The sequence below is a fragment of the Pyxicephalus adspersus genome, chromosome 3 (genome assembly GCF_032062135.1).
Source record: "Pyxicephalus adspersus chromosome 3, UCB_Pads_2.0, whole genome shotgun sequence".
Taxonomy (NCBI): Eukaryota; Metazoa; Chordata; class Amphibia; order Anura; family Pyxicephalidae; genus Pyxicephalus; species Pyxicephalus adspersus.
The window spans coordinates 140,585,940-140,730,118 of record NC_092860.1 but is presented as its reverse complement, the minus strand read 5'-3'; the positions used below and the strand labels follow the sequence as shown (position 1 = coordinate 140,730,118).

The 144,179-nt window shown below is 39.5% G+C and overlaps 4 protein-coding genes and 1 long non-coding RNA gene across 9 annotated transcripts in view; 1 reads left to right on the top strand and 4 right to left on the bottom strand.

Annotated features, from left to right (window-relative positions):
• Positions 1–8,244, bottom strand: part of LETM1 (leucine zipper and EF-hand containing transmembrane protein 1) — a 36,015-nt gene extending 27,771 nt beyond the window's left edge. Inside the window, exon 1 of one of the 2 annotated variants that reach the window (XM_072406568.1) lies at positions 8,026–8,244. In XM_072406568.1, the coding sequence (XP_072262669.1) occupies positions 8,026–8,092 (67 nt within the window). In that variant the 5' untranslated portion in view covers positions 8,093–8,244. The remainder of the gene's footprint in view (positions 1–8,025) is intronic. The other variant, XM_072406569.1, reaches the window with a different exon arrangement.
• Positions 8,245–30,811: 22,567 nt separating this feature from the next.
• On the top strand, positions 30,812–82,802 carry NSD2 (nuclear receptor binding SET domain protein 2). Of its 3 annotated transcripts, none has more exons than XM_072406565.1 (23): positions 30,812–30,927; positions 49,083–49,649; positions 50,430–50,592; positions 51,769–51,935; positions 53,094–53,522; positions 58,905–59,049; positions 61,654–61,734; positions 63,172–63,272; positions 65,265–65,340; positions 67,327–67,448; positions 67,527–67,628; positions 69,939–70,062; positions 70,546–70,746; positions 71,349–71,528; positions 72,607–72,763; positions 73,703–73,908; positions 74,143–74,246; positions 74,410–74,679; positions 75,121–75,237; positions 75,858–75,999; positions 76,277–76,383; positions 76,811–77,015; positions 78,696–82,802. In XM_072406565.1, the coding sequence occupies exons 2-23, from the start codon at positions 49,143–49,145 to the stop codon at positions 78,938–78,940; spliced, it is 3,951 nt and encodes a 1,316-aa protein (XP_072262666.1). In that variant the 5' UTR covers positions 30,812–30,927; positions 49,083–49,142; the 3' UTR covers positions 78,941–82,802. The 3 variants fall into 3 exon arrangements, with proteins under 3 accessions (XP_072262666.1, XP_072262668.1, XP_072262667.1); XM_072406566.1 differs by having other exon boundaries at positions 30,826–30,927; positions 49,086–49,649; XM_072406567.1 differs by lacking the exon at positions 61,654–61,734.
• A 119-nt stretch (positions 82,803–82,921) lies between these two features.
• LOC140327244 (uncharacterized) lies at positions 82,922–103,202 on the bottom strand. 2 transcript variants are annotated; one of them, XM_072406563.1, is made up of 9 exons: positions 103,048–103,202; positions 100,007–100,132; positions 94,127–94,262; positions 93,142–93,230; positions 91,684–91,747; positions 90,983–91,071; positions 89,925–90,037; positions 89,119–89,275; positions 82,922–87,641 (listed from the first exon to the last, which is right to left on the bottom strand). In XM_072406563.1, the coding sequence occupies exons 1-9, from the start codon at positions 103,127–103,129 to the stop codon at positions 87,475–87,477; spliced, it is 1,023 nt and encodes a 340-aa protein (XP_072262664.1). In that variant the 5' UTR covers positions 103,130–103,202; the 3' UTR covers positions 82,922–87,474. The 2 variants fall into 2 exon arrangements, with proteins under 2 accessions (XP_072262664.1, XP_072262665.1); XM_072406564.1 differs by lacking the exon at positions 103,048–103,202 and adding an exon at positions 100,382–100,519.
• Positions 103,203–108,172: 4,970 nt separating this feature from the next.
• Positions 108,173–117,024, bottom strand: LOC140327246 (uncharacterized). The gene is made up of 3 exons (XR_011920002.1): positions 116,900–117,024; positions 113,889–114,004; positions 108,173–108,306 (listed from the first exon to the last, which is right to left on the bottom strand). It is a non-coding gene; the product is annotated as an uncharacterized lncRNA (long non-coding RNA).
• A 468-nt stretch (positions 117,025–117,492) lies between these two features.
• Positions 117,493–143,719, bottom strand: NELFA (negative elongation factor complex member A). Its single transcript, XM_072406562.1, has 11 exons — positions 143,258–143,719; positions 132,673–132,844; positions 132,425–132,586; positions 130,888–130,977; positions 129,818–129,948; positions 129,596–129,665; positions 128,933–129,021; positions 128,712–128,820; positions 126,002–126,267; positions 125,130–125,229; positions 117,493–124,298 (listed from the first exon to the last, which is right to left on the bottom strand). The coding sequence occupies exons 1-11, from the start codon at positions 143,465–143,467 to the stop codon at positions 124,114–124,116; spliced, it is 1,584 nt and encodes a 527-aa protein (XP_072262663.1). The 5' UTR covers positions 143,468–143,719; the 3' UTR covers positions 117,493–124,113.
• Between the last annotated feature and the right edge of the window lie 460 nt (positions 143,720–144,179).

The window sequence follows — 144,179 nt, the reverse complement described above, 5'->3', positions numbered from 1 at the left end:
GCATTTAATTGGTAAGAGTTACCTGCAGAAACCCTTTTTAGCATCAGACAGCTCCTGGCCTGAATTTGCTGGGCCGGCTAGCCATGGACAAATAGGTAGTCATTTAAACCCCATGCTGGTTTATTTACAGTGAATGACTGAGTTCAAATAATTTGGCGATCTTTATAAATCTCCTGCTAGACTCAAATGCATCCACAACCTTTGCTCTGAAGGCCTTTGAAAGCTCAGAGTTTTGATCTTGGAAGGATACCACCAAAATTATTAACAGAAAGAATGCCAAACTTATAATATCAGGGGTTTACATAAGACAGGATCCACCAGTAAACTTCCTATGGAAGTTCATCACTTAAATTTAATTTAATAGATTAAAAAGTGATGATTAATGTAAGAATGCAGTGTTCTCCCTAGTCCATTTTCACTGGGCGCACCACCCGGCACTTTTCAGCAACTACCTAGCTGTTTTTGCCCACCCGCCTACAGCTTCTGCCCACCCAGCTTAAAAACATTTCTGGGTTGAGCACTGGAGTGTGCACTTCGTGCCATTTCTTCCAGCACACCACCTTTATTTAGGTCAGGGGTCTGCAACCTGCGGCTCTTCAGCCTCCTTGTTGTGGCGCCCTTCGGCTGCCGCGGGGAGATCTCTGATGGGGGATCCCCTTCCTCCCAAGACACTGCGGAGGAGGGGGATTCCCTATCGGTGGTATTGGGGTCTGAACACACGGGGTGGTTATCTACGTAGATTATCTATATGGTGGTGTTACGGCCTGTGGAGATGGGGTGGTTTCCTATAAAGTTTTAATATGGGGTAGCGTTAGGCTGCATACGCATATGAAATTTTTGCCTCTGGAAATGATCTTTCATGATCTCTTTCAGTAAGTTACAAATGAACGAACGGATGCTGTACTGTCAGCATTCATTTTGTTCTATGGAGGGAGGACAAGCGAGCAGCACCCCACTCCATTGACTTATATAGCAGTTCTATCCTTACAGGTCTATGAAGGACATCAGCCGACCACTGTACACATATCAGTTGTGTCAGATTCGGTTTTCCTCGTCTTGGGTGACAATCATCTGATGTGTGTACATAAATGGGCTTCAGTGCCAGGAAGGCAGTTAAATGCTTGGTGCCTTCAGAGAAAGCAAGAAAAGAGTAGAGGTCCAGACAGGAATAAAAACCCATCAGCACTTCCACAATCTATTCAAAGTTTTTGATTTGACACACTTTAAGTTGTTTTAGTTTCACCTTGAGTTGCTTTGTGGTGACTTGAGCTGTTTTTTTATTCACACTGACTTGCAAGGGGAAGAAGCAATAATACATAGGGGCCCTAATAGTGCCAACTTACAAACTCCAGTACTTGGTTGTCCAACATGAGGCATGGTGACTTTTGAGAGGCTTACAAAAAAACTTTCAGACTAAAGTTCATGCTGTATATATTACAAAATATCATGTTCTGCACACCAGATTTTAAGTCCTTTACCCAAGGTCACGAGAGAACACTTGTGCAAACCTGCAAGAACAGGCTCATGGAAAGCCAAGCCTGGTTTTAACTTGTTGCTCCAGCCGGTTTCTTTTACCAATACACAGAAGGCATCCAATAAATACTGCATGCTCAAAATCCAAAACTGAAATGCCATTGGAAGAGAAACACTAGAACATCTGTCACCCAGGTTCTATTATCGCACTTCAGTCCTGGAGACCACCGGCTCTAAGACAAGAAGTAAAGGACCCTCCCTAACCTTGTATGCCGACATCAATACTATGTGAAAGATTCTAACTATGCTGAAGAAAGTGTTTGCATTGCTGTGTCCCTCGCTTCCTACGCTGATGATTACTAGAAATAAGAAGGTCCATACAAAAAAAAAAAAAGAGTTCAGCAAAACAAAGATTTTTTTTAGGAGTTTCCCTTTCCACAGATTATGTACAAGCTGCATCCACGATTTAAGGGACTAAACATAGTTTGTGACACAGAACACTGACATCAGCAATTTGGGAGATCTGAAATAAGTTCAGGAAAGTCATTCTGAAGGACTTTCCATAGCAGTTGTGAATATTGAAATGACTTTACACTCTAATGAATGATATAACCTTTTCCTTCCCAAGAACAGGGATGGAGTTTTCTTTGTTTTTTTTTTAATTGGTAAAAGAATTTTAATATCCAGTCTATAGATACAATTGTGAAATGTGCAAATAGACCATGAGTAGGACTTTTTTCGGTCATCACTTAATATGCGATTCCCAGTGGCACAACTTGACTTGCCAAGAAATCACTATGGGGCTCTTTCATCAAAAGGGCAACAGTCAGTTCATAAACATAACACAAAGATTATGAAAGTATATCAGAAAAAACTGGAGAAGATCTTTAATCTGATTGCCACATTTTGATAACTTTGCACCCATTTCTTTGAGACCTAGAAAGAGGAGATCTGCTAACTGGATGATTGGTGGCAATGCTGAAACTTGCTGAAAGCCACATCGTCTACAATGACTTGAATGGGATAAGAAGATTTGGCATTCATTCATGAGACTAATGGGGGATAATTCATATATAAAGCCTGTATTCCACTAACTCGACTCTCCTCTACAATCTATTATAAATTGCTGCAGCCAGACAGCCAGACTCCTCCATCCTTCCCACCGCTCCTCTTCTGCTGCATCTCTTTGTAGTTCTCCTCATTGGCTTCCATTTTACCTGGGAATCAAATTCAAGCTCCTGTGCTTTGCCTTCAAATCCCTCCACAGTTCTGACCTACTAATGACTTCCTCATTTATAACCTCATCACACGCATGGCTCCAAGACTTTTTTAGAACTGCCCTGACTCTCTGGAATGGTCTTCCTCGTCCTATTCGGCTTGCTCCTACTTTCTGCTCATAAAAAGGGCATTCAAAACCCATTTTTTAAAAAAACTTGCATACCCGTCTTCTTCTGTCTCCTAAACCCTCACTACTCACCCACCATTCCATATACCCCCTCCTATTGTGTGATACTTCCCCCACCTCTTAGAATGTAAGCTCTTCTGGGCAGGGTCCTCTTCTCCTCCTGTGTCTGTATTTGTCTGTCATTTGTAACCCCATATTTAAGTACAGCGCTGCATAATATGTTGGTGCTATATAAATCCTGTTATTATTATTATTATTATTAATATTAATTATAACATATAAAAATCTCCAACCAGTTGATAAAATAGGGATTGGTTACAGAATACCTATAGCCAAAATGTTCTTTTTCATATACTTTTTGCTATCTGAGTCCCTATTGTGAAGATTCACCATCTCTATTTGTACCGGTGATCATTGTCACAGAGGAAACCCAAAGTTGTCCCCAGAACAAGAAGTAAAGGGAAACCTTCCAATAGAGACACTTGTTCCTCGGACATCTAAGAAAGAAATTACATCACTTTTGAAAATTTCCCCCGACTGCCTGTTGTGTCTCTGGAAGAGAAGTGAAAGTTATCACTTTACAGGTTTAACCTGATCTGTACATCCAATTTTTTTGTCCCATAAACATAAAAACGAAATAGAGAGACAATCCCAGCTGTCCCAGGTACAAGTGAAGAAGAATTCCTCTCTACTTGAGTGACAATTGTAAAATATTGGACTGTCCTGATGACAATATTTATCCATAGAATAATGGCCCATTCACAGATGTTTGTTGCCCAATCACACAATGAAAGCTGCAGAATAGAACACAACTTGGACTTCAGTAATCTTCTAAATGTACATGAAACCGTCTAACCAAGAACAGAGAACCTTAACTCAATAGGAAATGATACTTCTAAATACATTTGTGGGCATTGATCATTGTATTCCTAAACTTCATTTAGATTATATTATGGATGTGGTCATGCAGCTGTGTCCTCTAGTAATTTCCCAGGGATCTAGTTGTTGGAGATGAAAGCTTGTTCTTTTATAAATCACAATATTTAGGTTTAAAAAAGAGTGGAAATATACATAGCCCAGGTTTACATGGATATCAGCGGTCACCGTTACATGTCAGCAATATACCTACGAAGTTTATTGAAGGCAGGCAGAGGGTGAGCTGGCACTAATGCCCCTTCCTAATTTCAGCAGAATGGCAAGAAAAAATAACAAGTACACACATGATATACTTCAGCCTGCATTGTATGAATAGGCCACAGAGTCTAATGTGAATCATAGAGGGAAAGGTAATGTCATAACAACAAAGCCACATCACATGGACACTAATTGTTACATTACAATGGAAGGGGTGGGGTAAATTGGGCAGTGTTGATGCCCATGGGTGGATAGAATGTCTGTCCCTAGCAATTACCTGGGCAGGGGAAGACAGAAGGATGTACAAGAAGAGGGAGGCCAGCCAGCACTGTGATGTTGGGAAACAGTGGGCCAATAATATGGGGGATACTTTAACTTTACCAGCTACCTAAAGATTGTTACAGACCACACATTCATCCCTGATGGCAGTGACATCTCTCAGGAGGGATTACACTGCCAAAACAGAGCAAAATATGTTCAGGAATGGTTTGAGAAACAAGACAAAACATTTAAGGTGTTCACTTGATATCACAGGGCACCTTCACAGGTCTTGTGGAGTCCATGGCTCAACAGATAAGGCGTAGGGACCTACGCAACATGCCGGTCAGGCGTGGGGACCTACGCAACACGCCGGTCAGGCGTGGGGACCTACGCAACACGCCGGTCAGGCGTGGGGACCTACGCAACACGCCGGTCAGGGGGTTTTCATGTTGTAGCTGATCCATGTGTACAGAATGTGATGTGTAAAAAGCATTGTATGAGAACAGGTAAAAGGTCATGGTAGGGTCACATATCTTTTCTGACACCAGAATCATTGTATGTAACACACATGTATATATGAGGGGGTGCTGAGAAGTTCCTGGCTTTGCCCCCTTCCAGATGAAATATAAAAATGAGTGTGGGGGCATATGACAGCCTAATATCTTAGTATGTAACTGTGCAAATATCAGGTCTTTGCGATTCCTAAAACTGTTTTTTCTTTTAGTGAGAAGCTGTGATGGCAGAGGCACAAGCAAGTTTCACGTCGTTGGAGTTACGGGCCTTCATGAAGTTTTTGTTTCTCCGGGGAAAGTCAGCAAAGGACAATCACACTGAGATGTCACAAACACTGGGGGAGAGGTGTCCTTCCTACAGCACTGGATATCTTGTTTCAGGACTGGACATTTCACCGTTGAAGATGAGCCCCACAGTGGGCGCCCCCCAACCTCAACTGACCCGGCAACCTGCGATGATGTCCATGAGCTGATTATTGAGGACCGGCAAATATCCGCAAAAAAGATAGCCCAGATACTTGACATCTCATGGGAGCGTGTTGGGTTTGTTATCACCACTATCCTAGACGTGCACAAGCTTTCAGCGAAGTTGAAATGTTTGAACAGTGATCAGAAGAAGGAGTTGAAGCATCCATAGACGTTTTGGCCTATTTTGAAGCTGCACAGGACTTTTTGGCTAGGTTAGTGACTGAGGATGAAACCTGGCTCCACATATATGATCCTGAAACCAAGGAACAGTAGACGGTATTCTGTTGGTGGACTACCTACCTCAGGGCTCTAGTATCACAGGACAGTAATATGCTAACCTCCTGGGCCAGCTGAAGGAGGCAATTAAGACAAAACGCCATGGAAAGTTGACCAAAGGGATCCTTTTTTGCAGGACAATGCACCTGAACACACCTCCAACGTTGTGGCTGCCAAATTGAACACTCTGGGTTTCCAATTGGTTCACCATCCCCCCTACTCACCTGACCTGGCCCCTTCGGACTATTATCTGTTCTCAAATTTGAAGAAACAGCTGAAGGGGCAACAATTTGAGGTCATTTCTGATGTCAAAGATGCTGCTGAGAGCTGGTTTGCGGCCCAACCAAAGGACTTTTATTTGAACGGTCTGGAAAAGCTGCAACTACACTGTACCAAGTGCATCAGTCTCAGGGGGAATATGTTGAATAAATGTGTTATTTCATAAGTCTTGCTCTCTTCTTTCTGGGCAAAGCCGGGAACATATACGAGCACCCCCTCGTATATATCAGGTGATCTCATACTACAGGGATAAATGTAGGGATCACACATGTATGTATATATCAGGTGACTGCTTATAATGAGGGAATGGTAGGGACCAATGTACAGATAACACATGTATGTATATATCATGTGATCTTTTATAATGAGGGAATGGTAGGGATAAATGTAGGAATCACACATGTATGTATAAATCAGGTAATCTCATATAACAGGTGAATGGTAAGGATCAATGTATGGTTCACATATGAATGTATACATCAGGTAGTTTCATACAATAGGGAATGGTAGGGATCAATGTACAGATAACACATGTATATATCAGGTGATCTTTGATAATGAGAGAATGGTAGGGATAACTGTAGGAATCACACATGTATGTATATATCAGGTAATCTCATATAATAGGGGAATGGTAGGGATCAATGTTTGGATCACACGTGAATGTATATATCGGGGGATTCCCTATAATAGGGAGTGGTAGGGATCAATGTACGGATCACACATGTATGTATATAGCAGGTGATTCCTTATAATGGGGGAATGCTATGGATCAATGTAGGGATCACACTGGTACGTATTTATCAGGTGATCTCTTATAATAGGGGGATGGTATGGATCAATGTATAGATCACACTTGTATGTATATAACAGGTCATCTCTTATAATGAGGGAATAGTAGGGATCACACATGTATGTATAAATCAGGTAATCTCTTTTAATGGGGATTGGAAAGGATCAATGTATAGATCACACATGTATGTATATATCAGGTGATTTTCCATAATAAGGGAACAGTAGGGATAAATGTACAGATCAAACTTGTATGTATATAACAGTTGATTTGCTATATTGAGGGAATAGTAGGGATCAATGTAGGGATCACACATGTATGTATATCTCAGGTGATTTCATATAATATTGGAATAGTGGGGATCACACATGTATGTATATATCAGGTGATTTCCTATAATGGGGAATGGTAGGGATCACACAGGTATGTATATAACAGGTTATTTCCTATAATAATGGAATAGTGGGGATCACACATGTATGTATATATCAGGTGATTTCCTATAATGAGGGAATAGTAGGGATCAATGTAGAGACCACACATGTATGTTTATATCAGATGATTTCCTATATTGAGTAAATGGAATAGATCAATGTATGGATCACACATGTATGTATATCTCGGGTGATTTCCTATAATGAGGGAATGGTATAGATCAATGTGGGGATCACACATGTATGTATACATCAGGTGATTTCCTATATTGGGGAATAGTAGGGATCACACATGTATGTATACATCAGGTGATTTCCTATAATGAGGGAATAGTAGGGATCAATGTATGGATCACACATGTATGTATATCTCAGGTGATTTCCTATAATGGGGAATGGTAGGGATCACATGTGTATACTAGGTGATCTCTTATAAAGAGGGAATGGTAGGGATCAATTTATGGATCACACATGTATGTATATATCAGGTGATTTTCGTATAATGCGGGAATAGTAGGGATCAATGTAGGGATCACACATGTATGTATATCTCAGGTGATTTCCTAAAATGAGGGAATAGTAGGGATCAATGTAGAGATCACACATGTATGTTAATATCAGGTGATTTCCTATATTGAGTAAATGGTATAGATCAATGTATGGATCACACATGTATGTATATCTCGGGTGATTTCCTGTAATGAGGGAATGGTAGGGATCACACATGTATGTATATCAGGTGATTTCTTTTACTGGGGGAATAGTAGGGATCAATGTAGAGATCACACGTGTATGTATATATCAGGTGATTTTCTATAATGAAGGAATAGTAGGGATCAATGTAGGGATCCTATAATAATGTATATACCCGGTGGCATCTAATGGCAGAGGGGCAGATAAGCCCTGTAAGTGCCCCCTGGGCCTAGCTGACGTTCCCCGGGTGAAGCACCGGCCTGCACACAGACAGAAGGAGAAGCAGCGGTTACTCACCCCTCAGACAGTCTCCCCGGATGACAGGCCCTCGGGGTAGGCCTCCTCTCAGTAGAAGGGCCGCCATAGTGTCAGGACGGGATAAGATCGGGGTACGGTGACAGATCAACGACTGCTGTGTGCCAAGACTGGATGTTGCCCCATGTCCCCGTGCCAGCAGCTCTTACTCCACCTCCAACCCTTGACTACCAGCCTAGTGCCGGCTACGGGGAGGAGCCACGCTGTGACGTACTCTCAGGTGACCTGTTCCAACCACCACTCCTGAGTCCATGTTGACTATTGGCAGGAAAGCTGCAGACTTTCGTTCAAAAGACACTGGCGGCCGTTTTCGTTACTGGCAACTAGAAAAGTGACGTCAACATGCATACAAATGTATCGGCCATCTTGGTAATGGGCAGGGGCAAGTGCTGTGACATTGCAGATAATTGCTCTATCCTGTGTGACTCATTTCACCCAGCAGCGAACGGGCCCTGCCTTGCTTTTCCACACTAATTACAGCTGTAGATTCCATACACTTCATACTGCAAAATATTGATATAGATATAGCAGTATCTGTGTTTTAAAGGACCATACTACACAGTATATGTAAAATGGCTGCAAGTTAATTTCAGGAAAACAATATTTTACCATTGAATTGCACCTGTCACAATAAAGATAACTATTCCAGTCACTTACACATGGAGAATACAGATTCTGGCCTTGCTACAAGCTTGTTTTGGTTTAGGAAAGACAAACCCAGCCAGGCAGGTGTAGGTACTATCACTAATATTATTATTACTAATATTATTATTATTATTATTATTAATATTAATATTAAACAGGATTTATATAGCGCCAACATAATACACAGCGCTGTACATTAAATCGGGTTTGCAAAAGACAGACAGTGACACAGGAGAAAGAGAGGACCCTGCTCCGAAGAGCTTACAATCTAAGAGGTGGGGGAAGTATCACACTAGGCCTCACTGCGGCATTCTGGGAAAGCTCTGTATCCAGAAATATCATTGGAGGAACATCAGCTCCAAGCAAAACTGCATTCACACGAGATTTGAGCTCCTCGGCCTTCCCAGTGCTTCTTATGAAGGGCCCTCAGTGATGTCACAGCGAACTACGGAGCACATGGGACATTGGGGCGTAAAATATTTAAAGCTGAGGTCTGCTGAACATTCTATAGTCTCATTGACATGGAAAAAAGTAAAGAAATAAGGGAAGTAGTGTTTTGTTTTAATTACAAGGATAAATCATCGTTCAAACAACAAAAAATGCGTAATGTGGTCCTAACCCCATCCATTTCAGTGGGGTACATTGGACTTGTTTACCAATAAAATTTCTCCTAATTATTTTGATATAAGTAAATTCCAAAGAAGAGAGAAGGGTAAACACCGTACAGTATAAGTGGTCTCAGTACCCGACGCGTTTCGTTTTATGGGCTTCTTCAGGGGATTATTGAGAACCATCAAATAACTAAATGTATTTCATCCTACCTATATGTGTCTCTTCCTTGTCTCCAAAGGAATCGTCTAATCATGAAGATTAGAAAAAGAGAGAAAGAAGTGCTTTCTTATATTTAAAGAGGAATAGACTGCAGAGATGGAGACATAATCCTGTCCCTGTACAAAGCATTGGTCAGATCACATCTGGAATATGCAGTCCAGTTTTGGGCCCCAGTTCACAAAAAGGACATTGTGGAATTGGAGAGAGAGCAGAGAAGGGCAACTAAACTAATAAAAGGAATGGGGGAGCTCAGCTATGAGGAGAGATTAGCTGAACTGAATCTATTTTCCCATGAGAAGAGACGTATAAGAGGGGATATGATCACCCTGTATAAATATACAAACAGTCCATTTTGAGAACTCTCTTCCCCATTATTCACTTTGAGATCATTACAAAGAACAAGAGGGCAATCTTTGTCTCTGGAGGAAAAGAAGTTTATTCTCCGGATAAGGAAGGGATTCTTCACTGTAAGGTCTGTAAAAATGTGGAATCGGCTCCCTCAGGAAGTAGTTTCAGCAACTACTATAGATTGCTTTAAGAAAAAGCTGGATGATTTCTGGAAGCACAGAATATAACAGGGTATTAAGGCTTTAAAGTAAAGATAACAGACTGTTGATCCAGGGAACATCCATGTGCCTAATGGGATCAGGAAGGAGTTTTTTTCCCGTTGGAGCAAATTGTACCAGGGTTTTTTGTTTTGCCTTCCTCTGGATAAACTATGTTCATAGGGTTTTATATCTGGGAAACGTTTATTTACCTAGTGGTTGAACTTTATCCCAGGACAGATCCATGAATGACGTCGGGTGGTGGCTGTACACATGTCAGATTCTTGTGTGAGATGAGCCCTGAGGCTTGCATTGGATGAAAATTATCTAACGTGTGTACATAGCCTAACACAGCGTAAATGATGCTCAAATAGTGATGCTCCAGATGCGGTGCTCATCTCCGCATCTGGAGGTGCTAGTTTGTGGGCGCAGCCTAGTCAGTGCCAGGCTTGTGGACTTTTGATGACATCACAATGGTATAGAGCCAATGAGAAGCAACAAATGTGATTTTTTTATGCAAATTTTTTGCAAATTAAAACTTTGCAATGTTTAGGGTAATTTTCTTCATATCATTGGCTAGTGGTACCGTAAGGCTTATTAGGAATCTGCAGAGGACCGATCTAGTGTGGTAGAGGAAAGCATTGATTGATGCGGGAAGTTTTACTCCAGTTTTGTACTCACCGAATTAGGAAAAACAATTAACCATTGCAGTGGGGATGGGAAGGCTATATATAATCTCTTATGGGGTTTTTGGGGGACTTTAGCAAACTTCTGGATTGCTGTGTGTGTATCTAAAAGAATACCATCTCCAGTGTTCTGGCATTTACTAAAATACAACTTGAGATTCTTAACACACTGTACCTTTGGTATAAATTGTATTTTAAGACATACCCACACCCCCAGAGTGCAGCCCACCTAGTCCATTGTTGTCTCCATTGCAGAGGTTATCATTAGGAAGCTTTGTTTGAAGCAACGTATTCCTTTCTTCCAAATCCATTCCTGCTGGGCCCTCTATATCCAAGAATGTGCTGCAGCCTTATTCAATCCTACACAGAAGTTGTCTTTTAAAACCAAACTGCTTTGGATTTTTAAAGCTAATCTCCTGTATGGCCTGGCTGTGTGACTTTACCTTTGTCTGTACAGATAGGAGGTCCTCTTAGATATAAAAAGGCGACAAACAGTGATGATTTTAGTGATGAGGGATCAGACAGGGACTGGCCGGTATTTGTGCAACTGCAACACCGAATCAGCAGCCCATCGCACTCAGGAGAAGTACAAGGCCCTGGACAGCAAATATAGGCAAATATATAAAGGAAAAAGAAAGAATGGTGGGCAGAAGAGAGATCAGCTTTAATGAATTGCCTTTGTTGCCCCTTTATAAAGAAAAAAAAACATGGCATTGGCTTAGGAGCTGCAGACTCCTATTAAGCCTCACTGCACCTTCGGTCAATAAACTGAAAAAAATGTGCCTTTTGCACTAGCAAATTACCCTAAACATTGCAAAGTTTGATTTGCTCTAGTGAATGACAACCTATAAAAATCAAAAAGAATTTACAATATTATACAGAAATATTATTTCAGGTTTTTCTCCACCAGCAACCTTCTACATTTAGCCAATTGCTGGTATTATTTATCTGCAATCTTCCCAGGAAACATAGTGTCTCCATTGCTTCTCTTAGCTCAGTTCCCATGCTTGACCTTGGAAATTACTTTGTATGATTATGTAACATAATGTGACAACATACTTCATTTCCTATAATGTCATCCTCAGATTTCCCCACTAGAGGACACACTCCTCTATTATATTACTCTGTTACCTTCCACTGCTAATCCTTCACCTGCTAGTCAACCAAAAAGAATTCTTTTTGTGTTTTTGTACTATGCATGAGATTTAAAAGCTTTACCTATCCTATTAATATAGTCTAGGGAAAGCTGGCATGGGATCTAGCTGAAGCTTTATTTGTTATACATCTGGTACATCTATATTGCTGTAAGCAGTTGGTGAGTTGCTTAGGACCTGCATCTATGAGTTTTTGTTTAAAGTGCAACTAAACTTAAAATAAAAAAAAAATCAAACTTTCTTTTACTTCCACAGGTCCCTTGATCATTTCAAAACTGTTCATAATTCGGTCCCACGTTGACTTGGTTTCTTGCTTCACCCTGGTGCGGGGGAAGCACTGGGCGCCACCATCTTCTTCTGTCTATGTCACCTGATCCCACATATTTCTGGTGCAAGATCGCTTGACATACGCTGCTGTATTTGTAAAAAAAAAAAAAAAAAGGGCCGATCTCACTGCGCATGAGTAGTGAGGGAAATGAGGGAAAAGCCCCTTCTACGCATGCCCCACCTCAGGCATGCACATAGGGAGTACCCCAAAACCTGGTAAAGACTAAAAGAGAGTGTAGAACCTCCAGGGATACATATGTCACGTTGTATCTTTCTGCATTCCCATTCAGTCTTCACTGCCACTGAAGGACCATTAAGAAAAAAAAAAAACATTTAATTAAAACAACACCCAAATTTAAATCTTTAAGGGCTATCTATATAATGTAAAAACATATGGTAATAGGTCAGCTTTATTATGGGTTTCTATGTAAGTACATGGGAATGCAAAACCTGCCTGAAACAGATCTGAAGAAGGTGACAAGAAATGGAAAAAACGACCAGTAGTGATGACTTCAGCAAGAAAAGACAGACAATCGCTGCTTGTGCAACTGTAACGTCAGATCAGTGGTGCCCTGTACCCACAATCGGCAATAGGTCAAGGGACCTGAACAGTGGATAAAGGTTTATCTTCCTTCATAATGACGTGTATAGGATTTCCATACAAGTCAATAGGGATGTCAAACCTGCTTGAAACAGGCGAGAAGAAGGTGACATTGTTCTTTTTTTAAAAAAAAAGATGACTTCAGCAAGAGAAGACAGGCAGGCGCCAACAGCCACTGCAATGCCAAATTAGTGGTCTCGTTCACCCTAAGTAGCATTGTCAAGGAACCTAGGATAAAGGTATATCTTCCTTTACAACAGGAGAAAGATGGAATTTCCATACAAGTCTAAAATGAATGCAACCCCTGTTAAAAAAACAAACAGGTGGTCAGTTGCAGGTCAGATGCCATTGACAAGGAAGTCCAAAGGAGCTCACAGGGATCTTGAATTGATTTCAAACTGGTACAAGCCCAAAGCTCATAAACACTTGCTGTAATTTTCTAACTTGTTGTGGATGAAAGTCATGTTAAAATACAGCTGGACAGCACAGACATTCTCTTTTCGAGTAACCAGTAAGTTCCACTCTGTATGTTCCTATTGTAGCATCATTTTATGTTGGGTGGTTAGTTATTTATGTGCATTTTCTCCAGATTTTTGTCCTAGTTTTTCATTTCAAACCTTTCAAAAATAAAAGTGCTGCCTACCTGCAAACACTACAAGGTGTTTACTAATATAATTACCTGGAATAGCTTCTTCTGTGCCTTCTGTTTTCCCTTTATCACTGGAACATGACCTGGTTTTAAAACAAAATCAAAGAGGAAAAACAAGAGTCAATTGGGCCAATAAATAGCAGGCATTTAGATGTAAATGATCCCACATTGGGCTTTTACTTTTAGAATTTAAAATGGAGTTTGGTTCACTTTAATGGTGCCTGGGGCAAAGTGAATTTTGACACCTATTGGCTTTAACCTAAGATTATTATAATGAAAACTAAGTTGTCCAAAAGTTTTATACTTGGATCTACCATCTATATACATACGATATGCTTCTCAAAAGCTATCAGAGGAACAGAAGATGCTAGCAGATAGAAGATGATAGCAGTATTAGAGCTCTGGAATATCCTAAGAGATTCTTATAACATAACAAGTCCTTCTACAACCTCCCTTACAGCTGGATGTACCAGAATGAGCCCAAAATTACCAGAAAACCAGACAAACACACATTGTAAATATATTGAACTATAGATCAAGACCGCAAGCGGACTTTGTAACACTGTTGGTATGTGACTTCCATAATGTTTCCGCACCAATTCTTTGTGTGGGTTCAAATGGAAAAAATCCAGTTGACTTTTCTTGGAAAATTTCTTATTAGTGTTTTTTTTCCAGGCAAAGAAATGAGATGAAGACTAAAATGAGTTACTTGGAACTTGATACATTGATCCCTTCCCCCACTGGACCATTATGTAAGTGACCCACTGATCTTCTAGCTTCTGTTCAATTCTTCTTAAAAACAAAGCACAGTGGGAGGCACTGAAACCCTTAAATAGGACGGCATGAATGAGTGTTTTTTTCAGGAGGAATAAAGTACTTTGCAATGATAATAGCATTGCAATGTAGGGTGGATCTCTATCTTGTCCAATGATGCTTACACCATCAGGTTTGTCTTAAAGGGTATCCTTGGTCTTCTTAAATACGCATCCGAATGTGTTCTACATTATGATGCTCTTATCAGTGTGTTAAAAAAATGTTTCTTTGTATAGTTAATAATCACGTAGGTACATGGGGGGCATTGAGCTTCCTGCTTGTTGTTACTGAATATTAATGGCGCTTTGCTTTTTCTCGGTTTCATTGAACCTTTTTGATCGCCACTTTAAAAATGTCACATTTATTAAAGGGTGATTGTTTTTAGTAATGGTTACAGATTATAAATGATCATGTAAAAGGAGTATTGATCCCCACTATTCTCAATCACAATACCCTCAAGTTTCAATATGCTCCCATGAACTTCACAACTTGCAGTTGTGATCAAAAGTGGAGATTACAGTAAATGTGTCAATGACTGATTAATCGCTGTACCATAATTATTATTAATATTATTACTATTGTTAATAATAATAAACAGTATTTAATAATTTTATCAAAATATCATGCAGCACTGTGAATTAAAAAGGGGTTGCAAATTACAGACAGATACAGACGGTGACACAGCAGGGGAGGACCCTCCCCCGAAGAGCTTACAATCTAAGGCTGCAAACACATGCAATAATTGAAGAAGGATCGTGAAAGATCCCTTCCAACGACTAACGACTCCAAGATGCATGAACGAGTGCTGTACATACATCACCATTCTGCTCTATGGAAAGGGGAGGGGGAGAAGGACGGAGCTGCACCCGCTGCGCGCTCTCTCCCTTCACTTCCATTAAGATCGTTCATCATCCATTGTCTGTGGATCCGCCAGTACGGTTGTTCAGGAGATGGGCAACGCATTCTGTACACACGCCAGATTTTCATCCGATATCCTCCCTAAGCCAAATATTGGACGAGAACCATTGTAAGTGTGTACGTAGCCTAAGAGGTGGGGGAAGTATCACACAATAGGAGGGGAGATATGGAATGGTGGGTGAGTAGTGAGTGTTTTAAGAGACAGAAGAAGACGGGTAGGCAAGTTTTAAAAGATGGGTTTTAGGGCTCTTTTAAAGGAGAAGAAAGTAGGAGCAAGCTGAATAGGACGAGAAGGACCATTCCAGAGAGTCGGGGCAGCTCTAGAAAAGTCTTGGGGCAGTGCGTGTGATGAGGTTATGAATGAGGAAATCATTAGTAGGTCATTGGAGGAGCGAAGGGAGTGGCTGTGGGAGTATTTGTTTTTCAGGTCAGAAAGGAAAATAGGACAAGAACTGTGGAGGTATTTCAAGGCAAAGCACAGGAGATGAATTTGATTCTTAGGTGAAATGGAAGCCAATGAAGAGAACTGCAAAGAGAAGCAGCAGAAGAGGAGCGGTGGGAAGGATGGATGAGTCTGGCTGCAGCATTCATGATAGATTGTACAGGAGAGAGTCGGGTTAGTGGAATACCAGAGAGGAGGAGGGGACAGTAGTCCAGACGAGAGGATAGGAGCGTGTACAAGGAGTTTGGTGGTCTCTGGGTAAAGGTAGAATTACCCCAAATTAGTGATCATAAACTCTACTGACTTGAATGGTGTACAAATCACCACTTAAAAAAAGAAATCAGCACCAGTACACCCTCCTTTTTTTTCCAATTTAGTTTATGTTATTCACATTCCATAAGTGGCGATAAATGTAGAAAAAGCCAACTTTTAATACTAGAATTGGTGGTTTTCTAAAAGTGATTACAAGTAATTACATTGACATCTGGTTTAAATTACTCACTGCCACACTAAAAAAAAATCGCCTTTTCATAAATGTAATGTTAAAAAGTAGATGACCACTAATGGCCCCTAATGGGTCATAAGTTCCAGTACCACTAGCATAGGAATTTACTCACATGCTGGGTACTGCCTTTAATAAAGCTATAGCTATATATATTGAGGCTTATAGATTAGTCACTTGAAGTAGCTGTCGGTGGTTTATGCTATGTACTAATATCAATTATATAGCAGGAAAAGATTGTTTCCAGTGATGCTAGAACGAATACGTGATGTACACACAGCACTGTTCAATTCTATAGAAAGGGGAAGGGGGTGGACACAATGGGGTGCCTCCCACTCACCTATAGGAAATTACAGCAGTCCTCTCAGTCAGCCGTTTAGTGATCCGCCACAGCAATTCACTAAATGATGTTGTGGGTACGCTGTACGCACGCAAGACCATGATTGTCTGAATGCACTTGGTGAATCATAACAAATGCTAAGATACCAGCCACAAAAAAAAAATCTTGATTTAGTGAATTGGCAAAATGTGTAAAACAGCAACAAAAAAAGTACAACCTTTGTTTCAAACTACACAAAACAGAAAGCACAGCTTCAAAGAGTAATAGGCAAATATGGTTGCTTGTATATATACAAAAGTATATTACATGGAAAGACATCATCATGTAAGCCTAACCAATGCCAAAAAAATACCTGTGTACAAAAATTAGGACCGCAAATGCTTTTCAGGTCAGTTATCTTGTCATGCAATGTCCTCACCAAGCTTTAACACAAGGAGAACTGATGAAGCAACTTGAAGAGCTGCGAAACGTCTTCAACATTACAAGAACTAGTCTAACTGAGTGTGTCTGACTACTACTAGATATATAATGAGTTGGATAAAGAAGAAAAACCTTCACAGGTACAAGGAGATGCCTCTTTAACCCCCCTGGCGGTCTAATTATGTCAGGATTTTTATGTCAAAAGTGGTAAATTGTTTTGTGTGGAAATTTGTTGTTTAATATTGTAGGCCTGTAATTCTTAGGAATAACTCCCGGGTATGATAAAGTTTGAAACACATATCATAAATTATGATATAATAAATAATTATAAATAATATTAATAAAAAATTATGAAATAATGTATTAAAAATACATTTCATTTAATAATTCTATTAAATAATAAAACATTTTTTAAAATTTGTTAAAACAAGGGTACAATAATAGATAAACGCTTGGATTTATTATTTCGATTTTTTTTTTAAACCTTTATCACTGTAATCAATTTTTTAAAAGCAGATTACAATGTAATCCCGCCAGGTCATGCCTCCCTTGCGTAACAACGCTTCACGCGTCACATCGATCAAGCCGAGGACGTAATGCAGAAGCCGTCCAGGGATCGCTACAGGACACCGCTGGATTGTGGGGAACAGGTAGGATGTTTTTATGCTACCCTGAGTGTGGTTGGGGTTACCTCTTTTGGTACATAAAATTCACCCCGAACCACACTTGGGAATACCACCAGGACAGGTAATTTAGTCATGCGACTGTAATATTTAAAGGGGGCCGAAGACGGATGCTGGGATGATGTGGGATCCGATGGAAGAAACCTCCCGACGCATAGACTGATCTGCAGGATTGAAGGTAAATGTGATTTTTGTTTTGTTTTGGGTATACTTACACTTTAATTGGATTGGTATTATAAATGAGAAAAATTACGAATAATAATCCTGGCTTCTCTTGCACGTTATGGTCATGAATTATGTCATCCTAGCACGGCCAATCAAGATGGCCAAAGAAGATGAAAGGTAAGATGGCAGCACCCTGCTATGAAACGCAGATAGGTGAGTCAAGAGAGTTTAGTTTCACTTTAAATTGGTGAAGCCATAGTAGGGAGTAGCTTGCATTCACTAGTGCTTAGTAAACACTTTCACCTAGAGCTCTATTTATAAATAGTTTCACTCCAGGTTCACCCAACATTTACCCAAAATGTACACATTTTGTCGATTATATTAAATAATTAAATAATAATAATTTTTTTTTTCTATTTGAATCCAGTGTGTAAGTTTTAGGTATAAATTCAGTGAGTTAAAAAAAAATTAAAATATACCCCCTAATGTTTACATGGTAAATCAGAGAGCAGTAGATGGAGTCATTCTAGTATGTGTAGCAATAACTCTCACTTGTGGTGCATGTAAACGAAGACATGCATGTGCAGCTCAGTGTACATTCTCGGCATGCCTCGGGATGAATTAACTCTTGCATGCATGCACTAGCGTTGGGTCATCCGTGGGCCTCTCTAACACATCCAGTCCCCCCTGCCTAGGGTTGTAGTCTGAATGAAAGCCATGGCAGCCCTTTTTATTTAACGCCTTTATTGCAGGATTTGTGCCTGGTATTGAAACTTTTGCTGCTGAAATGGCTTTTTATATCACTTCTGGAATAAAAGTTGCTTCTCCCAGCAATATTTCTTGTGAATGTAAACATGTATTTGCAGCTCAATGTGTCCAATCCCTGTGTGTTCTGGCATCAATTAAATCCTGCAAGCATGCGCTCAAAGTTGCATCATCCTGGGCCAGCCAATTAATATGACTGAAAATGCCTAACCAGAGAAAAGCCCTTGCAAGATGGAAGTTGCCTTACTGATCACTGATTTTTAGTTCTAATTTAAAGTTTAATAAACTTGTAGTAGAAGCTTAAGAGCATTCCTTTTATATATTTCAATATACCAATATTTTGATATAATGGCTGCATTCATTTTCTTTCATTTCACTTGGAGATCTTGCCAGTTACAGGCTTTCTGCCTCAAGGTGACAACTTTCACTCATTGTACTGTGTCTGGGGAGAAAAAAGCCTCCTACCCTAGGGCTAAAACACTTCCCCCACCTCCACATATCTACAGTATAGGGGGAAAGAGTTCAGCAGTATGCAGGGGGTGAACCAGGCAGAACTGATAACCTTGCTTAGGATAACACTGCACAGAAGCGCAACCGTTATTTTTTCATTATAAAGCAGTTACAACTAAACACGCAAAGATATATTCAACTGACAACAGAGTGCAAACAAGAGGTTTTCATTATTAGGGTTTGTATACACCTTAATGGTTTCAGGTAAGAGAATGTAACTTATATTGAAAACTTTTAAAAGTTCATTGCATCTAAAGAGCGTTTGCCGGCCTTTCAAGATTCATGTACAGCACATATTTGGTACAGGGTATAGGGCAGCCTTTTTCAACCTTTTTTAACATAGTGGAACCCTTGAAATAACTTTAAGGTCTTCAGGGAACTCCTGACAATAACAAAAATATTCACAGCTCACAATATTTTAGCATGGTGGCCAGTGGGAAAATTGTCACTCTTACAGATAGCCAAAACCATTGGCATCTCCCAAACTGACCTGAGAGCCACAAATTGCTCATTGCTCAAAGAACCCCTGGCAACCTCTGGAGGAACCCTGGTTGAGAAACTCTAGTACAGATGTTTAAAACAAAATAATTGTACATACCAGCTGCGTGAAGTACCTACTAATTAGAATGAAAAGATTCTCCTTCACGGGTCTTTCAGATTCACAATAAAGCCTATATTTAGAAGTAGGAAATAGACACTATTCACCTGTTCTTGTACTGTACATGGAAAACCCCCCTCTGGTTACCACTAAACGGTGATGAGAAATTTTCAATCTGATTCTTTTATTACACTACGTAAAGCTAGAGGAAGTGGTTAAATCATGCGTAAATATAAACGGTCAGAATGCAAGTTTTGGGCTTTTTATCTACTTTGTGAAAGATCACCTACATTTTCTGAAAGTCTATGCAAATCTACAATAACATAATTATCCTTATTAGGAGGGAATCATTCATTGTGAATATTAAATGACATCAGTTCAGAAACCCAATTTTAAATTTCAGGCTAGGAGTTTCTGGTAGGTACATATTTTCATTGTGGTATTGTGTTGATGGACATAAATAAAAAGCATTTATGTGAAGATAAGTTTAATGTTTCTAATTATTCTATAAGTGTTTCTCAGATGGTGCAAATACTACCATTGCTACTAGTTATTGTTGGTGATATTTGGGGTCTGTAAGTATGCTCTCTACTACCAGCTGTCAGTGACAGAGACTAGGAAGACATATTGAATATGGAAACATGGTAACAAAGCTCTGATATCTTTGTTCTGCAGCAGAATGCCCCACTTTCAGTTTTATCTGCATTGAATTTTTCTTTGCTTGCTGTGGGTTCTTCTAAATGCCCTGTTTAGTTTCCATAATTCAAAAAATGTACTAGTTGGTTAGGTGAATTCAAGATCATAATCATAATCACTTGCTATTTTTGTTTTTCTTATAGCTATTTTCACTTTTCCATTCTTTTTTTTGTACCTACTGCATTCCTGTTTACAATTACTTGCCCAGCATTGACTATATGTGCCAAACTTAATGTGGGGGTTTTCTTTTTAATGGGGATAATGAAAGGTAATGCCTGCACATCGTGTGTGTTGATAAGTGTTGTCCATGACTTGAAATGCCTGCACATGTTCCTTTATGGCAGGATTACCAAGGATCACATTACCGAAAGCTGTAAAGACCTAAAATCACCTTTGAAACTACATTAAAATGAAACTAAAGTTCCACTTTTAAGAATGAACAATCAGTTGATGTCCCTTCTGCAATAATCCTTCCTACCTGTCCAATCAACCTTGGCATCTGGCAAAAAGCTGAGCTGCACGTATTCAGCTTTGGTTGCAAGGATACCCAGCAATCTTGGCTTCTCCTGTGCATGTCCAGAAATAAATGGTGTCCCTTGCACCTGTGAAGGAGTTATGTCCCCCCAACCTGGCCAATCAAGATTGCCAAAGATCATCAACAGGAGCAGAAGAAGGAATATTGCATTGACCTGTTATGGAACAAGGACAGGTGAGTATTGTGGGTTTAGTTCTCCCTTCACATGATGGATGATTATATGATTTTTTTGTGATTGAGTTTACATCTGCTTTAAACATCCTAACAAAAAAAAGCATAATGATTGTCAGATATATTTCTTGCTAACTAGAACTGGTATATCATCCTGCACCCAGTTGGAATGGCCATCCCATGGAAGCTAAGAACATGGAATCATGAATACTGTGTATATGTGTTCCAACCAAACTGTATGAAATACAATAAAAATCTTATATATGTAGGTCTGGCAGGTTGAAGTAAAATCTTTCCCTGTCTAATTTTATATTGGTTGTGTAATTCCTATAGCACATGTGCATCCTACAGATGCTGGGAGTTAAGGCCAGGTGAGCACTGCAATATTGTGAAAGTATGCAGTGACTACCCAGCCAGTGGAAGCACCAGCTCTACAAATGGGGCCTTAGGTATTAGAAACAAAACGGATTAATCCTACAAACACCTATACAGTACTTGCTATCAGCGCACAAATTTCCTAGCTATTGCTAAGATTAGCCATTGATCACTAAACGGAGCTACACATGTAAAAGTAAATTATTCATATGAGTCAAGCGAACCTTGCTGGTGGCCATAACTGTTTCGTTATACCCATAGCATAACACCCATATACCCATATATATACCCATAGCAAGGAAAAAGTTTCATCAGTGTTCAGATGGCAACAGGTTTGAGTATCTCATGAGCATCAGATATATATTTTACCTCCATGTATTCCATAACAGAATTCTTTAACCAAACCTTTGGAGTTTTTATAACATTTGATATTGATAACTGATATATGAAGAATCCAAATGCCTTAAAAGTCCAAAAGTTTGGTTGATAAAATCAGATGGAAAGAGACCTTAACTCTCAGGACATAGACCTAAACTGCGGAGGAGATTCTCCAACCAAGATTAGATGTTGGTTTTAGTTACAGGGTTGGAAATGTATCTGCCCTTTTCCTTTCGTCAAGATCAAGAAATTCATAGTAATCATCCTGCACTAAAAAATTTGGAAAGGCTGTTTTAAACATTCAACTTCACTGTGGAATTAATCGCTGTTGTTAAAAATTCTTAGGTTTAAAATCCTTCAAACTGACCCACTAAATGTATTTATTTTTATAGCAGTAATCTCAACAGGAAAAGTCTACAAACTTTAGGCAGAGCATGTGAACCTGTCTACTCTTTCCATATGTACAAGATCATCTGTGAAATGTATGAATGTTTTAGCCCTTGGATTACTTTCTGATTCCATGAAGAATATTTATTTAAAATTGCACTTTTGCACTACAGGAAGAGTAATATGGAAGTCTTATATGCACATAGCACCACCGAGGTGACCGCAATGTACATTTTCATTCTGAGAACACCCAAGATATGTACATAATTCTGTTGCTGCCATCTCCAAATAGAGCCCACCCAGAACTCTAAACTATGCTGGCAACTCATCAACTACTCTGTTGTGGAAGATGCGGACACCAAGCAATGGCCTATGAATGCCCCTAAAGTCTTCCATGCTTTGAAGCTACCCTTCCCTTTACAGGCTTGGACTTTACAAAAAAAAGAATTTGCTATCTGGGATTGAGAAGTGTTTCCATGTCAAATTGTCCCCTGAGCAGTTGTGATATTGCACGGAAGGTTCATTTTATTGAATAGCTATTTATATGAAGCATAAAAACCTCCAGTACTTTTAAACTGTCACCTAAATTGCAGGCAAGCCCTTTGGTCCTTGTACTTCTATCCATTTTATTATCACTTTTGAACAGGTGTCTGCTAACTTGAGAAGTGATGTGCTTTCAGGGTGTGTTTATTCCTGAGATTCCATATACCCCTTTGAGGCAGAATTTATCATTCTGACCACTTTTATCTGGGCAGTGACATATATTCAAGAATCTGCTATTCCCCTAGGCCAGGGGTCAGCAACCTTTACTATCAAAAGAGCCATTTTGCCTCCTCTTCCACTAAAGAAAAATAGTCTGGAGCCGCAAAACATAACACAGTTTATAAACTTTTAAAAGTTTTAATATTTTTTTAATTTTACCTGTTACAACAAGTGTGCATGTGTAGGCCTACTTTGAAATAAATTAAACACTGAACTATGCCCCTAGAAGCCTCCAGCTTCTAACGTATCATCCTGTTACATTAGAAGCTGGAGGCTTCTAACGTAACAGGGTAGATTTTTTTGATGGGCAGAGTTCTTTATGTTCTGACCATGCCGTAGCCATGAAATTTTAAGGGGTGTTAGCCACAGGTGTCCCTCATTTGCAGCTTTGATTTTGTTCACCTGTACCCCCCAATCTTGAGTAATTGGGGTTCAGGTGCTAGAAGCCTCCAGCAATGTGTAACAGGGTAGATTATTTTGATGGGCAGAGTTCTTTATTTTCTGACGATGCCTTAGCGATTCAATTGTAGGTGGTGTTAGCCATAAGTGTCCCCCACTTGCACCTCTATTTTGGTCACCTGTACTGCCTCCCCCCCCGTTCTAGAGAAATTGGGGTTCAGATGCTAGATGCTTCCAGCAATGTGTAACAGGGTAGATTTTTTTGATAAGCAGAGTTTTTATGAATTTTTAGGAGGTGTTAGCCACAGGTGTCCCGTACTTGCACCTCAAATTTTTTTCACCTGTACCCCCGTTTCCAGATAAATTGGGGTTTAGGTGCTAGAAGCCTCCAACAATGTGTAACAGGGTAGGGGTTTTTTGATGGGTGGAGTTTTTAGGAGGTGGTAGCCACAGGTGTCCCCCACTTGCACCTCTAATTTTGTTCACCTGTACCCCCTTCCTGTTCCAGAGAAATTGGGGTTCAGGTGCCTCCAGCAATGTGTAACGGTAGATTTTTTTGATGGGCAGAGTTCTTTATGTTCTGATTATAGCCTAACAATTAAATTTTAGGGGGTGTTAATCACAGGTGTCCCCCACTTGCACCTACATTTTTGGTTTTGTACATCTCCCCATTCCAGAGGAATTGGGGTTCAAAGGAGGGGGATGTCATTGTACACACCCATTTGTACACGCCCCGTGGTAGATTTATTTCACTGGTAGATTTTTTTCATTAGAACACCGGATAGGGAATCCCCCTCTTCCGCAGTGTCTTGGGAGGAAGGGGATCCCCCATCAGAGATCTCCCCGTGGCAGCCGAAGGGAGCCACAACAAGGAGGCTGAAGAGCCGCAGGTTGCAGACCCCTGCCCTAGGCAATACTTTAATATCTCTGGAGATAAGGACTAAACTGCAACACTAACTCTTAGGCTACATACACACGTGCAATAATTCTTGTTGGAAATCGATTGTTCGATAAGCGTTAACAAAAAATGTGCACAACGACTGGCTAAAGACGTGGGATGAACGAGGAATGTCACTGGAACGAACAACCGTCCTGGCAGATCCGTTTGGGCGACGATCATTCACTGTCTTTTGTGTGTACAGTTTCCAGTGATTGGGGATTGTTCTGTGGTACACTTTCTCCGATACACCTCACTTCCTGCATCGTTCAAATGACCACATCTAGTGTGTGTACATTATTGGTGGATTATATTTGAATGATTGTATCGTTACAGCATGTACAGAATCGTGCACTATGCAATCCTTCAAAATAATCGTGAATAATCATTGATCTGCCGTTAGCCGTTCGATTTTCTAACAACAATTATTGTAGTGAAGGGCCCTAACCTCTAAAAACATGTAGAGGACACATTAAAATGCTCATGCAGTTGTTTTGTCCTTACCATGCCTACTACTTATCATCCCATAGGCCCTCTTCATCATCTACTCATTCCAAGAGAACCGTGGGATCAGTTCCCTATAGACTTTATTACTGATCCCCAACATTTGACTGTACAGACATTTGGTTAGCTTTTCAAAGATGGCCCGTCATACACTTTTCTTCACTTTTCCTAGGCAGCAAACATGGTATCTGTTTTCATCTAGGAAATATTTATGTTTTATGGCATGCCATTCTACATGATCTGCGACTGCATTGTCAAACCCAACTTTCTGCTTCTGGAAAGGTTCTGTAAATTCCTTGATAAAGCTTTACCACTTTGGCCTTTTATCCACAGATTTATGGAAAAACTGGGAGGAGCAGTTAACCCATGTGCTCCACTGTCTACTTATTGGGAAGCCCTAATGCATTGAGCAGAATGTGCTTACAATGATTATTGTCTATATAAATCATACATGTTTTTTTCATGCATTTTGTGCTATACTGAAAGCTTCTAGCAACTTGTTCCCAGACTCTAAACCAGCTTTAACACATGCCTATAGACACAAGTTATTTGCAGATTGGCACTGAGGAAGAGTTTTGCTTTTCCACAGGGCGGGATAAAGTTTGGTCTACCAGCAAAAATATTTAAGGTCCCTTTCATGCAGCTTGCCTCCCACGATATATCGGGCCTTATATAATCATTGCTAAAATCAATTCAGCCTATTACAAACTTTGCCTGCCTCCTCATTTCAAGTTACTGCATTGCTTTCATTTTTTGTTCCTGAAGAAAATCTCCCACCCACATCATCTCAAGAGCAAAAGGTCCATCAAATTCTGGATTCCAAGATTTCTTGTGTCGTACCTTAGTATCAGATTTAGAGGAAGCACTTCTGAAGAAAGATCCTGGATTACTGCATTTGATGTGTTGACTCCTCACCTGGTAAAAAGATTTATTTTTCTGCTGCAGGTTCATCCAAGTTTTTCGTGGAGCAGGGGCTCAGTTACCAACTCTCCCAATTGGACCAACCTTATTGTGAATCAAGCAATGTGATACTATGGTTCTACTAAGCCCCTTGCTGACTAATAATTATCTATGCTCCCATGCCTCTAGCATTCTTTATGCCATCCTGTGCACTCACAGACCTTGTCATCCAGTGACCTTAGTGATTTCAGTGTGCTCACAGTCCTTGTCAATCAATGATACTGTCATTGAGTGTATGTAGCTAAAACTAGCGATAGTATTCAGTAAACAAATTACAGATTTCGTTTTACATGCTCTTATTTATTTTTTTATCATTACATTTACAGGCAGACTGAACTGCCTAACAAAAAGGACTGTTGCAGCTGTTGGGAAAAACTGTATGGGAGATGGGAAAGGTTTCTAGAAAGTATGGAGGGGTCTAGTGAGCGTTTCTTCAGGATAGGGATAACAATGGCATGTTTGAAAGAGGAAGGGTAGATACCAGAAGAAAGGGATAGGTTGAATAGTTCAGTTAGTGTTGGGGCCAGGTTAAAGGAATGGACATAAAGCAGATCAGAGTGGACTGGGTCAAGCAGCCAGGTAGTAGATGGAGATGATGGGAGAAGAAAGGAGACTTCATCCAATGTACTTAGGAACAAAGAACAAAGGAACAAGGATTTACTGAACAGCATGAGTAAAAAATATAAAAAAAACACCTCTGAATGTTATACAGAGTAGATCTACAGCACTGTCCATTCATCTATACCCACTCACTGATCCTCACTCACTCACTTTGCTTATCTTCAAGGCTGAATAATGCCCAGCATCATTTAAACCATCGTTTGTGTGCTCAGGGTGTCAAGGCTCCACCCCTTGCCCTGGACTCACAGGGGATTCCTGCAGAGAAAAAGAAGCCATGCCAATACCTGGCGTCACAGAGGATCTGTCCCTTGATGAACAGGAACTATGGCAACAAATAATATGTATATTGGGTTGGAGGTACTCCAACAGGGGGAGGGGAAAACTAGGCCTGGAGTTGGGCTTAAATGATATTCTGAGGAGGATGAATGAAAGATTCCTTTAGATCTACCATATGCCATATATTAAAGCTGACCTATCACCACATCTTTAACATTATTGTCAGGATGACTAATCCTTCTATATAATGAAAAAACTATTTTTTTTTATAACGTTTGTATTTTTTTGGGGGGGGGAGGGACCCCTCCGCTTCTATCTTTACCGCTGAAGGAGAAGCGCACAACTAGGATATATACGTCATGTATACCAGGAGGCTGGTCCTTATGCACATGCCTGATATTGACCCAACATGATAAGGGGCTTTCCTGGAATGTAAAAATAAAAGTGCCATTGGCAGCACAGTTTGCAGGGTGGTTAGCACTCTGTCCTTTGCAGCGCTAGGTCACAAGTTTGAATGTCAGCTAGGAATCTATCTCCAAGGAGTTTGCATGTTCTCCCTTTGTTTGCGTGGGTTTCCTCCGAGGACTCAGGATTCTTCCCACATCCCAAAAAACATAGTTAGGTTAATCAGCTTTCCCTCAAAAAAAAAAAAATGTCCTGTGTTATGTATATAGATATATATATATATATGTGTTATGGACATATGTAATGTCCATTATGTTATGGTAATAGATTGTGAACCCCTTGAGGGACAGTTAGTGATATGACTATGGACTTTGTAAAGCATGTTGCCGCTATATAAATACTGTTTATAATGATAACACTGGGGAACGCATTTTTTGTTTAGTTAGATGTAACGTTTGTTTTTTCACTAATTTTTGGGTGGTGAACCCAGAATTGACCCCAGTTTTTTGCTATCACATCCAGTTTTTACGATACAGGGTACCCTCCATTTTTGTCAAAAAAATTACAAATTTTTCATAAAATGAAAAAATAATGAAATAATATCTTGAATGTTTTGTTTATTTAAATTTCTTTTGTTCATACAAAGGATTTATTGTTACTCTGTGACATTTGTTTTACAGTAAAACATTTGAGAATTAATTGGGTAAGTGGGTAAATTTATACCTATAGCTTTTCCTGGAGTGTTCAGTGTTAGGGCTATCCCGTTGGATGCTCCAATAGTCAGCCATCATATGTACATCCCATCTACCCCGATACCGTCCTTCCATGACCTTCAAATCTTGGTGGAATCGTTCACCAATCATGCTAATCACTGACTGCACCAAAGTTTACCAGGAAGTTAGAAAGATGGCTATGCAAAAAATGCACCTTGATGCATATATTGCAACCAAGCATTTTGTAGCTCTCCAAGAGTTTCTGGACAATTTTTATGTAATTATTTGCTTGTGTGTTTCCAAGAAGTCCTTGACAATGGCTTTGAATTATAACCAAGCATTCTTTTCGACTTCTGACATTGTCCAGATAAAATATTCATCTTTGGTGTGCTGCCAAATTTGAAGACCATCAAACACACCAGCCTTTATTTTTTCAAATCACAGGCTAGGAAATGTCAAAATGAGGTACTTGAAATAGTCTCCTTTAGTTGGCAAAGCTTTACCAAACTGCTTCATCTGGCCCAGTTTCATGTGCAGAGGTGGGAATATAATATTCTATCAACAAGTGGCTCATGTAGAATGTTTAGATCACTTGGTTTTAGGGCAGATCTTGGAGGTCAATACCTTTACACCCAATGCCTCTCACTAACTCTGCTGTCCATGCAAAGATAACAGGGATACTTGGTGTATCCATGTTGCTAAGAAGAGAGGATACCATTTTAAGGTTCAACACAGATGACCTAATTGTGTTGGTGATATTGCAATAACTCAATGACTCTCTTTATGTCTGCATATTCTTTGCAAACAGAAAGTGAATGGCCAATAGGTCCGACCCAAATATATTGCCATTGTGAAGGAGGACACACGTAAAGCTCCGCTTTAAGCTATCAATGAAGAGTCTCCATTCATTTGAGTTAGATTGGAATTCCCAATTCCTCCATTGAACTAGGTATGTTATGCCAATATACAAAGCCACTGTCAGTTCTAAAGTACTGCAGAAATGCAATTTCTCTGGTTACTTTTTCAAGTAAGTTTTTCTCACGTAGTCTTGATGCTAGGAGTTCTGAAGCCTTCTTCGATAGTTCCAAATCACTGAACTCATGGTGATCAAATCCCTTACGAACAGAGTCCTCTTCAATTTTAAACTCTTCATCAATATTGTCACTTAGTTCATCACCATAATCATGTTCTTCAAAAAAGGGTAGTGTAGCAAAAACCGGCACTGGGATTTCATCTGAATGAGCCACTGGGCCTATAGCCGATGGTAGACTAGGATATTCTACGTTACATTTATTTTTCTTGTTATATTCTGAAGTTTTCACTATACTAAAGTAACAGTCACTGAAATGATCTCCTGGCTCTCGCCAAACTATAGGTATACCAAATGGCATCTGGTCACGTGTTCCCTTTGTCCACATCCGTAAACCCTTGATACATTGTTTGCACACCTTATGATGGGCCCAAAACTTATCTTGATCACCAAGTTTAACTTTGAAATATGCCAAATAGAGGCTAGGGAATGAAGATGCCGGACTGGCATGCAACGTGCGTGTACATCAGGGGGTGGGATGGGAGGGAAATTTAAAATGATGGGTATTTTTAAATGTCAAATGTACCAATTTGACATTTAAAAATATTAAAATAATCATACCGCCAGGGAAAATAATGCAAGAGAAAAATTGCTCACGAAAAAATCTCATGAATGTGCAGTGCAAGATCGGGTAACGTACGAAAAAGAACCTGAAAGAGGAGTGAAGAAAATTGCGGCACCAGACGCCTTCTCTGCGCCAGGCCACTGACAGATCCTATGTTGACGCGGGATTCAATCAAAAAAACCTCCAGATGGATGTGCGGGATTGTGTTTTTTTTTTTTTTACTTTAGCTCTGCTTTAAAGTATACCTAAATTCACAATTTTCACTTTTTTTTTTTAATGCAACTTTAAAAAAAAAAAAAGGGGGGCACCACTGCCCCCTAATTCTTAATCACCTAGATTGGGTGATTGAGAAACCCATCCCGGGATACCTACGTCATGCATCCCGGGAGGCTCTTGGGTGCTCCTTCTGCACATGCCCAGGAGCCTTTCCCTGAAAAGGGAAAACAAATGCTGATCTCACGCATGCGCAGTGAGATTGGCAATTTTTTTTCCAGCCTACGTCACCCGATCTTGCGCCTGGGTCGGGTGACATAGGTAGAAGAACCAGGAAAAAGGGGGAAAGATGGCAACACGTGGCGCGCTGGCCCAAAGACAGATGCCGGGACAACGCGGGACCTGATGGAAGAGACCTCTGGACCAATCAACAGTCCTGCGGGTGAGTGGATTTTTTTTTGTTTTGGGGGACTTTTGAGTTTAGTTCCTCTTTATGTTTGTATCCTTAGGCTACTTGCCTGATTGCATAGTTTCTGACAAAAACATGAGCTGCACATGCGCAACATCAGCTTTAGTTGCCAAGGTAACCTGGTATTCCCAGCTTCCTTTGCGTATGCTGTGATGACATATGATTACTTCATCCCGACAAAGCCAATCAAGATGGCGGAGGATCACCCGGAAGCAGAACAGAAGATGGCATCACCTGGAACATGAATACGCTTTAACGTGTCTAGCACGTCGCCCTTTTTTTCATGTTCAGCTACACATACTCAACACATTGGAGTTCCATTATTTACAAAAAAAATATAAATAAAAAAAATGTAAAGTGTACAGCTCTCAATGAGCCATTACCACAAAAATAAAAGTCCTGAGACTCATTTTTCACTTTACAGATAGGCCAACTGCTTACTTAAATATTATGATAAAAAATAACGAATTGTTTCCAGAACGCCGTAAAGAACCGACGAACACGACCCGTTCCCTTGCGCCCGTCATAACGCAGCTCCTCCACACACATCAACTCCCCCTCCCGCCCGTCACCGACGTCACGCAATCTCCACAAACGTTACGTTTTTGAAAAAGTGTTTCTGCCGCGCGCGGCGGCAGCCAATCATCGCCGCGGAATTTTCCCGCGGGCAGCTGAGGAAGGGTGGGCGTGACCAGAGCCTCCGTGGGGCGTAACCTGCCGGACGGAGGGGGAGGAGCCTAGTCCGCCGTGTGCCTGTCTTCTCTCCATTGATTGCCAGCCAGCCAGCCAGCAGCAGCTCTTACCTCGGCGCGCACATAAGGATGCGACATACAGGTCACTTCTTCTCTTCTTTCCCGCCACTTGTCCTGCCTGTGTCTGCTGTGTGTTGGGGGGTGTCCGGTGTGAGAGATGGAGGGGGGAAGCCCGGGCCCATCAGCGGCGGCTCCATCTTTCCAGAGGAGGAGGGGGGGCTTGTGGGCGGCTGGGCCTGAAACTTGGCGGGATCGCCAGTGTCCGGGTGTATGAAATGTATAATGTATTATATAGGTGGGGGGTGAGGAGGCGGGCCTGGACATATATGTCCTGTATATTCTATAATCTGTGTATGGGAAATATTACATTGTATCCATGCATTGTGTGTATGATCCTCAGCCTTCATATCATACAAATATCATTTATTATACATTTTATATACTCCATTTCACACCCCTATCCACCTCAACCTGAAATTGTGGCGCTTGCTTGCGCCGTTGGCGATGGCACGATTTACGCAATGTTTCATTGGCAGGCTGAGATTGCAGCGACCGTTTGCTGGTACTTTGTAAATTCTGCGGATTTCCTAGGATTTGGGGGGTCTGTTTTGTTTATTTATAGTTTTTCCATGCAACTTTCACTCAATTTGGGTGAAAGTTGTTTTAAAACTGACTTTAGAACCGAACACCCAAAATATGAAATGGGCCCTATATTATTATTAATATTATATTCCAGAAGCATACCCGCCTGGTTGTAATTTTTAAAATACACATACTTGTCAATGTTGTTGGCACTGCCATCTTTAGCCGCCTTCATTGGCCAAGCTGATTGATATAGCGTCAACATATCACATTAAATAGGAGATGACGATCATTTGGTCTTAGATTGTAAGCTCTTCGGGGAAGGGTCTTCTCCTCCTGTCTCTGTCATTTGCAACCCCTGTACAGTGCTGAGTAGTATGTTGGCGCTAAATAAATACAGTTTAATAATAATTTGTTCTAGCAGCCCTAGGGCATCCCGGGATACCCAACACATCACACACCTATGCTGCTCAGCTATTTTTTTTTTTTTTTTTTTTGAAGATGGTGGTCAGGTAGTTCAGTATTGCAGAATGGGACAAAACCTACTTACCTGGTGATTTGCAAAGGGGAGCAATGCCCAGGCAAAGTAAACCAACCAGCCATTCTGCTAGAAAGTCATCTTTGAATGCAGTGTTCTCCCCGGCCTCTTTTAGGTGGGCGTACCACCCGGCTCTTTTCAGTAATCACCCGGATGTTTTTGAGTGGTTACTGATGAGTTGGTTAACAATATCGGGGCTACCACCCACCTACAGCTTTCCCACCCAGCTTATGAAAATTTCTGCATTGAATACGGCAAGGCTTTGCAGAATGAGACCAAACATACTTACCTGCCTGATCGCCAGTTTTCAAAGCAGTCTTTGTATCAGAATAGCAGGTTAGCTTACTTTTGTCTTGTAAATCGCCTACACTTAAAGCGTACCTAAACTCAGAATTTTCACTTTACATAGAAGGGTAGACAACCTTTTTATTTAAAGCAAAAATTCTGTTTGTTTGTTTTTTTAAGTGCAACACCCCTTTTTTTTTTAAAAAAAAAAGTGTTCATCACTGCCCTCTTATTTCTCAATCGCCTAGGCGATCAGGAATAAATGGGAGCGCAGAGACCCTACGTCATGCATCCTGGGGGGCTCTTGGATGCTCCTTCTGCGCATGAAGGAACCCTTTCTTTGAAAGGCAATTTTTTTTTACCAATCTACGTCACTCGATTTTTGACGGTAGAAAGAAAAACCCAGAAGAAGAGAAGATGGCGGTGCTTGGGTGCACCAGGACAACGTGGGACCCGATGGAACAAACCTCCCGACAGATCCACTGCTCTGCAGGATCTAAGGTAAGTGGGATTTTATTTTATTTTTTTTGTGGGTTTACTTCCTCTTCAAGTGAAAAGCTTTCACCAAAATTATTGAAAAAATATACTTTCCTCACCCCCCTGTAGTCAAACTTGAATGTGGCCAAACCTTACAGGTGGGGACTTGTGGAACAAGGAGCTGGTTAAATCTCAAATGCCCCACAGTGTTCTCCCCGACCCCTTTTAGCCGAGTGCACCACCCAACGCTTTTCAGGAACCACCCAGCTATTTCTGATGAGTTGGGTCACAATACGGGGGCTGCCACCCACCTACAATTTTCTTCCCAACCAGCTTGAAAAATTTTTGGGGAAGAAGACTGCTTCAGTCCATTCTAGGGGCATCTTCTTTCACCGCTCCATGTTTTTCACTGGGATCACCAAGGAAGGTTGGTGGATGGCACCATTCTCACATTGGCACCCTAGGCAGAAGATGTGGCCGTAGGGCAAATGTAGCTCGTTTCTTTTTGGTACTTTTTTTTTTTTTTTTTTTGGGAAGGGGCTGTGGAACAAACAGTGTAAACGCACTCTCGGGTTTTAGTGAAGGAACTGACATATCTAATGGAAGATCCCGTAGTATGTGGTGGTCCTGGGGTTTTGTTTTTCTTTGGCCACCAACATTTAGGGTGGACTGTAGGTCGGTCATTGTGGCTAAATAGTTTGTTACAGTATTCTCCGCTGTTTTTTCTTTCCTGGAAGTTTTTATGCACTTCCTCAATGTGAAGTGGCTTCACATACTTCCATCTGGGTTCTGGTCCATATTCAAATCTACGATAGCAATACTTGACGTATACCTAATGGACCCCATCAGTTGTTTAATAATGTGAATTTACCTAACCCCTCTCCCCTGTAGCTACCTTTTGAGCAATAAGTGGGACTTTTTTGTGAATCTCTGAAGCTATATTTCGACAGGTGTTGAGGTTGTTGTGCAGCTTTTTTACCATGGTTGTGAACCCTGTGAGTGAGATAGTACAAAGGATAACTTGTCACCTCTTCCCAACATAGTACAAAGGATAACTTGTCACCTCTTCCCAACATAGGGAGTGAATGGGGTTGTAGAGAGTGGTTTAACTTTGCCCGCTGGTAATGAAACGGCACAATGGCAGAGGCTGGTGAACAGCTTGCAAGGTGTCAACTACTATAGGTTGTTTTGGAATATCCTATCCTACCAATCATCCGAACTTGGCCCAAGCATTTCATGTGGATGCAAGGTAGAGTCATATTTGTTCTCCAGTTTTTAGGATGTTTGTACATTGCTTTCTGTAAGTTAAGGAGGACAGACCTGTGATAAAGAAGGTAGAGGTTACTTTGTCATTTTACTTACTTTTGTCACTCCATGTTTGTGCCTCTAATGTATTAGTTACCTTTACTGGCTTTGACTTAACTTCACGTTGACAAATGAACCCCAAAATACATGGTGCCCTGTTCTGCAAAATGCAGCATCTTTTTCTGGAAGCGATGTTTGCCTTTGCTTCTTACGTTACTATTACCGAAACGATTGAACTCGTAATAGCAAGGTTAAAGTGGAACTAAACCTACTTTATATTTATCAGTCCATGTTCTGTTACAGGTGCCACCATCTTCTATCTTTTCCTTGTTCTGGTCTTCAGCCATTATGATTGGCAGTGCAGGAATGTCTTGACTCTTGCTCAGGTGCATGGGGTTTGATTCCATCCCAGTAGCCATGACCCAGCAGATATCCAGGCAACTAACACAGCCTTTGTCTGAATGCAAAATTTTAAGAGGAACCTTAGTTCCACTTTAAGAAGATCAGGGTTTGCTATAGAGCCCCCACCAGGGAGCGTCCATGGAAATATGGACTCCAGTGTTTGGTAATAGTAGCTACCTGGATTAGTACTGATCTGGTTATAATAAACCAACAGCTTTGGTACTTTGCTGAGTTTGCAGATTGCAAGTTCTTTTTGCATGCCCTTTCTAGGTAAGTGGCCCTAAAGTGTGGCATACTACTGACAGGGGATTGCACTTATGGGGAAAGTGAAGGGCAGCTTCTTTAAAGTGTGTACATCCAATGGTAACTGAATTGGGACTTGTGTAGACTCATAAAGCAGCCGTTGTACTTTAAAATGAAGCATGCAAGAGACGGCTAGGTCACCATGTTAAATCAGGGCCTTCATACTTTTGCATACACTGCCTGTAAAAAGTTAAAAATATACTTTCCTTACCCTGGGTTCCATACTGCAAAGACCAACGTCATTATGGTTTTGGGTAAATCTTCAGGATGTCTGAGTACCTGGAGCATTATTTTATGATATTCCAACATAGTGTAGGAACATCCTCTCACTGGACTTGGGATCCTTTTTGTTTCTAGGATCTGGCTGGAAGAATTCTAACACTCTTGCCCAGTCTTTCCCTAAAGATGCAGCTTTGTACACACTGATAAGTGATGAGAATGATGTATTAAGTGGACCTTGTAGCCAAACCAGTGTTCAACCAAGAACTTTTTTTACGTTGGGTGGGAAGAAATTGTAGGCGGGTGGCAGCCCAACTTATCCGTAACCACCCCAAAAAAAACAGCCGTCGTTACTGAAAAGTGCCAGGTGCTGCACCCGGCTAAAATGGGCTGAGGAAAACGCTGCAAACCGTTCTCTTCAAGTACCTTACCTTCTCCTAATGCTGTTTGTCGTCCTCCATTTTTGTTCTTTTGCAGTGGCTGTAAAATTATTGAATTAAAATTCTTTGACCCCTTCAATTTCATTATTAGGAGGGGAGCATTGCCTTTGCATGTGTTGTACATAGCATTACTGTTGTTGCACTTATTTGCACATATGCATTACTGCATATGACTGGGCTACCAAGGGAGAACCTTTTGACTGATGAGCTTAACTCTTTTACTCTGCTCCTCGCTATCAGCCTGCTCCTTTCATATTCAAAAAACTGATTTTGGCTCCTTGTGTTGCTTACATTGAGCTTTTCTCAACAGGGACTGCAGGAGGCCAATGCAAAGTCATTTTTAGGTTAGCATTAAATAAATATTTTTCAGGGATTTTCAAATGAACGGACGTGATATTTGTGCCGTCTTTAACTGCCTGGGCTTTAGCGCTAAATAACATTGAAGGGACAGTATTTATCTGCCAATTTATTTGTAAGCATTGTTTGTGAGATATACATTTTTTGATGGGGTTGTAGCATAGGTTTTGAAAATCCACAAAAAGATGGTAATCTACATCACCTTTAAAGTGAAATCTGAGAAGCACAGAAGAGGCTTTTCTGGTTAAAGTGGACCATTCAGGAACTTTGCAAGCATGCATGAATAAATTCCTGACTTGTCACACTGTACAGCAACCACTCTATTAAAAAAAAATTAAAGCAGAACCAAACTGTTTTTATTTTTTTCCTGAAAACGGTGCAGTCTAGCAGGTACTTTGTTGCGGTAGGGAACGTTGATGCCCTTCCACTATAAAACAATTTTTTTTATACAATAACCTTTGCCATCATGGACACCGCCACCTTCTTTCTTTTTCTTGTTTTGAACATTTGCCATCTTGTTGGGCCGGGATGATGTAACGCGGGATTTCATTCAGTCGAGGAAGCTTGGATGCGCATGTGCAGCTGTGATGTCACCTGACATGTTTCATAGCGGATTGATAAAATGGAACTTAAGTAGTGTTTGCAATTAAGTTAGTTGATTTTGAGCTTGTTTAGGTAAAAGGTTTTTAAGCAGTGCAGTCGCTGCCATCTCCAATCACCTTTTGTCCTAACATTGACAGACCGAAGCATTTCTTGGATGTTGCAGTGGCTGCAGAATCCACTGAATAGCTGGTCAGCACCTATCATGGTTCAACAGGAGGTGATGTAACCATTAAAAAAAAACATCTATTTCAATAAGTTGTCTGCTTACAAGTGTTAGGATTTACTTGACAATGTCATCTTTGAGACATTGGAACATCCTTGGTTCTGGAAGAAGACTCTGACCCTGGATGATTCCTCAATAAGGTGGTGCTTATCTCTTTGCAAATGTTCCTGATGCCCACAACCCAACCTTCTTCCCCCACCAACACCATGACCAGAATGACGCATTAAAGCAGAACTAAACTCATAATAAAAAAAAAACAAAAAAAAACACACCTTTAATCCCGCAGATCTTTTGGGAGGTTTCTTTGTTTGGGTCCTGTGTCATCCTGGTTTCCATCTTCTCTCTTCTTCTGGGTTCTTCTTCTACGTCACCTGATTTCGCACTACACAGGCGTGAGTTTGGGTGACGTAAATGGGGGGGAAAAGATTGCCGATCTTGCTGCTCATTTTTTCTTCGATTAAAGCAAAGGGCCCTAAGGAATGTGCCGAAGGAACAGCCAAGAGCCTCCTGGGGTGCTATGCACTTCATTGACTTTAGGTCCACTTTAGGCTAAATGGCTCTGCATACACAAATGCTTTTCAAAGTACTGCATTACCAAACTTTTTTCATGTGATTTGTACTCCTTATTTAAGGTTTCTTGCACTTTCACTTTGTTTCAAGAATTTGTCAGATAAGATTCTTTCCAGAGGGAGCTCAGTCCTTAAAGGATCATGTCAGGGATTAAAAGATGGGAGCTTTTGCACAACTGTATATAACATTTTTTACTACACATACACAAAGAGGAGAGGAGGCTGCGATTGCTGGGTATCCTTAGAAGGTAAACATTACTTCCAGGCAAGCAGCCTTTTCAAAGATTACCAATGGTAAGGCAGTATTTTCCCCAGAAAAATGTTTAAGCTGGGTGGGAAGAAGTTGTAGGTGGGTGGTGGCCCCTGTATTGTGACCCAACTTTATAATACCAACCCAAAAACAGCTGAGTGGTACTGAAAAGGGCTGGGTTGGGGAGAACACTAGTAGGGGTAAATTCCTCTTAGTGTATAATACATAAATAAATATATATTTAATTTGGTTTGATACATATTGACCTTTTTAACAAATGAGAAATTATTTTTCTTGGCTTTCAGTTGCAATGTTAATATACTAGAATATATCCATGAGTCTCGGAGGTGAATCTTAATATCCATACGGTATTGTTTGGTGTGGTATTCTTTATACTAAATTGCATATAGATTGATGGATATCAGCAGCTGGACATTGTGCTGGCTTGAAAAGATTGAAAGTAACAGATTTCCCAAATATCAACAGTGAGGCACAGTTGGGAAGAACAATTGATTTCTTGGGAACCCGTTTCCTAGAAGCCATAGGGACTCCCAAAATCCCAAGATGTTCCACTGGTACTTTGGTGAGGAACTTTGATTGTGGGCACGGCCTTATTTAAAATAAACGACAAAAGCAAGGGCAATTCAACCCGACCATATGATTGGAAGAAAAGGTGATGCCTTCTATGAAATTTGAGGTTTTATAATTTATAGGTTTACAGAAAGTCAAGCTTGGGCCCATCTCATCTTTCTTTCTGAACCACTGTATTGAAACTCTTTTTCATTTGAAAGTCTTTCACCAATTTAAAGGTTTACAGCTTGACAAAGGTTGGAAACTAAATGCTTTAATTAAAAAAAATATTTGCTTTCAATTCATGTTACACATGAAGGTATGAACACATGGTGTTCTCCCAGCCCCTGGGGGCGGTTACTTGAAAGTTTGGTCACGTTCCAGGGGGCTGCTGCCCGCCTACAGTTTCTTCCCACCCAGCTTGAAAATAATTCTGAGGAGATCCCTGCTATAGTATCTTTTTTTTTCAAAAAGTTTATGCCCTGTCAAAGTTCAATTCCACCCAGAGTTGCATTAATTTTTCGCCAAGATGTTCTACTGATGTGACCATGTTATCCTAAAATATGATATATTAAACAAAGGTTGAAAAAAACCTGGTTGTTCAGTATATTCGGGTAATCATCTGACCTCATTTATTGCATGGTTAAAGTTGGTGAACCTAGACCTGACCACCTGAAACAGCCCCAAATAATTATACGGCTTATACAGTACGAGATGGTTGAAGGATTCATCTCCTTATTCCCTAATGTGCCCATCACTCTAGAAGAGGATTAAATCTGGACCACATGACCTTCAAAGCAAAAGGCTTTTTTTTTTTTTCCTCGATTAGCTGTTTACTCCCCGTACCTTGATTTCTTTTTGTGTTTTCGTGTGCAAATGCACTTAACTTTAGCTATTAAACATAACTAAGCTCTACTGGTTTTTTGTACTCTCAATACAGTATTCTAACCAGCCCCGTTTAGCTGGACTCACTACCCAGCAATTTTCAGTAACCACCCAGCTGTTTTTGGGTGGTTACTGAAGTGTTGGATCGTAGTACAGGGGCTGCCACCAGACTAAAATTTCTTCCCATTATTCTGGGTTAAACACTGTAACACAACCATGGAACCTATTCTGCAAAACTGTTCTAACGTGGCTTGGACATTTTTGTTTGTTTGTACCGCTACCGTAGTAAAGCTCATCAATTATTGGACTAGAATGATTTCAGTTGGAAACAACTAAGTAACAAAATTACATGCACAGTGTACTCCCCAGCCCCCTTTAGCCTGGGTGCACCACCTGGCAGTTTTGGTTGATCATAATACAGGGCCTGCCACCCGGCTTCAAAAAATTTCTGTGTTGAGCACTGATGCAGTCTAGACAAAGCATGATTCAAACCAGGTCCAGCTGGAGTAGTTTCCTCCGAAAGAGTGTCCTAGACTACCTGTTGACAGGTGCAGAATTCTAATTGAGAGCTATGGGAATTGCCTGTTTTGAACCTATGCCATTTTTCTTTTCATTCTTTGAAATTTTCTGTTGAATCAAATCTTTAAGCATCGTTTCAGACCTGCTTCAGAATCGAGCAATCCCACACGGCTCCCAGTGGCTGGCACCTTTGGTTCTTTAAAAATATTGGCACTAGTACTGCTCACTGCCACCTCTATTCATTCCCTATGGAGTTTCTGCAGGGAGACTTTAGAATCTCTTCAGAGGGAGCGGTTCCTTGGCATGAGGAAGGGATAATCGCACCGCAACCTCACCATCAGTGAGAACATAGATTAAAGCACAGTATGATTGTATTTTAAGTACTGAACTTATGATGGGTGCCAATTTCTTTTCTTAGATTCAAATACTTTCAATAACGATTTTGTGTTTTAGCCGGGCTAACCACCCGGCACTTTTCTGTACACACCTGGCTGTTTTTGGGTGGTGACTGAAGAGTTGGGTCACCATACTGGAGCTGCCACCTGCCTACAATTTCTACCCACCCAGATTAAAAAAAAAAAATCTTTTTTTAGTCTTGAACAGTCTTGATCACTGATGTAGTTATTTCAACTTTACAATAAGTACCTATCTTTACAGATACATATGGATTACCCAGGTTTGAGAGTGGTTATTATATATTAAGTAGAAATAGTTTGTGAATTGTGTGCACATTTTAGGAAATTTATACTGCATGTATCCATTTTAATCAGACTGGTTTTGCATTCTGTTGAGTAGTGACCCAATCAAAGAAAATTGTTGGGTCACAGACAATTGGCAGAAAAATGTATTATGGTCACAGCAATCACACCCCAAGGTTGTTGATATGGACACAGTCTGCCCATTCTCCCATCGCAGGTTTAGGGAGGTTGTGTCTTTGGAGAATGGGTGGGTTTTGGCATCATGACGTCGGTATGAGGAGGGGGGGGGGGGTTTCTTCCCCTTTGAATGACACATAGCTCCCCGCGTATGGGCGGTCTGGATTCTGTACATTTCGTGGTCCGTTGGTCCGAACGTTGGCGACCACTGTTTTATGGTTATAGTGATCACAGCACCAGGTTTGTTGAATGGCCCTGGTAGTCATACCACAAGGTCGGTAGTAAAGCTGCAAAGCAACTGGTGCAAGGTTGGTGGTAATATGGCCCCAGAGATCATGGCGCAAGATTGGTGGTGGTATGGCCTTGGGAATCATGGCTCAGACAGGCTAATATAAGCTTCTGTATCTGTTCATGTATGCTTTGCTTAATCTGCATTTACGTCAGGTAATTCTGATGCAGTTGTCTTGTTCAACCTCTCATGTGAAATATTCAACATGTACTGTTTTGCATATAAATGGGCTAATTTAATAACGCTGTGCAAACAGCAGTGATGGTAACCAATCAGGAGGTGACTTTGCAGCCTAGCGTGAGCAGACTAATGAAAGCTGCCCACTTTGCAATCAGTACCTTTGGTGTTATTACCCTGAGAGGAGGCGGTATCGTGCATCAGACACTCTCTCGCCTGTTTTAGTCAATTTTATCTTCAGAAGGTTTGATGGGGAGATTTTATAAGAAGCATTTAATAAAAACACATCATGACATTTTATATTCTAAATGTGCTTCTGTCTGCGTCTCGCATGTTGAATATCGAAGCTGAGCTCTACTTCTTTATTGTACAGAATGCTTTCTCTTTTGTTGTATGTCATGCTTTTAGGGTAGAGTAGTGGTAACCTCTATTATATGCTCCTAATATAACCAGAATTGAATATTGAATACAGGGAAATGTAGTATTTTTGAGTTCACCTAATTGAATTTGGCTCATTTAATCTCTGCCAGTGTAGTCATTAGTTTAGCTTGTACGTGCGTGCTTCTTTTTCTGATGCTACACTGAACAATTTAATATGGTGCAAAGAGCAGCTATGTTCTGATATCCAGAGTAGATTGTGTTCAATATGTCCAACAAGTGAAAGATATGGGAGTGCTATAGGTTTCTATATTTTGTCATGCTTTATTATAAGGGGGGATTCAACCATGAAGAAGCTGTGTGGTTACCCACATTGCAGATGAATAGCAGACACAGACAGCTAATCACTGAAGCCCAATATCACATGTTAACATAGACAATACAGAATCCATCTAGGGACTGCAGACATGTTTGCCAAAGACTGGAAGGTGTTTTGAAGGTAATCATGGTGTGACATTTGTCCTTGAAATGTCCTTTTGGACCTTCTGTGATCTCCTCATCCTTGCATCAGAAAAGTCAAAAAGAAATTCAACCTATTCTTTTTAAATGGCTTCTTAATGGACAACACGGAAGCAAAAATAGTGCTAGAATAGTGAATGCCAGCATATTCAATGCATACAACAGTCTTTACTGTTGTCCAGTGGTGTAAATAGACCTAAGTGAATACATGTACAATGTCCAGATGTACTAAAACTATGTAATTGTACCAGGGTTTTTTTTCCTTCCTCTAGACCAACTATGGGGTTTTATATCTGAGATATGTTTATTTCTCTAGTGGTTGAACTTGATGGACTTATGTCTTTTTTTTTTTTTCTTTGTTTTTTTTTTTTTTTTCTTGATCTACTATGAACATCTATTTAAAAAGGAATTAAAGCAAAAAAACAAAAATTAAACCTTTGATACTGCAGGTCCCTATATGGCAATGGACCTTCCCTCAATCCGCTGCCGCGCCGCCCTAGAATTCCTATTCACTGCCATCTTCAGTCTTCTCTTAGGTCTTCTTCGTGTCTTAAGACTACGCCTCCAGATCTTGCACTGCGCAGGTGCTAGATCGGGTGACATAGCTCGCTGTAAAGGGAGAAAAAGACCAATCTCGCTGCGCATACGTGAAATCGGCATCTTATTCGCCTTGGTAGAAAAAAATGCCCCTTCTGTGAATGCCCAACATTGGGCATGTGCAGTAGGAGCAGCCAATGCCTCCCGGGATGCATGACGTAGGTATCCCGGGAGGCTCTGCTAAAAAGAGTGTTGCACTAAAAAAAAAAAAAACACAAACATTTTTCTCTTTACTTATAAGGGTTGCCTACCCTTTTATGTAAAGTGAAAATGTTGAGTTTAGGTACCCTTTAAAACTATCCATTTTATGTCCGTCCTGTTAGACCCTTGTACTGCATAGTTCCTGGTAGATTCTTTGGAAATTGTGCATACAGATTGGCATGTGGTTTACCAAAGCTTGATCCTTGGCTATTCATTTTAGGCATTGCTTTTATTGGGATCATCATTGGTTGGATTATTTGGGGAAGCCCTTTCATCGGAGGCATCTGTGCACTTGTTGGGTACCCAGTGTTGAACCCACAAAGTTTTTTAGGTGGGTGGCAACCCGTGTATTGTGACCCAACTATTCAGTAACCACCCAAAAACAGGTGGTTACTGAAAAGTGCTGGGTGGTCCACCCAGCTAAAAGAGGCTGGGGAGAACACTGAATACCTGTAGTTTGTTTTTCAAATAGAAGGATTTGTACAGTTTTAGCGATAAATCAACAGACTATCTTGGCTCCTAGTTAGCCATAGAGATGCAGATGTATTGGTGCCATATAGAAAACAGCACAACATTTTACTTCTTTACTTACTTTCACAGTAGCCAACGTATTTGACTACATATGGAGGTTTATATCTGTTGCTGCTAGGGAAAAAAAAGGAAAAATCCTTGATCAAAGCATTGATTGCACATTTTTTCCAGCACAAAAAATGTGTGACCAAGGTTACTGACATTGGCCTTCTTTCATTGCTTGTCTATTAACTCCTTCCTTACTAAGTTTAGAGTGCCTAAAATCTTTGCAACTCATTGGTCTGTATAAGGCCATACAAATCCTAGATTCCATAAAAGACACTGTGCCTAATCAGGAAATCAGCAGAACTTTATAATTTTAGTGTTGTCTATAGAGATCCACAGATGCTGAATTATTTGCATATTTCTAATGGGTCTTCACTGACCTTTCTAGCCGTGATGTAATTCTCACATTTTAGGGCAGAAAATACTTTTATTTTGGCAGTTAATTTTACTCCACCTTCTTCCTCCACCAATGTCTTGGCAGCTTTCTAATCTCTTATTTAAACACAGAAGGTACAAATAAGAAGGATGGGAAGTGCTTATCTCCAATTTGATCCAACACCAATCCCCAGCAGCCTATACTTTTCTTTACTCTTTTTTTTGCATACTTCTCCATTTAATAAAAAATAAACACGAGCCCCATATAAAAGAAAAAGCTTTAGACTGGCATGCTGTGTTAAATCTTCATTTAATATTGGGTTCATTTGCTATACCACATTTATGGATGTTTTGGATAGTTCCCCTCTTGTGCTGTGGTTCCTCTTTCCCATCCTTGCATTGCTATTGTTTCCTGTAGTTAAAGATAAATCTCCTTCCCACCCCTCTCTAACCCATTTTATAGTCTCCCTTAGGCTAAGTACACTCGTGCATCTTTCACTATCCTTTCCAATGAAAAACGACTGCATGATGCATGAACGAGCTCTGTACATCCAGCATTGTTCGGCTCTATGGAGAGGGAAGGGAAGAATGATGGAGTGGCACCCCTCTGTGCTGGCTCCCCCTTCACGTTCATTACGATCGTTCGGACAACAGGCACTGTTCACACACGATTTCTCTTCAGATGTCCGCTGTGAGCCGATTATCAGACGAGAATCATTGCAGGTGTATATACCTAGCCTTAAGTTGTCTACAGGATATCCAAGTCTTTTCAGAACACTATGACCTGTACATAGCTTTGCTGACCCATTCATCAACCTGTGCCAGCTGGTCCCTTTGTGCTGATGTCACTCCTTATTGTGACAGGATCCATCTGTTGGACAGGCAATAGAAAGTCTCCATGTTATGCAGGTAGTAAGTTGTATAGACATCCAAAGAAGAGTCCCACCCAATGTAAAGTACAAATTGAGGACCTGGAGATGAAGTGTCACATGAAGGCAGCTTAAAACCGAACTAAAGTTTCACTTAAAAAAAAAAAAAAAATAGGCAGAAAGGGACAGGAGATGTCCATTCTGCAATAAGCATTCTTCCCTTCTTGATCACTCTGTGGAACATCCCCCTGAGTTTGCTGGGACTGAATGAACTTCCATACATTAGCGCAGGAGTTATGTCATCCCAGCCTGGTCAATCAAGATGGACGAATTTCGTGGAAGAGAAGAACATGGTCACCTTTCAACAAAACGGGCACAGATGAGTATAGCAGGGTTTCAGTTTACTTTAAGAAGGGTGTCCTGGGTGTCCCTCTTGGTGTGACTCCTGACTCACACCCCTTGACTTCTAGATTGAAGTGAGTGACCAATAAATATAAATTTGATTTCTCTACCCCCTGCTATGGCATCATAATTTCTATTCCATTCAAGTATGCAAGCATGTATCTGAAAGTTCATATATTACAGGACATAGAGGGTTTTTGGTTGACCTTCTTTCCATGCAAGTTTATCTGCAGGTTTGCTTTAAGGGTGTAGCTAAGAGATAACATTAGTTAGTGTTACTCTAATGTGATATTACTTTGTAGACTGGTGTAGATTAATACAACTTGCTAGAAAGGTTAAACTTAGATGCCTTTTATAGTAGACCTTTCTTTGGTGTTTTTTTCTTCACCAGTACAGTTTAGTATAATTTATTGGCTCAAACGTTTTAGACACATTAGATTTTGGTACGTGCTAGTTGTCTACAGGGCATACAAAGTGCACAAGCCTCTCCTGAATGAACTCAAATTAAAGGGGAAATTAAGTAAAGACAAAACAACACACTTGCCTTTGAGTGTTGATCTATTGACATGTTTCTTTGATCGGGTCCCGTGTCGTCACAATATCCTTCTTCGACCTGGCGCACCGGGCACCGCCATCCTCTTAGTCTTTTTCCGAAAGTGCCGATCTCACGCTTTAAAGCGTATTTAAGTACTAAAAGATCTGCTACAAGGGGAGCAAAGGCAATACTCATAACTAGTCTTTTGCCTGCCTTCTTTGTGCACAGTTGAGGTATTCCTAATGTAATTTAAGAAGATGGTTTTTAATATTTGCAAGTATGTTTCCCTAAATCGGAACTAAACCCGCAATACTCACCTGTCCCCATTCTGTCAGAGGGTGCCATTGTCCGCACATACAGGGTAAGCCCACATTGTTGTGTTTTATTATTTTTTTTGTGTTGTCCACCTGTTGTCTGTGGATACACATTGAATAATTTGGGTCTACCTATTCAACCCACAACTTTTTTAAAAAGCTGTGTGGGAAGAAATTGTAGGCGGATGGGAGCCCCTGTATTGTAACCCAACAATTCTTCCCAAAAGCATCCGAGCAATGATGGATGGAAGTAGATGGGAAAGTAGATGGAACAATCAGTGGGTGGAAGTAGATGGGAAGTTTGGAAGTGCTCAGCATTAGGTGGCAGCATGGTGGCTCAGAAGTTAGTTCTCTGGCCTTTGCAGCGCTAGGTCCCAGGTTCAAATCTCAGCCAGGACACTATCTGCATGGCGTTTGCAGGTTCTTCTCGTGTTTGCGTGGGTTTCTTCCTACACCTGTTCCTTCCAAAAGCCTGCAGTTAAGTTAATTGGCTTTCCCTCAAAATTGTCCCTAGACTGTATTAAAGACATATGACTATGATAGGGACAATGTAATATGTGTAATATGATGGTGCAATATAAATACTGTGTAGTAATAATAATAATCAAATATGAACCTGTAAAATACACCGCAGCAATGGGAGATACAGTATTTAGTGTTAAGATAAAGAAGGTGTAATATGTATGGTAAGGGCATTAAGTGTCCAGTGCTAATCAACTCTAAACTCTTAGGCTTGATAGCTGCACTCTATGGAGGATGGGATGTTGTGGATGGAAATGACTGAGAGTGAAACTTTGGGGTAAATTTAGAAACTACCCTTGCTGTGGAGTCCTACCTGAATTGCAAGAATTAAATGTTTGCTTTTGTTTAAGGTACTATTATGAATCTATCCCCAGCAGTAGTCACCGTCCTTTTCCTTTTGATGATTTAAGATCTCGGCACCCATCTACAATGCAGGACTACTAGTGCTTTATTTCATGTAGCGACATCAGTTGTTTGCATCTGACAGAGTGGCTTCAGAGGATTGGTTGCACAGATAGGAGGAAGCCTGCTAGAGCAAGGGTAAAGGTAGCAATACTGCTTTTTAATGGTTTGGATTAGAACAAGCTTTTAGGCTACGTACACACATCAGATGATTCTCGTCTGATAATCCCCTCAGGGCTGATGTCGGACGAGAATCTGGCTTGTGTACAGCGCTCGTCGTCCGTTATCCGGACAACAGTCCTGACAGATCCACAGACAACGAGGGATCGTAATGAAAGTGAAGGAGGGAGAGCACAGTGGGGTGCCACTCCAACGTTCACCCCCCTCCCTCTCCATAGAGCAGAACGGAGCTGTATGTACATCGCTTGTTCATGCATCGTGCGTGCAGTATTTTGTGGTTGCAAAGGATTGTAAAAGATCCTTTCCAATGACCATTATATGCACTGTTGATACATATTTTATTTACCTAGGATGACTTTACTACAGGTACAAGTACAACTAATATTTGCTTCCTGTCCAAAGTGGTAAAAAAAAAATTAACTTTTAAGATCAGATGAAACATACCTTCCTATTTTACTGCTGCTGTTCAGTGAAACTAATCCCAGTTTCCGTCACAAGCACCACCAATTTTTTTTTCTTTTCTTCCTCATTTTGATCTTGGGCAATCTGGGTTGGCTGGGCCAACCGAATTCCTGTACATGAGTCTATTCAGTCCCAGCAGCCGCAGGGGAAGCCAAGATGAGCGGCGTATCCCATGCAGCTCAACTGTCCACGTTCCATCAGACACTGGCATCTATTTATTTTATTCCTTCTTTTCGCCCTCATTCTGATCTTCGACAATCTTGATTAGTTTGGGGTGACTTAATTCCTATGAAGGTGTATGAGTCCATTCAGTACCCACTGCCGCAGGGGAAGCCAGGGTCTGCTGGGTGTCCCGCACAACTTCGTGATCTTGACATTTCAAGGAAGCAAAATCAGGCAGGAGTATGTTTTATTACAGAAGATAATCACCTCTCCCCTTCTGCAACAAAACACTGATTACAATTTTTTTGCTGATTAGAAGTACTACACATTTTATTTAGGCAGAGAGTATTGCAGCATTACAGATGAAATCCCAGCCATGTTAGTAGTCTGATGTTGATTCTGTTTATTCGTTTTTGTTTTTTTTTTAAGTTTAGATCAAGCTGGAGAAGTGATGTGTTGTCGATGGGATGGTTGCATTTGTAAATGTCTTATTGTCTATTTGAGATATGTAATTTTAAAATTTCTGTATTTATATATTAGGCTTGTTTGGTTTGTTTGTTTTTTTCATGTATATGCATTGTACTTGTCTGTAAAGGTCCAAAGGTCTTTTGGAGAATAGTGTTTGGTTCCTTTGGTATCTTCAGTAGATTTGGTTTTCCTGTTCCAGAAAAATTGTTTGGCTAGTGCTCAGGTTCCATAGCTCAGAAAAAGAAGAGAATGAGTGGCAGCATTTTTATAGAGACAATGTAACTTATTGTTACAAAAACTGCAGCGCTGTACATTAAATAGGGGTTGCAGACTGATACAGACTGACACAGGAGGAGGAGAGGACCCTGCCCAAAGAGCTTACAATCTACTGTCAAAAAGAAAGACGTACTGGTTGAGGGGTTTCTAAGGTGTAGCATATTGGCATTCCCATCACAGTAGTGATACATTACTACAAGGACCATTTTCAGATTGCGTGAAAAATGTGTTTGGAGTTTAGAGTTTCAGGATGATTGTGGATGCAAGCAGATCTTAAAATACTACTCTTGTGTTCCCACCCAGATAACCTTTTTTGCAAATGCCGGAGAGCTAGCCCACCACAGATCCCACATCGTAATGGTCTTCTATGGAATGAAGTGTGTTGGGGGATGTACGTAAAGCTTGCTAGCGGAGCCCTAATTGCAATCTGCTTAAGTGATATATAATATGTTAGTGTCATTGTGTATATGTATGTATATATTATATACACACATGCATGTCCAAGTTAGTGTATCACTGACTTGAAAATGGGATGACGCCATTTAAAGAGGAACTAAACCCAAAAGTGCCTTTGCAGAAGGAGCACCCAAGAGCTTCCCGGGATGCCCGGCGTAAGTATCTTGGGAGGCTTTGCACTCCCATTTATTCTCGATCCCCTAGACGGTTGAGAATTAAGGGCGCGGTGATGCACACTGGTTGGTGAGGTTGACAGCCCTGACAGAAAAAAACTGAAGGCAACGAGCTCTGTGTTGCTGTCCTCTAAATTTATAACCACAAAGTTGTTATACTCTGGTAACATTTGTACGTGAATGCATTTTTGCCAGTGCCATTGGTGTTTTCCCTCTGTTTCTACTGCAACTTTCGCTACGTACACACGTTATATTTTTGTCATTGGAAGAGGTATTGCAGCCTTTCATGGATCTGCCAGGATGGACGGACTAGCGCTGCACACGCGTCTGATCTCATCCGATATCAGCCCTGAGGCGATTATTGGATGGGAATCATCAGACGTGTATGTAGCCTTTCTCTTTTCAGTAGTTTCTGTTATTGGTATTTTTATATACATGAACATATTTGTAGTGGAATATTCAGTGTCTTTATTTTCTTTTTTTTTTTCCCCTCTTGTTATAGTAGTCTAAGACTGAGAAAACTACTTGAAGTTCTCTGCAAAATTTTCAGCACTTGAGCAAAATGAAGCAAGCTCCCCATATTATAGAAAATCCAACTGTGAAAGCCGCCAGCGTGGAGATGAGCCGTGAATGTTCTGTATTCTTGAGCAGAACGCCGATTACCACCGCTGTACAGGAAGGGGTGATACAGAAGCTAAACGGCCATGATGCGCTGCCTTTTCTTCCGACCGACAAACTAAAAGATCTGACTTCACGGGTATATAATGGAGAATCCGGTGCTCATGAAGCAGATGTGCCTGTTGACTCCCAGGAAGCCCAAGGGGTTGAAACGCCACCCAACACAACTCCTACCAAGAATGGCTCGCCAGAAATCAAACTGAAAATCACCAAGACCTATATGAATGGGAAACCTCTCTTTGAATCCTCTATCTGTGGTGAACAAGAAGAAACATCTAAACCTGAGGAAAATGAAAGCAAAATCAAGAAAGAAAGGAAGCGAAAAAGTATAAAGTTTGACACTTCTGAGGAAAAGTGTGATAATGAAGCAGATTCTGCTCCTGCTGATAAGGTAAATATCTCTCTTTACATATCTTTGTTTTTTTTATTTTTGTTTTTTTTGTACACTGCCAAATAAACTAGAATAGTAGTTCTGTGTAATCATGCCCTCGTTCTTCTAATGAGGTAGACGTCCTTGTTGACCCCTCCACTAGTTAGGATTAACTGAATTTGCACATATCTTAGGTTGTTTGTATTTTCAGATTTACTAAGCTTTCCGTTTTAAAGTGTAGTGCAGTGCAGCGGGTCAGGCAGTCACTCCTGTGGTTTATTTTAAAAATATATATATTTATTTTGTCTTACCGTCCTGGAGCATGTGGACATTTTACAGAAGAACCTCCTACTTGGTTTGTAGGTGGCACTAAGAAGGTTTTATGGTTTCATAAAATGGAGTAGCGTTTAGGAAACCCTGATGTGTAGGACATTTGGACAGGAATAGGATGTGCAGTTAAAATCAGTTTTGTCAAACCACCCTTGTTTAAAAGAAAAAAAAAAATGAATGCAATTCTGTTTTGTTTTTGTTTTGTTTTTTTGCCCAAAGAAGCTGTATGTGCCATAAACTACATCGGAGGAGCACTATACACACAGCAGATTCTCGTCTGATATCAGCCCTGAGGCGGTTGTCGGACAAGAATCCTCCTTAACCCCCTCTCATATTAGAGAAGGCATTGATGAATGTGCCTACAAACTGCTGACATCAAGAAACTGGGAAGCCATGAATCCTAGGCTTTTCTTTGCTTATGTTGATTTTCTATGTTTTGCAAGTTTTCCTAATATTTCCTTCTTTTCTTAGTCTGTTTCAGATTTAGATACATCTGTTGAGCAGAAAGACCTTGAAGAAACTCCATGTAAGTTCACAGTTGGAGATCTGGTATGGTCGAAGGTCTCTGGATATCCTTGGTGGCCATGTATGGTGACATCTGATCCTGTTCTTCACAGCCACACCAAGATCAAGGGTAGGTTCTGTTTTCTTAAATGTGGTAAAAAAAATTCCTATCCAAGCTTTTATATAAGTTGAGGGAACGCCTTTATATCTGTTTATTTTGGTGTGTGACTGTAATGTTTGCATTTCAGCCTTGTCTTGGCTGTGGAATTTCACTTTTCACCTAATATGGGAAAATTAGATTTCTAAGTTTCCGAGTGGTCATCCTAAATGGTTTACTGAGATTGTTGGCCTAAAATAAATTAACTTCTTTAGCAGGTTTACGTAAATGAGTTGAGGAACCTAGCGTAGCCTTTCGAAGAGTGCGAGTAGAGTTGTATCAGCTTGGTTTTATGAACCCACTAACTACACAGAAGGAATAAAAAAAACACATTTTACAACCTGTGAGAAGCTTTGCTCTTGTGGTTCCCCGGCCCTGCTGTCCCTTATAGGTGCTTAGAGTAATGTCTGTAGACCCTCATCCACTTGCTAACGAACTATAGTTTAGACAGCTAAAATATTCTATAGATCAAAAATATAGCCAACAAGAGGGACTTTTAAAGTATTCCCTAGTTAACTGAAGATATACATAAAAACATTTATTGTACAAAAATTATTTTTATTTTTTGATCCAGTAATTATATTAACAGTCTCCCTGATTTTAAGATGAGTGTATGGATGTGATTTAGTACAACCATATACTATAAATTAAAAGTTGATACATGATTGGTGCAATAAGGTGCACCTAGCTGGGGTTGAAGCCAGTCATTGAGGTTGTTAAAACAGTGTATGTTTTCCGTGAAACGCGTCAAACTACATTATCAAAATCAAGGAGACTTAATATTTTTACTGCATCATTTTGTACAATAAATTTTTTTTATATATATATATATATATATATATATATATATATATATATAATATATATAAATAAATCTCTTCAGCTAACTATGGAATGCCTTAAAAGTCCCTCTTGTTGGCTATATTTTTGATCTATGGATAATTATGGGATGTGGCTTTCATTGATTTGCCAGGTTGGGTTAATATTCATTTTAGCTAATGATATTACCCACATAGGTTGTGCTAATTCAGATCGAATTCCCCCCAGTAAGCTAGTAGATTAATGCAAGCTGTTGTAAGGTATATTCTTGTGATCTTTCACAGTGTTAGTTACTGTTTGTAAAACTTTATGTATTCTATTTTGTTACAGGACAGAAAAAGAGCTTTCGCCAGTATCATGTTCAGTTTTTTGGAAATGCACCTGAAAGAGCATGGATTTTCGAAAAGAGTATTGTGCCTTACACTGGAGAACATGAATATGAACAACTATGCCAGGAGAGTGCTAAACAGGCTACTAGCAAAGCTGAAAAAATCAAGGTGTGTCCTGCTAACCTGTGTTCATCACAGTATAGAGACAGATCTAATGTATCTGTCTAATAGGAAGCACAATCATTTTTTATTGATCAAGAAAACATACAGAACACCCAGGAGTCAGTTGTCTCCAAAGAGACCCATCCCAGACAGGAACAAATCAGGCAGAATTTTGCCTTCCTGTAATATCCAAAAAGTAGTTGCCTACCTTAGGATCCAGGATGGATGTAATCTGTATGTTTTCTTGAAAAGATTAATCTGTGTCCTGGCTGTTTGGAACACCAGGAAAGACTTTTGTGCTGGAATCAAGGGTTACTCTTAGGTCATGAGCTATACAGTTGGGGTCCTCTAAGATAATTGTCTTAACAATATTTGTTCTTGGGACCACTGTCTCCAAGACTTAAAGTGAGGGGACATCCAAAATTCTTTTTTTTTTATTTTTAATATTCTTTTTATTTTACAAAACCTTCATTTACTGGCCCTGGCCATACAGAGTTTAGTGGTAGGCAAGACCACACCTGGCATATGTGGAACAGGAGAAATTCTGACATATTTAAAAAAAATAAAAAATAATTATGTCAAATTCTAAATAACTGTTGCTAAAACTTTATTTCTCTAAACAGCACTCACTTGTATTGAATCCAGACCTATAGTCAAATTAGGCTGCACTACTTACCATTGCACCATAAAAGACAGTTGCACAATGTAGTAGACTTGCCTACATACATAGTTGAGTGAAAGGAAGGAAAGCACAAGGCTGGAAGATGACTTGGGCTTGATGATCCTTGTTCATCAGACAGGACACTAGGTTTGCTTGGGATACCTGCTCCAGCTTCTAATGCTGCTAGTGTGTGCAGGGAAACAAGACTATTTCCTTTCATGAGGGGAGATGAAAGGTAAACCAGGGGTTAGGATTTAATAAATGCAAATCAAACAAATGCATATTTTTACATTAATTGGGAAAGCAAATGTGTTGATTGAACGTTTACTTCCCTTGCAGAAAGAGCAGAGTGCTCTGTAAGATTTGGGTTGTCTTTGCAAACCAGTAAGTGTCATTGCAGTTTGTTATAGGGACTGACTGACTATCATTCTGTAATTGTAATATTATTATGGAAAATAAATGTAACTGTAACTTTACCTTTTTTTTTTTCTCTTGTTGTGCAGCTTTTGAAACCAATAACTGGCAAACTAAAAACACAATGGGACATAGGTGTAGAGCAAGTAAAAGAAGCCATACAGATGACTGTTGAGGGGAGAAAAGATAAGTTTACTTTTGTTTATATAAAAGACCGTCCCCATCTTAATCCTAAAGTAGCCGGGAAGGGCGCTGAGTCCTGCAGGGATGATGAATCTGATGAACCTTCCGAAACCCCTAAGAAAGATGGAGTGCCTAGCAAGAGGAGAAGAGTGTCAAGAAATTCCAACTCTCAAGAGACTGATCCTGATTGGAAAACCACTACTGAAACCCCAGATACTAAAGGAGTTCTGGCCCCATCTACCCAGAAAAAGAGGTCAGGAGCACATAATTCAAGAGGCAAGAAAGGAGATGCTGCTACTCAGTTCCTGGTCTTCTGCCAGAAGCACAAAGATGAGGTTTGTCTCAAATTATTACCTGTTTTTAATAACTCAAAAAGCTAGCTCAATTCCTAATAATATTTCAGTTTTTGATAGTCACAGGTTACATTAAGTAATTCAAAGACACAAGCTGCTTTTTACTTTTCCCCTAAATATTTTTAATCTTTTTGGCCATTTGTGTCCAATTGGGAAGAATTGCTTTCACTTCTGCTCAGTTAACAAAAGTGGAAGTTAAAAAAATGTCTTTGCAGGAAGAGGTGAGACATTCTCCTAGATTAGGGTTTCTCAAGAGGTTGCTAGGGGTGGTTGAGCAATGAGCAGTGTGGGGTTAAAGGACACTTGTGTGGTTCATCCAACTCAGATCACACACTGAGGTATAAGTGTTAAGCTGACTTGTAGCCAGATTTTTTGAAGGTTGCAGATAAAATAACACAACAGCAAAAGAAAACCTTGCCTGTCCGGCACTTACAATACATAAGACGTCCTTGTCTATCAGCTGGAGGGCTTCTCCCTGTCGGGTCAAAACCAAGCTTCAGCAACCTTTTACTCACTTTTGAGCTCACTCACACAGACCACCTGTCTGTGTTTGCAAGCAGAGCTCACTCACATAGACCACCCTGTCTGTGTTTGCAAGCAGAAAGCTCACTCGCACAGACCACCTGTCTGTGTCCCCATGCAGAGAGCTACTGACTGAGCTCCTGGCTCTGTGTTATATGTTCTCACACTCAGTGCTTCTTCAATTATTACCTCGCAGGTGAGAGTCTTCCACCTGCTACTTCACATCTTGGTCATCTTGGAATCTTGGTCAAATATATCTCCCTTCCATCATCATTCCTGCATTGGTGTCACAGAAGTTTGTGCTTCTCAGGTCATTAAAACTGACACCAATGATCTTTTTGGCTATCTATAAGGGTGGCATTTTTCCCAATGGCCAGAAATGTAAGAGAAATTCTGACCACCACACTAATGTACTGAGAGCTGTGGATATATTATTTATAATGGGTTACCTATAACCTGACAATTATTTCAAGGGTTACCCATTGTATGGAGAAAGGCTGTCTTACAGTTATACCTGAAACAGAACATGTGTCTCTATTGGAACAAAATTTCTTTGCAGACAATTGGCAAAACAAATCTTCAGGTCACTTATGATCACAAGGACATTTAGCAGTGATTCTCCAGATTAGATACTGCAAAAACCTCAACAAATTTGGAGCGTCTCATGGTTTCCAAAGCTTAAAACTTGCATCAAATGCCTCCAAGGGCAGGATTCCCCACAATTCTCTATCCTCTCCTGCAGGGAATCTATCCAGCGAGTGTAATACAATTTGATTTTATGCTGTCCAAATTGGGAATCTGGTATGGCTATCTGTTCTCTCCAGTTCATTAGAGCAAATTAAGAGATGTTTGTGTTGAGAAGCTGTAGACAAATTGAGCATTATAGTTATTTTTTAAAGCTTCAACTTTGTCCCCAAACAGGAAGCTGAAATCTCCATTTCAGATTTGTGTACAGGTTGGTCAAATTTTTGAGACCTTAAATCTAATAAAGTAGTATGGTGATTGAAGCTTAACTCTAGTAACATGTCAGATGACTTTTCCCCAATGTCAAATGTTGTCTGTGTCCTCCGAGAAGGACAAGGTAGCCTGGGGGCTTATGACTTGCATGAGGTTGTATTTTCCTTTCATCTCAATAAGGTTATCATCATGGATTCAGTTCAGCAAGAGATTTCCCCCCATTGTCTGCAGGTGGTTCAAGCTGGCAAAAGCCTTCTTTTCTTTTCTTTCTTCAGGAAGATTGACTACGTTCTTATCCTTGATAAATCTTATAATTGGTGCTCTGGATTCTCATTCACCATTTCTAGGTGGCTCTGGTAAACAATCCGTTATTGCCATTCAGTTTCCAGTGCCATTGCTTCAGTCTTTTTTCCTGTATAGGAACACTCTACCATATCTGTAAGTGACATTTTGGCCGTTTATCATGGTAGTTGTTGCAACCTTTTTTGGCTGCCTTATGCCTTCAGGCATAAGATCCTTAAGGCCCATCCTCAGTTATCAGTCATTTTTGGGCTTGTTATCCCCATAATTCATATAAATGGCTTTAGGTTGTCCAGACAGTGAAAGACTTCATGTGTCCTTGGTTCCTGGTTTCCATGTGTCCTGGTACTTGTTTGTTACAATTGAAGGCATTCTTGGCATACAATTTTATTAGTATCTGGTCTTCCTGCTTCTCTCAGTGGACCCCGCTTGCATTTATCAAACAAATTTCTTTCAGTCGTATATTTAACAAAACAGACTGGAGCAATTAGGTGAAGTCCATGGTTGGGTTTTACATATACTTTAGGTTAAAGCTCAGTGTACATTCCTGTTGAGATGGGAAATGAGTAAAGGCTTATTCATACTTTAGGAATGCTGTGCGGTTTACTAAATATTCATACATTGCCATTGCATTGCTATGAGCTGTAATTGGCAGCCCACTCATTTGAATAAGCTGCCAAACGCAGCACATCGCACACAAATATAGTACACGTCACATTTTATAAAACATAGTTCATGGCATTGCATTGTTACCCAGTGCGCCCCTAAAGTGTGTTCTGGGTTCCATTAATCATGAATGCCAATCCAGCACACCAACACTTGAAAACATGTACAAAGCATTAGTGTCATCACAAGGTACTTGGTCGTGTTATCTATGCTGAAAGGGATAATTCCAATTCAATCCTCCTCTTAAAGCGTACCTAAACTCAGAATTTTCACTTTACATAAAGGGGTTTCCTCCCACATTCCAAAAACATGCAGTTAGGTTAACTGGCTTCCCCCTCAAATTGTCCTTGGATTGTGGCAATGACATACGACTATGGTAGGGACATTAGATTGTGATCCTTTGGGGGACAGCTAGAGACATTATTATGGCCTTTGTACAACGTTGCATAATATGTCAACACCATACAAATATTTTCTAATAATGATAATGGACAAAGTTACTAATAAGTCAGAGATAATAGGTCGGTAATTCCTTATTTACCAACATGCGTAGAGTACTGATTGTGTTGGTGGAGAGTTCGTAGGATCTTGCTGAGTTCTGGCTGCAAACTACGTGATGTACATGCAATGGCCAGTGTTTTATATGCTGTCATTAGTTGCCTGCTTTTTGTGCGAGTATTCTATTCTATTTTTGATTTATATTGAGGGGAATATTTATGATGAATATCATAAGGAGGAAACCCCACTATCTTCCTTTTCTTCTTGCACATAAGCCACTGCCAGCCTGTTCACTGTTTAAAACTGAACGCAATCTTTTTCTTTAGTCTTGCACTATTGTACAGGCTCCTGTCCTGTACTTACCATTTCATATCATTGAGCATCTTATGATGAGTATTAGAAGCTGCAACAAGACAGATAAAAGCAGCCAACTTTTTTGTTTTAGGGTGTTGAACAGCCCATGTTCCAGCCCTTTCCTGCTTAACCTGACTATCCTTGGTCTGGCCTTTTTTCATTCATTTGATTTACATTCTTTCAGTCGTGGAGGCTCAGCTTCACATGTGGACTGATGCCTGCTCCTCTGGACATTCACCCTCAAGGTATTTTGATATTTGCATACCTCCTCCCAGGTTTATTCACTGTAGGTGTTCTATTGAGCTTCAACCTCAACATCAATGTGGGTGATGGCTCTCATTGAGACTGAAAGGAGGAGCAAAACTTTTACAAATATTATTAGAAAAGGTGAGATGTGTTTACAGAACAATAAGGGGACAAATCTCATCAGTGGAAAAACCAACTGCAAAAAAGACCTGACAGGATCCAACCTATTTGTAGCTACTAAACCGGTATTTTTGGCTTTTAGCGGACATAGACCTACAATGGTATAGTTTTATAAGTGCCTGATAGGAGTGATTAGGTAGACCCTGCACCCACAGCAGTAAATCTACATCAGCCTAATGTGTACCTAAATTCACAATTTCCACTTTACATAAAAGTGTAGACAACCCTTTTAGGTTAAGTAAAAATTCTGTGTGTTTTTTATTTTAAGTGCCACACCCTTTTTTAAAGGGTGCAGCACCACCCCCTAATTCTCAATTGCCTAGGTAGTTGAGAATAAATGGAAGCGCAAAGCCTCCTGGGATACCTACGTCAGACATCCCGGGAGGCTCTTGGGCGCTCCTTCTTGATTGGCAAATGTTTTTTTTTCCCCCATCCTACGTCACCCTATCTCGCGCCTGGGTCGGTTGGTGTAGGATTAAGAACAGGAAGTAGGTTTTTTGCACACCAAATGTGATGGAAGCAATCATTTAAAATGTTTTATCAGATTGCTGATAGAAGGAAAGTTTTCTTTTTTGATCAGAATGCAAAGTGTAATACAGGGTTGCATGGCTTAGACCAGGGGTAGGCAAACTCCAGCCTTTAGGCCAGGTACGGCCTAGCTAGTAGTCCGTTCTGACCTAATGGCCCCTGGTTGATCAGGCCTAATTCCGGCTGGCAGGGGTCGGCAACCCGCGGCTCTTGAGCCTCCTTGTTATGCCTCCCTTCCCTATTTACCGCGACCGGCATTAACACTACGGATGCTGGGGTAAGTGCCTTCTTGGCCTCCTAAAATGGTCTAGTAACCAAAAAAGTTTGCTGACTCCTGGCTTAGACACAGGGCAAAGCAGAATGCTGAAACTGAAGCAAATATAAAGCATCTGTGGAGTCCCACAGATGCTTTTTTTTTTTTTGCCAAGTTGTTTTCAGTGGTAAGATTTTGCACTGCATTTGATGTGTCTGGAAGAAAAAAAAAATGCATTTTTAAGGTGCTTTGTTTAAAGCACGTCTTCTCCCCAGCCCCTTTTAGCTGGGCAGACCACCCTGCACCTTTCAGTTACCACCCAGTTTTTTTTGGGTGGTTACTAAGGAGTTGGCTCACAATACCTGAAAGCCTGAAATTTTTTTAAGCCGGGTGGTAAAAAATTGTAGGTGGGTGGCATCCCCTGTGTAGTGATCCAACTCTCCAATACCCACACAAAAACAGGCGGGTGGTCACCAGGAAGCGCCGGGTGGTGCGCCCAGCTAAAAAGCACTGGGGAGAACACCACTGAATACAGTGGCTGCCATCCGCCTACAATTTCTTCCCATGCGGCTGGACTGGAAATGTATATATTGCTGCTGGTTTAACAGAAAGCTTTTGAGGAGTGGTGGTGGTGGGGAGGGGCAATGCATACGTCAGATCAAAGCCACATTTGCTGCTTCTTCCCTCCTGATTTGCCCCTGGCTCCTATTTGAAAGATCAGTCCAGATCTGTCCCTCATCTTGCTAAACGTGTATACAAGTTTAGGCCTCATGGAAAATGTTTTTGATAACATAGTTAAACAGCATCTCTGTAATGTTAAAACATGCATGAATCTGAGAAATGTTCTATTATTTCCTCAGGTGATCAGTGAACACCCAGACGCTTCCAGTGAAGAGATTGAAGAACTGCTGGAATCACAGTGGAACATGCTCAGTGATAAACAAAAAGCTCGCTATAATACAAAGTTTGCCATTCTCACCTCTCCCAAATCTGAAGAAGACTCTGGTAAACATCATAGCCACAATGTACTCTAAGGCATTTTAATATCACTTGCGATTTTAAAAGGGGAAATAATGACCCGTCTTTTTCTTTTAATTCCTTTTAGCCAGTTAAACCCATATTTATACACTTATTAGCCCAGCCTGTGATTACTGTGGTTCCTCTCCCTTTTTATCCTCTAAGTAACAGGTGAAGAATAGGTTTCTATTAACAAAGCCATTCTGCTAAGACTATTTTTCCCCCTTACCCTATGTTTACTCTGCTTTTTACCTCAACGTGCATTAAGCCGAGCTGTCACACTGGGTGTAGAAGCAGTTTATTATCCCACGTGTTGATTATTCATAGATGGTCAGGGTATTATCAGAGAAAATAATGCAGTATGTATTGTCCTAAAGATAGAAGTCTGGAGACATGGCTCTTCAAGCCACTTTCTGCTGCAGGCTGGAGCCACAGTTTTGTTCTCACAATTTCATACACTAAAGTGGAACTCCAGGCAGAGAGACAAAAACATCCTTTAAACAGGCTATAAATTTAAAGTGGACGAATACTGAGATATCATGTGTGAGGCCGTTGCCGGATGCATTCTAAAGAAGTCTGAATGTAAAGCTCAAGTAGCTAAACTCCTGAGTGTTTTAGTGATTCAGAAAAGCAGAGGATCAAAATGCCAACCAGGCACAAAAAAAAAAAATAATAATTTTTGAGAAATGGCAGCCCCCATAATCTCTAGACATAATCGTACCAAGAAACCATAATGGTTTTCTGCAACAGGTATTGCACGGTTGAGTCGAATACATTCACCGTAAGCACCTCTTGTTTGTCAAAACCCCTATACAGTTTGAAGTGTTTAACTAATGCATTTATTAGCAGAATCAACAGATAAACAATCTACTGTGATAATATAACTAGAGACTTTTTTTTTCCTATAATGGCCCTAGTTCTACTTTAGAATCCATTAAAGTCTATTTTTCAGATAGTGTGAATATAATTACCTACAATCTTCATATAACCTGTATTATTCCTATACATTGAAAATTTGTTGAAATAATATTCCGCTTTTGATAGCTGGCCTTGTATTTTAGAGTAACGAATCAGCGTGTGTTTATCAAATCTGACATGTAGAATGCTCACAAAAATGAACAAGGGTCAATTCACTACATTGTAGACTGCAATCAGTGCTTTATTTCATAATAATGTCCTCTAAACCTGAATATAGCTTAGGTGTGGAATTGTTTTATTAGTTTTCACACCTAAAACCTATTCTGTTCCAAATGGGCAGATCAGAAATCTTAAGTACATTGGACTGGAAAGCAGCTGCAGAGGAGGAGTACCAGTACTGTAAGCAGTTTTACAGTGCTTTTAGTGTTCAACCAAGTCATTTATTTTTTTTATGCCGGGTGGGAAGAAACTGTAGGCGGGTAGCAGCCCCTGTATTGTAACCCAACTCTTTAGGAACCACCCGGGTGGTTACTGAACAGTGCCGAGTGGTGCACCAAGCTTAAAAGGGCTGGGAGAACACTGGCTTTATCAAAACAAGGCACTGGGGGGGGTTAGAAGGAATCTTTAGGTGAGACCACAGGGTTTCTGAAGTTCTATGTCTTTATAGGCTGCAAGAAACCATATTAGTATTTTGTTTTAATTTGCAACAAAGTTTAACTCCTTTTACCCACCAATTGTAATAATCTAAATTTTAAATGCAATAAAAAAAAATGTTGTATACATAGAAATCTCTTTACGCTTCTTACACACATCGGTTACTAGACTCCAGCCAGGCTGTATGTCATCACACCGTTATGGCATGGAGCATACAGGACTTTGCCCTCTGACTTTGCAAAGTGGCAATGCTGTAAGAGTAAAGTAAGGCCGTGAGGTTTAAGGCAGCTCACCTATAAGTATTTTACTGTGAGGTTAGACACTTGCCTGGAGTTCCAGTTTAGGGTTGCATCCAGCCATTTTGTAAGGGTTATTCAAGCTCATTTAGAAAGAATAAGCCCACCCATGGTTACACTAAAATTTCCAAATCTTATTTTTTTAAAGGGAATATATCCTAAAGCAAAACATATTGGGGCTGCATTCATGTATCTAGCAGTGAAGCTGTGCAGATCCAGATTTGATTACATCCATAAAATACAAATCAGGACTATATTATGTTTACGATATATAGGCAACTGAAAGAGGCCTTTTTATTCTATACCAAGTTTTATTGACCTTTTCCAGCAGCTTTTTATCAAAGCCCTTTAGTAGTATAGTGTGAATAGTATAGCATTCAGCTCTAGAGCCACTGTTAAGGACAATTTCAGTCCCGAGAACAGTCTTCTATTCCTTCTAGGTTAAAAACAAAAAAAAATACCCTGGAGATCCACTAGAAACAAAATCATTATTTGGATCCTACTCGGCTTTGTCAAGCAAAAACGATGGGGAGATGCAAACCTATTTTCTGTATCATGCATGATCTTCAGTGGCCATGTCTTGTGTACAGCTCTGCAACTCTCAGCTCTCCCTTCATTGGCACAGTGACAATCGTTTATATTAAGAATTTTATTATGGAATAAATTGGATACAGATTTAAATGGGTGAACAGTGGAAAAAAAAAACCCTTCTGTATCTCTCAAGGTTCAACTCTGACGAAGGACGTAGGGGAAGTCAAGAGGAGCATATTTCAAGAGTCGCCAAAGAGGAGATCAAGATCAAGAAGTAAATGAAATTCATGTTGTCCACTCTTTTTTATTTTATTTTCTATTTGGTACAGAATAAGTTCATGTAAACGAAACCTCTTTGTGGGAATAATTACTTCTTGAATACATATAGGTGTAGTGGTGAAAACTTTTGTCCACTTTTTTATGGGAAGACAAGACGTACTGCATGTAATGTTAATCAAGGATCTCATGTGTTCAGTTCCATGTGCTTTTTTTGTGCAGCCTTTATATCAGATTCTCTTTTCTGCCAGTTACAGCTAGACTTGGTAGCTTGTCTCTAGTACTGTTAATTGTTGAACACCCATTTAGCTTGTAATTCTGACAGTGCAGACCTCTTAATACAAGAAGAAAATGCTGGTAATCCTAAGCGTCATACCTCATTAGATGAGAACTTCATTTCAAGGACAACCTTGTAAATACCTTTTTGTTTTTTTGTGTCTGCTCAGAACTGGTACTTTTTGGGTGGATATTGCTTTATCGGGTCCCTGAGGGGCTCCTCTAGGAGATTGGTGTCTCTGGAATTATTAGGTCTCCCCTCCTGCCACTGACTTGCTTGACTTCTATGTGGGAAGCCGAGCAAAAACTATGTTCCACCATATCCTTGGATGTAGACACATTTTCTTCATGGCAATATCCATCTAAAACCCAACCAGTGCAAACTTTTTTTTAAGCTGGGTGGGAAGAAAATATAGGTGGGTGGCAGCCCCTTGTATTGTGACCCCAACTTATCATTAATAACCCAAAAACAGCTGGGTGGTTGCTGAAAACAGCCGTGTGGTGCACCCGGCTAAAAGGGACTGGGGAGAATACTGCCAACATATGTGTGTAGACTTCCTTAAAAAAAAAAAAAAAAAAAAAAATTGTGCTCAGTGATTGCCAGAACGGTGACAGTCTTATGTACAGGCAAATCCATCCAGACTGCATCATTTCAACCTAATAAACGATCCATTTCATCTGTTTTGTACATGAGTAAAAAAACAGTGGTGTATTGGGAGCGGGTATAAGGGACACAATCCGAGGCACCCACCTCAAGTGTCATAGCACAGTCATATTCAGCTGCATTTTAGTAATACAAGGAGGAAAAAGTGTAATTCATTGTACGCTGTGCATCATATATTTACAAATGTTGTTTTCTTAAGATTAATGGTAATATGAGCCAGCAATAAATAAAAGAATTGACCTTTTACTCTGTGTTGGTAAAGTGCTGTCTTCATGCATGCTATACAAAAAAAAAAGGGACATCATATAACGTCACCAATGAAAGCAGACATCTGACTATTTCTGATTGTTAATGTCCTTTCTACCTATAGTTTACCCTTGTATGTGTTTGAAAGAGAAGAGTGTGGCATGTATGGTGTAGATGTTAAACCAAATTAGGGTCGCAACAATATTCCTGGGTCTTTTCACACACGTTTCACAACCTCCCCCCCTAAAGGTAGATTGCATGGACATACAGGAAACCACACAAAGATGGACAACAAGTGTACAGACGATGAAGAAGTCCCCAGGAAGCGACTCAGGACCCACAGTCAGAAGGTAAAGGACCTCCATGTTTGCTTTATCCATTGCTTTTACTAACACTGTAGCAAAGATTAGCTCTAACACTTCAGCTAGCCTGTACATGTATTTGTTTCCCTCTTTTAGGGGGAATAAAATACTGTATGCAGTTTGACAAATCTATTTATGCAATAATAGTATTTCTGTGCAACATTTGCACAGCGTAGTAATCTTTGCCTTTGTTTAAATTACGGACAATTCTTCTTTTTTGGGGTCCTTGTCACTCTTAGCAGTCACATTCCCAATTTTGGTAGTATAAGATGGGGGAAGAAAAGGAACGAAACTGGAAAAGGGACACATGCAAAGAAAGCCTTATTCATTTATAATGTACAGTGCTGCGCTATATAAATACTATTTAGTAATAATAATGATACAAATTGCTTGTGAGAAGTCTTCTTTGCTTTAGCTGCTGGTGTGTTATAAAATGTGAGAGGTCACACATAAAGCAAATTGTGCACTGGCTTTAGTTACTTTACAATCTATCAGCTTCTCAGCAAAAGCATTGACCCAAGGTTGATTATTCATCCGTCCATGCAAACCTACCACACTATGTGATCTATATTTATTCAAGCAACCAGCATCTTTGATTTGCACCATTCACTATAAAATTGCATCTAAAATCTGATTCCACATATTTGTGGTAAGTGAGGCTCCTTGTACAAAATATCACTTTATTCTTGGTGCCAGTGCGGCTCTATTCTAGGAACAGCTAAATAATGAATTTCAGAGAGAAAAGAAAAAATCTGAAATGTCATCTTATGTACTTATTTTCATTTCACTTTAATACATTAATCACACATTTAAAAAATAGTTTTGTTAAGAACCATATTACAATATTGAAACAATACAAACCTGGTAAAAAATAAAGTTGTGTATTGTACTGTCCTTTCTAGCTTTCTGCAAATACTTCTTGCCTGGCACTCATGCTTTATTTACATAATCCAGTATTCTTATAGGTCAGTGTCCTCATTCTTTCTTTATATTCTTTTAAGGATGAGTAGGTAGTAGTTTTGGTAAACCAAAATCACATGGCACTTGAAGCCAAAATTGACATGAAGTTCTGTTAGAATTACCAGTTGTGGCCCTGTAGGGGTTAAGGAGTTATAAACCCAAATACACGGTGACAAGTGGAATTACCTGGGATTTACAGTTCCACAATAGCACCTAATTTAAATATACTATATGATAAGTATTAAATAGATCCTGTACACATTCCCTGTGCAATGCTTTTAAAATAGACTGGTATAAATATTTCATTGCACTGTCACAAGTAATGTGCATCATTATTTGTCATTTATTATCCCTCTTACATGTGACCTACAATGCAGCTCTTCTGCTATATACATGGGAAACTGCAAATGTTCTTCCTGCATTACAAATGTATTGCACAGCTATACCACCACACGGTCCTGGCGTTTTGATTGGGTTGGAATATTAAAAGCGTAATCAAATCTCATCTCCATTTCCAATGAGAGGCCTTCCCTCTAACGAACAAAAAAAAAAAAAACAACATTCCAAAGCCCGCCACACGAGACGGGTTCATTAGAGACAACAAAATGGCCATGTTTCAGTTTAATTTAGCAAGAAGGTATCTATCACTGCTTATTATTACCTCCACACCTCTTCCCTCAGCATTCATCCATCCATATTACCCTACAGACGTGTAACGTCATATCACTTCCTGCTGTAAATTGCATGCATTTAATTTGGAATGTTGATCTGCTTTGCAAGCTTCCCACTAGATGGCAGCCAAGGATTTCTATTGAAATGGAGGGCTATTTTCTTTAAATCCTATTTATTAGACCACCTTCGTTTCATAGTCAAGAACAACACACAAATGTGTAATACCAAATGCACAAATCTTGTTCTTGGACAACGGCATTTTTCTGGGTTTGTGTTTGCATAAACATAGTGGCCGCTACCATTTATTTTCCTTCAACTTCATTTTGTTTTTGTTTATTTCCTCTTTAGCAAGTGGAAAACAACAATGAGAAGTCTTCTAAATCCTGTAGAGGCAGAGAACGTGCCCCTGTAAAGGCCCAGCCAGGTAATGCACCAACTGTTCATGCTATGCACTGAATATTACAGGGGCTCAGCTAAAGGGGGTTTCTGTTACTTTTAGGGTTTCTTTTGGCTGGCCTAATGTTTAAAGGTGGGATTTGCTCATTCAAGTTTTTCAGGAAGTGGGAGTAAACACAGGGTCTGATTTATTTAAGCTCTCCAAGGCTGGAAAATCCGGATACACCTTCATCAGTGAAGCTGGGTGATCCAGCAAACCTGAAAAGGATTTTAAAACATTTGCTAGCAAATGGCTTTGAAAAAATTAATTCAAGGTTTGCTGAATCACCCAGCTTCACTGATTAAAAAGTGTATCTTCTCCAGTCTTGGAGAGCTTTAATAAATCAGTCCCATAATCAAGGATTATTATACAGCACTCTCTGTGTCTGCTTTTACTTACCTAAAGATCCTGCTTTGATCTTCCCTGGGCCGAAGAGTGGTGCAATTAGTAACATTTCTTAAGAATTCAGTTTTGGAAAGTTAAAAAAAAAATAAATAATTTAGGAGTGTCAAACTCTGGGCCGCAACCTCGTTTTTTTGGCCCCCAAAGGGTCCTTTTTTTCTGGCCCCTAAATATGAATTGCAGCGGGCCCGCTGCTGCATTGCAATAGCTCCGCTATTACAATTCCCGGCATCACTCACATCTATAGACCAGCAGGCTCTCTGCCTGTGTGTGGCCCCGCTTTGGACTGTGTAATAGACGCAGGGAATTGTAGTAGCGGTGCTATTTCTCTATTATAAGCTTGTTCCAGATTGAATGCGAAGCGAAACCTCTTTTTCGATATAAAAAGGTTTTACACCTAATGAGAAGGAAAAACGTCGTCCTAATTTTTTTAATAAACTTCAAGTTTGGCCCGCAATTTTGTCTAAATTTTAAATTTTGTCCCTCTGTGTATTTGAGTTTGACACACCTGAAGTATGGTCATTTACTTCAATTAAAAAAAAAAAAAAAAAAATTGCGTAAATTTATGGCCATTAAATGGCTTTAGACAGCTTGTAAATGACCAATATAAATAGTTCATGGGGCATTTTGTTATCCATACCCCATGAACTATTTATATTGGTCAGTTACAAGCGGTCTAGAGCCATTTAATGGCCATACCTTTGATAAACTTCGAAAACTTTTTTTTTTTTTTTTTTTGTCAATTGAAAGTAAATGAAAACATTTCTGCATGCCGAAAACCCTCTGTTTACCTCTAGTTGTTTAGGGTCAGCAACCTATCTGTTTGAATTAGATCTGATGTATTATGAACACCAACTGTTAAGCCATTTTTTGATACTCTATTTTATGGCTCGACCAAGTAAATGTCATTACGTTTTTATTTTGGGCCAGATTTTTTTTCTTCATCTTGCGCATCTGTAACGCACAGCTTTCTCATAGATATGAGAATTAGTTCACAGAGCAAGATATTGGCCATTTTGCACTAAGCACATTCTTTTTTTAAGTTTGTTTAATAATGATTTAGGTGTGTGGCTGACATTGTTACATGGACAATAAGTAAGTTAATCTCTATAAATGGGACTTAGACAGCAATAAAAATCTAATGAAATTCTAACATTTTGTCTTCTTCAAAGCTGTGCTCCTTGCCCTGCCTCATTCAGAGCAACACAATTCTTACCCTAAAAAATTCTTCATAGACACAGACCTATCCGAGACACATGAGTTTTCAATTACTGTGTTCGTTCCATCATCAGGCTAGGACAAAGCAATATGACGGGGTCAGGATGTGAACCACTGCATGTGCCGGGGGGACATCCGACAATCCTAAAAGTTTTTTGAATGCTGAAAATTCTGAGATAGGTTGGAGTTCTTAAAATGAATAGTAGATGTAAGACAGACTCCTGGAGAGAGAAGTAGAATACCAATAGTCAGTAAACGTTTTCAGGTTTTTTTTTTTTTTTTTTATGGGGTTGCAACTTTTTTGCCTAATAAACATCCAAGTTTATCAATTGTAATTGTGTTTTTATTTTGCAGCTGTGTGCAACCTGTCAGATGCTTGTAAGCCACTGAAGAAGAGAAATCGCAGTACAGATTTGGGCTCAGTCACACGTGCCGTTCGTAAGAGCTCCTCTCCCTCATCTCTGGCTGATAATGAGGTGAGTGTATACAAGCTCCATTTTTCTTTTTAGCAGACAAACCTATTTGTTACTAAAAAAAAAAAATTCTCATTGTAGGTGTCAGACGAGCGGTCTGAATCCCCATCAGACAGCGCAGATGAGTCGGTCATGTCAAAAAAATCTGAGAAAGGAAACTCAAAGAAGGAGCTTGTCTGCCAGGTAATATTACACTACCCCCCACACATCATTTGATTAAATAGATCAGAAGAACAATGTATAAGGAAACCCTGTGCTATAAATAAAATACAATGAAATCTTTCCTTTGTCAGGCTTTTCATGTAGTAAAGATGTTGGTGAAGTAGCACCTGCATTATATAAATGGCAGTTTCCATGTTTAGAGGAGAATATTTCCACAGCTTGTTTACTAGTAAGTTGTCAGTGTTTGTAGTAAATTATCAGGGTCCTACAGTCTACGTAAATGGGCTATGTTCTGACGATGGCCTAATGATGTGTTAGTCACAGGTGCCCCCCACTTGCACCTACATTTTTGGTTTTGTACGTCTCCCTGTTCCAGAAACATTGGTGTTCAAAGTGGGGAAGGAGACAGGGTAGTGTAGTATGAGATTTCTAGTTTTGTGACAGGGAGGTAAAAATTTGAGGTTTGCACCTTCTTGCTATGTAAGTCGCCCCCAGGGTCCCTAATTTGTATGTTTAATTTGGGACTTCTAGACACACTTACTTTTAAAACGGCAACCCTGATGTTGAATTTTAACTATTTTATTTTATAATTATGACTCCATATTTTAAAAGTTGTTAAAGGTTGGGAAATAAATTTAGGGTACTGCTAGCTACGAAGGTCCCCTGTGTACCCTGAAAATTTCAAGTCAGTAGGACATAGCGTTAAGGAGATATGGAGGTTTGTACAGGAAGAGATGTAAGGCTGCAGAACATGACATGCAGCATTCATACACAAACCCAGCTGTGAAACTTTCCTGACGATGGCTTCATTGTACACACCCATTTGTACAAGCCCCCTGGTAGATTTATTTCACGGGTAGATTTTTTCGTTAGAACACCGGAAGGGGAATCTACCTCCCCCGCAGTGTCTACAGGAGGAAGGGGATCTCCCGTCGGCGGCCGAAGGGAGCCACAACAAGGAAGCTGAAGAGCCGCGGGTTGCTGACCCCTGCCCTAGAACAAAGATTTTAATAATGCATCTTACAAGTCTGTAAATGTATTGGCTGCCTCAGTTTTCATTGTAGAATAGTTAAGTGCAGAAAATGCCTACTGATCTTGCCAGAAATTGTGTACATTTCTGTGACATAAACTGAAAAAAAAAAAAAAAAAAAAACACAATCTCATCTATCTTACACTACTATTATCATAGCCTCCATATATTAGAGATGAAGGGCAAAAGTCCATCCTGGGAAACCAGCATGAAGTCATGCTGGTCTCCCAGGATTGATACATTGAAGCAATGAGTTTAGCTCCATTGGTCTTCCATTAATACATTGAAGCAATGAGTGTAGCTAATAATGGAAATGTATTTTTGTAGGATTAGCAGATGAAAAAAAAAATTAAACCATTCTTTTGACAGCAACACTAAACCTTTAAAATAAAAAATTTGCAACCAGCAACATTTGTCTCGTCTGCAATAAATTACCTTTATCTTCCTGATCACAGTTCTTGTTTCATCGCGCATGTCGCCATCTTCACCTGGTCTTCTTCAAGGATTCCGATCTTTAACTAGTTTGTAACTGGAACAGCGGTTCCCTTCTGCAGTAAAAATCCGGCACAGTTTTTTAATTGTGGAACTATAGTTCCTTTGAGGAGATTTAAACTAAAAAATATATAATTTTTGTATTTGAGTTTGATATGCTTTTATAGCTTGAAACAGCAGGATGGTTAAATCTTTAGTGATCTGCATTCTTCGCACCGCTCTGCCACTCTAGAAATTGACACCATTTATAACCAACTACTGCAACAGGAAAGTGTAAAGCTAAAATAGGAAATGGGGGAGTAATTTCTCTATAATGTAGAATATTGGCTGAGTACAACTACAAACCCTACATGTACTTCAGATATTTCGTTGTTTGCATGGCATTCTCTTTGAAATTGTCACAGAGCAACAGAACAGAACTGTGTAGGATTTGTATTAGCCCTGGCAGAATCAAAGGAATTTGTCAATTTGTAGAAAAATAATAACTTCAGTGTTTTCACCAGCCCCTTTTAGCCAGCCGGACCACCCAGCACTTTTCAGTAACCACCTGGCTCTTTTTGCGTGGTTACCGGAAAATCTGGTCTAATATACAGGGGCTGCCACCCTTCCTACAAGTTTTTGCCACCCAGCTTTAAAACATTTTTGGGGAGAATACTGGACTTTTTGACCTTCGGGAGCAAAAAGCAAAGGACATTCATCTTTTTCATCACTTCAGTGTGTATCCATTATACTAGTGTTTGTATCAGTGTATGAGCAATGATGTATTTTGTAATAACACAGAACATTATCAACCTACTCTTGTATTTCAGATGTGTGAAAAGACTGGGAACCTTCTGCTTTGTGAAGGCGTGTGCTTCTCTGCTTTCCATTTGACTTGTCTTGGGCTCTCTGAAAAGCCAAGTGGCCAGTTTCTGTGTGAAGAGTGCACATCAGGTTAGCAACCTTGGTTTTAGTTCTCCATAGTCTTTCAACATATTCCCCTGCAAATGTAAAAACAAAATACCACATGGGAATCCTCAGACAGATGCCTTGGTTGTATACTAGTTTCAGGAAGGAAAGGTCACTTTTACTGAAGCGAAATGGGATCAACTACTACCACCCACAGTTTTACAATCCATCTTGTAGCACCTTACCACACAGTTTGCATGAAAAGTCTTAAGTCTTACAGAGTAAGATGAAGAGGACACAGGACAGCCCTGATAAACTATATATCGGTGTGTTTAGCTGTTCCTGCTGGCAGGTTAGTAACTTTATTCTGAAGAGTCAAGATTGTAGGATCCACAGTGTGCTAAAAATGTAATTGATGAATCAGGCTTGATTAAGGTATACCCTGTGTATATATTTTTTTCTTGTTATATATTTATTCGGGCTATGACTGCTTTCTCCCTCATATAGTATGTTTCTGTCCCCATGCAGGAATTCATTCATGCTTTGCATGTAAGCAGAAGGATACAGAGGTCAAGCGGTGCAGTGCATTAAATTGTGGCAAGTTCTACCACGAGTCTTGTCTGCGCAAGTACCCCCTCGCTGTGTTTGATAATAAAGGTTTCCGTTGCTCTCTTCATCACTGTGCAAGCTGCTATGTATCAAAGAACTCCAGCTCCAGAGTAATAAAAAGTGAGCTAAACTTCTTTCACTAAACTTTTGTTAAGTGCGTCTACACATTTTCTAACCAATTTAAAGCTATTCTGTAGATGTTGTTTATTTATCTAGTGCCTTAATATAAATGCTTGTTTGTTGATCCCCTTTTCCAATGTTTAAAATGAATTTTCTAAATACCTTAATTTTATTTAAAACTAATTTATTTCTCCATGCACACCTAATAAGGTAATTTTAATATCACAAGCTACAAATTCAGCCCTTACCAAAGCTCAAGCACTAATTCTAAAGCAAACCCTTCACCTGACTTTTAAAGCAAACACAACACTAAATGAAGAGCTAATTATTATGATAACAATAGTTCTAATACACGCTTTGATCAAAGCTTGCATCAAAAATTGTTTGAGCTAAATTAAATCTGCACTAATACAACTTGCCTTGCTTTTAAGAATCTTCCCCTGTGTATAATTACCAGCACTAGCTGTAGAGGATGCAGCAATTTAGTGTAATCTTGCTAAATGGAAAAGCAGGACTAGAATTTTTTATGGTTGGTGTCTGTTTTTTTAGTATTGTACTTTGCCATTGATGATTAATTCTTAGCAGTGTTGCATGTCTAACAGGTAAATTGACACGTTGTGTCCGATGCCCGGTTGCTTACCATGGAGGGGAGTCTTGTATCGCAGCAGGATGCACAGTGCTGTCATCTTCCAACATCATCTGTACCTCACACTTTGCCGCAAAGAAGGGCAACAGCCATCATACCCATGTGAACGTGAGCTGGTGTTTTGTATGCTCCAAAGGCAAGTGTTTATTTTCTTGATACTTGTTTACTTTTTATAATGGTCTCATTTTCCTGGCCAAAGTTACAATCCAAAATATGAAAGTAAGTGTAAAGTTTTTGCATGTACTTTACTTTTTCAAAGCTTTCAGAGCGCATTCCGTCAGTCTTTCATTTACATTAGAATACCTTCCATAGCTCTCTGGGGGCATTTGGTTATGTCAACTACTTTCTCTTTGCTCCTTGATTCTCTGTTGGTTCATAAGGGTGATGTAATTTTTTCTTTTTAACCCCACAATATAAATCATTAAGCTAGAACAAACATATGCATATTGGTTGCTCACATGTTGTTGTTATAAGCTCATTCTTTTTCCTAGTCAGTAGCTTAAGTTGGAAGTGGTGGGCAAGGAAAAAAATCCTAGAGCATGTAGATAAAGTTGGCAGTGGCAGCTCCTTTTGTAATATGACGGCATTCCTCCAATATTCCATTATGTTCCATAATTTATAAACTGGTTATCTCTAAAAGGGATTGGGAGGCTGCCATTGCCTTTAAAAATACTAAAAATGCCATTGCCTTTTGTGGCTTTGCCCTCTGATCCACTGATAATTGCTTCTAGCACCACACACACTCTCCTTACCTGTCACAGCTGTCCAGTGTTTGTTAGTATGTGAGTTGGGTACTGACCTAACCCCCTTTGTCAATGCCAGCGCTTGGACCTAGACAACTTGATCACTAGACCCAATGACTGACATTGGACATGATCACCTGCTCCCCCCATACTCAGAAACATTGTGTTTTTGTGCCGGTTGAAGGAGCAGTGGGGAAGTGTTAAGAGGCCACATGACAGCAGTAATATTCACCTCTCCAACACAGACATTGTCACTTTGCTCTGAATAAACAAAGCAATTCAATGTCTTTTTAATTACTTTGAATTGCAGACCTGGACGTATGCAACATGTGAGCTGGATTTTCTTTACACATTCTTTAAGGCCTTTTTAATAGGGTAAAATATTTAAAACCCTTTTTTGTTTGAAGATGTATTTGGTTACTAGTTTAATGTACTTTGTAGGTCTCCTTTAATTGAGTTTTCTGTATGCAGGTGGAAATCTCTTGTGCTGCGAGTCTTGTCCCTCTGCTTTCCATCCTGAGTGCTTGAATATTGAGATGCCAGAGGGAACCTGGTTTTGCAATGACTGCAGAACAGGGAAGAAACCACGATACCATGATATCATTTGGGTGAAACTGGGCAACTACAGGTATGCATGTCATTTATTTTCAGTTAATTGTCTTTAATATGCTTTCTCTTCGAGTTATCTAGTGCAGTTGTCATCAGCCTGGCTTTTTACAAATGCTGTCCAGGCTCACCTAGATTGGATGCTTTGGGGATAACTTGGGTGTGATCTTTAGACGCGGAGTTCATGTGAAATGCTTTTCTGACTGTTCTGGAAAGTTAGCTGCGAAGTCCATTCCATGATCAGAACTACTGGCATTGCCAGAGCACGTGTCCTGTCTCTGAAGGCTCATTTGAGTGAGTAGGACATTTTGACCCCGTTTTGGGAATTGTTTTCACATTGGTCATTGGTTTCTTTTTATTCCTAGTTCCAATTTATTTTTTTCTCCTTAAGGGATTATGACGTAGGACTCATCACTGGTTTCATCTCCATTGATCCCTTCCTGCCCTCTTACTGTGTACACTACTTGATTTTGAGTATCTAGGCTTTTCTTTTGGATATTAAGAATAAAGTCCAAGTTCCTCAAAAAAGAAAGTAATTTGGTACTCCATCACTTTCTGAGAGTAGATCCAGGGATGCAGGTCTAATTCCTCTGCAATTTACGATCCTGAACTCAGTACCGTTTTGCTAGCAAGCTTAAGCATGCTAAAGGTTCTACGATTTTCTGTTTGACATTATCCAATAAATATCTAGGTCTCCCTTAATGAACCCAAAACAGTGTTTTCTAGGGTGTAGAAAAATTCTGTGTTTTGTATAGGAAGTTGTCCTGAGTGGCAGTTATAAAAAAAGAACTTGATTGTTTCCATTGTTTTTGATCCAAATATCTTAAGTACATAAACTTGTGTTTGTGTTAGTGTGTGCTCTTGTTGTATCTCTTATCTTATAGGGGCCTGTAGATGTTTAGTAAAGCTATTTTTGCCTTTCATTATCACGTATGTTTAAATGACTTTGTTTGAAAACCAGGTGGTGGCCTGCAGAAGTCTGTCATCCCAAAAACATTCCTCCGAACATTCAGAAGATGAAACACGAAATTGGAGAGTTTCCAGTTTTCTTTTTTGGTTCTAAAGACTATTACTGGACCCACCATGCTCGAGTTTTCCCATACATGGAGGGCGATCGAGGGAGCAAACATCACGGAGTGAAAACCATTGGCAAAGTTTTTAAAAATGGTAAGATGTTAACTGAGAATTACTTAACCTGCTGTAGCACCAAGTACTGTTTTTGGGACCCAAAATGTCAATTCATTTTTGCTTTGAAATCCCCAAAATGTTTCTAAATAAAAACAGAGTATGTTGTTGTGATGTGTAACATTAATGAAAATGTTTTTTTGGAAACCAGTTTTGGGTTCTGTTCTATATGTTTATTAGATTTTCATGCAGTCTGCTTACTGTTTTACTTCACAGCTTTGCAAGAAGCAGAAGAGCGTTTCTGTGAAATAAAGTCACAGCGAAAAGCAAAAGAAACTCAGGAAAATGAAAAGAAGCCGCCACCATATAAGCACATAAAGGTATTATAATATTACAAAAAGTGGATTGCTCACTCTGAAGTGTTGTATATAACTTACTGTTCTCTTTCCCATAATACAGATGATCATGTGCATCAGCCTTTAAAGTAGTGCCAATGGCTGCCTAAATACTACTTTATTAATGTGTGCTTCATCTGTTTTCCAGGTGAATAAGCCATATGGCAAAGTTCAAGTTTACACTGCTGATATCTCTGAGATTCCTAAGTGCAATTGTAAGCCAACAAGTGATAAACCCTGTGGATTTGACTCTGAATGTCTAAACCGTATGTTGATGTATGAGTGCCACCCTCAAGTGTGTCCTGCTGGGGAAAGGTGTCAAAATCAGTGCTTTACCAAGCGCCAGTATCCAGAGACCAAGATGATCAAGACAGAAGGCAAAGGATGGGGACTGATAGCTACAAGAGACATAAAGAAGGTGAGCAGCAAATCAACATACATTTTAATAATGAAAAGTGTGAAAATGTGTGTCATAAACCTCCAGAGGAATGCTTGTTGTGTTTCCCTCTCCATCATTACCTCTCTCTTTAGTTACCTCTATTACATATCATTAGTATACCTGCCATATAGCTGAACAATATAGTTTACTATTAGATTATGTAGTTACGTCATAATCAAAAATTTAGCCATAATTTCACATTTTAAAATAGTTGTGCTCATTAAATGAATCATTATGCCCATTACTAACTACGCATCCAGGAACACTGTTAATAAAGTGAACTTGTCTTATAATTTGCTCTAATCTTGTGTGTGTAATTTTCCCTAGCAGTTCCATATTGACATATTGAAGGTATATATTGACAGTATTGAAGGTATACTGTGTAGAATAGATATTATTTAGGATTATCTTCTATTTCAGGGGGAGTTTGTGAATGAGTATGTTGGAGAACTTATAGATGAAGAGGAATGCATGAATAGAATTCGCCATGCACAGGAAAATGACATCATGCACTTTTATATGTTGACTATTGATAAGGTAAGCACGTGTTATAGAATAATACTTTTTGCTCTGAGCTCCGTTCTCTTTGCCCTGCCTTCTTTTTGTATTTGAAGTTGCTAGAGAATATGAGCTGTGTTATTTTTTGTACTGTATTAGGAAGTATTCGGGACACTACAGTTAACTGTATAATACACGTCCAGGGAACTGAAGTGAAAGCTTTGCCCAGGGAAAACGGGCAAACAAGAAAAGACTAGTCACCAGTACTGTTTTTTTTTTGTCTCCCTGCAACTCTTCCCGAATTCTTATTCTGCATTGGCTGTGTGAAGGAGGGCCATCTTCACCAGGTGATTCCTGGTGTCTGAGCCTCCAACAAGATAACTCTAAACAGCACAGTAAAGAGATCACCAAATCTCCTGAAAATAGCAGTCACAGGGAGTGCTGCTTTATAGATTTATACTGGAAATGCATAGCATAACACCCTTGTATGCTTGTGATCAGATTGTAGAAGTTGCAAACCTATAATAAAAAAAACAATTGTACATAAATGTCAAATCTTGAAAATTTCTTCCTTGCCAACTATTGGTTGTTTTACTTTTCTGAAAGATTGTTGTCTTTGTAGAAAACAACATCGAAACTCACAATCTATTTATTTACAGGACCGAATAATTGATGCAGGGCCTAAAGGGAACTATTCTCGGTTTATGAATCACAGCTGTCAGCCAAACTGTGAGACCCAAAAGTGGACAGTAAATGGAGACACTCGTGTGGGCCTGTTTGCAGTGCGGGACATACCTGCAGGTAATCATAGCCATTCCTTCGAGAGCCATACTGCTCCTTTTACATTAGGTTTTGTATGTCGGTGGAGTTCGTTTTACCTATTCTCACAGTTCTTGGTCATAATTTAAACTTGTGTTTTTATTTATAGCTGTTGGGTTGAACCACCTGCGGGTTTTTATACCATTTGTGTTGACACAAAGCTGCTCTCAGTTCTCCTGCACTTCCAGGATAAACAATATGCATTCTGTTTTCCTTGTACTGGAAATATTCATCATTTCCTTTTTTATTTTTTTCATAGGGGAAGAACTTACGTTTAACTATAACTTGGATTGTCTTGGAAATGAGAAAACAGTCTGCAGGTGTGGAGCTCCTAACTGTAGTGGATTCCTTGGGGACCGACCAAAGGTTTGTTATATACATCACTTGTCTGTGAATTCAAAGGAATTAGTAATAAGGCAGCTGCTTTTTAAGGGGGTTTGCAAATGTTGCTGTGCCCACTCAGATTGCTTATAAACATTCTTAATATACCAGATTTCTATGTTTCTCACCGCATGTAAAAACTATTCTTTAAAGTGTTAGGATTCATTTATAAAACAGGAAGTCTGCCATTCCATGGTGGGAATCAATTACTGCCCCTGAAAGACATGGACCTGGAGGATTCCCACAAGGGAATGTCTGATTCCCTGTTTTATAAAGAAAGTCCTTGGTGGTGAATAATTTTTCCTTGATATTATTTTAGGCACACAGGTCTTTCACTTTTGAAGTGAATGATCTTGGTAATTTTGAACCTTTTTTATTCTTCGTTCTTTATTTTATTTTTGTGCTGTTGTAGAATTCTTCTGCATCTGCTCAGGAAGAAAAGTCCAAAAAAGCCAAGAAGAAAGCAAAACGACGTCGAACAAAAGGCGATGGCAAGAAAGAGTCTGAGGATTACTGCTTTCGCTGCAATGATGGTGGAGAACTCATTTTATGTGACAAAAAGCTGTGTACAAAAACATACCACCTTTCGTGTCTTGATCTTGACAAAAGGCCTTTTGGTGAGTTATTTTTAATATATATAATATCTGTATAATGCTTTCCTATGTGACATCATAATTAATCAAGAGTTTATCGGTTTTTATCTTCATTTCCTCTCTGTTATGAAGGCCAAGCTCCGTTTAGCCACCAAAACGTGACTGCCCTGTCCCTTTATGCATATACAGGAACCATTTTTTCCTCTATTGCTAGTTGATAGATCAGCTCACGATAGAATGGCAGATTTAATTGTAATGTAAAGGACAAGTTTACCATTTAACCTAAACCCAGCCTCCTGACCACAGTTTTTTTTTAAGGAAGACAGAAAACGGTATTCTCCCCAGCCTCTTTAGCCGGGCACACCACCTGGCATTTTTCAGTAACCACCCGGCTGTTTTTAGGTGGGTACCGAAGAGCTGGGTCACAATACAGGGGTTGCCACCTACCTACATTTTTTTTCACACCCGGCTTTAAAAAAAAAAAAATTGAGTTGAACACGTGAAAAGGTAGATAAGCATACATTACTGAAGAATAGGCTGGTGGTCTGTGTGACTGTGTTCTTTGTTAAAACAGGTTGGAATCCTGTGTAAAATGATTTGCTAGTCATTTAAAGTTCATATGCGTAACATTATTTACTTGAAAATGGTACAAACATGTAAACGGATACATTTTTGAGGTTGATGCCAGTAACTAGTTTAAAAAATATTGACATTAAATAGTTGCTTTTTTGCACCACTTTTTTTTCTTTTCACTCTGCAGACTAATTGCTTTTGTTTTGAAAGTTACGTTCTGTCCTTTTCTTGCCCATGACAGGTTTTCAGCTGTTTAAAAGTTTAGAGGCCCCCTTCTTATAGGTTTCCGTTTCTATTTTGCCAGATTTTTTCAATGGGTATCAAGTCAGAACTGCAGGTAGTCCAGTTTAGCGTCCACACTCTTATACTATGGAGCTCTTGTAATGTCGTGCATACAGTTTGAAATGTCAAAGCAAGTCAAGTTTTGATGGCAAGATGTTATTCCAAAACCTTTATACACTGGTCATTCCACATTTAATGGTACCTTTCCAGATTTGTGATCTCCTACCATGACACTATGATCTCATACTATAACAAAGGTGCGCTAATGCACTGCAATACCACTGGCACTAGTGCTGGCTTTTGAACCGAGCATTAATAAGACTGATATTTGCTCTATTAGTTGGCTTGTAGGATGGTGTACAGGAATGTTTTTGGACTTCTTGAATCATTCGAGATACGTACTGTAGATGGTGGAATCCCAACTTTTGCAATTTTACACTGAGGAATGGTATTCTTAAATTGTTGTCTCACAGAGAGAAGGACCCCTTACCATCCTTCTGAAAGACCTGCCTCTTTGGGATATTGTTTTTATACAATCTATACTCCATCTATGTTACTGACCTGCTGCTAATTAACCTAATATGTGGAGATTTCCCACCAAGGGTTTGTTGCCTTTTTTCCAACTTTTTTTTTTTGTAAAATGGCTGGCATCCAATTCAATTTTTTCAACTCTTGCTATGTTATCTTTGTGTGCAAATAATTTAATTTTTATTACAGTGTACCAACTTTTTCAGAACCTAAATGGCGTTTGATTTTACTGCTATATTTAATTCTAAAGTGAATCTGCTTACTTCCCTTATTCCACCATACTTGGCAGTTTTGTATAATTGATGTGTATTTTCCCCACAGGGAAATGGGAATGTCCGTGGCATCACTGCGACGTCTGTGGGAAGGCTTCCGTTACCTTCTGCTGCCTGTGCCCCAATTCCTTTTGCAAAACTCACCACGATGACAAACAGTTCAGGCGGACAGCGGGTGGCAAACTGTGCTGTCTGGAGCACGACCTGCATGAGTTCAATGAAGTCCAAGCTGCTGAAAGCAAACCTAAAGATCATTCAAAAACCACGCAGAAGAAAAGCCAGAAGACTAGATAAAACAGTGGACTGCAACACTATTGTAAATATATATGCCTTATTTGTGAATAAATTGAATGATGCCCCCCCCCCTTTTTTTTTTTTTTTACTCAATGCTGTACAGCTAGCTCACCTCCTCGTTCAGGACACAATTTACCCACTGAGCCAACCTCTGCAGCCAAGGCTGCATCTGCACTGAATGCTAAGCTGTATTTACTGCAGCTTGATACCTGTCAGGACAAATCCACCTTACACACCATTACCCCTTACCGCTATACCCTCATTAGTGGCTTAAAAATGGAGAGGCTCTTGTATTGATTTAAGACTGGAGCTGCTTGTTGGAAGTTCACATAATACGCAGGTCTTGAAGAGGACTTATCACCCATATATATAGTGGAGGTGACCATTTAGTAAGCTGATCCTGCACTCAACCTCTTGGGGTTTTTAGGCATCTAGATGCAATGTTATTCATGGTGAATGTCTTCATCTATGCCCCAGTAAAATGGATGCCTGTTGCATCACTCAGTCCACAGTTCTAATGTTAGAGAATGTTTCGCTGCCACAAATAGTCCCAATTGGGCTTGTGTCTGATCTTGCAAATTTCAGCAAGTTTTAATGAAGGGTTTGATTTTTGTCTGTAGTGTCTGCTTGTTTTTAGTCGAGTGATTGAATAGATTTTCTATTAAGCCCACCACTTGGAATGGCTGTCCCATTTGTGCGTGGTGACATAAGTCCTAACCAGGGAATTGCCAGGCCGTGTATTTTAACCTATTGCCCTGCCTCACAAATTAGCAGAAACTTTTACAGTTTCCTACTGGAATGCTTTTGCTAGTTACTACTAAATAGAAATTATAGTCGACACAAAATGCAGTGTTCTCCCTGGCTCCTTTTAGCTGGCTGCACCAACCGGCACTTTTTCAATAACCACCCAGCTGTTTTGGGGTTGTTACTGAATAGTTAGGTCACAGTATAGGGGCTGCCACCCTCCTATAATTTCTTCCCACCCAGTTTAAAATTTTTTGGGTTGAACACTGAAATGGTTACCACCACTGTGTTTGGATGACAGGTGCTCCCATTAGTTTTTTTATTTTTTTTTTATTTACAAGACACTATTCAGCTCCATCTTGGCAATACCTATATATTTTTAGTGTATTTTTATAGTTCAGAGAAGAATTTGTATAATCCTTTAACAGAATATAGGTACATTTAACACAATATTTTATAGTTTTTTTTTTTTTTTTTTTATCTGAAGCTTTTGCTGCAAATGTCAGTAGTGCTGCAAGCACACCGCGTTCACACAGCCAAACGACCTGTTCTATAAACAGCGTTGAACATGTGGCTAAGTTTATTTTTTTAAAACACCGTGAAAGATTTTATATATGACTGTTAACTGCGGGAACAACTATTTCTTTTTTTTATGTTCTGTGATTGTTTTACAGATGTACAGTTGCTACCTCACCTGGGTAATATTGTGGTTCCCAACCTGAACATTTTATTACAATATACATATTTTTTGTTATTTTTTAAAAGGTAACTCCACAAAGTGGATAGGTGTGTAAATAACTCTGTGCCTGGCTTCCACTTTTTTTTTTTTTACATATTTAATGCTGTTTACTCTAAATCTGTTTTGATTTTTGTATTGATGTCAGTTTACTGGTTTGACCCATCCTGTATTTTATAAATGGCCAAGTGCCAAGGCTACCCATTCTTGTGGGCTATTTAAAACCAGAATTTGCTGGCCTTGGTAGTCAGAACAGCCCAGGTAATCGCTGGCATAGCACAATGACCGTGGCATTTACCTAGCCTTTGTATGGGAAATACAATCCTGTACAGAGCCGGTGCCTTTTTGTCTGGGTCTTTTGGCATTTGATGTTTATATCCTTTGAATGTCTACATGAAGTCTCCATGTGAGCCAGAGTGCCCAGCAGCACAAGTGTTATTTACAGGTTTTACACCAATCCCACTTAGCGGCGTTCCCATTTAGGATAAAGTCTTCACCAATGGTTTCCTCATCTCAGATTTCAGATGACTATGTGGTTTTTGTAGAGGCCATGTCACATTTCTTCTGTCAGCCTTTTTTACGTAGAATTTTTATTTGTGTTTTGTATGTTTAGGCTGGGATTCTGCACAATGCGTTCAGCACCAGGCTATCTTATCTTTTGTAAGTAGATATTCAATGAATGTGGTGCCGTGGTGGTCAAAATGAACATGTGCCATGTTTTGTAACACTTCATCTTGAATTTTATTTTTTGTGAAATATAGCCATTTAAAACAATTTAAGATTCTTCAAAGGTGACTTCATTAACCCATTTGTTTGTATCCAAATTTCAGAGGATGCTCAGTTATTAGTATTTCACCAAGCTGCTGCTTCTCTATAATAGGGGAGCTCCAAACATCATCGAGCCTAACGGACTAATTTGCAGTTTCAGGAGGAGGTCAGCTATGTCAGATTGGCCAGCTTTGCCACTAACTTGGTCAAGTATGTATGTCAGGGTCCTTGCTGTCTGTGTACTTGTTCAGGTTATTGATTCAGAAATTACAGAAGGAAAAAGTGCCTGACATCTAGCAATTTAAAAAAAAAGGTCTGTCTTATGTCAGGTTACCTTAATTGTCTGTATTTCACTCCTTTTTTGAGTCCAAGAGAAAAAGTGGAGCCCTGTGTAAGCTAAAAGTTGTTCTAAAGTTTTCCCAGAACTAATAACTTATGCTCATTGCTTATACGCTTTGACAAACTGACCCATACCAAGATGTATCTGGTATTTCCCCCGACTCGTTATTGCTAAATTTAATAGAAGGCCAGTGAAGAAAAGAGAATGATTTACTGCTAGGGAGGGTGGGGGTAATTAAAGCAAACTGATTGCTTTGCCCCAAGTGTGCCAAGCCCAGTTTTTCATGTGCATTTCATAGCGATTTCTATGTAAGCATTCAGTTGCCTGTTTTGGAGCCTCATTGCAGTATTTGCCCATAGTTTGCTAAATAACTGCTGAAGCCTGCTAAATGTTTATTAGAGCTACAGCCAACACTCTTATAAAGGTCTGACTTAGCATTCCAGACTGGAATGGAACAAGAAATCTGCTTGATGCTTTTTTTTTTTTTTTTCTAAGCTTTCTAAATGTCCTCTAAGTGCTTTTCCGACCAACATTGTCAAGCAAAGATTAAAAACAATATAAGATTCTTCCATTTCTCAGCCATAAGGTGACACATAAATATGTTGGCCATCTCAGGCATGCAATGTTCTTTTAGTTTCTAAAAAAAAAAAAAAAAAAAAAAAAAAAAGGACCTAGGCAATTAGGTGGCTTCTCAAAGTAGACTATATACATGAAAAAGTGTACTTGCTTCCAAAGCACGGAACAAAGGTTTATAAAATATGTTTTTAATGCAACAACCTCTTCACAGCCAAGGCAGCTGCTGTCTCAGGATTTAATATTGTGCCATGGAGTTTAAGAGAAATCAGCCAGGACAAGTTTTTGGGCCTTAAATAATATTGGTCCTCCAGTGGCTTGAATAACTTTTACATAAGTTGCCTCCTACCATAAACATTTGATTTGTGTATTGGCCGATTAAAGTAACATCATTGTTTTGTCACATTGGCTCCATGTCTAATGTTCTGATGTTTCATTGCAGTCCAGATTTTGCCTTTTTTAATGTTTTGTAAAGAAAACAAAGTGTACTATAGGGGCTGATTGCTGAAGTATGATTCCTGCATACGGTATACATGCTATATGTCTGAAAGTTGTTAACATTATCATTGTTATTCATACTGAAGCTTCTGGCCTGGGCTCCCAGAATCCTTTCTCTCTCTCTCTCTATTTTTAAAACGTTGTTAAATGTTCTCTGAAGAGATTCTACAATGAACAGTGATATTAAAGACGCACTTTATTATTTTCTAATGCTATTTTAATTTTATCATTACTCCAACTTTAAAAACCAAACAAGGTTTTTTTTTGTATCCTTTTCCCAACCGAATTAGACAAGGTTTTTTTGTGGGTTACTTGTGTGTGCTTATTTTTTTTATTTACTCACATAACACATGTGGTTTTAATACTGAAAAATGCATCTTCATGTGATCTCGGATTTTCACATTTGCCTGCTTTAAAAGTGTTGCTTTTAATGTTATTAGTTGGTGTTTCATTTAATGCAATCGTTCTGTCACTATGGAAAGAGGTGGCACAATATAGTAAAGGATGTGTAATAAACAGCTATGGCTACCTCCATATACAAATATGTTTGGAATTGTAAAATTAAACCATGATTTTTTTTTTTCCCTCGATTTGCAAGTAAACAAAAAAGTTACCAGGAGGTAAGGGTTTGGGGCAAAAGACATACAAAGTCTACTTTTTTTTTTTTTTCCCCCATGGTGACTGCACCACACAGTGTGGAGCCTAGCTTTGCCTTTATAGGATAGGTCTTTCCTTGGCAGTGCAGAGAATATTGTAATTCCTGCACATCATCAGTAGCCACCTAATGGCTGATGAGGATTGTGATGGACCCAGAAAAATCCGATGCAGAGGATATAGTGATAACAGGATCCTGGACCTGTCATCTTTCGACACATACAAGGAAACGAGTAGCTGTGTGCCCTGACTGGCCAATATTTCAATATACCATCCAAGTTTTTCTATAAAACTCGGAGCAAACAAATTGTGCTAGTTTAAAGTGGGACAACAAAGTAGAGTGTTCCTGGCAGTTTAACTGGTGTTTTACTAAACTTAGCAAACAGTTGGTAAGCATCTGCTACATGTCCTCCTCCTTATATAAACACATGGTTTCTATGGCCATGTGGGGACATTTAATTTGGCATCTGTTCATCCAAGTTTTGGGTCCAATGCTGCCTGTAAGTGGTGGAAATACATTTATAATTGATTTGTGTTCAAAACAGGCAGGCTATTGCTGCTCTCAAGATATTTAGGTACGTGGCTGATGTGTGTATCCAATGACTTCTGGATCCAGCCTTATATATTCAAAACGATTATGCAAAGTTCTAATTTACATATCTATTTGCTTGTGCTATTTGGTTCTGCTAGTTCATATTGTTCACTAGGGCACACAGCAGATTTCTTTTTAGAGATTTTAACTCAACTTCCACTTTTAAAAATGGTTTATTAAATGTGTCTTCTGCAACGAATCTTCTTACCTGCCTGATTGCTCCATGAAGTCAAATACAAGATGAGCTGCTTATGCATGGCAGGATACGAGAGAATCCTGGCTTCTCCTGCACAATCTTATTGGCTGAGAATTGCAAGTTAGAAGACGGTGGTGCCCTGAGGGGTAACCGGTGAGTATAGTGAGATTTAGTTCCACTTTGAAGGGATAGATGCAAAGTAAACATAATGGTTATTCCCTGGAAGTTTTAAATTAGAATTTCAGGAATTCAGTGTCTACCTTTGCAAATTAGACATCTATCTGCTTCGTGTGTTCTAAGTATGGGACTCATTTATTAAAGCTCTCCAAGGCTGGAGAGGGTACGCTCTCATCAGTGAAGCTGGGTGATCCAGTAGACCTTTTTGGTGCTTACTGTACCCTTTAGCCAACACAAGAAAATATACAATATTAACTTTTTTTAGTGTAAAGTCTTGATTTAACAAATTCCCATTTAAAATGGTGCACCTCTGCTAAAGGATTACCAGAGCACTAGGGGCTATGTGTACATCACAACTTGTCTTCATTTTAAAGGTGCTGACTCTAATATCAGAGAGTGAGTCTCTGTCTTGGCTCTGTGTGAATTTCATCCTCAGGTCCTGAGCACTAAACATTGGTTTTGTTATAACCAAGTACATGTAACTAGCATCTGCTGGCTGCAAATGAAAACATCAATATGCAATGTTTTATATTTTACCAATAAAAAACACATTAAGGTAGATGGAAATAAGCTGTAGGTGGGTGTCAACCCCTGTATTATGCCCTAACTTTTCAGTAACCACCCAAAAACAGCCAGGTAGTGCTCCTAGCTAAAAGGGGCTGGGGAGAACACTGCTCATAGCTGTATTATGGCATGACGTATCCATCTCGCTCTAATGAATTAGCAAGAAACTTAGGAGTGTTATTCTAAGAAATTTAGTATTGCAGGTTTTATTACTGCTGCCTATTGTATTTAAGGGCGTATTAGTGCAAAGCTCTGCTGGAGTAGGAGAGATTGCAGTTCTCATAATACTGCTCCAAGCCTGGGGACATCTAGAAGCAGGAAAAGGTAAATATTGCAACTGAAATAATTGGCTAAACTGGTTTTATCTTGCTTTTGGCTTGAATTCTGATTAAAATGCAAAAAGGTATTTTTCCAAAAACTAGATTATTACTATTAATTATTTGGTAGCTGACCAGATCCTTTAGATTGTGTAGTGCATGCATGGAGCAGTCTGCGGCATTTTTTTCAAAGACGCACAGAAGTTGCTGTAAAAATGCCTACTGGTTCAATGAAGACAATTAATGTCATTAGGGTCAATAGCTACTAGGAAGCTATAAGTATCAAAATGTAATTGCAACAATGCATATTGTACTTGCAGAGCAAGGAGTGTATGGTTAATAATTTTTTTACTCCCACTGGATTTTATTATAAATTCTTCTTGCACCCAACCCTATCAGCACTGTCTGGCAGAATTTTCAGGCGCGAGTTTTTTAGCCTCAGTGCTTTGCCCATCCACAATATGGCATTCTTTCAATCAAAGTGCAAGGCAGCCACATATATACTCAGGTGTGACTTTAGAATTATTAGGCAGAATCTGTATTGAACCAGGCCACAGCCTACCGATAGTGGAAAAGCAGACGGTCAGATTAACATATACTAATGCCCAAACTGCCCCTAACCACAAACAACTCCTATAATACGTTTGTGTTCACCATCTTCGCATGTCAATATTCTGTTCAGCTCTTTAATGTTTTCTATCGGCATTAAACTCACTTATTATTAGTTGTGACTCTTTGATTATTTCAGGGGGCCCCTGTTCATGAAAGCTGTCAGCCACTCTTTGTACACAGGTACAGTAAAAATTCTTCCATTCTTAGTTATCTGTTCCACTAAGATATCGTTGGGTAAATATGTCAAGATGTGCTCTATATTTTCAGTTCTTCCATGAAGAAATAATCCAGAAAATAAAAACAAATCCTAGAGTTTCCCATGGAAAAGAAAGTTCTGAGGATGTAGGAACCTGGTTGGGAAGCCTGAAAGTTTAGGATAGGCCGAGCACCCTCTTAAGGCTGGATGCAGACTGGCATTTTTCCACAGAGGCAAATGTTTTATAAACCATTAGCCATTATGCCCACTTTACTACTTGGGCCCTGGCAGGTGGCTTGGTAGTGATACGAAGGCTAGCCGCCTGGTTATGACCTGGAGCATCAAGAAATAAGCTCTAGCCTAATGAAGGTTTTTAAAAAAAATCCTGGATAATTTGATGCAAACACTGGCTTAATTAGAATCCATGCAAAATTTTGGATAAGCTACATAAAGGTTTCTCACCATGGGTTGCCAACCACAGCTTTTGTCCCAGGGCAGCTCAAGTTCTGGTAGATGTGGTCAATATGGGCAGCATGGTGGCTCAGTGGTTAGCACTCTTCCCTTTGCGCTGCTAGGTCACAGGTTAGAATCTAGGCCAGGACACTATCTGGATGGAGTTTGATTATTGATTTATACATTAGATAGTGAGCCCATTTAAAAGGACAGCTAGTGACATGACTATGGACTTTGTAAAGCGCTGCATAATATATGGCGCTATATAAATACTGGCCAATAATAATAAAGGCATGCAGCCAATAACACAGCAAGTTACAATGTTTCTCCTTTCCCTGTGCTGATAGTTCAGGAGGCAGGGGCAGTAAAATCCATGATAAATGTCAGGACTCGGCCCGAGTACACATCCCCTTACATTATTAATAGAGCCACATCAAGATTAGGGTTAAGGCTTGTAAAATTAAATTAACTGCAACCAAAACAATTTGAGTTTTTCACCAAGACAGGAAGAATTATTTTTTATTTTCTTTATCCTTACTTGGGCAATTTTTTATTTCTAACTTTCCATCCTTGGATTTCCCCTGACGTCCTAGCACCACCAACCCTAGGAAAACACAGTGATTGCACCAACAGGCAGTCATAGCTAGGAATACAAACCTGATCAAGTTTTCCCCCATTCTATCCATAACCCAAAATTAACTTGAAGCCAAATTACCCTACATTTATAAATGAGCAGCACAAAAAACCAAAAATACTTTTCCTTACCCCCACATTGCAATACATTACATTTGTAACTGGACTGTAATATTTTAAACAAACTACTAGAAGAAAAAAGAAAAACATCTATTAGGTAGAATACAAAAACCAAACCAAGTTCTGCAATAACTTGCAGAAATAAGAAATATTCTATACATCAAAAGGCAAGGAGAAATCAACAGACATTCCCCCCCAACATGCAGCTGCCATATACATAGCACAAATATTTACAGATGACCAGCTGTACACTATATATAGGTTCAGAAAATCTAACGGGAATATTAAATACAGATTATTCACAAACTGTACAGATTTTTCTTTTCTTTAAACACAAAAAATATTTTCAAGTCTAATCTGATCACCATCCAGCATACACAGGCTCAGCGTCGTATGAGACCCCATAGTTAGAGCTTGACATGCGTTGTGGCATTAGTAAAGGAGATCTCGGGCTAAAGGCAGCCATGGGATGTCTTTCCGCTGCTTGCCTGTGCTTCCGCACCATACAAACCACTCCAAGGAGCAGCACTGTGTAAAAAGAGAACAGAAACATAAAAATAGGGATAGCCCCCTGGAATTATAGGATTATATAAACACAGCGGGATACATTCATGAGTCAGAAAATAACAAAGGAAATTATTCTAATTTTCTTCCTTAATAGCAGGATTGTTGTATTCTGAAATTGACATTTTCATGGTTTATGGCCAAAACTTTTTCCACTTGTGTTTTCATACTGTCACATATTTTAGATTTGTTCATGGAACATGGAGGTGATGGTATGTCTTTCTTTGGGCAGCCCTGTGCCAGCACCTAACATGAGAATTTACTTCATTTTGCAGAGGTCTCCCCACTTCGGTTTCATGCACGGGACTGGAAATAAAGGTAAACCTCCACAACAGGACACGTGGATGGGTTTTAGGTTACGGACATGCGTCAGATGATTCTCATCCCATAATCACCTCAGGGCTGGTATCGGACGAGAATCTGACATGTGCACGGAGCTCAATGACCTTCCTGGCGGATCCGCAGACAATGAACGATCATAATGAAAGTGAAGGGGGGAGAGAGAGCAGCAGGGTGTCTCTCCATCGTTCTCCCCCTCTCCTCCATTGAGCAGAACGGCGCTTGTTAATGCATAATGTAGTCTTTTGTCGATGGAAAGGATCATGAAAGAGCTTTGCCAAAGCCAATTATTGCACGTGTGTACCCAGCTTCAGCTTTTCCCTACTCTATTTCAAAACTTCAAAAATAAAAGATTTGGCTATACATACTTCAAACTCAGCCCACTTATGTTCTCGAATATAAACCAACACCACTATTTGTTTAAAATAGTTTACAAAAAAAAAAAAAACACCTCGAAATCTTGGTCAGCACAAAAATTTGTAGATCTATTCATACTGCAGCTCAGATTGGAGATTGTAAATTCTTGAAGAACCCCAGGTAGCAGAATCCATATAGGAGTCCAATGGCTAATTTACTTGGGAGTCCGATGGGTCTCAGGAAACTTAAAAGACCCTTATACCAGTCCATGCCATACTGTAGCAAGAATGTCCATCTCATAATATAAATCTTCATATTATGAAACCTAAGAGCGGTGTAATTTTTACAATGTCAAAGTTTGTGCTTGGAAAGATTACCGTTCTGCATCTGCTAAAGCTAGGAGCCTTCAGATAAACTTTTGTTTTACTAAAACTGGGTTCTAAAAAAATTAGAAAAGTAGAAAAACAAATAGATGAGCCACCATTATAGAATATAACTGGGTATTAAAGCTACAGATAACATACTGTTTATTCAGGAAACATCCTATTGCCCCAGGGAATTGGGAAGGATTTTTTTCCCCTGTTGGAGCTAATTGTACCAGGGTTTTCTACCTTCCTCTTGATCATAGGGTTTTTTATCTGGGATATGCTTTTTTCCCTAGTAGTTGAACTTGATGGACTTGTCTTTTTTTCAAACTGACTATGTAACCTCCAACCAAAAAAGGCAACACTGGGTTCCAGCTTACCAGCTACACAAATAACAAGTAGGAGGATGGTGAAAGGAGCCAGAGTACAGGAGTCCCCGGACTTCTGCAAGAAGGTCTCCATACAATAACTGGGCTCTGTGCTTCCGGCAGGGCAAAACGCATCATCTGGGCAGCCTATAGGGCCGACGTCAGGACTCTGCACACAGGAAAAAAAATTTAAATAGGTTACTTGATTGTTACTGAAACCTTGAAGAAAAACAAAATTGGGTAAGGTGAGTTCTGTCCTCTTATATTTTTCTAACTTTCCCATTTTACTTCTAAAACCTCATTGTCGATGTCCATATTATTAAAATTATATGTAAACCACAACAATTGACTTCATTAATGGGCTTTCTTATGGAAGACAATCTGTGAGGTCATAACTGGATAGTCTGTGTGTTAAAGAATCCCAGCTCATAAAAGGAGAAAGTCTAGAAATAGGAAAATAATGCACCCACCAACCATAGACCAGTAGCCCGCAATAGATTACATTTATATTCTTACAATTAGATATGCTTTAAGGGCTGTCTTCCTATTTTTGCATCATTACTTGGTCATGGGCCTCAAACAGTCAGGTGTATATGAAACATCCTGACACTTCGAATGTGCAAACTTGTTTTATCAGTGATTCTTGATTGTTCTACTAAATGGTCGTGCTGTGGTCAGATCTTCCTTCCATTGGGTCATGGCCTATATACACTTAAGACTATATTGTCCCTGTGTGCCATAGGCCCCTAAAATACGCAAAATTACAATTATGTGATGCTAAATTACCAAAAACAGATTCATCTCAACAATCTACTTACAGGACAATAGTGATCAACAGGACACAAGTCACAGTGATCTGCTCCAGAGTCCACCTGGTATTTACCTTCTGGACAATACAGACATCTTGAATCTCCAGGTCCTTTATACATTCCTATAAAGAGTAAGGAGAGATATGCAAGTTATTAAGGCTGAATTTATGGAGGCCCCATCACAATATTGTTTTCTCCGGATGAGCTTAATACAAGCTGCTGTTTTGATTAAGTACCATTTGATCAGATTGACTTATTGTGAGCGAATGATTTTCACACCAGGTTAATAACTTTTTTCTCTTCCATCATACTACAGAGGGCCTTTATTCAGTCTCTTTCATCTCCCTGCAAAGGTCATCTCTTTTCTCCTCCATCATTACCCTGCTATGTTCCTCTCTTCACTCCTTCACCATTATACTGCCAAGGTTCTTTCTTTTCCTTTCTTCTCCATCACCCTGCTATGTCCTCTCTCTCTTTCTATATCATCAAACTACCAGGAACCCCCATTTTCTCTAATCTATCATCGTACTACTGGGGCTTCTCTTCTCCTCCATTATCATACTGCTAAGGACCTTTCTCTTCTCAATCACCCAGCTGGAGTTCTCTCTTTGCTATCCTCCAATATAACACTGCCAATGTCCTCTCTCTCTTCTATATCATCAAACTACCGTGAAACCCCATTTTCTCTAATCTATCATCGTACTACTGGTGCTTCTCTTCTTCTCCACTTTGTCATAATGCTAAGGACCTTTCCTTTCTCTTCTCAATCACCCAATGAGGTTCCCTCTCTTCCAAATATCATACTGCTAAAGACCTCTTCTTCATTAAAAAACCTGCTGAGGGTCACCCATTTTATTTCCTCCTCCATCACTTTATGGGGAGGTGAAAACTACCTAAAGAAAATGTAATGCACGAGACTGTACTGTTCATCAGAGCCTTGTGACTAGATTAGGGGCAATGCAATTCCTTTGTCAGGTTACACAGCGCCCATATATGCATTCCATCCTTTATTAAGCTGTTCAGTTAGAGATTAGTTTATAAAATAGGATACTAAATACGTATTTTACCAGGAAGACATGGAGTGCAGTTTGCAGAGCCACCATTCAAAGCCTCCTCTCCAGCTAGACATAGAGCACAGGTAGCACAGCGGGAGGTACTGGGGAAATATATACATTCAATTAGTTTATCACCATATTGAGAAATGTGTATTAAATCACAAACATAATGGCAGTCTATGTCCAGTGACACTCACACAATGCTGCTGCCAGGTTATACAGACAATATACCAAACTGCATGTGTTTTTCTCCATTTATTTCTCAGCAAGAAAGAACACCTACTCTATAAATTGCATTTAAAATATCCGTATTGTGAATTTGTCATTTAGCTTGATTTATCTTTAAGGCAAGTGCATATTTGACAAATGCAGCAAAAAATTCTACAAAATGCAATTTTCTTTAGATATACCAACAACTATAGTGAAAGAGGCTCCAAGAAGAACCCATCCAGTTTACATCTATTCAGGACAGCCTGTGTACTACATAATGGTTAGTAAAATCAGACTGTAATGTGAACAGCTTTACAGAAACCTCCGGTTAACTCCAAACCTTTTGGTGATAATTGAAGCACAGAGGGAAAGTTACAGTGTCCGGGCTGCAGGAAGTACTACAAGCTGGACTGGAAATAGAATGCAGCTCTATATACAGATCCAAAAGGAAAGTAACAAAAAAATAATAATTTTTTATAATAATAATAATATAAATTACTAACTTGCAAAATGACCCCGGTGCGCATGGCTGGCATTGTGTCGCATTTTGAACCGAAGAAAAGAAACCTTTAAAGGAAGCAAAAAAAAAAAAAAAAGTAAAAAAAAATTAAAGGAATTTGGACCATCACAGCAACCTTAACAGTTGAACTTTATTACAACCCTTTATGAGAGCCAAAAAGTCCAAAATAGTAGCGTACAGTTTGGAAAAACATCTATATTTTAAAGCTGTAGGAACCATTACATTTGCATGGTTTGGAGGGGCAATTCAGACTAATTTGATTTGCAGAGGAGATATATCTGTAGATTTTCCCTGACACTTGCTCGAGAAAGTTTGGTCAAATTGACTGACATGAATTACATCCCAGCCAATTGCTAGTAGTTGGCAGTCATCTGTCCAATATTTTAAGGGTTGCCTTGTGACCCCTTACCAGATCTGTGGATCAAAGTCCATCAAGTCCTGTACATCAAGAAGGTCGTTATCTAAATACTGGCTCTAATTTATGTACACATAATGACTTACAACACTATGAAAACAATACAAGGTGGAGACAAGCACATACCGATGAGAAACAAAGGTGCTTTGTTCTGGTATTTTATATATACTGTACATTTTTTATTATTAAAATGATAGGGCCATTGTTTTGCCAGTTTGCTATAAAACTCATAAAAACCTCATAAAAAAACTCATAAAAAGCTATAAAACCTTGTATATCACTTTTGACAAACGGCATGATTTATGAATGCTCTCCAAGACTGAAAAAGATAGACTGTCATGGGAAAACTTGGTTGATACAGCAAACCTGGATGAATCTAGTCCAGGATTTAAAACATTTGCCAAATAGCAAACGGTTTTCAAAAATCCAATCCAGGTTTGCGGGATCACCTATATTCTACTATGATAGCCTCCAGTCTTGTAGTGCATTGTGCATGGTTACATAGATGAGTTGGTTGATAACACTACTGGTGGGAGACCAGCAAACAGTAGCGGAAGCGGTTATCACTATCACTCCCGATGTGCAGGACCATAGAGTAAGGCTGCTAACACACGTGCAATAATTGTCTTTTTAAAGGATCTTTCACAAACCAAACAATGACAAATAACTAGAAAATGCATGAACAAGCTCTGTACATACAGCGCCGTTATGCTCTATGAAGAGGGGAGGGGGAAAACAACCTAGCGTCACCGCGCTGCGCTCTCCCCCCTTTACTTGCATTACGATCATTCCTCGTCCATCGATCCGCCGGAACGACTGACTAGCGCTGTACACACACCAGATTCTCCTCCAATATCAGCCCTGAGCCGATTATTAGACGAGAACCATCTGACGTGTGTACGTAGCCTAAGTCAAGTTTTATTCGGTGTTAAATCAACCCCTTGACAATACCAACCAATTTATTCTGTATATGCAGGAAAGGGGGTATTATTTGAGCAACCCATTTACATACATACAGAATCATACCTTTTTCACATGGTGTACACAGCACTGATGCACTCACATTAGAAAACGTTCCCGGCTGACATGACTGACAACCCACACTTCCTGAAGTGCTACAGAAAAAAAAAAATATTATTAGCCATTGTATCACATAGATATGAAGAGCCTGTTACCCCTCACTGAGGATGAAACCATGTTGATGTAAAAAATGAGTGGTCCCCCTCCATCATACCTATACATGGCCAGAGCACTGCAAGCATTGTTTATGAAAGTCATCCAGCCACACTTTATGTGTTTTGTGCAAGAAATGGCCAGTTCAAAGGAAACAATTGTGACATGTCCAGGGCATGACATACAGTGCCTAGTGATAATCTACACAGTTTATCTGATTAGTAGTTATAGATAATAGTGCTGTGTTTAGCTATACAGATATATAGTTGGGTACAAACCCGAGTACATACATAAAGCCAAAGGAGTTTGGTAAAAGTTTAATTTTGCTGTTGGTGAAATATCGCCTATAGCTCAAACCCAGGCTGGAGACCCTTGCAATGAGTCAACCCGTACCCTGTGCATTTTGTATAGGGGAAGATAAATACAAATTTAATTACTGCACTGGCAGCCATCAGTCTACTCCATTGTCCAAAGGACTTAGAATACGAGCAGGCCTTAACTACGATGACCAGTGGTTTTACATGGCATGTGGTTACAACGAGAGCAGACAACAACAAAGAGAACCGTCTACAAATCATCAGGAGTGCGGCTTGAACAAAGACTGTAGGAGTGAAGTATATGCATAAAATGACCCTATTCCAGTCTCCCAAAATCAGCAGTGAATCATACTGCAGGGGTAACTTTTCTCCAGCCTGGATATAGGGTTGCTTAGAAAAAATAAACTTGACTGACAAAACACCAGCATTTACATTCCACAGTAAGTTACACTTGAAAGTTGGACAAATTTGCATTAAAACTGCATCAGTAAAAGATAGTATTATTAATGTGTACTCCTTACTTGGTATAAAAGCCCTGTGGGCATGGTAGGCATGATGCTTGACCACTTTGTGGCTGGTAATATCCAGACAGGCAAGGCAGACAATATGTGGAGTTTATACAGTTGCCACTGGAACAGCACAAACAGAACTCTATATCTATAGGAAAGGAAGAATAAAGATCAAAACAAGTCAAGTATACAATCTTCAGGAGCCAAAGAAAAAGTCATGGTCATATATACCAGTAACTCAATTTCTGATCGTTTGTTAACCATGCCTTACTAAATTTACTTTTACTAGTCATAGAAATACTTAAATTGTGTGCAGATCAGAGTCAGACTACCAGCAAAGCAAACCAGACACCTGCCTAAGGCCCCCTAGCTGCATGGAAGCCTGTTTAGAAATTGGACCTGGGGAAAGGAGGGTCTGGCAGAAAACCTTTAAGGTTGTGTCCAGCAGTGTGATCCGCAGAGAAGCGGTGAATGCCAGCATCCCAGAGCCAGGCACTTCACCCCGCATTGTGGAGAGGCATGGAATGCAGCTAGAGACTTTTTCAGTGCAGGGTGGTGCATACAATTCTGTGATTCCTCTTGCATCTGTATGGAGAGCCTCTCTTGTCTATAAGTGAGGGAAAAGGGAAACGGTGCAACATCCAAATACCCCTTATGCCCCCTGCAAATCACCCCTTCTAGTGACTTGAAGAGCCTTAAGTGACCACCAAGCCATGTAGTGTCTTCACAGCTCCCTAAACTGCTTGCCAGCTACTACAGCCCCACCCATCTTATAATTCACACCAGTTTCCCCCATTTCCCCATGTCTCACAGTGCACACAAGACATGACAGTGTCCCTCAGGCTACCAACATTCCACCCAGCCGCTACACTACCCAAATAAACCCATTATAATCTACGTGCCCTTTAGCTGCTGCTGTCCCCAAACCCTCCCCTAACCCTCAGTTTCATGAAAATAATCCTACATGTATTATATAGAATGCAAAACATTGGTGTAAATAAAGATTGATAATATTATGCTGCGTTAACATTTGTTGTTGGTAAAATCGTCTATTACGATTCCTGTATCACAAAAACCAGAGCCAATTCAATGAAACCAATTTTATTTCTGAATTCAGCAGACCTGAAATACACTAAATATATGAAAAAATCCTTGGCAAGTGACATTTTTTTTTGAGCTGTGGTATTATTCCCATTGACCAGGGGGTGTCAAACTCTGGCCCCTAACATTTTTTTGGCCCCCAAAGGAATCCTAAATATGAATTGCAGCTTGTCGCCGCTGCATGAAATAGTGTCGCTACTACAATTCCCGGCATCACTCGTGTCTATAGACCAGTGGGCTCTCTCCCTATGCATGGCCCGCAATCGACTGTTTTATAGACACAAATAATGCCAGGAATTTTAGTAGCGGCGCTATTTCAATGAAGAGGGAGTTCCAGCGGTGGGCCACTCATAAGATTTAGCTCCTCTTTGGCCAGGTCTGGCATTTCCAGCACTCCCCCTCAGCTTTACGTTTTCTTTGCTACTCCAAGGCATGGACTTGAATGGTTGGAATTTCATACAAGAATATTGTTAATAATAATGTTAGCCTGTGCAAAAAGGTTACCATTGAAATTTAATTTAAAGGCTACAAATAGTAAAAGAGGCATACGTTTTTTTCTTAAAAAAATTAAAAAAACATTTTTATGCCTCTCTCTCTATTATAAGCTTGTTCCAGATTGAATGTTAACCAAAACCTCTGTTTCCATATGGAAAGGGTTTATATCCAATGAGAAGGAAATTTTTCCTCAATTTTTTCAATAAAGTTCAAGGTTGGCCCGCCACTTTGTCTAAGTTTTTAATTTTAGCCCTCTGTGTATTCGAGTTTGACACCCCTGCCATTGACTCTGTGCACCCCTTTCCATATCTTAGGTTTCCTTAAAAGTATTAAAATTAAAATTCAGAAGAAAAAAAGAAAGTCACCCAACCATCCTTGAAATTTTAACTTTGTGCTGCATTAGACTTTGGTTACAAACACTCCACAATGCTTGAAATTTAGAGGTCCTGAAAATCTAAGCCAATACACACAGATTTGCCTGGATGTGAACAGCACAAATAGTGAACCAGATGCAGACTACAGAGTATAGACACCATTCTGAGCTCCTTACCATGCTCTCCACTTCTCCCGTATAAGAGGAGTTTAACATAGTACACAATATAACTTATTACAATAAACACAAAACACACACGAGTTGTACTTGGAAAACAACATTGCAATGTATAGTACACAAATAGCTGCAATTCTTGAGTGAGGATTCAGTGTGATCAGAGAAAACGAAAACTGGCTGTATGGAAGTTGTGTGCAACATATAGGACACGACAGTAGTTATTTACACTCCTTCAAGCCCATAGGGTTTGTTTATGACAAACAGGGGGTCTTATGGGGAACTGGGCATTAAATGGTCCCATGGTTGCAATGCCTTTCAATACAAATTTGTAGGCATGAAATGAAGAATGGAAGATAATTAAAGAGCAGCACAGTTCTCAAACTAGTACAAGAGGTAGGACTTGATGGGAAATTCCTCTTTAAAAATCCTATTATATACAGTCAACATTAGGTTTATCAACTTTGTAGCGTAAGGACCTACCTAAAGAATCCATTCAATGTATATGGAGGTTCCTGCACTACAACTCTTCTGCTAAATGTAGACAAGACAATGTACAACTGTAATACTTGTTTAAAAAAACCCTATAGATACACCACCTTAGTGTCAATATTTAACACATTCATCCATGAACCACACAGATTTGTGGAGATTGACAACTTCTACAGGTGTAATGATGAGGTTTGTAGATTAGTGAAGGTCAAATGCACACATCTATAAATTCTGAACAATCTCAAAAAATGAGGGCCATCAACACAAGCCCAAATCCCATCGGACCCTTTAAGTGTTGAACATTTATTCGGGCCTCCAAAGGCTCTTGCATCACTTTAATGGACCTCTTTACAAGCCAAAAGGAATGTACGAAGTACGAATGTACGAAGAAGAAGTGACCAGATAATCTCCATACTACCAGAAGTGCCACCAGAATGTCCTGGCTTTCAAATGAACCTTTAGGTGTCTACAGGCCACATTTTCATTGTCTCTCTGAATGGTCTGCTTTAGGGGTTTCCTAAAAGTATTGTAGTTCACATCAGTCTTATTTTCAACACATACAATGACTATGCAGCTTCCATGTTAGTTGGGCCTTCTTGGAATCAATATGGCTCCCAGTACATATATGTACTCCTATGTATCTTAAGGGCCTGTGGGGACAACATCTGTTTGAGAAGCTTCGAAGGTCATTCAGATTGCATTAAGTGCATTTGATGATCTCCTTCAAAGGGGTTTTGCATTACCATAGGCTTAGCTTAGGAGTCACCAAAATTTTGGGCTACTATGCCATTTTGGGAGGTCAAAAAGGCACACCAGGCCAGACTCTCCCTCGTGTCGCGCGCTGATGGCTCTGCCCCCCACCAGGAACACCCCTGAAAGGAAATCCCTCTCCTCTGCAATGCATACGAAAGAGAGGTAATGTCCCCTTACCCCGACGGCGGAAGTGTTAACGCCGGCCAGGGTAAATAAGGAAGGGAGGCATAACAAGGAGGCTAAAGAGCCATGGGTTGCCGACCCCTGCCAGCTGGGATTAGGCCGGATCGACCAGGGGGGCGTTGGGCCGGAAAGGACTACTGGCTAGGCCGCATCTGGCCTAAAGGCCAGAGTTTGCCTAGCCCTGGCTTAGTTTATCTGCCTCTGTAAGATTCAGAGAATACAATTACCTGAATTGTTCAACACTAACTATATGTAATCAGTGTGACATATTACCATTGTCTGTGTTCTTGTTTGGATTACCACTATAACAGTTTATCTATATGTGTAACAAATGGTAATTTTAAATATTTAATGAGCCAATAATTGTCTCATTTAGGTATAATATTTTTGTATGCATTGTACAATCTAATTGTTTTAAGTGCCCTGAGGAAGCCTCTCTAGGCGAAACGCGTCGGGACACGCCACATTTTTCTACAACCACCACAGCATTGAACTCAGTGAATACTTTGTTGAATTTATCAGGTCCTAATGTTTACCTCCCCTCACCAACTCAGAATAAGGAGACAGACTAATTTGATGTTTTAATATTGTAATAAACGTGTGTTGTGTGCTATGAATATCACCCACTATTTCAATAATAACTATTGTTTTGCCTAGAAAACTTTGTTTACTTATATCACCATAAGCTTGTAATACAATGAAAAACCTGATAGGACAACACCTAAAAACACAGGTTGAATGCACGTTGGATTCCAGATTATGAAATTAGGTTTATTTATAATGTTTTAATCTGACCACAAGTGGTGTGAAGTTGAGGTCACTTAATATAAATTGGAGGCACACAGTTTCTTCCCTTTAAAACAAGAAAACTACTGACTGGGAAAACAAAGAACATCTTTTCATCCTCTGTAATCTAATTACCATTTTTTAAACTCTTTTTGTCTTCCTGTACATGATGCTATTGCCACTTTAATAAAGCCACCATTGGGGTAAATAACTATAATTGAGGGACATGCTGAAAGGGTAAACCAACCACCTACATAGCATCTCTATGGAAATCAATGCCTTTCTTTAGAGTTCCCAACGGAACCCACTTACTATGGGGGAGCTCACTGGAATTTTAGGATTCCATGGCAATTATTTAAACCTACATGTACCCATGGTAAAAAGAAAAGTAATTACAAAGTTCATTATGACAAGGTTAATAGCAGCCGGATCTTTTCAATAGGAAAGGCATATCTACCTAATATACCTGTAAATGGGACAATCTACAAATCCTGTTTGTCTTGAAAATACTGTGAATGGTTGCATTCTGTCATCTGGACAGAAATAGCTATGCAGCTGACTCACTCACCCAATTTAAACTCATATGACAGAAGAGGATTAAATAAAGGAATTATATCAAACTGCCTCTTCCTTACCAAATCTTATTCGAGAAAATTTTTGTCCGTCTTTGACTGAAGTCACCCCGCAGCGTTACAAACTGATGATTGCAAAATGCTGGAAAGCTGCAGAGATACCTTGAATAGCCTATGGCATATTATTTAAAGGGAATTGTCCTATTTAGGATAAAGTGACAGGTTCTCTTGAATGAACTCCCTTCCTGGCTTTCCCTATCTGGTCCCCTTTTTTCTGTTAGAGCCCAAAAACTAATCTCTACATGCAAGCTCGGTGTCAAAGCTTACACAGGGTATGACGCGCTCCCCTTTCCTTGTTCAAGCATTGTGATTGGCCACTAAGGGTTGAGTAGAGTATGCAAGGAAGGACAGGTAAAGGTCACAAGCTCCCCCAATCAAAAGTACCGAGGACTTCTGAGGGCGCCACCAGTTGAACAGAGAAGGGAAGGAGCACAAGCAAGTATAGGCAGAATGAGAAAATTGTGGCCTGCCGAGTGAACCTGTCATTTTGACATGAATGCCAAAGTAAGAGCAATATATAAAACAAACAATTGTAAAGAACATGCAAAAGCCATTAAAGCGACCCTCAATTCCAGTATTGAGATGACACTGAACACTGGGGGTGCTTAACAACAATGCTGGAATCATTGAAGCAAACATCTGTTCTTCAACAGATCTTGCAGTGTCCAAAGAAAAGCAATGCAATGCAAAACAGATAAAATGCAGCATCTGAACGCTCATAAGTACTGCTCAGTGAAGGTCAATGGGATTTGGATTACCCAAGTTTGCAAAATGAGCACCTATCAACATGAGCCCCAATACAACAACTTTAAGGGGGCATCCTGAACATGCCAACTGATCACCTCTTCCCCTGTACTTATACAAAATGCATTTTTTACCAACCCTAATAATATACACACTTACCATTATTGGGGTAGGTACCAGGGGAGCACGCAGTGCATTCAGTGGTATTAATGGAGGTGCAGTTTAGTTCAGTGGGGTCCGTTGTGGTGGTGCTGGTTGTGGTCAGCTGACTACCCACCAAACATGCTGCAAGAAATAAAAAAAAACCAGCTTTACTTTACTGCATCCCCAAATAAATGTAGGAAATATTTAAACATCTTAATAACTCATATAAAATATAAAATTATTACACAGTGCTGGTGTATGACGACCCAGCTCCAAATCACTGGAGACTTCCACTACTCTATTACTACTACATGTCAAAATAATAAAGTGGATCTGAACCCAATCACTGGAGACTTATTCTTATTAAATTTAAAGCTTTTGTTATAATACCTGGTGACGCTGACATGGAGTTCCTTATTCAGGCAATTCCTGGTACCGGGTGACAATGCTCTGTCCCCGTCTCCCACTTGTGTTCCTGTGTGGTCACCATGACATGCAGCCCGTATACAGACTACAAGCGGTGTACTGACATACATTGCACCGGCATTTATCACTTGCAGGAAGTCAGCCCAGAGCAATATTGTACAACTGAAACTGTAGCAAGACAGGAAATGTTCCTTCCTAGTAGTGTTCTGTGATTGCTCATGTGCGATGTTGTCATTTATCATTATTGAAACCCAAAATGCACTTTATGGCCCTGATTTATTAAAGCTCTCCAAGGCTGGAGAGAATACACTTTCATCAGTAAAGCTGGGTGATCCAGCAAACCCACAATGGATTTCTGCAAAGTCATTTCCTATTTCTTAACAAATGGTTTGAATCCTGGACCAAATCCATTCCAGGTTTGCTGGATTACCCAGCTTCACTTATAAAAGTGTATCCTCTCCAGCCTTGGAGAGCTTTAATAAATCAGGTCCTATAAGTTAATTGCAATGCAACACGTGATGCTGTGGGCCGCAGTTTGGAAAGCCAAGCATGCAAGTTAACACGTGTTCATAAAAAAAATGGATAGACTAACTTGATAAAAAGGATGGAGGTCATCTGCAACACTAAGATGTAGCACATAAAGAAAAATAAAAAATTTAAAAAATTGTATACAGCTAAAACTTAAAAAAGACAAATAAACCAAATGTTACTGTTTCCTTTTTTAGATTTAGGTGTACAAGTTCAGAATACTATGTTTCAAATCAGTACTTAATTATTTGTAAGACAAAAATGTTAACACATTGTACACACATGACACTATTTGCATAGCATGCTAGGCTTTCTAAGAAGAAAGCCTAGAACCATCCAGAACGTATATCACTTACTCAAAGTAACTAAAGCTAAATACAAAAATGTATTAGTAATTTATTGCAGTTGTTAGATAGTGGTGCTGATCTACCAAAAAATGTGAGTCTTTGCTGGTGATAGGGTTGTTTTTCTGATTTACCTGCTGTCTGCACTTATAAAATCTAATATCTATCAGATTTTCTATTTACCCTGAATACATGGAGCCAACATAAACTACATCAGAGATGGATTTGTTGGGGGGTACTGTGGTATTATAGCAAAGAAGTTTTCCCATCCTACAGATGTGCAATCTGGGTTTTCATGGCTTATCCAATGTAGGCTCCTTGTGGTCCCTTGGAATGTTACGGCACGGGGTCATGTGATCGGTGGCTGCACAAAAACACCCGAGAGGCTTTGTGGTTCTGCACTGCATGCAACTAATGGATATGATAAAAAACAAAAGTAAGAATAAATAAAGTGCTTGGGCTGTGCTTTAATTGTAAAAAGCATGGTGTGATTTTTGAAAGGAGAGAACGCAACCCCTCGAGCAACATTCTACTTATTTCAAGTGCCCTCAAGTCTTTTGATTACATTACCAGCACTTCACAGGTTAGTTTTATGAATTCCAGCAAATGTTTTTCTTGCTTTGGATAGATTAAGGGAGTTATGCATGAGTTCTGATTATTTTCACCTTTCCTTCACTCATATCACCAGGACTTTAAGGATTTAGATTTGTTAGAGCTTTCTGAAATTCTTAGTGGGTGACTTGTTACAAGCAGTAACTTTACTGGTGATGGCAATGCAAAATGATCAACTCAGATCTATTGCAGGTGTTGCCATCTGTGCCGCAAATGTGGGTATAAATTATCTGTGCTAGTGATACAAAGTCATGGGCAGCAATACCTGGCAGAGGTTCTAAACTTTTCCTACTCCGCAATACCAGGAAAAGCATTGGCAAATGTTTGCTTGCATTCAGAAAAATTCTGACGCACAAAAAAGTTTCAATAAACAAAAATAATGATGGGCAAAGACCACATTTTTAAAGAGATCCCATTCAGATTTATTTATACGCAAGTGCAAACCGAATTTATGCATAGATTGTAAGCTCTTCGGGGCAGGGTCCTCCCCTGCTCCTGTGTCACTGTCTGTCATTTACAACCCCTATTTAAAGTACAGCACTGTGTAATATGTTGGCGCTATATAAATCCTGTTTAGTAATAATAACAGTTGTCATGAACATTAGAAAATATATATTGATTCAGATGTATGCGGTTAAATTGGTAAACTCCTTAAGACTGACCCATGCAATAAATGTACCAAACATAGACAAAAAAAATGTAAATTAAATTAAAACATACAGAACCCTTTTTTTCAAATGTACTACATCACTGTGCTGCAATGCAGTGCATTGGGGTACCACAAAGCACTTCAGGTAAAGTGCAGCAACACATATCTAAATATGCTGTAAATGTCTTTACACTAATTCAACAAAAATGTTAGAAATGTGACCTTTGGGTGGTAAAAGACAAAAATATAATTAATATGATAAATAAACCCATTCATTTTAGTTAAAGCAGTCAACAAAAGTCTACAGGCTACACAAAAGAAGTTACAATTACTAAAGGTGCCAAGGGACCATTGCCAATTTTTACTGTTTTTGGGAAGCCAATGCAAATATTTTCAGTAAAACTTTTACATAATGTAATAGTGATATAAAAAAAGGATACAAAGCCAGTGTAATGTTGTAGTAAATGCAGAACCCCTGATTGTTTGGGATCTCTTACCAATGTAGAAGAGCCCACCGATGACCCCCCAGACCCTGCTCATGGTGGCGGTGGCATGTCCCCAGACATAAGACTTCTCCATGGGACTTGTACTATGATATAAACTTTCAAACTTCCTCCTGTGATTGCAACTCCTCTCCTGTTCTGAGTCTGACTCATCAGCTGACTGCGATCATGTGGCTGAATCACAGCTCCAAGCAATCCAAACAGATTGGGAACCTCAGCCACAGGTCCCTCCCCAAACCCATTGTGTATGTCTATTCATTTCAATATTCTTCAAAAGACTCTCAAATTTCCCTGGGGGGTGGATTGGATGGTGATGACGAGGAACTTCCCTGGTGTCAAATAAACACCAAATCAAAAACTAGTAACTGGTAACAAATAATTATAAATAATTTAGGTATAGTTTATGATTATCTATAATTTATAAATAATTTGTGTTGAATTTTTTTTAATACAAATATAAATATCTTATCACATATCTGTATTATTGCCTATTTTATGTCATATGATTTATTGTCTATATATATATAAATTTATAAAAGCACTTTAATATTTGCCACAATACTTAAACCTGGACATATGCACTATAAAATATATAATATAAAAATATTACAAATATAAAATACAAATATTATTGTGTATTGAGATTCAAAAACAGTATTTATTTCAAAAGTTTTATTGATTTTTATAGGGGAATAAACAAAACAATTGAGGGATACAGGTACAATAGGCGTACAGCATAGCAAAAATAAGTTTAACAAGGGAAAGAATTCAGCCATAGGATATTTGAGGTCACATAAGACATATTTGAGTCTACTTAGCCCCATTACCTATTCCTTACACCAGTGGTCGCCAACCTTTCTGGACTTTTGGACCACTAAATGTACGGACTCCGGACTGCGTATCTGCAGGGAGCTGTCTGTCACTCAAAGGGTAAGAAACTTCCCCCAGAGTGACGTCATGATGCCAGAACCTGCCCACTCCCCCATCACAGGTCTGAACCTACAATGGGAAAGTTGGTGGGTTGTGTCTAGAAACACAACACCCCACGGCCCTGAACCTGCAATCCTTCGGGGGGGAATAGTCCTTCTCCTAACCACGTTGGGGGGGGCCCATTGGCCAGAGCCGTGGACTGCTGCCTTAAACAGTTTAATATCTTACAAGTATTGTATCAGTGGCTCAGGCAATGAATGCTTTCGAATCCAACAATTGTGTGTTCTGTATAAGCATACTCTGCAATTTTACCTGGAACTAATTCCTGTCCTAGGATGAGTGGTGTCACTGTAGGACAGGACTAATAATTAGGGATTTATTCAGCATCTCTTGTTCTTCCTACTCACACCTAATTGACCCTTCCATCAGGTAAATCCAGAGATGAGAGGAAAGGAGCTGTAGTGCAGTGTACAAGCATATTTGGCCTATAAAACAAGTCCATCACTGTCCACTGCTTTAGTTTCATTCACTGTTAGCACTTTGATTCCTATTAAGGATTGCCTAATCAATTTTAGGTTTAGTTGGACCTAAAGGCCCTGATTTACTAGAGCTGTCCAAGGCTGGAGAGAATACACTTTGATCAATGAAGCTGGGTGATCCGGAAAACCTGGAATGGATTCCTTAAAATCATTTGATATTTGCTAACAAATGTTTTGAATCCTGGACCAGATCCAATCAAGGTTTGCTGGATCACCTAGGTTCACTGATAAAAGTGTATTCTCTCCAGCCTTGGAGAGCTTTAATAAATCAGGGCCAAAGTGGCAATCCACCCTAAAGTGCTCAATGTTTGGTAGAGGTTGAAAGGTTTCAAATATCTCTGTAAGACTTCATTGGTAAGATCACTATAATGAGTCCCTGGGTTCCCAGAGCTGCCATTGTCATTATGAGAGGCTTCCTCTATCAGTGTCAGGTCTGCATTTACTTAAAAAAAAGGAAGACATTAACAGGAGGAGCCAGGATACCCAAAAATCCCAAATGGCCATGAACAGAGAAGAATCATGGATGGTAGATCTCGTTGTTGGGATATATAATATAATTAAAAGCCAATCACTGACTCAACCCTCCACACTGCACCATTTGACTAATATACCTCCTTCTGGTTGGGCTGGATCTTTAGGAATATCTACTCATTGGGCCTAATTTATTAAAGCTCTCCAAGTCTCCAACACATTTTATCAGTAAAACTGGGTGATCCAGCAAACCTTAAATGGATTTCTTAAAAGTCATTTGCTAGTTTTAAATCCCCCTAGCGATCTAATTCTGTCCGTATTTCAATGCAAAAAGCGTTACATTTTTTTTTGCATGGAAATTTTTTTTTAGATTGTAGGCTATAATTTTTAGGCATAACTCACCATGTCCAATATTTAATAAATTTAATAATAAACTTTAAATAAAGAAACACAAAAATCAGTTAAAAAAATAGTTAAGCATGTAATGTAAGTGTAGCATATGTAATATCTAAATAATATAATTAAATATATATTATATGAAAATTTCCTTGTATTGGACTTAATACAGTGGCGACCAGCAGGATGACAGGGGACGACAACGGAACAAGGTAAGTGGGTTTTTTTTTAGGTTAAAGCTACCCCAAGTGTGACTCAGGATTACCGCTATTTGCAAGTAAAATTCACCCCGAGTCACACTTGGGATTACCGCTAGGGGAGTTAACAAATATTTTCAATCCTGGACCAGATCCATTCCAGGTTTGCTAGATCACCCAGCTTCACTGATCAAAGTGTAGTCTCTCCAGCCTTGGAGAGCTTTAATAAATCAGAGCCATTGAATATAAACTTCCATTTCCTTTTTCATATTTACAAGGTGATTGAGCTAGGCAAGCCCACATTGGGGTTTATACTCAGATTCATACCGAACGTCTATCCATCCCCACCTGTCCTGGATTATTTTGGATCATCCAAGCACAAGTGGAGGGATAAGAAAATGAAAGTGGACAGGGGTGGGATAGGTGGGTATTCTGTCCATTTGAACACCCCTAACCTATACATTTGCCAAGTATTCGATTCCATTTATACAACAGAAAATCTGACAATTCCTCAAACATTCCCTCGTAGTAATAAATTACTGCCACTGAAACACGGTATGTACAGGACTATTTAGTTGCCATTTTTTTCTACTTCAACAAAATCCTCAAAATCCAACTTTAGAAGCTTCATAAACACATAATAAAAAACCATTTGGGAAGTTTTTTGTTTGAGAAACGTTCCACCTGAGTTGTCTGATGGGGGTAAGGAAGTGTCCTCCTCAGAAACATTCAGTTGAAAGAAGAGTATCACACACCAATACAATGTAATAAAAAGGTATACTAAAAAATTTGCTTAAATTTGCAAGAAATGCAAAGCATGTCAGTAATATTTTACATTTATATTCATATATTTTCAGAGGGATCTTGTGCATGTTTATGTGAATAGTGCTAAAAATTCCTGGATAACTTGGGCTGGCATTTTAAATGATATATTTTTTGCCTGAACCTTTAAATGAAGCTTGGAGAAGCTTGGACATTGTGTATTAGTGACATCATCCTTTGTTTTGTTTTATGCACATAAATATGTTACAGAGAAGTTGTTAGGGGAAGTTTAGCTTTTTTGTTTATTTACTTTTTTAAGAATCATCCTCATGTGCAGTGTGTGTCATTTTCTAGTATCCTTTTTGATGATGATGATTGTTGTAGGTTTCTATATCAACAGCAGTGCATTTTTTTATGGATTTTAGGATCGGTGAATTCTACATTTGTGTGGATGAATTGAAAGAGCAGGTGGTGAGCACAGCCGCAGGACTCACACTGACAGGAGGAGTACCGCGGCTATATTCATGAATGCAGCTGTGGGAATCCTCCTGTGCGCGATCTCCGGGCACTAAAGTTTAAATGTTAACCTCTAGTACCCAAGGATCGTGCAGAGGAGGATTCCCACAGCTACATCCATGAATGCAGCCGCAGTACTTCTCCTGCCTCCCCGAGCGCTAGAGGTTAAATCAGGGCTTGCCCTCATTTAACCTCTAGTGCCCGGGGTTAGCGCGCAGGAGGATTCCCACGGCTGCATTCATGAATGCAGCCGCGGTACTCCTCCTGTGATGATTTCCTCGATCTGATGGGTCCGCAAAATCGGTTCGCGGACTCATTGGACGTTCAAGGAAATTTTTTGGAGAATGTCAGAGGCATTCTCGCTTATCCCTTTATGTAACTATCAACATGCTTTGTTGAGTGGAAGTCAGTCCAGTCAATTCTAGATAGGAAAAGAAGTGGTCCAATCTGACTTGCTGTAGCTTCTAAATGCAAGATGTTTGATATTAGAGTCTGCTTGATGGAGAAGATAGACTATCATGGTAGAACCTGGATGATCCATCAAACTGGCAATGGATCTGGTCCAGGACTAAAAACATTTGCCAACTCATAGCAAATGATTTTTGTTATCCATCTGTTTAGATCTATTCTAGGTTTTCTGATTGACCCAGGTTCACCTATGATAGTCAATCTTCTCTAGTCTTGGGGAGCTTCAATCAGGCCCCTAGTGTGCATTGAAAAATAAGAAGTACAGTCTGTGCAAGACCAAAGATCAGGCTGGAATTTTTGTTTTAAGCTTAGAAAGCAGACACTTGTCCATTCAACCAACTTCCTCGTAGAGGTCTCACTTTCTGTTCCCAATAGGGAGACCTTATGTGATGAGGAAAAAAAAGGGGGGGCAATCAGAGCTGTAAAGCATTTTTAGGAAAAAACATTAAAAAGCTGAATCAATTAAAAAGAGGCAATCACACCTTTATATCATGGACCACAATAACAGACAATTCTACTACATTACAAAATAGGACACAAAGAAACTCCATTCATTACACACCTGAACGATGAAAGGAATGTTTAATCTACTGGTCTCATCAATGACTCCAGAACTACAATTAGGGTGTTACAGAGCAGTTTTTATCCTTAGCTTTGTGCTTTTGTGTTTGTTCATGACGGTGACCAAATAATGAGTGTCAATCATGTCCACAGACACACAAAGCTATGTATATGGAATGCTCTGAAGCCGGTATTATCATTACCAACCCTTCAGTGATTTCCATTCTCCTATTAACAAGCATTATTAAAGCATTACTTACATTTATGAAGTTCCTAAAGGATCCAATCATGGGCGACATGCCTGTAGGTTTACATTGTATGCAGAAGAACCAGCAGCGTTCTCATATGTGCATGGAAGAGACCCCAATATTGATCGAAATCTGATATTTTACACCTTTGACGGAGGTTTTTATCTTTAATAAATATTATATTAATCAATTAAGTGTTCATGAATAAAAGTATGCCATGTCAAACTATATCTACTCCAAGGATCCTCTCCGGGACCTTGTCCACCCCAAAGACTTCCCACCATTACACATTTTATCCTCCAGAATAACTACTATACTACATTGTTTTATGTATTTTATTTTACTTGGTACAGTAGGGCCAAACAAAGGCACAAATATAACCCTTTTATGCATAAAACAACATTTTTTCACCTTCCCATACATTTTATGCATTATCTGCAGAAAGTTTTGGTCTCTCATTCTTCTATGGCTGCCTAATCTTTACCACTCCTAACATATGGCAACGTCAATCCTCCAGAGCTATAAAAACTGTATCTGATACTTCTTGGTGTGTTAGATGCTATGGGCCCTCCTGCCAGTGTGTGTGTGAATACAGACTCATAATATCTATTTTATAATGACAGCTCATCTGTGACCAAAGTGGTGGCTAATGTCCAAAATATAAACATCAGCATTGATGTGTGATAAGTCAATGTAGGCTGATACCTAACTTGGCAAGATATTAGAGAGAAATAACTAAAGAACACAAAAGATGTAAGGTGAGTGTTAGACCACCTTACTTTTATTCCTCCAACGTTTTGATGTGCCAGGTGTAGAGATCAAACGTTAGCTTAATTGAACCCTAAGCAGGTGCAGCTAATGTGAAATTAGATGATGAGGAGGTTGGAGCGTCATAGTCATTATTGATAAAACCAATATTTCTTTGCTATTAAATGTGAACCTGGCTGTAATATCATTTCAGCAAATGTTATGGGGATGGGAAATGCTAATGGCAGTAAATGTTACACGTTCAGGTAAAATGAATACAGCAAATGTACATTGCAGGAACAAGTTGTGGCAGGCGAACCGTTGAGCCATTGTGATCAGCTAGAAGCACCATTCATGGTATAAAATCTTAATGGAAATCAGTTTGATGAAGAAAGGACGAAGTTTGAGAATTTGGTCCATACAAGGTCAATATAGTCATGGCTGTGGTGCTAATAATGTGGTGCCATTAGCACAGGAGTCTTTTTTGACTTTTTTGGCTGTATAGAGAGATCCTATGTGACATCAGCATCAGGCAAGTAATTCCACAGTTTTTGAAGATCAGTATTACCTACCTACCTACCTGTATGAAAAAATCCCACTTGAGGCCGTCTACTACAAGAGAGTGAAAGAAAAGCTGCTTTCATTACAGCTAATGCAATGCTAAATTTTAGGAGAGCATCTCAATATTTCTTCTTTCACTGTTGTCAGTGTTGACTAGTGAAGAAGAGTTCTCATACTCGTGTATATGATGCATGTGCAAGAATGTGCACATGCCTACATGAATAATGCTCATTTACACGCCTTCATCTCCTTGCTTGCAGATACCCAGCTTTGTATATAACCAACCTGACCTGTGCTGGTGGTATAGACTCGGCTTGTATTTTTGACCTCCTGTTCTAGACCTTGGCTTGTTCTCAATCTTCTTCTATCTGCCATTTTGTACTGTACCTGCTGCATGTTGCCGACCTTGGCTTGTCACCAGACCAATTTCTGATCATCATTTGTGTACATCTACTTGCAGCACGTTGATAACCTTAGCCCATTACCCAAGCAGTTACTACCAGCACCAATTCCCCCATTCCTCATAAACTCTAGAACCTTGGGGGCAGAGCAGTAAAAGAAGCCAACTTTTCTCTTTGGGCATCCACCAAGTACATAATAGATATCATATGCTTCTGTACATTGTTAGTAGAAGAACATAACTTATTTCATGGTCCATGCTAGTGAAACGTCTTATAATTGCTGCATATTTTCATCATTTAATTACATTCCGGATTCCACTTATTACAAGCTCTTGTGAATTAGCCCATAATCTACCATGAAAAAAGTTAAGCCATACAGGCCTTATTGTTTCCGCATGATTTGTGATGTGTTCATTTTACTCTTACATCAGACTATAGAACATATACTCTACTAATTCTCTGCCACGCTATAAAAGCCTACAATATCTCTGCCTGCTTTCAGCTTACATTTGCAAATTTTATTTGTCTGACAAGGTCAAAAAATAATTCAGAAGAGGAGAATCTGTGCACAGGATTTACCAGGGAATAACATCATACAAAAAATGTTTCTGGTAGCTATGGGTAGTTAACCTCCCTAGCGTTCTAAATCTGTGCAAATCCATTTTTTTCCATATTTTTTGCATGGAAATTTATTTTACATTGTAGGCTATAATTCTTAGGCATAACTCAACAATATTTAATAAAGTTAATATTATTAAACCCTCCGATCCCCAGCTGCAATATGCGGCTGGAGATCGGAGGGGCAGGATGTGTCCCCAGGACCTGCAAGGACCAGCAAGACGCCGGGGGACACCAGCGGAACAAGGTAAGTGGGGTGTTTTGTAGTTTAAAGCTACCCCGAGTGTGACTCGGGATTACCACTTTTGCTACACTAAATCCACCCCAAGTGACACTCGGGATTACCGCTAGGGGGTTATGCACTGGTTTTCCTTAAATTGTCTGCCTTTTTATTGGTTTGCTACCTACAGTCATTAAATGTAAGTTGCTATAATTTGTATGTATAAAAAAGACTGAAATTAAAGGGGAGCAACCTATACATTTCAGATAATGTCATGTAATGTGCACACAATATAGTTCTCCTAGTAAAGCAGGAGTAGGATGAAGGGGAAATCAATATGTTATATTTGTGTCTTCAGTCTCAGGAGATGGTCTCGTACAAGTATAGGCGGGATCACTGCTTTGAAGAGGCCAGCATTGCAGAAGAGTGCAATCAGAACTGTGATTTTAAATAAAATAATTGGTCAGGAGGGCTAAAATAAGGGTTAGCTTACTTTTCCTGCAATATGCCCATGAGGAGTATCTATTAAAACAGTTACAATCTCTTACTAATAGAGGGGATTGGATGTGATCGCACCAAGTCACCACCCAAATTGACCCTCTTGTGGTCCATGTCAAACTTCATGCCTGGTTATGGTACAAAACAGGGAACTTTTCCTCTTCACCTTCCCCAGGCTTTTTGGTCTCTAGAACTTCAGACAGCAGCACTGACATGATGACTCTCTGCATAAGTTTGCTGTCAATAAAGGACAATTTTGGTGACACCCTGCACCTACTGTATGAACTCATCCTTCTGTGTTGAGTGGCATTGGACTTTATTCTTCCTATAAGACACAGGACATCTTGTGTTGGGGAAGAGGTACTGTTGTGGACAGCTCCAGATTGAATGTGTATTTAAACCTGAGCTACTTTTTTAAACATTTCCTAGAGGACTTTTTAAAGGGGAACTAAACTATAGAAACTGAGATGAAACACTGGCTGGACAAAGAACTCTATTTCCTAAATTTGTAGGCACCCTCACATACTGAGAAAAGTTTTTTTTTCAGGAGGAATTCCATACAAAAGGTTAAATTTAAAGGTACAGCTAACATTTCTAAATTGTTGCAACATCATAGAATATCTTCACTTTCTGAGTTCTGGTTTACTTTAAGGAAATAAATGCCAAATGTTAAGCTTTAAGAACAATTAGATTGGATATCAAAAAAGGAAACATTTGCTGGGACTTCTAGGGACTTGTTTAGGAGCATCCTATACAGACACTGCTTCCCCATATCATTATTCACTACAAGTTTCATAAACCACATGCATTATTAACCTCTTCCAAAAAAGAATAGAGGCAACTATTAAATCTAATATAACCCATCTTTTATTAGAATTACCAGCAGTGTACAGCCACTGAATACTAGATATCCATTTACAAGCTTACCTCTGATAAGGGTACCTTTTACAAGTGTTTCCAAAAAAACAATTGCTCGCCTTAAGAATTCTTACTTTCTACTCTTCATATTCCAAATAAGTGACCCAGAAAGCAACTCAGGCATAGGGATTTATAAATATTGAAGCAAAAGAAGCCTTAGAGAAGCAGCTGAAGCAATGGAAGTCCGCATATCTCTGATAGGATTCTTTAGGAGTGAAACTGATTTTGGCCATGCACACTAAATCCAAAAATTATTTTTTTAGCCCTTCCCAACAGCACATATTTACCTCTGTTTCACCCTGGAGTTTTGTATGAGTTAGGAATTGGAGCCTGCACAGGGCTGAGGTCTCCCCCCCCTCCATAGGCCAGTGCTGGGTCACAGCATCATAACACTATTTTTGCTTTTGTTTTTCCTTTTAAAAAATTCTCTTTATAGAAATTTCCATAAAAAAAGTCCTAGATAGGTGGGGGAAACAACAAATACAAATACAGAAGTAGTACAAAACAATAAATTAAAAACAACAAAAAAAATATGGAATAAAACTACGAATAAACAGTTAACCCACAATTTACTTACATACAAACAACTTGAACTTTGTTGAACTTAGGCTCGTCATGAAGTTTCTATTGCTGCAAAGTAAATCCATAAGTGTATGATGCAAACATTAAGTGACAAGTGCCTGCTATACTTAACTATGAAGACTTTATGTGCTAATTTTCAGGATGGAGATTTTGAGGCCTTTACCAGTGTCAGCTCCTAACGTTTCTAATCTTGCTCACAGACGGATTTTGGCAGATTACTGAATCTCGTCTCGTCTAAATTTGGGGGAACATTTTGAGTTTATAATTGGGTGTCAGCCAAGAGGGTGTTGGAAGGGTAAATGCCAAGAAGAAATTGAACACTCCAAGTTAATTTTGCATTTTGAGCAAATTATGGAAATTTTTGTGAATGTCATTGTTAATGAAACATGATTGCCCCTCTATGATTTGAAGGCCAAACAACAGTCCTTACAGTAGTGCCATTGGGGATTCACAGCCATAGAAACCTGAGAAATGATGTGCCTAATGTGTTAAAATTCCGATGTTTCGGAATAGCATGCTTTGTTTTCAGGCTCTAGGTCATTCCCTGCTTGGTTGACCCTCAAACTTTTCAGCCTTTTTTTGTAGGATTCACAAATGCCACCTGTTTAGTGCCAAAGGGCGATCTCAGATGGGTAAATATAGTGCTATGTAGGAAAACCTGAATGCAAGCTAATATTGTTGCCCTAAAAGTTCTCTTTCTGAGTTTCTGAGTTTCTGAGAACAAATAACAATAAAATTAATTTTAAGCTTTATCAAGCATTTTTTTGCAATTGCAAAATGTAAAATATTACAACACAAATAGGAAGAAAACATACAGAAAAGAAAAAAGAATCCTCCAACAAGAAAAAGACAGAAAGACTTATATATGCTTATTTACATATATATTATAAGGCCAACGGAACTGATTTATTAAAGCTCTCCAAGGCTGAAGAGGATACTCCTTCATCAGTGAAGCTGGGTGATCCAGCAAACCTAGAATGGATTTCCTAAAAGTCTTTGCTATTTGTTGGCAAATGATTTCAGTCCTGGACCAGATTTGTTCCAGGTTTGCTGGATCACCCAGCTTCACTGATGAAAGTGTATCCTCTCCAGCCTTGGAGAGCTTTAATAAATCAGGCCTTATATGTTCCTCAATTCAACAACTTCAAGCTCCAATCAGACCACTGAATCATTAAAATGCATCCCTCTGTCTATTTCTCTACCTTTTCAATGTGCTTTTCCTCTTTCCTGTGTCCCATTCTTCAACTTCCCAAGTGATCAGCTACCGGGAATATTGAAATTTGGAGCTTGGTATCCTATTGTCAACCCAGATCCTAAACTAAAAGAAATCAGAATAGTAAAATCATAATATTTCCAATTTAGCCAAAAACAGCAATATAATAAATTATTACAAATAATAAATTCACCAACATTTTTTTTAACTTTTCTCTAGTGAAACCCCATGTGATCTAAATCATTTAAAAAAAGGAAATTCACTGATATCTTCCCTCTGCCGAGCCGGTCGGATGAGTTTAATACCTGTGATCGTCACTCCCTGTACTTTCTCTTACAGGCTCACCTGTATTGTGTGACTTAGCTAGAGAAATCATATCAGGGATACACCCAGAAGTGTGAAAACACTTTCAGATGGTAGAACAGTGAAAAGGTGGGCATTAGAAAGCATATAAAGCCTATAATGTTTTCTTTTATCAGGTTTGTTTAACAAGTCAAAAAAAGAATTAAAAAACTGACTTTGCTTGTAATTGGGTGACTGAAGGGAACACAACTTCACATCATTCACTTTGCAATGTTAATATGCTCTGCTCTTTTTAGTAAACCGACCCCATTAAATTATTCATCAGAAAGTGTTATCTGATGTATATGGCCATGCACAAATTCATTTTTCTTCAGATATTTATTAACATTAGGTGGTGGTGACAATAGGAGGGAATGGATAGTGGTTTTGTACATCATTTTAAAAGTTTAGTTAGGGCTCAGTAAATGTTTTTTTCCTTGTATTCTTCTCTGAGTCTTAAGGCTTCTTCTCACTAGGCTCCTAGTTTTCTATAAAATTTGGAGTTTATAGAACTCAATAGCTCAAGCTATAATTGACATACATAAATTGATTTTTTAAAATAGAACTGAACCCCACCATATTCACCTATACAAAAAATCTATAGATACTTCCCTGTCGCAGCCAACTGCTGGAAATATTCCTATATAGCCGGCTGTATTGACATTGGCACTCCCAGCCTGATTTCTATTATGTGGTTTGTAAATACATTGATTGCACACAATTATGCTAGTAGCACTCAAAGTGTACTCCTGCCAAGGTTTTCATTACTGCCTGTGTCCTCACTGAGAAAGTTACTTCCTGTATCACTCTGACACATCGGGCCTGATTTATTAAAGCTCTCCAAGACTAGAGGGGATAACTTTTATAAGTAAACCTGGGTGATCCAGCAAACCCGGAATGGATTTCCTAAGTCATTTGCTATTTGTTATCAAATGTTTCTAATCCTAAACCAGATCAATCCCAGGTTTGCTGGATCACCCAGCTTTACTGATGAAAGTGTATCCTCCTCAGCCTTGGAGAGCTTTAATAAATCAGGTCCAGTGTGTAGCAGACAGGAAATGAGGGAAAATCTCCCCCACGTGGAAACATACAGCAGCAAACACATCACAGAGCTACTCTTCTCTACCTTGTATATAACTAAAATATTTTAGCTGGAGATCCACTTTTAAAAGACAAGATAAAAGGGAAACTTTTGTATTGTCTTGAAACTTGATAGATTTTGTAGTATTATACACAATTTTGGATACATTTTAGAAAAGATGCTCATGTCCATTCTACATGCTATACATTGAGTGTGCTGGGACATTTTTAGGGTTGATTTATAAATGAGAGTGAATATTGCTATCAGCTCTTTAATATGCTTATTTTGTGGTCCGATCATAAAATGCAGAATGGTAATTGAAGCTTGTGGGGTCCCGTAGGGTTTCCTCTGCTTGTTGCAGCACCAAGAATTCCTTTATCGGAGGAGAGCAAGTTCCATTACCCAGCTCTCCATCTTTCCCCCCTCAATTTTTCATCACTTTCTTTTTGCCGTAGAGTCGGTAAAAGCACATCTAGAAAACATATCACTGTGCTTTAAAAATGTGTGAAAATCTTGTATTCTGATCACATGCCTGTTTTATGTCACCCTGTACACATAGACCAAGCTGTGACCAAGTGAGGCCAAAAAGGATTTGGAAGACCTAAAGCATCTCCAAGAGTGCCAGAACAGTTCAGCAACTTTTTTATTTTTAATTTAAAGTGATTCACTTCATTCTTCCTGTTATCCTATTTAACATTATCTGTCCATATTTCCCTAAAGTGACCCTCTCACTACAAGGTCACTTTTGGCTAACCTGTTTATAAGTTTTTAATATTTTTCTTTCTATTAGTTAATTTTAAAAATAATCTATATTCTCTGGTGCTGCAGGTATTTATCCATCGGTTGTGGTTCTCCTGCAAACTTGTACAACTTAGCACCCAAGGTCGCATTTTTACATTTTTTTAAATAGATTTAAATTTTTAAAGTTATTTAAATAATAATGTTTTAAATTAATTATTAATTTAGGCCAGCTAACACTTGGTACCCCACCCTTCTTGCACAAATCAGTGCACCCCTGACTTCTGTCTCCCCTATAACCCGCTATCAGATACCTTCAAGCTGCCAAGGCAGCTCCTTCTCCACTACCAGTGCCCAGTGGGCAGGGCACCTGGCCAAGTAAAAGTAGGGTAAGGGTGAGCCAACCATGTGAGGTTGCTTGGTGATGGTGTTCTCTGAAGCTTCTGCCAAACCTCTTCAGATTGTCTAGAGGGCCTAAATTCCTCCTCAGGTGTGTAAAGGAGAGTACAGAGGAGAAGAAAGCTGTATTGGAGGCACAAGATCCCCAAACAAGTTAGGTTCGGATAGCTTAGAAAGCTGCAAATGGTGAGGAATTGGCAATGGTAGTGGCTTTGGCACCCTAGGCCATGGTCTAGATTGCCTTGTGCAAATCATTGGTAGGAACCCCAACTTCTAGAGGGAGACCATGTATTCTACACTCCTAGAAGTGTGAAATAAACCCTTCCTCATCATGACCCCTTCGTGAATTGTATTCCCTAACTACAATCTATGCAAGCTCCCTTCTAGAATTTGTGGTGTCTCTGCACCCTTAAGGTGATAAGAAAGACCACCATACATACCCGCTCCAATTTCTTCATTGCTGTATATATCCCCAAATATTGAGTGGAGGACCACACTTTATGGACGGCCTTGAACGAAAATTCTATGAAGTGTAAGGGGTTGTTTTTGAGCTGAAATGGTTCATCTATAATTCAGTGCTGCATGTTTCTATTGCCGTTTTACAAGTCTAGGCTGACAGATGAACAGTACTTGCTGGAGGTTAGTTACGTAATAAAAGTATAAATAGCTGCATTAGATATGCGGCCAGCGTAAGGTCTCTTCTGTATTCATGGCTGCCTATTACCACTATCAATTGGGCAGAGTAGCTGGCAGTGCAGCATTTACAGGAAACAGAAATGAGAGGCAATCTGTAATGATTGTGGAATCGAGTTAAAAGCAGAATCAATCCCATTCTATTCACCGTCCCCCATAGCAGCTATTCCTTCACCTTTGGCCGTGACCAAGAGAATATCACTTGCAATAAAACTTAATACGTTCAGCTTCATCGCGCTGGACTGACTATGTAGCTAGGAAATGGGTTGGAGGAAATTCCTGGCATTTCAATACACCATAGTTCTGTATTATAAGAAAAATAAAACACCCAAACAAAACATCACATTTCAATTTCTAGAAAATCGTAACCTTTATTATACACACTGACTGGCTGAAGATGTGTAGATGGAGGACCATTACAGGTGTACAAATATAGGAGACAATACTATGCCATCAATGTAACATTTACCCCCAAAAAATAAATCAATAAAAAGGATTTCTGTTTAAGGAGAAACCAGAAATAGGACAAATGCCGCAGCTACAAAGGAAATCCATAGTTTGGAAATAAGGAGGCTGCCATTGGTGATGACCTTTACTTATGTATATACTAGTTTACTGGCTGTGTTGCTTACCCAGAGGTTTCATTTTTATTTCAGTGATTGATCTAGGACACAGCCTGGGTTGTGAGTTTGTTCTGTCAATATGCTTGTTTGGGTCAGAGAAGTCATCCAGGGAACTAGAACCTTTAGGTGATTTTGTAGAGAAATGTTTATTTCAGCATGGAGTTCTAAAAAACAAACATCCCGGCTCTGATCACTAGCACTACTATCCACATACTACAACAGCTCTGATTTCTAATCTCACAGACTCCTTTATACTTTATTAAGAGAAAAAATGAAGGCTGCCATTACTGCTTCACTTCTAAAATGCTAGTTGTCTGGCTCTAATAGGTCATTGACCTAGAAGTATAGAGCAAGTCGATCGGCACACCAATTGCGGGTCACCAACCTTGGAAGTATTGAAGGGTCTGGATCACTTTTATAACCTAAAGTTTAACATTTTTAAAAAAGAAAGGCCAGCAATGGTCTCCCACATATTAATCTGGGCTTGGGTCTAAAACCTGAACAGTAAAACCTTGTACAGACAGTACAGTTAGAATTAGACTACGTCCACACTTTTGTCGTTGTAAAGAATCTTTCTATAGAGGGGAGAACGAGTGAACGGCGCCCCGCTGCGCTCTCTCTGCTTCACTTGTATTGCAGTCGTTAGCCGTTCATGGATCTGCTAAGACGGATACACGAACAATGTCTGATGGCCGCTGTACACATGTAAGATTCTCGTCCGATACCAGCCCTAAAGTGATAATCGGTCGACAATTATCTGACGTTTGTACCTAGCCTTAGAATAGGTGCCAGCAATGATGACATTGTTTAGGATTTCTGTCCTTGTTTGTTCCTGTTGTACCAAGCAATTACTATGATAATTTAGAACAATATCTAAGCATTTGTACCAGGCCTAAATCTTCTATACAGACTTTACCCATGGCTGCACCCAGAACACGCTGAATGGAGTACGGGATATCTGTAGTGATAAATTTGGAAGCTCTGACCTCCTGTTATAACAATACTAGTTTTCTGTCAAAATGAGGTAGCTGAACTACAATTAGTATGTATGATTAGTTGTTCGGACTTGACTTTTCAGATCCACATACCTATTCCAGATGACACTTTATGGTTCTGCCACCAATATGTCAATCTATTATTTATGCTACAATACAGCTTTATTGGCATCACTTTTGGCATGCAGAAATTACTTGCCACAAACATTTTCTAAACGGTTTTAACATGGGGGAACTCTTGGGCTAACTTTTAGGTCTTCAGGAAACCCATTCTATAATTATTATATCCACAGCTTACAGTACATAAGTCTGGGGGTCAGTGGCAAGAATGACTTATGTTGCTGGCCATTGGGAGGAAAGTCACCCCGACAGAAAGCTAAAAAGATCATTGGTCATTCTGACCTGAGGGGACCAATTTGCTTTTTGCTCAAGGAACCCCTAGCAACCTCTGGAAGAACCCTAGGATTCCACAGAATTGTATTTGTAACAGTGGCCTAAACCCAGGAGTTGTGCTATGTCACACTCCAACATTGGCCGAACTCATAATGCTGAATACACTTGTGATAAACCATTATCATGGCTTACTTTATACAAGAAAGCATTAAAGTACACCTATTAAGCTGAGCAGCTAAGGAACAGGGGATCCATAAGCAACAGTTCCAGTCTAGCGGCCTCCCAGGGATTGCTCTTGTTTCATCACTGTGGGTTTAGGGGTGGTAGGGATTTCTTTAATACCTTTATTTCTACTGTCCCAGGAATTAAGAGAAGCGTTCCCTCACCCTGGTTTCCATAGGGGAGTTATTATTGTGATTTGAATACAGTAATGAATGATTAACACCTGGTAATGTTTCTGTGTTTCTCATTAGATTTTCCATTGTATCTCAAGGAAGTAGATGAAATCTCTCCAAAATGAGAAATCTTTTTACTGTTACATGATGAAATGTTCCAATTAGAAAATTGCAACCATCCAATTTATTGCTGACGCATCCCTTTCCGACCCAGCAAAAATAGTCTACAACAGTCAACAAAAAAAAAAAGGCTAATCCCCACACTCGCCAATGTCTAAAAAAATAACCAACAAATTTATGCTTGTATAAAGTATAGGTTAAGCAGAAGAATTGATGATCAAGGTCAACCAGATAATGTTTGACCACCAAGACTACTGTTCAATAGACACAATGGGCCCGATTTATTAAAGCTGGATACATTAGACTATCATTGGAGAACCTGGGTGATCCATCAAACCTAGAATGGATTTCTAAAAAATGATTTGGCGTTAGTAAATGTTTTCAATCCTGAACCAGATCAAAGTTTGGTTCCTGCAGAGGTTGCTAGAGGTTCTTTGAGGGCTCAGTGCCTCTCAGGTCAGTTTAATTGACACCAATAATCTTTTTTGGCGTTTAGTAAGGGTGACATGCTTCCCACTGACACACTACATGTGCTACATGTTCAGATATCTGACGTTATAGCAAACCTCAACTTCCTTTGTAAGAAGCTTTACTCAACCTCTCTACTTCTTAATAATGTCACCCATCACTTTAAAGGACCAATATAGAGCCTTCAATGAAAGAAAGGGTGCAGAATTATGTACATTTGGATTCCTGTAAAAGACATCAATACATTCAGAGATAAAATACTGTATTGTAAATGTGCTTGATCTGTAAAAGGAAATGGAAAAACAAGTGATCAATTTAGCAGGATCATAAGATGATATAATTATGGGAAGACTCTAACAAAAAGTTAAGGCAAGTGACAGATGGCATCATGTGTTATTTTCTCATTCTGCCCACAAATACTATTCTAGTAATGTTGCCAAGATTTCCGAGTGTGTATTTGACCTTTTTGAGACTACATCATTTATTTTTCAACAGGCTTACAGATTTTGTGGTGGAAATACGACACAAAATGGAGAAAAGAAACGTTGCCTAAAGATACCAAATACTTTCTTTTTACCTTGCAAAATAAGGAGACATCTAAAACCTGATTGGTTCTTAAAGTGACACTTTCCTTTGTAAGTCACGTGCTGTTTAAAAGTCTTCATTTTCTTGCCTGTCCGTGCAATAAAAAAAATTAAATGATGGCAACAAACTCCATGATAATGAACCCCCATCTAGCATTTCAGAAATCACCATCAATCTGGGTCTTGATTATAATCACACCTATAATATTGTACAGCAGCCGTGTCAGCACCCAATGGCCAGCACAGAGGTGCTCACACGGTATTTATTAAAACAAAAAAAAAAAAACACATACTTAAGCTTTTACTATGGCGTGAGCGAATCAAAGCTGACGAGGTTCTTTACCAGCAAACCTCAATACTCCTATCTGCTTCAGTGTGTGCCTGTTTGACCAAACCATGGTGGATTTTTTTTTTAAATTCATATTAGTAACAGCAAGACTCCAATCCTTCCATTGTAGATTTTCTAACATCAGTTCCCCATGCATTGTATACAATTACCAAATGAATATAGATTTTAGAAAGGAAACCAGTAGGTTGTTTATAAGACAGAGCGTGCCTGACGAATTTCATGCCCCCCTCCCTTTGTCTAGAACTGCAAATTTTCAGTCATGAGTTTGTAAATGAGGCTGGCATGAATAAGCTTGGCATTGTGCTGGCCTGATAAACATAGCACTGAAAGCATTTTACACCACCAATTGTTGTGTAAGCAGTAAATCTACTAAACACTGCCTTGTTGGTAATTTTGGGCCTGATTTTTTTAAAGTTCTCCAAGGCTGGGGAGGATACACTTTCATCGGAGAAGCTGGGTGATCCAGCAAACCTTGAATCAGGCCATGCGTCCAGGAAATACAAACCGTGTGCTATCTGGACAGAAAGAAGCCTGGCACCGATAAGGCTTAACCCGGACAAGCAGAGCAGCACCTGCTGTGTATTCCCCAACTTGCTCTCTCTAATCATTGACAGAAGTAGTGGTTGCAGTTGTGCGTGTGGCACAATGCAAGCGAAAACTTGCATTGCAGACTTCGATCCTAGAAAAATCCTAAATCTGCATACAAGACAGATAAAATGTTCATGGTCTCAAATGAGAGAACACCCAGTGATTTACTGAAACACCATTTAGTTATTAGTCCAAACCAATAGTTTAGATTTGAGGACTACATAATCTCAAAACTCATGTAAGTATGAGAAGTTACTGTAGCTCAAAGCAGGAGTAAGAAGCCCAGGATGACACCACTGTTCCTTCATACATACAGTTTAGTGAGTGGATGTGGTCAGCCTAGGACAGGAAGTGTATTACAGACATGAGCAACCAGTGATTATACACCAATCAGCCAATATAATAAAACCGCTGACACATGAAGTAAATAACACGGACTATTGGATTATAATGGCACCGGTCAAGAGATGTAATGGAAATAGGGAAAACTTGGGTAAACACAAGATCCCGTCTGATAAGGGCTTAATTGTAATGGTTAAACATTTTCAAAATAAAAAGGGCTTCAGGGGCATTCACCATGGTTTAGGAAAGGACAAAGGAGGAACCAAGTTATTGGCACCAATGAAGAACTCTAGCCCACTTATAGTCCAATTCCACAGAATCGCTTCTGTAGTTAAAAAAAAAAAAAAAAAAAAACAATACTGGCCCTGAGGGGAAAAATCATGCTGTGTTATGGGGTATATAAGGGCTCCGGCTGACCCTGTCCATCACTAAAAGCACCTACAATGAGAATGAATATCAGAAATGGACCATGGAGCAAGGGAAGAAGGTGGCCTGGTGTGCTGAGGTTTTCTTTTAAAGCATGTGCATGGTAAGGTGCATATCCAACCAAGCAAATGATGGCAGCAAGATGCACTATGAGAGGAAGGCAGGTAGACAGGAGCAGCTGGACCTAAAGCGGACCCTGAAATACCATGTAAGGTGCCATTACCGAACTCAAAGATCTAAATTTGATCCTTCGGTTTCAGTCACACCAACTAGCATTAAAAACTTTGTGGCAATAAGCTGAACACTTGAACTGCATACTTTTTCTGGGTCACCAATTCAAAAGTTATTATGGGGGGGGGGGGCATGATCAGAACACCAACCAGCTGCCTTTTTTTAATTATAATCGTAATTATATGTAATCTTTCAGTGAAAGGACATAAGAATCTTATGGTAATTACCTGATGCACCTACAGTGGTGCATGACTTGCTGAGTTACAGCTACAGTGTGTTGGGATGAGGGGGAACGTCACAATACTAGGGAAGTGTTTTTTATATTTTTTCTGACCATTTGTTTTTTGTTTTAAAAAACAAAAAAAACAAAACAAGCGTAGCAAACTCCTCAGAACTTGTATGCTGCAAATACAATTTCAAACACAAATGTAATGTAAGTGACCCATGGGGAGATACTTCCACAACATAGCCAGCATGACAGGAAGGGAGATGATTTTTTTCCCCCCTCAATGGGCACAGATGGCAATAAAATAATCCAAGTATGTAACCCTTCCATTTCATCTAAACCTGGTTGCAGTTTCACTATAAAGAAAAAAATGGGTGTGCATGCAGCAAGTTCATTTATTGCAGAAGAGACAAAGTATATGTCTCAATTTCAATAAATACTTTAGGATAGCAAGCTTCTGTAGGATGTACAGTTACCTGCTCACGCTGGGCCAGCCAATCAACATGGCTGAAAATGTCAAACCTAGATGCCTGCCTGTGCCATTCCCTTTCTAGAATAAGACCAGGCAGAGCTATTGAGTGAATCACTGATGGTGAAAAGGGAAGTAATAGGTGAAGCAATACGTGAAGCTTTGGTTCCACTTTTACAGGTCAGTATGCTGCAGTTGTCGAAAATTGAACACACAAAAGCAGACTGAAGAGTTGAGATTCACAGCATACAGTTACATCCGCTCATCAGCACGTGAATGGTTAACTGATTCGCTCACATCTAGTAACATGAAAATTAAGCCAAGCTTAAACCAAGACCCTTATCTATATTCAATATTTAAACTTTTAGCAGACTGATTTACATTGCAAATACTGCAGATTAAAAAAAAAATAATGCTGAAAATTGTACACTGCCATTTCTCAAAACTTAGAAAATGAAGGTGGATCCACAGGAGTTTCATGAGAGAAGGTGGTGGATACAATTAAATTGGACAATCTGCATCCTGATTGTAGAGCTCGTTTTAAAATCGGTTTCAAATATACAAAAACCGAGCATTTATTTCCATGTGCAGACCCTGTTGAGTTTTCAGGAATAGATTAAGTGTGGTCACCGATGATAAATCCCCCGCCCTGGATTCCAGTCATGGCAGACGAGGCTTCGATCCAGAAAAATGTCTGATTGTTTTCTACTAAAGTCTGAGTTTTGGTCCACAGTTCCAAGCCTGCGGTCTCTTTAAGAGACGCTCGTTAGAGGCTTGTATTTTTTTAGCTTGGTCCACTTGCCGGTAGAATAGTTCATTTCGAAAACCGTATCCACCATCATGGTGGTGCTGCCTGTGCCGTCCCCTTTCTGAATAACCTCTGTGTACTCGCTGAGTTTGATCTGGATGACATCACCCTGCTCCGGGCATGGATTCTCTGCAAAGATCAAGACATTTATATTAGATTATAATTATTAATAAACATGATTTATATAGGGCCAACATATTGCCCAGTGCTGTACATTAACACAGGAAGCCAGAGAATTCCTTATCCCATCAATGCTAGCAGGGTTATGGTGTAACACTCTGCATCTTCAAATATAATCCAGGACTCTTCCTGCATGATATGCAATGACAGAGTACAAAAAGGAAGGGGCTTTTGCAGATTGGTCTGGTCATGTGATAGCTGGAAGACTGCAAAAGGGAAGGATAGAACAGGGAAAACTGCTTTATACTAGTACCCTAAGCAGGTCTATTTCATCCCCCTACATTGGAATACACTATTTATTTTTACTATGCCCTGTTGGAGAGAATTTAGATGTTACAGGAATTTCTTTTAAACATAGAGGAAACTCTCTCTTAGACAGTGTCCTTACTAGAAGATTTCCTCTCATTTTGTTCCTAGGACATCTCCTAGACATATTTTTGTAACAGGGAAAAAAAAATCAAACTATCAGGGAGGGGAAAAAAACAAAAAAAAAAAAAACTGTCTCTGACGGAGACACGTCAATTTAACGAAATCTGACAGGTCTTAGCTTTGCTTACTTTAGCTTAAAAATAAATATATACTGTAAAGTGTGGCAAATAGCAATGCTTAAAAACTCTACATCCTTTAAACTCAGGGTTAAACAAAACCAGACCAACAGCATTGTTATGGGCCACCAATGTGCTCCTCATGGACTGGGCAATAGCAACCGATATGAGTGCAGAACAGTGAAGTTATTTTTTGTAGTAGGATCACCTGGCATATCACAATTCTGTAACCTACCTCTGGAACCTGCCATAAATCCCAGTATTAGAGCCTTCTCTGGCCTTGTAAGCTTGTTTGCAGTCTTGAACATTTCTTGTGCAGCAAACATCTGTTCCCTCTGTCAAACAAAACAGATTAAAAATCATTAGACTGCAGTATAAGTCTGCAGCTTTTTAGATCAGAGAAATCTCAAATGGATAAAAACAGTCATACAGAAAAGGCCAAACCAGATAAAAAAAAAAATGGCTTAACATATTTTATTCATGGTATTATAAAAACAAAGTGACTCCATACAGGGCAAAGCAACAGGATCACTTAAAAGCAGACCTCCGGTCACATATAATTGCTTTCCTTTCTTTGCCTTGCTACTCCAGGAGTAAGCTAAAAGTTACTGAGTTCTAGATTAGAGTGCTATGAAACCCACAAATGACAATGCTACATAGATGAATGTAACTGCATTTGTTTCCACCTGTGTTTTATAGGCTACAATTGAGAGACAATGATCTATAATAGCTGTGTAACCCCCAACCCATGTGGCTGTCTAGGACCCAGCTACAGCTTATTAAGTTTGGAAGTGGGGAAACGTCTAATGTCTGACTGCAAATTAAGAAGGTGGGGAGACTGCTCTTGATGTCCGTCAGGACAAGCTGAAGGGGGTAGCTTTAGTGAATTTGAAGCTCTAGTAACACCCATTATTTTTCAGGTGTAATAATTCTATAATGTATATAACGGTCCTTTATGTAGAAAAGGTACGTACCATTAAAGTCTAGTTCTAAAAATAGAAAAGCCATTACCAGAAGCTGAAAACTATTGAACTGCCTTCAGTGATGCAGTGACACGAATAGAAAAAGCTCTGAACCATCTCAGAGCACAGATGTTCTCATACTTACTGTAAGAGACAGGCTTTTCCTGGGCGGAGGCTGTGTCTGTGTGGTATTGATCTGAGGTGCCTGCGCTGCAGGGGTTGCCACCTGAGTTACAGTCGGTGTAAGTGGAGAGGTAGGGGTTGCTGCAGGTGTCGGAGTGGTGGCCGGAGTATTGGGGTTGCTGTGATACATTGGTGTCCGTTGTTTGAACTGTGCAGGAAGAGTGTTGTTTGGAGTAGCAGGTTCCTCTGCTTGTCGTGTGGTTTGCAACGCTTCCCGAACTGAACCAGCTGTGCACATAGAAATAATTAATTTAACCTCAAAACCACACTGTGCCGGTACTTTCTTTCTATTCCCCATCAAACTCTCATATCAAAACTTTCCACATACTTGTTGGAGGTTTATCAATTGTTTAAATTACAGGATTACATAAACCACAATGTATGAACTGTCCAGCCATACCATACCGATGGTTGTTTACCTTGCTCATTACAGCCAACACTAACACTCAAACAGAAAAATGATGGCAGAAAAAGACCAAGTGGTTCAACAAATCTCCCCCCATTTAAATTTTTTGTTCCCAGGTTCAAATGTCGACCAGAAAACTATCTGAATGGAGTTTGCAGGTTGTCCCTGTGTTTGTGTGGGTTTCTTCCGGGTTCTCTGGTTCCCTCCCACATTCCAAAAACATGCAGTTAGGTTAATTGGCTTCCCCCAAAATTGACCTTAGGCTGTATTAATGACATATGACTATGGTAGGGACATTAGATTGTGAGCCCCGTTGAGGGACAGTTAGTGACACAATTGACTTTGTACAGCGCTGCGTAATATGTCTGCCTTATATAAATACTGTGTTAATAATAATAAATAACCCACATACTGTTGACGATTTCCTAACCCAGTTCAACACCTTCTCTCCTTACTTAAATCCCAGTCACAACCCATCCTCTTCCACCTCCATATCCAATAAGGTTACGTTTGTATCCGTCTCCCTGATGTTTGTATCTGTACCCTATATGATGTTCAATTGTTTCTCAATAGAAATGTATGGTCTGGATTGTATTAGTTTGGTGTTTAGGCTAATATTAAACCCTCTCTAATAGACAGCTGGTCTGGCCCACTATGAAGGAAGACATGATATTTGGTATATTGAGCCTAAATTGAGGTTATATGTGCTTCAATACTAAAGAAACTAAACTAATTGTGTTTTTAAACCAGATTACACCACAGACTTGTATTTGCTGTACTATGCATACGTTACACGCTTCCCCTGCTTCCGAATCCTTCCTCCGGCTCATGTGCTAATGTTTGTAACCCCTGAAGTTTGTAAGTTATATAATTAAAAACCCTAATAAAACAATTGAAACAAAATCCACATACTGTTAACTGACTCGCTACCTCAGCTGAAAGTCAACTGCAAGTGGCGACTTTTTTAGGCAAACTACTTACAATTAGTTTAAAAACTATTCTCCTTTAGTTTTAGGTCATGCCCTCAAGTTCTTGATTTGTTTCAATTGCTTTCTATTTAAATTACTGTTCTGCTGACAATTAAAAATGTCCCCTGCTTGATTTGTTTCACTTGCTTTATATTTAGGTTACTGTTCTGCTGACAATTAAAAATGACCCCTGCTGTTATTTCTTTTTTAAGTTGTCTGCACAATACTTCCCAATATTTTAGCACTTCCCTGGGCTCTTATCTCAACAATACACTTTGTAGACATTGGTGACGCCAATAGTAATGCTCTGAAAAACTGTATTTTCCTCACTGCCTGGCCACACGGTTTACTCATTTTACAATCGTCTGAAAAAGGGAATCTCAGCTGCCTATCTTATGCAGTTCTGATCAGCCCAGTATTCTGCTCCAATCTTAAAAACATTTTTTCCTTAAATTATATTGCAGGAAATGTTGCACATTTTCAACCCCTTCAACCAATGCCAATCCATGCTAGACATCTCAATATTAATTAGCTAAAAAATTAGCTAAAAAAATGAAACCTTTCCCACAGAACCTTCAGTTGAATCCTAAACAGATTAAATTGAACCTAATACCAAACATGTGATTGTCCTATTTGTTACTTATCAATATACAGAAATCAAAAATTCTGCAAAGTAGATGATAGCATTGACAATTAGTGGATTGTTTTCATGCATCTTGCCTACATTTGAGATGAGTTTAGGATACCTGTGAAAATCATTCAGGATTTACTGATGGGTTCATTTGACCAAAACCAATATCTGAAGTGAAATAATCTCTCTGAAGATAATTTAAATTTGACATGTAGTTTGTGAACTCTTAACCCCATTCCATCTGTTTTTGAATTTCCTTACACTTGTATGAAGAGAAAAGTAGTTTTGGAGTAACAAAAGCAGTTTTGGAGTAACAAAAGCCTGCTGACATAGCCCATAAATCTTTCATTGTCAGATATCTAAAATTTAATACCTAATATTGCCTTAAGCTAGCCACAAACACATGCAGGAAGAGGAGAGCAATGCACAGTCATTTTCATATTTCTAAAAGGTGTTTCTCATTGTATTTCTCACTGACTTTTCTGCTGACAAACTGTAGGAGATTCTCTCTCGACAAGAAAGTCAAACAGACGTGAGCAGTCTGCGCTAGAGAAATGTGTGTGTGTATATATATATATATATATATATATATATATATATATTTATGAATTATACACACACACATATAATTTTTTTTGTGTGCAGTGACTATGCTAAATTTGCTTACCTTGTGGGGTCTCCGATGCTGGAATATAGGAGGAAGAAGGAACTACACTGGGAGTGGCTGGCAAGTAACTGGTAGATGGCAGGGCACTCTCGTTCAGCGTGCCAAGTTTCTGGAATGACCAAACAATTAAACAAATAAATATCTTATAATTGTCTAACCAAACTTGCTCCTAGTTTAAAATAAACCATTAAAGAGATACAATATTAAAAAAAAAAATGCACCTGTGTAGACACCAGTCCAGCAGCATAATCAGGGGTGGCGCTTTCCACAACCGTCTCCTCTTTCTGAGGCTTTTCTGCAACATCCGTTTCTGTTGAAAACATTAAAAATAAATCAAATATAACTACTCAAAAGAACAAGGCTTCCATCTGCTTTTAATCAAAAAACAGAGGACAGGAAGACTGGGGAAATTGCCTTGCAAACAGATCAGACCCAATTCAGCTCCAAAAATGGTATTGGTTGTCAGGCTTTTGGGTCGATTCATGTTATGATCATTTCTAGTCAGATTAGACAGAAAGCCCATTGTGCTACAATCCTCTCCTCTTCATAGAAGGGGCTGACCTGTTTGAGACAGTAGACTTCTCTACCAAGGATTTGGTAACCTAGAGATTTGTGCATCAGAGTTATGCAAGAAAATCCTAGAATGGACACTGGCCATTTCAACAGAACAATATTACTAAGGAGTCATTTATCTAACAAAAAATAACACTATGCCTCAAAAGTGACCACTTCTCTTCCTTCTCTGTCACCATAATGTCACAAGCCAATATTTCTAAGAGATTACATATTTAAAGTCACAAGATACCTCAGGATCGTTCCCAAGTCATGAGCCCTATGGGTTTTACTCAGGATTTCTGAGTATCAATGATACAATGAGTACTCACCAATAGTCTTTCTTCTTCTCTTGGCCTCTCGCCCTGCTCCCACCATATCCAATTCAGATATATCCAAGAGCTGTAAGCAAACATGCGCATTAATTTATGATGTGCCACTTGTACTAGGTGTAGGTAGCTGGGAGCAGGACTGAGAAGCCTGTTCTGAAGCGGTCATAACTAGGATTTGTTCAAAACAAAGATTTAGATATTAATTCAAGACATTCACCCTACCTTGACTCCCCTCTCCCTGCGGAGTGGTGTCCTGGAAGGTGCAATTGGGGTTCTGTTTGCAGTTGGACTGAACACGCTGGGGGTTGTAGGACTTCTAAAGGGTGCTTGCTTTGGTATACCTTTGAGAGGAGCTAGAAAAACAAAATTACAGTTGCAGGGGATATTTATTTAGTGCGGTCAAACTCATTCACATTTCAAAAAAATTATAAGAAATTTGATAACGGTGTGCAAAAATATTTTTTCTGACTTGAAATGCTAGTTTTGGACTGACTTATTCTGAAAAGAAGGCATTTTTTTCCCTGCAATTACGCTATTTTCTTTATAACCAGTGAATAATTCCTCTCTACTGTAACAAGGGACACAGAACTTAGGTTAACTTAATTTCCCTCAACTGCTGCTTCTCTTACAACTGTCAGTGGACAGATTTCCTATAAATGTTCTTTTATAGAAGAGAGAGAATAGCTCCTTAAAATATAAATACCAGCAACAAAATATGACAGGTGTGTTTAGGCTCCCATAAAACTAAGCAAATTGACTGCCGCTGTTTTTAATGCAAATGTTATTTTAAAACAAATGTTATTTGAAACATTTTTGCAAAAACACTCCTTTAAAATGGCATCTGCAGGAAATTGACCTGCAGCACAATCACTATTCCTCGATCCCAGTGGACAATGAATCTGTACACGCTTCACCAGAACAGAACAGATTTTTCCATTAGTAAACTGTTAACTGTAATTTGTTAACAAAGCTTGATATTGTAGTAGCCGAGATAGGAGGGTTGCTATTTATCTCAAGTCCACTTTAAAATATTACTAACTAGTTTTCAGTTGCTTTATTCAACACAATCATTTTAATTTATCTTGAACAAGTATACTTTTATCCCAGACCACAGTCTACAACAGCAAATGTAGTATTGAACACATAAAAGTTTTATTTAATGAATAATGTGCTGTTGATCAGTAGATTCCTGCATCCTAATATACATAAAAAAAAAAAAAAAAACAATAAAAAAACGGAGCTGATGTACTAAGAAACGTCGGATAATTGTATTCAGTATAAAATATACTCACTTGTTGTATCCAATTTTTTGACAAGGCCTCTTCCTTTTGCATGAAATGGAACCCCGGCAGTCTTTTTAAGCTGCTGTGCCGTTTCTGTAGCTAAAAAAGCAAAACAATTATGAATGTCTTCATTATAAGTACATAAAACTGTCGAAACCAGCATCAAAAAATGCAACAAAGTCTAGTTATAGCAATACAAATAGTGCTACCCACGCTGATCTAGACATGTTGTGCTTTTGAAGACTACCACTGTTGGGACTTTTTCTGGACATGATAGTCACCTAGTTGTATCGGACTTGAGTACTTAAAAGAAACTGACCCAGCAAAATATTCCATGGCAAACTTCCTCATCTCCATGCTTATTGTGATCCTGCACAAGCCATTGCTGAATAAATTCTAAATTTTAAGCAGCTTCTCATCTAGCAAAATTAACATTTGTGAAACTAGTCGTCTGCATTTGCATTTCATGTGAAAGCGTAAATTGGTTCAGCACAATAGAAACTTCCATCTCCTTCTGCATTATTAGCAGGAGGAAGCCAGGCTTTAACAAAGTCATGTTTTTCCAAACTTTCCTTTATCAGGTAAATCGATGCACATTTCAGAGCCAATGGGGTGGATTTACTGAATAAGTTTTAGACTGCTGGCTCAGGATAAGATAATTTACTAAAGTAGCTAAACTAATAAAGGAGACATGTAATGTGGAATCAAAAAAATAGAGCACTGGTTGCTTTAGCTCTACTCTGCACTGAGGATGCGCCATGTAGTGCAGAGCTCGAGAGCTGGAGACAATGTAATTCCCATGCTTAGGAGTTACATTATCAGTAGCCATACAATGGCTGAAGAGGATCATCCTCTTCAGAGAGTCCTCCATGGAGCTGGTGGCAAAGATGGCGCCTTCCTCTGATGTGGATCACCATAAGGCAGCTGATTACAAGTAATTACGTGCCACATCCTGTGCATTGATGCTTATTATGGCAGAAGCTCACCAACAAGTTTAGTTCCTCTAAAATGGTGGTGAAAGTTCAATCAGATTTAAAGCAGAAAATGAGGATTTACTTATTTAATATGCCAAGCCAATTAAAGAATATTTGGGATGTATATTATCAAACAGCCTAAACTCAAGTATGGAAGCCCAGTCCAAGCCCAGTGTAGAAGTAAATGGCAAATTATGAAGCAGATCCAGGCTGGTTTGGTCACTAAGCTGCCCATAAATGAATCTGGTGCTAAAAGCCTCTAAAGAAGCTGAAATATGATTTTAGAAATAAATAATACTTATAAAAAGAAGCACAATGCCTGGTAAACTAAGTGTGTCAGCCACCCTAAAAGAAAAAGGCCTCTTCTGTGCACTTATCTGATCCCATAGGTAAGAAAACCTCTGAAGCACATAGAATTATTTAGAAACATGATGGAGGGCATAATGATTTGTCAGTGAAATCCTGCACACAAATACTCAACAGACAAGTGGAAAAAGAAATCCCCTGTTCCTTATTAAACCTAGATGTTCAATAAAGTGATTGCACACATTATACACACAGCTACAACTTACACTTCTGTAAAAGCTCTGCTCGGAGTGTGGCACTTTTTGGTTTTCTCTTTAGCTGGAAATGTTTGACAGGAGGAGTCAGTGGACCAGCCAGCATGGTGAGAGCGTTCTTGTTCAGGTACTGGCACTCCAGGGGCAGCATGGCCGAGGCCTCACATTCAGTTACTGGATAAACAGAAGAACGGTTACCATTCAGCAAAACAGAAGCAGACATGTCAGACACAAAGATGATAATAACCCAGTGACCTCACCTTTCTCTCTAAGCTCTCCCAAAATATCCTGAACATTTGGATTCTGTTCTTCTAGATCAAGGTTTAAGGAGCCTGTGTCTGGGAAAGATTTCAGGATGTCTGCCACCATGAGAATCCAAGGGTCTGAGTCCAGTGTAGCCAGCTGGATGATTTCCGTCAATGCCATCTTCATCTATGAAAAAAAAAAAAAAAAGCAACCTTTTAAATAACTGTAAAAAAAAAAAATATATATATATATATTTATTATATTTCCCTTTATTTTAAAGGAACCCAGTCAAGAGAAAAAAATAAATACTCAGAGGTCCATCTGCAAAAAATTAAGAAAAAGCATTTCCTGGGGAAAGGTAAAAAGTTAAACAAAGCCCTGCTCACCACATCTGCTTGCCTTACTGATGGTGTAACACCCGGTATTTGGGTTTCAGTCTTGGAACCAAAAACCACAAATATATTCCTCCAACCCCCACGTAGGGACAAGGGCAAGATAGCAACACATAGAACTCTTTCCAGTTTTTTGATTTTAGTTTGTTTTTAATATTCAGAAACAAAAAGGGGCTATGCAATCTATTAGTGACAAACAGAACAACGTGGAAGCGTTTTACATTCGAACCCGAGCATACCAAACTTTCGTTAACGATTATAAAAACATAAAATAAGAATATGATACCATAAAAACCAAACCGACAACATACGAGCGCATAAAAAAACAAAACAAAACACAACAACAAATCCAACAAGGTAAATAACCGCCAGAGGATATTATCATGGATAGACAAACATCTAGGTACAGTGCTATATTTGTTACAGTCATTCAACTTGTTGTTTATGAAAATATACATTGCAACTTTCTTGCTATTTCATCATGCACTGGTGCAACAGAAAGTAATGAGCTAAAATCCCTAAAGGACACTGCAACATGGCAAACAAAAGAGGAGATCCATTAACAGAGGTTGTGTTGGCCTTAGCCAAACAGTCAGAGGATGACAACAAAAAACAACTTCATGTTAAGGTGAAGCGCTTGTTGGTAATAGGGCTGATGGGTTGCAAGCATCCTAAACCCTTTATTACTATTATTTTATTTATTTTAGTTTTAAGGGAGAAAAAAAGGAGTTTTGTTGAATACAAATACAGATGAAGCCATGCCAATATACTTCAGTCTACCATTATAAATTTTTGTATAAGCGAATTAGGAAGAAAAAATAGAAATCAGTATTAATTTTCTACCACCAGCTTGCAGAAACATAAAATATACAGAGGTGCCTGATGGATCTGTCTCTGTTCCTGAGGATATTCTACATATGGGACTAGGTAGCCATTAAAAATATCTAACAGAGTTTCTCCACCTTTTCAACATGGGGGGAACCTTTAAAATATTCTTCAGGAACCCTGCTATGTTTACTATATCCACAGCTCACAGTACATTAGTGTGGCGATTAGTGTGAAGAATGCCTCTTACATCGCTGGCCATTGGGAAGAATGTCACCCTTACAGATATACCAATGATATTTTTGGCTCACTTAAACTGACCTGAAAGTCTCAAACAATGCTCATTGAATAAGTAACCTTCTGGAAGTACTCCTGGTTTTTTTATAGAACACTGGTTGAGAAACACTGACCTTACATAAAACACTGGAGTACCTTAAAACACATTTGCTGCTGACCAATGCTGCAATTTTTCCACTGCAAAGTAAATATTCTGCAGGTAGGACACAACCCCTCCCAATATCCTGGAAGCTGCTAACATAAACCTGGACAGGTACAAGAAGCCGAGGGGGAATTCACCTGGATCTGAGAACAATAAAACACAATCAGAGAGATTTATACTAGCAGCAAAGTCCTCCAGCTTTTGGTTTGGATCTTATTTTTACCAAATCATAGTTACATAGTAGGTTAGGTTGAAAAACAGACATAAGTCCATCAAGTTCAACCACTAGGGAAATAAAACATATCCTAGAGATAAAACCCTGTGGACATAGTTGGTCCAGAGGAAGGCAAAAAAAAAAACCCTGGTACGATTTGCTTTAACGGGAAAAAAAATTCTTTCCTGATTGCATGAGCCAATCAGATGTTCCCTGGATCAACAGTCACTGTTATTTTTACTTTAAATCTTTAATATCCAGTTATATTCTGTGCTTCTTGAAATCATCCAGCTTTTTCTTAAAGCAATCTATAGCAGTTGCTGAAACTACTTCCTGAGGGAGCCGATTCCACATTTTCACAGACCTTACAGTAAAGAATCCCTTCCTTATCTGGAGCTTCTTTTCCTCCAGACACAAAGAGTGCCCTCTTGTCCTTTGTAATGATCTCAAAGTGAATAATTGGGAAGAGAGTTCTCTATATGGACCATTTATATATTTATACAGGGTGAGCATATCCCCCCTTATACGTCTCTTCTCAAGGGAGAATAGATTCAGTTGAATAAAATAAATTAAGAGCAAAATAAAGAGGAACTCGATGACCTCTTTGCAGCAAACTTTTCCAGAAGAAAAATCTGCAGCATTGAAAACCTGGTATAAGTCAATATCCCCAGTGAGGGAAGGATTGAGACGGAACTTCTATTAAGGTGATTCTTTTTATTTAACCTGTCTGCTCCTTTCTTTACTAAATTCCAGTTTTGAAAAAAAAAAAAGCCAGGCATGACCTCATTATATAACCAGGAGCAGCTTTGGACCTTTTTAAACACAGAACTGAAATATCATTCAGTTCCTACAGAACCCTGCTATAGTTACTATATCCAAATCTCACGGTACATTAGTGTGGTGGTTTGTGGGAAGGATTCCTCTTACATTTCTAGTAAAGAACGTCACTATTACAGATCAAAAAAAATTAATAAAATTGGTTCAGATAATGGACCTGAGAGACATACATTGCTCAAGGAACCTCTAGCAACCTCTGGAGGAACCCCGATCTACAGAAAAGCCAAGCACGACCTTCCTTCAATAGAAGAAGCTGCAAATGGTGGAGAAATGAGAAACAAATGTGTGATAAACAGCAGAACTTTCCTTTGCTTGCAGCCAGTACTGGCCGGGTAAATATTTGTATATGCTGCTGCTGTAAAGTAGATTTGGATGTAAAACAACCATTACAAGTAATCACCTCAACACTAAACACACAACGTGTGCACAGGTCACAAGCAGGTTTATGGCAATCTAACCAACACAACATTTTCATTTATTTTAAATACTCTAAAATCCAGGAACATCGGATAACTAGAACACTGCTTGTTTATTCCTGCAGCTAGAGAATGCTGCAGACTTTGCTGAAGCTTTTAAAGAATTATACAAATCCAGATTAGGAATGTGAAACATGACAATGTCAATGCAAATGCTGTCACTTGAAACAAGCTGCAAGCGGGCTTTGCACAAGCTTAAACTATAGCGCTAGAACTGACACCAGCAACCGCCAGCTAGCGACTACCGTCTGTGACATTTCCAGTCATCTGTGACATCTTCACATATTTATATTTATTTGGTACTTTAAAGGTGGATTGAAATCCAAGAACAAATATGGGTTGTATTATACTTCAGCAATCCTTATATGTGCTGGCTGCATTTTTATACATATGTAATCCAGCCAGTGAAAAATCATTTGTTATGGCCTGCCAATGTTGCTGAAATGGGAAGTTGAAAAATAACACTTAATGGCAGGATCACCAGGCAAAAGGATTATGTCACCGGGAGGGGGACATAGAAATATAGGCTATGGAGAGACTGCATCATGTTAATTTTGACCTTAGTTATAACTTGCTGAAGGTTCTGTAAATGCTTTGTACACACTGCTCCTTGTGCAACCAAGACTACTACTGAACACATCCACATGTACTAGAAGTGGGAAGGGGTTCTGTAGCTGTATTCACCTTAGAATTGTGCCAACTCCAAAAATAAAATCTAGCCCAATATGTTAGCCAGGTAATAATCCTCCCCAGGTATCTTTTGGACCAACCCGGCACTTTTCAGTAACCATTGGGCTGATTTTGGGTGGTTACAATTCAGGGGCCACCACCTGCCCACAGCTTCTTCCCACTCAGAATAAAAAAAGTTCCAGGTTGAACACTGCTCACTCTCCTTGTGTGGTTACTTCTATTCCTCCTCTATAGCTATGGAGGGAGCAATAGTTGCCACCAAGGCTGGACTACAACTTTGTGGACTGATGGAATAATTAGTTCACAAAAAGGAGGCAATACATATATTGGCTGAACATATTCCACTATGAGGTTGTATTGGTTCTCTTTCAGATTAGGAAATGGTTAAGTATATTACATTTTAGTACCTGGGTGTGGGTATCGTTTTCGTTCTCAGAATTAAACCCCTTAACCAATTTACATAGCCCGATATAGAAAAACCACACAAAAAACTAAAATATTACCATAAACATGAAGTCAGCAGCTTCCTCGGATCTCTAAAAACCACTTTAGATGTGTTAACTGATCCGTGTCATTTCATGCACAATGTAATGCAGGTGGCCCTATAATAACCAGAATATATATATATATATATTATAATATATATAATGTCCCTAATATAAACATCCATACAGAATGTCACATAGCATTGAGGGGAGGGAGGGGGAATTTATAGGAGCCAAAAAAAAAAAAAAACAAGAATTAAGTTTAACCAAGAATTTTTTTTAAGCTAGGTGGGTGGAAAATCTAGGTGGGTGGCCACTGCTGTATTGTGACCCAATTCTTCAGTAACCACCCAAAAACAGCTGGGTGGTCACTGAAAAGTGCCGGGTGGTGCACCCAACTAAAAGGCGCTGCGGTTTAGAACACGGATATACAATGAAAAGATTTCATAGAATTATGTACTTCCATTATACAAATATGTGATGCAGTATATTATATTGCAATATATGATGCAGTATTAGCAGTTCTGCATTTCATTTTGCTCCATTTACTGCCAGTGATCATTTATTATTAATAAACAGGAGTTATATAGCGCCAACATATTACGAAGCCATGTACATTAAATAGCATGCCTACACCAAGTCCCACTCACTGCGTTTGGGACTGACAGCACTGCATCTGTTCCTGAAATTCTCTCATGCTGTTCTGCAGTGTCTGGGAGGGAAGTGTTTGAGACACAAACAAATGATTTGGGTTAGTAAAGAAGAGGAAAAAGTGGTTGCAAAAAAAGCTCCAGCACAGCTCTATGACCTCTCCTTCAAATTAACAAGGGATGGTTTTTTGCTTTGTGTACAAAGGCAGACATGTTTCAGAGAGCCTGCCAACTTGCAGAGGATCTGAAGATCTGTATTTTGTATCTGTTCCCCTTTCTGTTACTCTGTATCTTTTCCATTTTGTTTCTCTGCAAACAGAACTGACAAGACTGTCTTATCTCATAGACAACTCACTTTCACCTACTACATGAAGCTCAGCACCATCTATCACCATGATGAGGAGGGGAAATCTGTGCTGCAAGACAAATGAGTAACTATTTGCTGCTCAATATAAAGCCCGGGCTCACCAGGGTGTACGTTTGATGTATAAATTGCACTATGGTCACACTGAACACTAGATAATGGGTCACACAAAACACTGGACAACTGGGACATAATACAAAACAGAGGCCATGAGGGAAAAAATGAGATATATTAAGTGGGTGGGTGGTAACAAGTCAGAACAAAGTATGGGGGGTGTAGAATAATGACGAATACTAGAATTTTTGACCACCCAGATAAAAATGTCAGAGAACACAGGACTGTTTGCACCATCTGATGCTTTATATGTGACTTCATGTGTGCGCTGTCTTTCCTTTATGTAGGTATAACTTTACAAAAGAAAGAGTTAGGGGGCAGCAACAGCTAGTAGGTCAGAATCCTAGGTGATCTAGCTCTTCCCATGAAGCAGATTAAATTTGGGGACTGTCCAGTAAAGCCTAAATGAAAGCGGAGAAGTCCTTCTGCAAAGCCGGACAAGAAAAGGGCAAGGAAATGAAACTAAGCAAAGGAGATCTTGGATGATACGCTCTGATGGTGTATGATGAGTGTGAAAGCCCTCCAAGCTATGAGAACACGCATTGCTTTCCAGGGTATAGCGATTCTACATTCTTGCTTCTATACTCCAGGTCCAGGTGGTTGTAACTGGAAGATATGCTGTCGTTTTTTTCCCAGCTCTGACTGTGATGCTCCTAGAAAGGTGTACAGCCACAAAACAACTGAACTGTTACACTAACCACAAAAAGCAAACACTGAAAACAGCAACAGGTGCAGGTTATGGGTCACATCAGCACCCCAGGCCAAAAGGAGGTAAAAAAAAAAAAAAACAAACAACCGCGTAACACTAAGCTGTATAAAACGCTAACTTTATTGGTCCCAGGTGATCACAGAAAAGGAAAACGCAGACAGATTTACCCCCTAGTGTATCTTACTCGAAGAGACATTCCCTGGGGGCGCAAATGTGTCTGAGTGAGGAAGTAAACAGAACAATTGTTTTATTCCCAAATTGTGGTGCCTGGGACCCCCATTCCACCTGTAACTTCTGCAATAGATCTGGGATGTCATGGACAGGCACAGTAAGACAACTGGGGAATTCTCTGGGGAAAAAGACTTGAACTCGAAGTTCACTGAAAAAAACAAGATTAGATAAGGGATAAGGGATACATACTGCTAAATCATCACACAATGCGTGTGATTTATTAAAGCTCTCCAAGGCTGGAGAGGATACGCCTTCACCAGTGAAGCTGGGGGATCCAGCAAACCTGGAATACATTTTCTAAAAGTAAATTGCTATTTGTTAGCAAAGTTTTTCAATTGTGGACCAGATTCATTCCAGATTTACTAGATCACCCAGCTTTACTGATTAAGGATTATCCTTTAATAAATCAAGCCTAATATATCTATATTGGAAAATTCATACAAAGTCCTATATCGGTGGAATCCTTTACCATCTCATAAAGCTAAATTTGCTCCGGACTATTCTTCCAAGAGTCTCAGAAACTGTACAGAAGAAGGTACCATGACTCACACTTGGTGGACTTGTTCCAAAGTAAAGAAAGTATTAGTCAAAATATCTAATCTTATTCATAATGTATTGAAAGTAAATCCTGAACAAAACTCTCTCGAAGCATTATTAAACAATCCAATTATAAACACATAAAAAACGGACTGATTTTATTTTTTGTGCTACGAAAATACCTATCGCTCTTGGAAAACAACATATCTAAATATAAGATTGTACTTCAGAAAATTGATAAATGAGAAACTAACTTTTATTGTACAAAACACATCTGACAAATTTCTGAAAAATTGGGACCCCTGGATAGAGTATCAATATTTAATTTAGTATAGTTAATCTATAAAACAGCATTACATATCTCCCCCCTGAAATTAAAAATTATCTTACTTTATGTTCTTACTGTCTTTTTTCTCTTTATTTGTTTCTAATTTTTATTTCAATAACACTTAATGTATTTATTATATGTTCTGTTAACATTATGTTAACTATTATCATTTTATGTTACAACATTTTTTTTATGTCATTGTATCATTTGTCTCTATATCTTGTAACTTCCTATAACTCTGAAATTCAATAAAAATATTGTAAAGACAAATTCTCTGTGCAATTTTACTAATCTATGAAACGCCAACACATCCAATCTGGATAGAATTCACTGTGGAAATCCAAACATTTCATTACAATTCCGCACATAATATTGTAATGGTTTATTATTCCTTCACAGGACAGAAAGCATTGTGATTGCGGTTCATTTCCGGCAATCCCTCTAATGAAGTATTTTACTACAATCAGATCACCATTATGTTTGCTTTAACCAGTATAAAACTATAGGAGTTCTGCCACCTAATAAAACAATCTAAGAAAGGCTGGCAGAGAAAACAAAGTTCAGCAAACAGAGCATCCTGTACAGATACCCCGGGGGCACAATAAAACATCGCACCTCCAGCTGTGATTCTTCCCTTCTCTGGAGTCTCATTAGAACAATTCCTGGCCTGATGCTGAATTCCATCTCTTTACCACAACACAGAAGTGCAGAAACTAGCACCGGGTACAACTAAGAACACAATAAAACACACAGAGGATCTATCTGGCTGCTATACACTTATTGATCGGGGGGGGGTTAGAGATGGGAATCCTGAGCTGTACATGGCCGGCACAGAGATCAGCATACTGAAAATATAAAGCGGTGAGGACTAATCACTAGGCACACAATATGCCGTCCAACAATTCTTCAATGCACCATCCAACTTTTTAATATTTGATCAGTATTACAATAATATACACACACATGCCGGATACTTTATCAAACCGAATTTCTACACATTGCATTATTTATGACTGCTTTGCTCCAGTTGAATATCACCTGAGATGAATGGATTGTAAGCTCTTCGGGGCAGGGTCCTCTCCTACCCCTGTGTCAATGTCTGTCATTTGCAACCCCTATTTAATGTACAGCGCAGCATAATTTGTTGGATCTTTATAAATCATGTTTATTAATAACGGACCTGACACGTATGGATCCATAAACAACTGGGAATCAATAGGCTATAAATAAAAGACGTCTCTTTAGGGCATGACACCCCCCATTCATAGCATGCTCTTTAAACTGGAACCCAAAACAGTGATCCCCAAACTATTTTTTTTTTTTGCAAAATGAACTTGATTCAAAAGGAGGAGAGCACAGCGGGGTGCTGCTTGTAGAACAGAACAGGTGATGGGTGTATAGCGCTCATTCATTCATCAGTCACTGGAAATAATGATAAAAGTTCATTCACAGAGCTGAAAATTTTCCAGCCTTTTACTCCCAGTGACACTGTTACTGTAGCTTAATATTGACAACAGGGTGGTTCATTTCTGTCCGGATTTATATGTCTAAAAGCGGTACATTGTCTTTCATAAAAATTTATTTTACAGTATAATAGTTTGAAAAACAAAATCATGTCAAAATAATAAATTAAATTTAAAAAATAAATTGATTAAACTTTGACATAATTTTGTGTTTCAAACTTTCTTATACTCATACTGTTATATTATACTGTAAAATAAATTTTCATGAAAGACAATGAACTGCTTTTAGACATATAAATCCAATGTATTGCATTCAATACAGGTATTTTGTATTGAATGCAATACAAAATAATGTGAAATTCCCGCCGTGCCCCTAGTGACGGCTGTACTCACCGCCGTCACAGGGGAACGTCAGCGCACTCGCCGGGTGTCAGATCGAGGAAGAAGACGCAGCTGGAGGATGGGAAGACCGGCAGGCCAATGGAGGATGCCAATGGGCCCAGGTAAGTCTTTAATATTTTTTTTAGCTACCCCAAGTGCGGCTCAAGGTTGGCGCTTTCAGCTTTTTTTTTTTTTTTTTTTACCTCGATACCATTCAGAAGGTTAGCAATAAACAGAGTTTATATAGTGCCAACATATTACACAGCGCTGTACATTAAATAGGGTTTGCAAATGACAGACAGATACAGACAGTGACACAGGAGGAGGAGAGGACCCTGCCCAGAAGAGCTTACAATCCAATAGCACTGCAACCAAATGAATCCTAGTGATATCCTGGCATGTCAATCAGAGAATTTCTGAAATCACTGCCTGGATTGAATGATTTCTCCAGCGCTTCTGATCTGATCAGTATTCCTATAAAGCAGCGGTCGCCAACAATCAGGATAAGGACCCCGCTGGGGGGACGCACCGGCCAGAGCCACGGACCATGTCCCCCGAGCAGTTCCCAGGACACAACCTGGGCTTAATATTGGTTAAAGGTTGTGTCCTGGGAACTGCTTGAGGGACATGGTCCGCGACTCTGCCATTGCAGGCTCAGAGAGTGGGCGGGGTCATGTCATTATGACATCACTCTGGGGGAGTGACACCCGGCTCCCTGCACACGCGCGATGATTTTATTGGTCCGCAGACCTGAAAAGGTTGGCATCTACTATAGAGCAAGCATTCATCTAATATGTACAATATGCTTTGGGGAAGGCAGAGGTGACCAACATATGAAGAAGATCCTCGGGGCAGGGTCCTCTCCTGTCTGTCATTTAATCATTTAATGTACAGCGCTGTGTAATATGTTGGTGCTATATAAATCCTGTTTAATATTAATAATAAATTCCTACGCACAACAGACCCCATGCAAGGTATTCTGTGTATCACATCCAATGCCCATTATTCTGAATGGCATCCAACACACCTCGCCAACCTGTACGCAGGTCACATGACCTAGAGGCTGCATGCGAGCGGCATTACCTGCAATGGTGCCTGGGGTTGCCATTCATTTCTAACAGCCTCCCAATCAGTGTAGCGCAGAATTCATCGCAATGCCATCTGTATTGCAGGAACTGGCGCAAGCTTGCCTTGACCTCAATACAAACGCGTGCAGACGCGTGGCAGCGGCGGTGTCAGCGTGCAGGATTCAAGGCATGCAGGAAGAAAGCGCCAGCGCGGGGTAATTCTTGCAGACACTCTGATCTCTCCTCCTCTGAGAGGTGTATGGGGTCATTACACCTGTCAGATGTTCAGTGATGCATGGACCGCCTATAGACTAGAGTGCAAGCTCTGCTGCCCAGGATCACGTGCCAGGCCTTGCTGGGCTTTGTAGTTCCCCAGGCGCCCCGTCTAGCCTCTCACCTCATCCACAGTACGGCGCGGAAGGTGCAGCATCCCCAGCAGCAGCTTCAGCTTGACGGCGGAGGACAGGTTGTGGAAACACAGGCGCACGTTGTCAATGACGGTGGCGGTGAGCAGCGAGGCGATGCTAGGGGGAGCCCAGAGCTCGTCGGCCGAGCCTAGCTTGTTGTGAAGCCACAGGCCGGTGTCGCTCTCCCTCATCGACGCCATCTTGAGAAAAGAAAAACATCGCGAGCAGGCATTTTATGAGGACACCTAAAAAAACGACTGCGAGGCCCCCTCTGGCGCTCCAAGGCGGAATCGTGTCAGGGATGCGTTCTCGCGATACCTTTTGAGTGATTGAAGGCTGGTGTAGGTGGCAGCTTCATCTTGTCATTCCTGTAATATTAAACGCCATGGCAATAGAGAGGAGGTGAGTGCGAAAAATGGCTGGACCTGCGACTCACGGCGCCATTACCAATTGCCCAAAACAAAGATGGCTGCCTGGCGTTCAAAGCGTCTCCCTAAATGGCAACACTACAGTAACATGAAGGCGCGGATTTCTCTTCTCTATGGGTGCCCACAATGGACAAAACACGTTTTTTTCTTACATTTATAAATTTCTCTTTGCACTAAATCCATCATTTTTTTCCTGTCAGCAGGATGACAGAGCAATGAGGTCTCTCTAATGCAATACATTTACATTTGAAATAGGTGTAACAATAAAGCTAATACTTTTGTATAATCATGTGTACAGTGTTGTCATTACAAACTACACATAAACAGAATATTTTATACAAACACAGCATGTTAAAAATATTAATGAGTAAAATGGTGATTAATTACCCCTTCTTCCCCATCATTGCATAAAAAAAACAAATATTCATCTCAGGCTGCAATATACACCTTCAGTCCAGAGCTGCTACCTCCAAGCTTCTTGATA

Bases quoted from the DNA above. Each gene is read 5' to 3' on its own strand.
- NSD2 (XM_072406565.1), top strand. From the start codon at position 49,143: ATGAAGCAAGCTCCCCATATTATAGAAAATCCAACTGTGAAAGCCGCC. The intron at 67,449-67,526 runs GTGAGTGTATAC...TTCTCATTGTAG, and splicing joins CATCTCTGGCTGATAATGAG to GTGTCAGACGAGCGGTCTGA. The intron at 70,063-70,545 runs GTTAGCAACCTT...GTCCCCATGCAG, and splicing joins GTGTGAAGAGTGCACATCAG to GAATTCATTCATGCTTTGCA.
- NELFA (XM_072406562.1), bottom strand. From the start codon at position 143,467: ATGGCGTCGATGAGGGAGAGCGACACCGGCCTGTGGCTTCACAACAAG. The intron at 126,268-128,711 runs GTAAGCAAATTT...CTATGTGCACAG, and splicing joins AGCATCGGAGACCCCACAAG to CTGGTTCAGTTCGGGAAGCG. The intron at 125,230-126,001 runs GTAAGTATGAGA...TTTGTTTGACAG, and splicing joins GGAAAAGCCTGTCTCTTACA to AGGGAACAGATGTTTGCTGC.
- LOC140327244 (XM_072406563.1), bottom strand. From the start codon at position 103,129: ATGGAGAAGTCTTATGTCTGGGGACATGCCACCGCCACCATGAGCAGG. The intron at 100,133-103,047 runs GTAAGAGATCCC...TATTTCTTGCAG, and splicing joins CGGTGGGCTCTTCTACATTG to CATGTTTGGTGGGTAGTCAG. The intron at 94,263-100,006 runs GTAAGTGTGTAT...CCTTTCCTATAG, and splicing joins TGGTACCTACCCCAATAATG to ATATAGAGTTCTGTTTGTGC.